Source organism: Diceros bicornis, chromosome 20 (assembly GCF_020826845.1).
Source record: "Diceros bicornis minor isolate mBicDic1 chromosome 20, mDicBic1.mat.cur, whole genome shotgun sequence".
NCBI classification, from domain to species: Eukaryota; Metazoa; Chordata; class Mammalia; order Perissodactyla; family Rhinocerotidae; genus Diceros; species Diceros bicornis.
In genome coordinates this window covers 40956020-41100198 of record NC_080759.1, presented here as the reverse complement: position 1 = coordinate 41100198, position 144179 = coordinate 40956020, and the positions used below count along the sequence as shown (strand labels likewise).

The 144179-nt window shown below is 34.7% G+C and overlaps 2 long non-coding RNA genes across 5 annotated transcripts; both read right to left on the bottom strand.

Moving 5' to 3' along the window:
• Positions 1-61855: 61855 nt before the first annotated feature.
• Positions 61856-92994, bottom strand: LOC131419277 (uncharacterized). Its single transcript, XR_009223186.1, has 5 exons — positions 92884-92994; positions 92684-92791; positions 85011-85084; positions 82270-82385; positions 61856-62888 (listed from the first exon to the last, which is right to left on the bottom strand). It is a non-coding gene; the product is annotated as an uncharacterized LOC131419277 (long non-coding RNA).
• Positions 92995-99890: 6896 nt separating this feature from the next.
• On the bottom strand, positions 99891-129127 carry LOC131419276 (uncharacterized). 4 transcript variants are annotated; one of them, XR_009223185.1, is made up of 6 exons: positions 128275-129127; positions 124691-124820; positions 121972-122046; positions 115881-115928; positions 114992-115061; positions 99891-100154 (listed from the first exon to the last, which is right to left on the bottom strand). It is a non-coding gene; the product is annotated as an uncharacterized LOC131419276 (long non-coding RNA). The 4 variants fall into 4 exon arrangements; XR_009223184.1 differs by lacking the exon at positions 99891-100154 and adding an exon at positions 112328-112610; XR_009223182.1 differs by lacking the exon at positions 99891-100154 and having other exon boundaries at positions 113801-115061.
• Positions 129128-144179: the final 15052 nt, after the last annotated feature.

The following is a 144179-nucleotide window of genomic DNA, read 5'->3' as shown; positions in this document are numbered from 1 at the left end:
TTATATGTGTTCATTTCTGTTATTTTATAAAAACATGTTCCTAATTTTATTTTGTAATCATAACTAAACACAATCTTGAGAAGAGTTTTTTATTATTTTCAATTTTTGTATTTTGTTTATTTATTGTTTTCTGTTTTAATGATTAAAAACAGGTACGTAACGCCAAAGAAAGCTTAGACTCAAATGTATTGAAAAAGGAAATGAAAAACAACTAATACAAAACATTTTTTAGAAATATAAATATGTGAAACATTCAAGAATAATCTGTTCTTATAGAGGAAATAGCATTTTAAAATTTTAGTGTACACCCAAATAATTGATTTAGACGTTCTTGCTGTAGTTTTGTATGACCTTGTGAAACAAAAAAGAAATGTCAAGCTCGCATTTAGATACATTTTTATTTTTATTCATTTTGTTCATTAGAAACATCTAAAAGCCATTTGACATTATTTGTATTTTTGCAGCTGTTTTCATTAATTCGTTCCAAACTGTGAAATGTGTTGATTTCGCCATGACCAGCCCACGAAATCAGTTGTCTAACTACTTGATATACTGGCTTCTTACCAAAAAAGGTTCTAAATGAAGGATGTGCTGTGAAATGACAAACATTTCTCTTATATATATATATATATCATTATAAAACTTTTTTTTTCATGAAAATTAGAGAACTAGAAATAGATCTATGGATGTTTTAATTCTATGTGAATAAAAAGGGTTATAATATTTTGGCTTGGATATGGAATTGGAATTGCAGAAAACTTTACACTGTAGTTTTTTTTTCTTGTTTTGGTTTATTTACTAGTCATAGGATTTCACTATCACTTAGTAAATTCATTGGGCTCTTAAAAACTTTTATTCTCTCTATGATTTCTTTATACCTTTTTACAAGTATCTAGAAATATCAGATTATAAAATATATACATTGTTTCTAATATGGCTTATTCCTTTAAAAGTGATGTACAGCTAAGAGCAAATATATATTACTGATTCTTGTCTCCTAATCTGAATTTTTTGCTCAGCATATTAATATTTAGTTTTCTTAGTTATGTTGAATTAGTTATTATTCAGATCTGTCAATGTGTTCTTACCACTTATGTATTTATACAACCTGATTCCAAAAATAGTATTAATCTGACTTATTCAAATTATTTGCTCAAGTATCTGCATATTTTATGTGGAAGCATATCAATAATTGTCTAATATTTCCACATTTGTTTTAAGAGTAGCATGCTTTAAGATAATTGGAATTCATGCCATGAACCTTTCAAGCGATTCTCCTTTTTTTGCATTAGACATGCTTATATTAGGCAAGTGTTTTGAAATTATTGAAGTGTTGTTTATTAGAAATATCTTTTTCTCCCACCCAGTTAAATGTGTTAACAAAAAGACAAAGTGAGACACTGGATTTTGGTTGAGTCATCCTAATTGATGAGGTTTATCAATTTTGTTAGCTAATATACCAGGCTGAATTGTGTTTTGTTACTAAAAACAATAAATATTCTAGGAACACATTCTTAAATTTAATTAGTGGGGCCGGCCCAGTGGTGTAGTGGTTAAGTTCGGCACACTGCATTCGGTGACCAGGGTTTACAGGTCCGGATCCCAGGCACGGACCTACACCACTCATCAAGCCATGCTGTGGCAGTGACCCACATATAAAATAGAGGAAGATTGGCACAGATGTTAGCTCAGGGGCAATCTTCCTCACCAAAAAGAAAAAAATTTAATTAGAGATTCCTTCCTTTTTAGGTGTATCTGACACTAGACATCAAAGCGACCTTTTCACTAAGTGGTGAGTCTTCCTCTCCTGGGAAATGAAATAAATGTTTAAACTAAATGACCATCATGTGTTTAACTATTTAAAGTTTTCCAATAGCCAACTAATTATTAAAATGACTAGTTTTTATAAAACTTTAGAAAAAGGCATTGCAATTAAAAATGAATTAAAATCATAAAGCCACAAATTCCTCTTGGCTGCTAAATACCTAGAGACTTGGTAGTCTTGGAATAATCTCTATTTTCCCCCAACCTTTTTATGTCGTTAACTACACTTGCTTTACCAAAGAAAAATAACACTTATAGAAATGTATTGTACTCGTTTCTCCAATGTACTGTAGTATTGCGTGTAGATAATTGACTGTCAAATTATGCTAACCATGTGATATAAAATTTCTGTGTTTATATTTATACCCACACAATTTATCCTCATTATTTTCAGATTCTGTATTTGTGATTTCTCCTACTCACAAAAATTTATTTATTTGTAACTCCCAAACCAATACTGTGATGCTTTCATGGTCATTCAGTGTGGACATAAGCAGAGAGGTGAAAACTTTGTCACCCAGCTGAGGTTGAACAAGATAGTGCTCTGCCTTCTTATTTCAGATCGCATACAAGTGCCTTCTTCGTGGTCTACGTAGTGCTACGTTTTTCACATTCTTTTGTTTTTATGTTGGTAATTTCACTGTTTAAAATGGCCAACCCTGCATAGTTCTGAAGTGTTGTATAGTGTTCCTAAACACAAGAGGAATGTGATGAGCTTTACTGAGAAAATCTGTGTTAGATCAGTTTCATTCAGGTATGAGTTAAAGTGCTGTTGGTTATTAGTTCAATGTTAATGAATTAACAATATATTTTAAATAAGGTATCTTTAAACAGAAACACACAGTTAAGAAAAATGTTGTGATCAGCAGTTCAAATCCTGTATTTTCCATAGGAGAAATGCATCAGTATTTGCTAAATCAGTGTTTGTGTTTATGTTATAGAACGTGACTACTGCTAATAATGGGATTTGACTGTATATATATGTATATATACACGTGCACACACACAAATGTGCACACATATATGATTATTTATTTATTATTTAAAATTTATTTTGCTAAGTGTAGATTTTTAAAGGTTAAATATTCTTTTAAATCTAGGTAATTTTATAAAATCTAAAAAAAAAAAAAAGAGCTTACTCCAAACAGTAATTTTTCACATAGAAATAGTGCATCATCAATATTGAAAATGTATTTGCAGAAGAGTCCAACGTATTCATTTATTCATTACTTAAATTGATGCTGCAATCACTATTTAAGTCACAATCATTTTATTTTATTCTCTAATCTACCAAATTTGGGAAAAGTTTAATGTTTTGTAATAATTTATACTTTACGTATATATTATTAGTTAATACTTAGCACTATTTTTTGCAGTTTTTCACAATTGTTGCATTGACAAACATTCTATTTCTTTTTTATTCTTAATTATTAACCAATTGATGTGTTTCTTATATCAACAAAATAGAGATTGTAAACAAAATACAATGTGCGCAAAAGACTTTTGAGTATTCACTTTCTTTCAGGATGTTCTTCAGTAGACAGATATTGAAATTGGTAGACATGAGGATTGCAGAGCATATCATTTTGATGACATTCTTCTAGTGAGATTCTAAAATAGTTTCCCATTAAAGATATATGGAACACAATGGTCTTGTAGATGTTTACGGAAAGATCATAGAGCAAAAGTATCTATGGATATATCTCAACATGATTGTGGGACTTAACGTCGTTGTTGTGTGTATGTGGTCTTTTTGGTTAACAATCTAGTATGTAGGGCCATGAAATAATGAGTGTTTCATAATCAGTGTATTTTTGTAGATTTTTGACATGAGCTAGCATTTATTCAGGGACTTCCTCTTATTCTGGACCACTTCTAAGTCTATGACTGTGTAATAGGTCTCTGTGAGAAGTAGGTCATCCTTAGAACATCATTGGAACATTACTGTGGTTCCTGATTGTCACAGAAATGATTGTTTGATTACTGAAAAATAGAAATGGAAATTACAGAGAATATTATAAAATTATAGAGTTTATTAACAAATCCTGGATTATAGGAATTAGAGTTGCAAGTTTAGCATTTTGAATTATCTCAGAGATGGTCTTTACTATGAACTAAGAACTTTTATACATCATCTAATCCTCACAACTGTCCTTTGAGTTAAATATTCACATCAAGTCACTTCAGAGATGAAGAAAATGAGGTCCAACCGACTAAGTAATTTAGCTAAATTTGCTAACCTAGTCTATTGTGAAGCAAAGCTTTGAGCCTGGCTAACCTGACGTCAGAGCTCACATTTTAACCATTAAGCTACTTGGTTCATTTTACAGTAAGTAAAATGTTATGTTTTTATTGTGCTAAAATATACATAATAAAATTTACTACTTTAAGCATTTGCAAGTGTACAATTCGGTGGCATTAAGTACATTCACATTGTTGTGCAACTATTACCACTATCCACCTCTGGAACCTATTCATCACAAAATGAAACTATTTTGCTAGTATTCAAAATCCACTGAATTTTCAACACTCTAGCATGTCTTGAAAAGAACATCGGTAAAACAAACTAGAGAGATGAAAAGTAGAGAGTTTGAAATCACATCTATTGAATATTGCCACATGAATATCTTATTTGATAATACAATATGTAACCATTTCTATTTCTTTCCACTGTTTTAATTGTATAATTACAGGTTAGCCACAACACCTAAAAAGATCTCATTTTCATCACAGAAGAGCCAAAATCTATTCTTTAGCTTCTCCAAGAACTTGTCATTTCTGTTTCCATGCAAATTGAGTTTGTATAGTGAAAATATCATTAGACTGTGAAATAGGTAGCCATCCTGTATTTATTAAGAAAAGAAACACCTACTTTGTTATAGAAAGACATAACAAACCTTAGGAAAAGTAATTGAAACAGGTATATTTGTCAAATAAAGTATTTTAGGGCATTCGTATTTGAAGTGCTTATGTCTGTTGATCAACTTCTCCCCTAGAGACTACAACAAGAGCAATGAGATTTCTTTATCTTATGTGAAATAATAATTATGTCTGAATCAAGTTTTTCCTGCTCCGGTAATTGTCTCTGTCAAAACATTTTAACTGGAAAGAAATCACTCATGTTTTTTGAAACTGTTTCTTAAAATTTTAATCATATGGAAGTCTATTAACTTGAAAACTATACTGTTGAATATAATACTTGAACCGGTTTCAGAGATATACCTTTTAAAGTAGAATTTAATTCACATAAATCCATACACAGTTTTGATTTCCAAGGGTAATACCACAAATAAAAATAAAATATATAACCTAGAAAAATACATTTTCTTATTGCTGGCATAGGTGTACTGAGCCACATCTTCAGAGAGCTCTTTCTTGACAAATTATGTTAAAATTTTCTCCCCTATTTTTCACAAAATACTTGGTTAATTTCTATAAAATTTATTTGCACAAATTTCACAACAAATAGAATTGTAATAATAATATTTAATTGTTTGCTTACTTGCCTATTGTCATTAGACTTTATAGTGTCAGGTATTATATCCATTACAATTGAACTCGGTTGACATCCATAGTTAATTGTCCTTGGCTTTTGTATATATACAAGTAATATTTATATCTGTATCTATATTTATATCTATATTCGTCTTTCTATCTAGAGAGAAAGAGAGGGGATCTCCAAAGCCACAAAGTAGTATCATAGAACCAGTGCCAAAGACTGAAATTTTACTAGTTTGTGGCCCAAAAGAAATTGTCCTAGCATTACTACTGAGCAGCATAAACTTAAATACTAGCTGACCAGGGGAAGCATTAGTAATGGCAGAAAGTACAGAGAATCAGGGTCAAATTTTAGTTGTGTGGAATGGGATAGTATTGATGGAGGAGTTCTATGAGTTATTTTATGCAAGTTCTGAGGTAGAGGTTATGTGATATAACGTATCACCAGTACTCTTGGGATTTGTGGGTAGATGATAAAGAGAACTTGGAGGATTTTGATCAATATGTTCTTTGCTTGTTTTTTTAAATATGAGAGACCAATCAGAGTATTTGGGTGTTTAACTATATAGTTCAACCATAGTTTAAGAAAGGCTAAGGACAAATATGCAATGGAGGATGAAGCAGCATTGGTGGATATGATAGAATTTGTGGGTTTCCTATATCCGTTGACACCGGGGAGCCTCCTAGGACTGTGGAAGGTTGTTCCTTCATTTTGGCTTAAACTAGCCAGCATAAGACAGTATATTTTCTTTGTAATGGCTTAAGAGAAGTCTTGCAGGAGTTATTCAATGATTTAAATGGGATTTCTTGGCAGGCCAGAGTAAAAACATTGTTCAGAGCAGCTTTCTGGGAAATTTGCAACATCTGCGTGTCTCTACCACCTCACTTCCCCATCAGATGTTTCAGGAGCTCTTGGAATCACTGCAGTGGTTAAGTTTCCTTTTTCTGCTACTGCCGAAATCCATTGATCAGCAGATTGGGAGGAAGATACTCCCAATATACAGACATGTTGTGAATCAGGATTTAGGGATCAGACTTTCACATAATCTTTTTGTATGGATGGTCAATAGTAAAATGATAAGCACAGAACTCTTCCAATGGTGACATACTCCGTCTGTTTCAAGTTGGGTGTGCTGCAGATGTTCTAGGTTAGGATACTTGAGGCGGTGTCTCCAAACCTTAAAATATAGACTTGAAGACAACAGAGTCCTGCTTCCATGGAAGGTTTTAACCTAAATTGTAGACTATTTTAAGTCAAAAAGTTGTCGTAGTGAAAGAAGTCTGCAAAATTGAGTCAATCTCTGGAAGACCACCATTTCCTAGCTAAGTGTGTACATGGCTTTATTCAGGATGTCAGGTCAGTAATAAACTTATCAGTCATTTTAATAGCACAGCTCTCCATGGATACCACACTCTTATATCCCTCAGAAGACATTTTTCAGCGGAGGCAAGATAAAATATTGAAGAATAAAACACTAGTGACTTATGGAAAATCACAAGAATGATTGCATTTCTTTCATTGACTTGAGTTGTTAGTGTTCTAAATGGATTAATACCTTGTTTTCATAATTTTAACTCATTTCAGAAAGGAGATAGCTCAATAGCTTCAACTCAGAATGGTCAAATACACTTTTATGATGGTTGCTATAGAAGTAATCAAAAACTAGTAAAACTAGGGACTTGCATAATATCGGATAACAGCAGTATATAAGGATGCCAGCTAAGCAAACCAGAAAATATTAGTTCAAAACTTCATAGAAGTTATTTCCATAGGCAAAATAGTGTTAAAATATATTTAAAGGCTTTGGAATATCATCTTCATTAAATAACTTCTTAGAAAAATACAAAATCACACACAATTTAATGTCATCATTATTCAAAGCTCCTTAAGGATAGAATTATCATGAAGGTTTAAAATGAATGAAAAGAAAGAGATTGTAATAGTTTAAAACAAGAAGATATCCCCTGATATAATATATTCTTAAATAATATATTAACTCTCTTGACAGGAGGTGGAGGAATTTATACAACCCCACAGTACTGCTTTTTTGTGTGTTTAGAAATTGATAATAGAACAAACTGCTTGCCACTAGCACACACTTTGAACATAGATCAAAAACTCAGTCATATGTAAAAGAGCACGTTGGCTCTTTAGCATCCTCATCTGAGAGAATTTCCCCATGGATGGAATAATTGTAAGGAAACTCTGATCCAGGAGTAGCGGGCAGAAGGGATGTAGGCAAAATTAGAAAAGTTGAAATGAAAGAGGGTGGTCTAGGTTTGACCATGCAGTGGAAGGCTAGGTCATAGGCTGTAGGATAGGTGAATATAAAGACCACAGTCCTCCATGAGGGCACATCTTTGACAGCGTCCAAAAGAGTGAGAAATTCAGGTTTACAGGTCTGATAATTATAATACACTTAAATTATCCACTTTAATGTTCTTATTCAACACTCCAGCACAATTGCTTTGTAATTGGACATTTTGGTGTTAGTGGTGGAAGAAATCTGTACTTTGTTTTATAAAACTAATTATTTCTAGAACCAGCCCTGATGGCCTAGTGGTTAAAGTTCGGCACACTCTGCTTTGGTGGCCTGAGTTCAGTTCCGTGTGTGGAACCACACCACTCGCCTGTCAGTAGCCACACTGTGGCAGCAGCTCACAGAAAAGAACCAGAAGAATGTACAACTATACACAACTGTGTACTGGGGCTTCAGGGGGAAAAAGGAAGAAAAAAGGAGGAATATTGGCAACAGATGTTAGCTTAGGGAGAGTCTTCCCCTGCAAAAATAAAACAAAAAACCTATTTCTGTTTGTCTAATTACTACTTGGAAGTAGTGAAATAATATTTGAACGGCCAATGTTTCTACTTTGAAAAGATATATTTTTGATCATTTTTTATGTTACATTAATTTTTCTAGCAATATTGACATTCTTAATCTGCATGTAGTTTTTCTGGTCTCTAACTTGGAAGATATGTAGATATTTCACACTAGTGCCAAATGTCTACACTACCAGTGAGAGAGATAAAAATAATCTTAGCAAGCAATCGTAAATTTATTCAGCAAAGTAGATTCATGTTACCTATTTTTATATTTCAAGAGCAACAATGCTCTGTTCAATTGATACTGTCAGCATTAATTTATAAATTCTTTCCAGAGTTGTCACACCAAGCAAAATGAATGTTACCTAGGAGTTTATTGGGGGAGTGAATGACTTGATTTGAGCAAATGTCTTCTACATGAATTGACATTTTTTGAAATATTTGACTTCATGATTACTTCCACAAATATCACCCAATTAGATCATATTATTTCAATAAATGCCATATTATCCTCTTTTCAAAGTCCAATATGTTTGAGCTCATGTATGTGCACATGTGTGTATGTGTGTGTGTGAGCCTTTGTGTGTGCGTACACATAAATATGGACACTTTAGTTATGTAATTGACATATGAGTAGGCACTCATCCTGGAATAGGAGAGTAACAAGATTTATTTTCTTTGTGTGATCTACCAAATGTTGCTAGGCACTTTATTACTTGGAGCAAATCACTAGGGGACAGATGGAATAATTTACATTTTAGATTCATGAGAGGACAGGAACTGAGATGTCCAATCTCTCAGCCTCAGAATCTTGATTAAGAGGAAGTGTTATTGTAGAGCAATATTGATCTGATCAAGACTCAAGGGCGAGAAAGGATATGTAAGTCCCCCAAATAAAATTACCTTGAGGTAAGAGAGAGTATTATCCAACATCTCAGGCCTCACACAAAGAACAGATAGTGAAGTCTGGTCCTGAAACAGCTTGGATTGTGGTTGAAATCCCATCTTGACCCACACAACTCAAGAGGACGCCATTTTGGATAACAGGTTAAACAAGAGCTATACAATTAGAAACCCAAGTATATAGCCAACTTTGTGGGCTATTGAGCAACCTGGACATGGGAAATTGTTGCCAAAAATTGAATGTGTCCCTGAGATAATTTACATGTAGCAGGTGTAACAACACGTGTAGCAACAAGCAACTTTTGTTGCTTCCCTACTTTTTGATCAAAACAGATCTGACATATTTGTAATGTAGGAATACACCTGAGATGATAGATAGATTGATAGGTAGGTAGATAGGTAGGTAGGTAGGTAGGTAGGTAGGTAGATAGATAGATAGATAGATAGATAGATAGATAGTTAGATAGATAAATTTCCTAGGCCTAATGTAACAAAGTACCACAAACTGGGTGGCTTAACCTAACAGAAAGTTAATATCTGGAGGCTAAAATTCTGAAATTGAAAGTTTGGCAGAGTTGATTCTTCTGACGGCTGTGAGGGAGAATTTATTCTATGTCTCTCTCCTAGTTTCTGGTGGTTACCAACAATCTTTTGTGTTCCTTGGCTTGTAGATATATCACTTCAATCTTCCACTTTTATATGGTGTTTTCCCTGTTGTCTCTTCATGTAGTCTTCCTCTGTGAATGTCTGTCTCTGTGTCCACACTTGCCCATTTTTAATACGTAAACCAATCAAGTTGGATTAGGGCCCATCCTAATGACTTCATTTTAACTTATTAACTGTGTATAGACCTCAGTTCCAAAAAGGTCACATTCTGAGGTACTGGGGGTTAAGACTTCAGCATATCTTTCTTGAGGGCCAAAATTCAACAAATAACAGATAGGTAGAGGGATAGATAGCTAGATAATGTTAAAAGGGAGATGTAAACTTACTTATTTTATATTCTTTTTACGTTATTTAAAAATGGTAGTGGTGTCAACCTCATCAACTAGGTATTTAAACAATATATTAAGCCTCAAAATAAAAGAAGAAACTTAAAATTGCTCTGTAATGTATGCAATGCATCTTTTCACTTTTGATGAATTAAAATAATAATGCATCGTTTCCATGATTTGACAGGTAGAGGAAGAAGATATAGAAGGAAATTTCTGTAATTGTTTCAACACATTAAATCAGATAATAAAAGTTAATTGTAACTTAAGTTTATAGTAACTTAAATCAATCGAGTTATAAAAATCTGTGAGAATATATATCATTCCAGTTATATAAAGAAATGCTGTAATTATAAAGAATAAGAAATAGCCATCATCTTCAAGAAAAGCAAAGATATTCAAGGAAAGTCTTAGAAGGGGGTGCTAAAGATTTTGCAATTTATTGCGTAAATCGTCAAGGCCTATGGGAGATTTATAATAAGAAACAATTTTAGAAAGGCAAATCTATATTTAAGGTTGATGAATGATTATAGAATATAGAATGTTCCCTAGAAATAACCTAGAAAGGGGAAGAACAAGCTACAGGTGTTTTTAGACGATGAATCCTTTTCCAAGAAGTAGTTACAGTCAGGTGGATATTTGCAGGCTTTGGTGATGGATCACATGTGGGAAATGGGAAAGGAACATGAAACAAAAATGCATAGACCTCACCCTAACTCAAAGCTTAATCCTTGAGTGTAGCTAGCCAGGTGACTGGGTTTTGTTCCATTGTGAAAAAAATAAAGTTAAAACCTAAAATTCTGGAATTCAAAAGCATTTAGTTCTTAAGACTGTGTTGAGAGATCTTATTTTTGTTTTTATTCTTTCCTTCTTTCCTTTGTTCGTTCATTCCTTCCTTCCCTTTCTTCTTCTTCTTCTTCTTAACTCTGAAGAAAAGGAGAACAAAATTTTAAAAAGGAATTTAAAAAAAGAAAACTGGAAGCTGGGGGAAAATGAAATGGCATAGGTATTTTAACACATCCCACAAGAAGTATGAAAAATGTTTTATGTGGTTCAGAGTGCCTGGGAGAGAGTATACACAAGACACTAAGAGCCAGCATAACAAACACTAAAGAAGGAAGAAGAAAGATCTACCCACAGAAAGATTATATTTATAAAACACCCAAGGTGAAAGGATGAAGACGACAAAGAAAAAGGCTTTGTGACCAGCCACTGGATAGATATTATTTTACAAAGCAAGTGGAACAGAAAAGGAAGAGAACTTAGTTTAAGTATGGAGGGTAGCTTTGACTTTTACTTATATTACATTTTGATTTTTTCTAAAAGTTTTCTTTTACTGAAAAATCTATTTTCAAAAAAGATTTCCTCCTCAAAAAATTTCGTGTTTAGAAACCTCTCCAGGATGATTAGTTTACTGTTCTTTTCTCAGATTAGCATATCCTCATTCAGTACTTAATCTCCATGACCAAAGAGAAAGCAAAATTAAATTCAAATGCACGATATCAATTTTAAACCTTGATCAAAGTCATATAAAGAATTCTAACACATAGACTTAGTTAGTGAATAAACACTTTCTATTTTTTTAAGTAGTGTTTTAACATTTTAATCATTGTTATAAACAATAAAAGGATATAGATTTTTCTAGGCCTAGCCAGTGTTGAATTTTTGAATTCAATAGTGTATATTACCAACACAAAGTTTTTTTTTTTTAATTTTATTTTTTATTTCTTTCCCCCAAAGCCCCAGTAGATAGTTTTATGTCATAGCTGCACATCCTTGCAGTTGCTGTACGTGGGACGCGGCCTCAGCATGGCCGGAGAAGCGGTGCGTCGGTGCACGCCCAGGATCCGAACCCGGGCCGCCAGCAGCGGAGCCTGCGCTCTTAACCGCTAAGCCACGGGGCCGGCCCCAACATAAAGCTTTTAAACCATTGTTATAAGGTCACCACTCTTAACTTCTGCTTCATTGTCTTTTATATTGATGTCTTTTTTTCTTGTTAATAATATTTTGTGTCAGAGTCCTCTGTCAAGTATTTTCTGCAAGTTAGTTGCATCTAGATATAAGCTTTGAATGCTTGCATATTTACAAAAAAAAATTTTCCACCTTGAGAAAGTGAAATATCTGTTAAAAAGTAATACTCTCAACTTGTATGATTCCTGGGTAGAGAAGTCTTTTCATATATTCTTCTAGCTTCCAGTGTTAGAGACGAGAAGTTTAATACATCTGAATATTTGACTTTCTAAGTGATTGATCTGTCAGGAAGCTTAAAAGATTTCCTTTCTTTTCCTTTTAATACTTAAAATTCAGAAATTTTACTAGGATCTGTATAGATGAATAACTTTTTTTTGTTTTTCCTCAATCTTGCCTATAACTCAGTAAACGTTTATGATTTTTAGATGCAAATGTTTCTTCAAACCAAGAGTAGCTTTCCCTATTATTTCTTCAAATCTTGTCCTTCTTATATTTGTTTCTAATTCTCTTTTTTTGAAACTACTGTTATGTGAATCATAGATCATATAGTTTTGTTTCACAGTTACTGCATAACAGAATAATATATGAAAACAAAGTATTTTTTGTGTCAAACATAAATTATTAACAGTAAAATAATGTACATACTTGGCCTCTTTGTGATTTTTAAAATTTTTATCCCCACAGTACAGAAATATCATCTAGAATGTAGAATTAGTTATATTTTCTTTTTTTATATATCAGTTAATTTTTATTTATTTTTTTTCAGGCATACATCATTATATTTCGACTTCTGTGTGGACTACATCATGTTTGCCACCCAAAGACTAATTATCATCCATCACCATACACATGTGCCCTGTTACTTCTACTTTGTCTGATATAAGCATTGCTACTCCAGCTTTCTTTTCATTGCCGTTTGCGTAGAATATCTTTATCCATCCCTTAACTTTCAGTTTGTGAATGTCTTTATGAAGTGTGTCTCTTGTATGCAGCATATATATGGGTCTTGTTTTTTTTATCCAATGAGCCACCCTATGTCTTTGAATTGGAGCCTTTTGTCTATTGACATTTAAAGTAGCTATTTTGCCATTTTGTTACTTACTGCCATTTTGTTACCTTTTTTCTGAGTGTTTTAGTAGTTCTTCTCTGTTCCTTTCTTCTCTTGCTCTCTTACCTTGTGGTTTGATGGTTTTCTTTAGTATTATGTTTGAGTTCCTCTCTCTTAATTTTTTCTGTATTTATTATATGTTTCTGGTTTGTGATTACCACGAAGTTCATATATAATAGGCTATATAAATAATAATCTATGTTAAGTTGATGGTCTCTTAAGTTTGACCTCTTGCTAAAAGCCCTACTCTTTTACATCCCTTCTCCACATTTTATGTTTTTAATACCATATTTAACCTTTTCGTGTGTGTGTATCCATTAACATGTTATCATGGAAATAGATAATTTTAGTACTTTTGTCTTTTGACGTTCATGTTAGCTTCATAGGTGGTTGACCTGCTACCTTTACTGTATATTTCCCTTTACCAGTGATTTTTTTTTTGGATAATTTTATTATTCCTATTTTGGTCTTTTCTTTTCCACTTAAATAAGTCCCTTTAAAATTTCCTGTAAGGCCAGTTTCTTCGTGATAAACTACTTCAGTTTTTTCTTGTCTGAAAAACTCTTTCTCCCTCCTTCCATTCTGAATGATAACCTTGCTAGGTAGAGTATTCTTGGCTGTAGGTTTTTTCCTTTCAGCACTTCAAATATATCATGCCACTCCCTTCTAGTCTGTAAGGTTTCTGGTGAGAAGTCAGCTGACAGCCTTACGGGGTTTCCTTTGTATGTAACTTGTTGCCTTTCTCTTGCAGCTTTTAGGACTCTCTCTTTATCTTTAATTCCTCACATTTCAATTATATTGTGTCTTGGTGTGGGCCTCTTTGGGTTCATCTTGTTTGGTGCTCTCTGTGCTTCCTGTACCTAGATGTTTGTTGCCTTCCTTAGGTTAGGAAAGTTTTCAGTTATTATTTCTTCAAATAGTTTCTCTGCCCCTTTGTCTCTCTCTTCCCCTTCCAGGACACTTACAATATAGACATTAATATGCTTGATGTTGTCCCAGAGGTGCCTTCGATTGTCCTCATTTGTTTTCTTTTTTGAGGAAGATTGGCCCTGGACTAACATCTGTTGCCAATCTTCTTCTTTTTCTTTTTCTCCCCAAACCCCCAGTACATAGTCGTGTATCATAGTTGTAGGGTTGTAGCTCTTCGACGTGGGCTACCCCCTCAGCTTGGCTTGATGAGCAGTGAGTAGGTCCACGCCCAGGATCCAAATGCACAAAGTTAACTACTGTGACACCAGGCCAGCCCCTCTTTTTAATTCTTTTCTCCTTTTTCTGTTCAGCTTGAGTGAATTCCTCTACTCTGTCATTCAGCTTGCTGATCCGTTCTTCTGTGTCATCTACTCTGCTATTGATGCCCTCTAGTGAATTTTTCATTTCCATTTTTGTATTCTTCAGTTCTGATTAGTTCTTTTTTACATTTTCCAGTTCTTTGTTGATGTTCTAACTGTGTTCATCTATTCTTCTCCCAGGATCATGAGCATCCTTATGACTATTAGTTTATACTGTTTGTCAAGTAGATTGTTTACCTCTGCTTCTTTTAGCTCTTTTTTTCTAGTGATTTGTCCTCTTCCCTTATTAGGAACTTATTCCTTCGTCTCCTCATTTTGCCTATTTCTCTGTGCTTATATCTGTCTGTTAGGTAGATCAGCTACATTGGAGAAGTGGCCTTATGTAAGACATTCCCTTTGGGGCACAGCAATGGGCTTCCCTCTCATCACCAGTTCCAAATGTTCTAGGAGTGACCCCCTTTGTGGGCCACATGTGCCTTTCTGTTGTGGCGGGGTTGCTCTTACCACAGGTGCGTGGGAAGGCTAGGCTGTCCCCCTGACAAGCTGGTGGTGAGACTCTGCTGCGTGTAGCTGCTACAGTCCCCTTAGTCAATTTATTGGGTCGAGGAGCCCCAGCACAGTTGGCTGCAAATTCTAAAAGCACACACCTGCTGCTGTTTTATTGTTAAGTGAGTGAGCCTCCAGCGTGGCCCATTGCTAGGCTTAGGGACTCACAATTGCTGTAGGCCTCTGACCTGCGAGGCTGTTGTCAGCTCTCTCAGGAGTGCAGCTGAGTGGCGCCAACCCCAGGAATGGCAGCACACAGCTGTTTCAGGCTTTGGATGGTGGGGCAGATCCCCTATGCGGCACGAGTCTCCTGCAGCTGACAAGCCCCACAGCCAGCAGGCCCACACAACCCATCAACGTATTCCCACCCTGTGCACACACCCCACCTTGCTAAAGCAGACCTACTCACCCTGCTGCAGAGGCCCCACATACTCCACCAACACAGGCCTTCCACTCACACATGCCCTGCCCCACAGAGGTGGACCCACTCACCCTGTCGCAGAGGTCCCACACACCCCACCTACACAGGCCCACAAGTTGCCTGGAGCCTTGCTGGCGTGTGGGTCCAGTCCTTAGGCTGGCCTGCCTGCCCTGGCTAAAAACTGGATTAAATTGGTGCTCTAGTGGGCAGGGCGAATCCCTTCACTAACAGGCAAGGGGAAGAAATCCAATGGCATTTACCAGTGTCTGTGTCAGCAAACCTGTACTAGGACACAACAATGGCTGCCAGCTGTGTCTCAGTCCCTGGGAAGCTGGTCTCAGCTGCCTTCTGCCTCCCTGAGATGTGCCCAGAGCCTATCGAGTGAGTCTCTTTCACCAAAGGACTGTGCACTTTTCTTTCTGGTGATTTTGTATTGCTTCCCGAAATGGGTGAATGTGCATGTGGGTCTTTTAAGAGCAGGCTTTTCTTTTAAGTGTGATAGCTTTTCTAGAGGTATTCCCCATTGTTTTTAATAGCCAGAAAAGCCAGATATTATGTCACTCATCTCATTCGTGTTGAATTCAAAGGCTGCTTATTATCGCAAAGCTCTCCCACTCAGATCCCCCATTCCTCCGGGAAAAGCTTGTACCTTAAGGTTGCTCCCAGCCGTGAAGCACTGCAGCTAGAATGTGGTTTTTTCTTCTCCAGAAAGGTACTTCTGTCTCTTCTGCTTGTCCCTTATTGTGGGGGTTCTTTTTATCCAGTTTCCAGTTCTCGCTCAGACATAATTGTTCCACAGGTAGTTGTAAATTTGTCGTGTCTATGGGAGGATGTGTGTTCAGAGTCCTCCTATGCTGCCATCTTTCCAGCAATCTCTAAAATAAGTTACATTTTCCTGACAATTTGTATTGTCTAGTATTTACTATAGTGGAGATGTCATTCAATAAACATTACAAATGATAAATAAAATGCATTCATAATTATAATAAAATATTGTGTTAGCATGTACTTCTAATTGACACAGCATTTTCTCTTCACTGTGACCACAAATGACTATTCATAACATAAATATCACATTTTTAAGATTATCAATGTGTGAGCTAATCTTTACTATGAATTAATCAACATATGCTTTTTATCATCAGGATTGGACACTCAAATACTTTAAGTAGTTCAAAAATAATGATAGATACTTATAAGTGAAAACTCATTCTCTAGCACTAAATTACACGTGTGCTCTAATAGACAACATTTAAATGGAAAATACAAATTAATAAATTAGTAAGTAAAAAATATAAAATTAATTTTAATATACTGTTTAATAGTATTTTATTATTTTCTAGTATCAAAATAAAGTATGATGATTTATTATCTGTGTATATTTCTTCTTTCCTTAAACTATAATATTATCTACTTTTACCACCATTAGATAACTATACTTTTCTCTTATTCTTTGAAATTTAATAAACAATTTAAAAATATTCCCTTGATTTCCATATATTCAATGGGATCGATACGATTTTGGTGGGCTTAGAGGTCTCTCATCGTAGTTATTGATCTTCATATATGCTTCCACATCACCAGAGTAGTGAGGAAAATAACATTGCAAATAGCTCACTTGCTCTTAAAGTTTCCCACCAGAAATCACATATACCTTCCAGATACATTTCAAAAGGGCAAATAAGTCAAACAGAAGCACCTAACTCTGAAGGGGACAATGAAGTGCGATTCTACCACTTGTCCAGAAGGAGGAAAGTTGGAAATATCTGGGAAATGGCACTAAGGATTTCCATAACTTGTAGTACTTTCCTCTGTAGAGTTTCTATTTCTTTCCAATTTAATTTTCCTTTCCCCAATTTCCTTTTTGATATATATTCTACTATCTGTTTGATTCTACATTTTTTATAATCTGCACTATGTTAGTCTCTGTTCTAATATCTACATAAGCAACATCTCTGGCCTCATAATACAAACCTCTCCTGATGCAATGTAATACAAAGGGCCTGGCCAGCCACACCGTGATGCAGGGGAATATATAATAGAGTGACTAAAGTCCACACACCTACCCAAACTCTTATTGAGGTTGACACTATTGTCCTCCTTTAATTGTAGCTCAACCAGTGACCATTTTCATCACCTTTTGTCTAATTATTTAACTACTCTGGCCTCAATCTTATCAATAAATGAGGACAATAATTGCAGCTTTCTTAGCCTTGGGCTTGGCTCAACAAATATAAATTGTCATTGTCACTATTAATATACTAGAACACGTATAATGATCTTTTCAATAATGCATTTTCATACGTTTAAATGAATTGAGATAAAATATTAGAATGTATTATTTAAAAAAATCAACTTTGTGGGGCCAGTCCGGTGGTGTAGTGGTTAGGTTCATGCACTCCATTCGGCAGCCCAGGGTTCGCAGGTTTGGATCCTGGCTGCAGACCTGCACACTGCTCGTCAAACCATGCTGTGGAAGGTGTCTCACATATAAAGTAGAGGAAGATGGGTACAGATGTTAGCCCAGGGCCAATCTTCCTCGGCAAAGAGGAGGATTGGCAACAGATGTTAGCTCGGGGCTAATCTTCCTAACCAAAAAAAAATCAACCTTGTATCTTATTAGTTCCTTATTCCTGTAAGGCTGATATCTTATTCCTCTAGTACTTCTCAAGTGTTAATATAGTGAATAATCAGACAGGAAGATTTTTTGAGTAAGTCAAATTCTCTAGTCTTATCTTCAGAAATTATAATTCAATAGGCTGAGTGGACTCCAGATATTGGGATATTTTGCAACTTGTCTGGGGGACTCTGAAGCAGATAGGGACTATGTTTTGACAAAAAAAAGAAACTAAAACTAAAAAATGTAATGGCCCTTTGATTTGGGTAGATCATTTCTACTTCTTCACATTGCACAAACTTATTCTGTTTCCAAAGATTTCCTTGCATTTTCTAAGCATATATATGATTCTCAATACGTGTTATAAACTCTCTTTGCTATTTATGAAGTAGAAAATTTATTAGGAAAGGCTATAGAGTATATAGGATCAATAAAAGATTATGAGAATCTTTTGAGCCAGAAAATAGTCCAGAGAGCACAGAGCGATATTAACACTAAAAGAAAATAAAAGTTTAGATGAATGTTTTAATTTAGTCCAAATGTAAAAATTTGCAAATGTAGAGAAAAGATGGTGACGAAAACTACTAGAAACTACTTAATTTGAACTGGGTTTATTACTTTAGAAGACCTGAGTTGATTGTTTCATTTAATTTTATTAAAGATGCTTCAAATTTCTTTATTCTTTATTAACCATAAGTTACGCTACTATGTCCTATATACATGAAATTTTATCTCATATCAAAAGCATGTTAAAATCTTACTGACTCGCTTAGTGAAACATCATTTCTTCTACAGTGATCCAGTTATTCTGGCCTTTGGGGAAACTCTTTTTTTCTTTAGTTTATAAAACCACCGCTTACAGAGAGTAATTTAAACCAATTACATTTCTACACACATATCTTCAGCACTCCTTATCTTCCAACACCTACTCCCATTAAGATGTGAAATCAAGTTCAGATGAGAAATCATATAGCCCCCAGATTTACACAGATAGTAAGTTTTAGCACAAAGTTTTAACATAGGTATATTTGACTCTAAAGCATATTGTCTAATCTATACTTTAATGTCTAAAATGATACCTATCATGCATTGAGGACTTCTGTGCATTATTTCAAAAGAATCATGAAGGAAGGTTAAAGAGGCAGACACTAAAGCTTAGAAATGTCAAATATCTTGCCCCAAGCAAACCTATTGGTGGTGCAGAGTAGAACTCCACTGCTGTGCCCTATGCAACTGCTATCAACGTTACCATTATCTTGCCAGACCACATCAGGTTATTTCTCACATACATTTTTCAAGTCACATCTCCCAGGAAAATGGCCATTACTGGCCTCAAAAAAAAAACAGCCCATGATTTTGTTGGGCAAACCGGAATATTCATAAACACAGAATCACCATCCTGAATTAGTCTCCCACCTGGCCTAGAGGCTAGTATGTATGCAAATTTTACTCAGGAATATAACATAGATTAAATTAATGTACAATATTTGATACAATACATTATATATGATATACATGAATATGTAGAATATGTAAGATATAACATAACTTACATTTAAGTGTCAGCATGTAAATTGCCTACCTATTCTAAATTGTATCAGAAACCAGAAGAGGAAATAAATAAAATTAAAAGAAAGGTACTGGAGTTGAAACACTTTTTGTGTTATAGAAGTAAACAGAATAAAAGAAAGGAATGGCTGGGGAACCAATGAAGTGATATATTGCATTAGATGCTTACATTCTATAATTCCTCTAATGCTAACATTCATCATATCAAAAAATAATGAAGCAATTGAGAAAGTTTAGCAGATAAGATCATGCTCACAGTGGACTCACTTAAGTTTCTTGTCACTCAAAGGTCACATTTTTCCCTCATGCTACAAATCGCCACAGGAAAACAACACAAAACAAAACATTCTTTATTCCCTGTATCATGTTAAGAGCCGGAGTATCAGTAATATTCCGGTGAGAAGAAACTACAGAAATCTTTAAATTCAACATTCTATTAATATAGAAATCCCCTCTTACAGGTGGTTTTCCAAGCTCAACATGATTATTTCTAGGAAGAGAGATTTCATTATTTACAGAGACAACACATTTGTTGGAAATTTCATTTATTTATGTTACTTTATATATAGATGTCAGTTTAATTTCACAATAAGTTTCATCCCTTTTCCTTTCCAGCCACAGAAATTCTCTCTAACAATAGTCTTTATGATATATAAAAGCTACTTAGAGCATTTCAAATATTAAAAAATTTTATGTCCATTTTCAAACCCCTTATAACGTTTACCTTCTCCAGGATATAAACAAGTCTAGACATACTTCATGAAGCATACCTAATTTTTTATATTGGTTAATAAGTATTCCTTTAAACTAATAATACGAGAAATACAAACTATAAAGTAATACTCTTTTTCATTCATCCAGTTAGCAAAGAACAACAAATTAAAGGCATACTGCTTTGCTCTCTCATACATTACTGATTAAAGTAAAATCTGATATCATTCTTATTAATAATATGATATCTATTAAAGTTAAAAACACACATACATTTATATTGGTTATCTATTGCCATGATAATGCTGTGTAACAAACCATCCCAAACCCAAAGCCTTAGACATAATTCGTCTTGAACTCTCGCAAAACTATGGATCAGTGATTTAAGTTGGCTAATTCTTCTGGTCTTTTCTGGCCTCCATTGCATTTCTGGGATCAGATGTGTGTTGGTTGGCTGTTAGTTGGGGTGATTTGGCTCTCTTTCAGGTGTCTGTTCCATCACTCCAACAGGCCAGTGTGGGCATGTTCTCATGGTGAAGGCAGAGGTTCAAAGGCAAGCAAGTCCCGTCTTGAAAGTATCTTTCAAGCCTCCATTTGCATCCTGCTCTCCAATATTGCACTAGTCCGTGAACCAGTTACATGACTATCTCAGAATAAAGATGTGGGCAAATAGACTCCATAGCATGGAAATAGGAGAGGGTGAAGCATTAGAGACAAAGCAATCAATCCACCACAAACCTTGATGCAGCATTCACATATAGGACTTTTTCCTGCAGATATGCTTGGACATGTGTGGCATGATCTAGGTATAATAATATTTAGTGAAATATTCTTCAGAGCAAGAAACAAAAATATGTCTAGCATCAAAAATGTCAAGCATACATCAGCAGGGACAAGTTAAATAAATACAAAAATTCCCAAGGAATATTCTGTAGCCACTGAAAATTATTTATGTGAAAAACTACTTTTATGTGAAAAAGCAATATGCAAAATAGAGTATTATATGCTACTATGTTTTTAAATAAATAAAATATGAACAGTAATTAATGTTAAAGATAACTGGTTGTCTTTGGAGAGGGGTGGAGGACTGAGCAATTGACATGTTGGTAACCTTAATATACACAATGTATCTTTCAATCTTTTTGAAATTCTGTATCATAGGCATAAATTACCTTTTTACTTATTACCTATTTTTTCACACAACACTTTGTGAATTTTTTTTTTGTTTTCCACATAAGTTAATAGAGGGCAACTATATAATAATTCCAAGTAGGAAGATATTTCCAATTTATTTCCCAGTCTTCAAACTATTTTAGTCTGAATTAAAATAAATTGTACTGTGTAGATTACTCAAAATATGAAAATTGTGTATAATTTATATGAATTGCCAACAGTTTTGTGTGTCTAGCACTTGAATTAATGAATATGGCTTGTGTACCTTCTCAATTACTTATTTAGGTGATTTTTCTTGCATTTAGTTTTGCTAATAAGATGACAACTCTCCTTAATGGAAGAGACAATGTTTTTTCGTCTGTCCTCTGGGTTGTTGCTGGGAGTGAAGACTATAACACAGTAGAAGTGCAATGAGATTCAGAGAAAACTGTCACAAATTTCCAGGAGTTAGCACCCTTTCACCATAAGCAAATTAATTAATTAATTAATTAATTTTCTGACTATCAATCTTCATTCTCGGGGAAAAAATAAACGGGGGAACAAGTGCCTGCAGGCAGTGGTAGTTTAAATATTTATTGTCCTCATTTGTATTCCACACTACAAGTCATTGATTGTGAATTATTCTTACTACTTACTGTTTGACATTAGTAAATACATAAAGTATTCCTTAAACTGTCCTCTATAAACATGGATTTTTTTTCTGGTTAAAGCAAAGAAAATAAAGGGATAGGAGACATATGTTTTATTTCTGAATGGTTGGTCAATTTATATGAATTATTTTATATTTTAATATACAAACAATAAATTCAATAAAACTGAATCACATTGGAGATATTTTAGGCTGATTTCTTGTTGTTTGTAAGACAGATGGCAGCATTCTAAAGTTATAAATTTAAATTACAGTGTATGTGCCATTGGGTATTCATATGCATAATTTCAGTTATATTTGACTACTCATTTTTCATAAATATGTAAATATTTTGTTTCATCTTTGGGGACAAAATCAGTGTATTACATCCAAATAATAATCCAAAGGGAACAAATATCTATTGAACTTGGTTCCAGAATTTATAATGAATATAATCTGCTCAAGTAAATGACTTTCAGGATCTGACTTTTCAAAGTGAACATTATACTGCCAAGAGAAACAGTTATAAGTGGTGTTAGAAGTTAAAGATATTAAGTATTGGCTTTAAAAATGGAAAAATCAAGAATTAAAAGTTTAGGGAAAAGAAGTAAGGGACTGAATTGATAGAAAACTTTAAGTAAATAAAAACAAACAAACATAGGATTATAAAAATTGTACTGATTTCCAAAGAAAGTATTAATTTTTTCCCCTTTCATCATTTTGTCCTTAAGAGTTTAATTTTAAAATGTCATTTTAGTTTAAGCTGAAACTGAAATTGACCTTGTCAATATTACTTAATTTATATGGAAGGGGAGTTTACACGTGGAAGAAAATCAAAGATTCTCTTAGAATCTAATGATGGACTACTTCCTGTGCATCTATATGTGTCCCTATAAATCAATTAGATTATAGAATTTCTGAGTTCAACAAAAGTTGACCTTTATTGAACTTTATCTAGTGTCACGTACACAATGTCCTCACATTCTTAACCAGATGACAATAGATATTATCAGATCTTAATGCAAATCAAATTTCTCTATATTCAGTAATTAGCTAGTAAAACTAATTAGTTGAGGACCTAGAAAACTAGTGTTAAAGGTGATTAAGCCAAGTTAATGATTACAAAAATAATTATACTTCCACAGTGAACTTCAGAATTATAATTGGACTGTCTATCCCAGTTAATTAGATAATTAGCACACTAAGATTGTTGAAAAACTTTGAGCAGTTGGAAAAGTGCATTCTTTAGAAATCTCACATTTAGATGTGCTCTTTAGGATAATTTGATATGACAAATCTTCCAAGGTTAAGAGAAAACAATGTAATTTTCATTTTTCACAATAATTAGTAGTTATCCAATTAATGTTATTGCTATTAGTTTCTTTCCTTTCCAAACCAAATTTGATCAAAAGAGCAATAAACTTCAACCAAAAGTCCAAACTAACATTAGGTGAATTTATTGGTTGATTGCTCTAAAACTGGAGTAAATTGTAGAAGATTGTATTTTATTCAGTTAAGTGTTCCAAATACAAAATAGAACATTTATACTAAACAGCTCAATTATCATATCTAGAAAAATCTATTTTTATTCTGATCAATTTTTGACTGTTTTGACAACTCTTTTTATTTCAAATTGTCCTATATATCGGATCATTTTTATGTTGCTACTTTAAAAGGCTGAAAAATATATACCTTACAACTCATTATTATTTGGGTCAATTTAGGTCCAGAGTGTAAAATAACACACTAAGGTGGCCTGGTATGGCCATATTGATTCATATTGTTTTTTTGGTGAATGACTCACAAACACACAAATATATAAATAATTAAATTATTCTCTTATGAGAATAATTCTATTCTCATAAGAAGTACTTTGTAAATTATAATTATTTGTTCACAAGTTATCTCACACAACAGATGGATTATCCTAAAAGATGGATTGAAAAATCAATAATATATTTGTACATTCACAGTATTTTGCTGCAATCCTAGCACACAAAAAAATCCAAAAAATGGTTGTTAAATAAAATCTCTCCTTTAGAGGAAAATCAGAATTTTGTCTCAGAATCCCATAAAGTAGGCTATTCAAAAGTTATTCACACTTCATAATTTAAGAAAGGACTAATACTTTTGATAAATATCTGTTTACAGATTATCATATCCAGTTGAGTGATGATATACAACAGAGAACATATTTAAAATTTAGCATCATAGCACTTGTTTATTGAAACTTGTTCTTTGATTAGAGTTGTTGGTAACTAGGCATCCAGATCTTCAGGGAGGAAAAACACACAAACCTCTTTTGATTAGATTACTAACAGAAATCCATATTTACCAAACAATAGAACATTTGAACTCAAGAGGATCCAAGTCCACTCGAACCCAGGGGCACCAGGAACATATGGTCATTCTGGATTTGGTCAGGGAAACAGAGCCCCTGCAAGCGCGAGGAGAATATGGGGTATAGTTTAGGAATTAGGGCGTCTATGGATATGGAGGAGGTGGGAGAATGAAGGCTAGAACACTGCAGTGGGCAGATCAGAGCAGTGGAGCAGGAGGAGAAAATGAATCTTGGGCAAAAGTGCACCAGGACTTTTCCAAGGAAGTTTAGAGAGGAACCTGCCAAGTATTTCCAAAGTGGAAAGTGGCCACAAAGTAGAAAATTGAAAATGGTGGGCTTGACGCCATTCCCTCTGAACACAACAGTCTCCAGAGAATCATGCCTTTCTCCTCCCTTCCAACTTCCAAATTTGCTTCTCATGGCAAATTCTAACCCCGGGCCATACCAGAAATGGATTTTTGGAAATACAGTTTGCCAGACTGGAAGGAAATGGAGGTGGTGCTTACTTAATAACAGACAATACTGTACAACGTATAAGCTCTAAAATAAATGGTCATAAAAATACATGTGAGTCAGAAATTAGTCAAGACAAATAGATGCTTATTAACTTCCTACTTTAATCACAGAACTGTTTGAGGAATGCAGTGATTACAAATTAGAACAAAGCAGCTATTATTTTAACTGCCACATGACAGTATCCCCAGGAGACTTTTTTTTCTTTGCACGACTTTCTATTAGTGGAATTTCCATGCAAATATTTGAAATTGGAGATGATACAGGGATATAGAACAGAGCATTACCTCATGGGGGGAAAGTTCATATGCCAATATGGTATTATTTAAGCTGCTGGGTATACAGAAAATAACCTAAGAAGTTAAATGAAAGGACTGAATACAGGATGTCAGAGGCAAGATGGGCTAAGGCCTCCCCGGAGTTCTAGAAACTAAGTCGGCAAGTCTAGGGAGCTGAAGTAAATTCAAATCCATGACGCTGAGCAGCATTTGATATCCAAGGGGTCTGATCCTGGAGATTAGAGCATGCTGAGGTTTGCAGGAGACAATTTGCTGAGGTTTGCAGGAGACCATTTGGGTTGTCCTATTTTTTGACACCAGATGAGTAAAGCTTTTAGTGCGAGGTAGAGATTTTAGCCCTTTGAAGGGAAATGAAACAAGAATGGTAAGAAATAAAACAAGAGTCCAGGTATATGACTAAGATGTATTAAAATCCAGGTGAAAATTTTAAATCCAAAGAGAAAAACTTTTAGGAAGAATGAACAAACACATTGAAAGTTACAAAAATAAAGTAAATATCATTCCAATATTGAAACCTAGACTGCCAAATTGACTCTTGACCCAAAGCAATGGTTTCCCATACCCCTTCACAAGCTTCACTTGGTGTGAATAAAGGAAAGAAGAGCTTAGGATGCTCCCTCTTCCCCAGTGCTTCAGGCTGAAGTCTAGTGACTGTCAAACCCAAACAGTAGGAGAAGAAGTAGTAGAGAGTAGGAGAAGGCATCCAGACTCCCAGAGTTCTAGGTGAGGTTTCTTCCAATGTATCTTGTAGTCTTGGGTTTACAAGAGAATGCTTGCTAGAACTCACATAGTTTGGGGACAGCTAGAGCAAACATTTCAACAAAGCAAAAAATCAGCCTTAACATATCTGAAGAGGCAGAGAGAAACGGGAGACAGAGATAGAGCAAGAGAAAATTGTCCTACCATGTCAATGTGGAAGTGGTTAGGAACATTTTTTCAGTTGAAAAATTATGGTCTGAATAGAAGAATCAGTTGAATGTGTCGATATTTTCAAATGCATTAACCATAAAATTCAACTTTGAAGCAGACCATAAAAATCTTGTGAAAAAAAAAATAAAAGATTGTATTGAGAAAAAAGGCATTATTCAGAAAAGTATCAGTGATATGGTATTAGAGACAACTAAACTGAAGAAATTAATTATAATATGAGAATATGTGTAAAGAATAACAATTCTGTGTATTTCTTGATGATCAGATATCAATATATTTTTATTTTATTTTATATGGATATGTTACCTTTTCAGAAAGATTTTAATTTTTTAAATCATTTTTTGTGAAAGTCTAGATCAACTGATATAAAATTCATTTGTTGGTCAACAAATAAATATCTCAAAAATTATATAATTTTAATTAATTTTTAATATCTCCTTTTAGATGACAGATTACATAATTATCCAATCTACGAATTTGTTGCTGACCATATTTTTAACAGTTTATCGTTGCTGGTGTTTAGATGAGAATCTTAGGAAAATGTCTGGACTCTGAAGGGTTGATTCTTTTTTCGATCTTTTCTTGTCTGTGAACAAGGAGGGTGTTATACGTGTCATTATGGAATTGCTTCTACAGTTTAGAATGTCTAGCTCATAGAAAATACTGAAAGACGTCTTGGCCACATTCATATTACCTTAAAGATAGCAGAAAATTTGTTATAGGATTTGTTTCCAGTATTTCTTACTTTATTTACCTAGGTGAAGTATAGACATAATGGCAGCAGGACGATCCCCTTATAACACCACCTTCTGTTCACTGAGATGCAAACCAGAACAAGTTGCTCATTGTCACATACCCTTGAGGGGCTTTGGCCATCTAAGGATAACTTTATCATCATCCTAACCCATCCACAGTTCATTCATTGTCTTCGTCAGTCATGGCCTAGACTGTCATTGGGGCTATAAATAAAGTCAAATAATAATTGATCATCACGAAACTTGCTAGAGAAAATACTTTTAGTTTGGAATTTATTTTATTTGTGAATTCTTCCTCTACTATTCAAAATAACTTGTGTAAAATCAGATTTAATGATCCCTGACCTCGGAGTTAAAATAAGATGATCTCACCGAAAGACTTTCTTTATTCAAAAATATTTGAGGAGCAACTACGAGCCAGGCGATATTTAAGCACTTACTGATGATACAGAAATAAACGAAACAGACGCAAATCTCTACCCTGAGGGGTTTACATTTTAGTGGGAATCCTCACTTGATTTCATGTTGGCATGGATCACAGAAACGTAAGAAAAACAAGAAATTCTAATATTCTATGGCATCTCAATGTTGCTGGGCTCGCCACCCACAGAATAATTGTGCTCAATGCACAGTCTACCGCTGTGACAATGGGAATGGCATCAATCATTAATTTCCTCCAGGAACTGTTCAAAATTGGTCTTTTAAAGTATAGTTTATTATGCCTATCCCAAATATAGAAAATAATAGTAACAGACTCTAGCTGAAACAACTATGAAGTTTTCAAAATTTGCTGCAAATTTTTTCGACAAGTGAAACATTAAAATATACTTCAATTTCCTATGACTCTTTCTTGATCCCATCGTTAGCCCCTTAATAGATCATACACTCTACAATAGCCAGGTAATACCTCTCTCAAGAATTATTTTATACATTTACTGTATAAAAGCTCCCTAACAAACCCATTTACCAAAGCTACACACACACACACGCACTACAACATATAAAAAATATGTGAAATTTTTCCATGTTGATACATGTAACTATTATTCATTTATTTAATTCAGTTGTATGAATATACCAAAATATATATCTAATACCTTATTTCATAAAAGTTAGGTTATTTCCAGATTTTCTCTATTACAATTAATGCTGGGATACGTATTCTTAAAGTGAATACCTTAGGCAGATGTGTTAAATATTTCCATAGGGCATTTTGCCAGAAGTAGAATTGATCTCTTTTATGGATTCAGATATTTAAATTTAATATAATTTATCAAAATTTTCCATCAAATATTTTTTATTTTTTTAAGACAATTTACATTCAATTAGCAGTATAGGTGTATTTATTTTTACCATACTCTTACCAATGCATAAACTTTCAAAAATTTTCCAGGTCTATGAAAGTGAAATGTTTTAGTGTAAAATGTCATTGCCTTGATTACCAGTGAGATTGAGCATCTTTTCATAGTTTTATTGAACATTTGGCTTTCTTTGATTCTTATATTATCTGTCATATTTATCACCCAATGTTCTATTCAGTTGGGTTTTATTCCTAATTAATTCATTGATATATATTCCAGAAAAAAAATTACCATTTTCACTTAACCAGAGAGTAATCATTAGGGACATCTTGTCAGATGTATAGATGGAGGTGAATTTCTAGCTACAATTCCTGAGCATTTTTGTTTTGGGTTCACTTTCTTGATCAATTGGATCAGTACTCTTTAATCCTGCTGTATATGAGAATTATCTGGGGAGCTTTTAAAAATGACAATGTCCTCTTCTGAGATTTTGATTCAATTGATCTGCAATAGGGCATGGGCATAACACTGCTTAGATGTTTTCCCGGGTGATTTCAATGTGAAGTCTTAGATGATAATCACTGCATTAGATATAGTCAAGTCTTCTGCTTATGATGCTGAAAAGAGTGCATAAAAATCAGTTGCACACAATCATTTCAGCCCCTAGCTAAGATATTACCCAAGAAACCATTTTAACTTACAATTGTCACAAGTTATTCTGCCACCTCCCGGCCCTCAGGTGATATCTCCTTAGCTCTTCTGGACCTTGGCCTCCCAGTCAGCTCTTGCCCCTGGCATGTTTTAGTGCTCCTTTGAGAAACTATTGTTTAATGGCATAACCTTGTTCAATTTCTCCCTGTGATCTTTTCCAACATACATAGAATTATGTTCCATTTACACAGCACAATTTTAAACCCTACACATTCTTTTGAATCAAGTAGGCTCTCACCATTCCACTCTGTACTAAAGAGACCACCCACCCACATCTTTTACCCAGCTGAGGATGATCGAAATCAGACTCACCAAAACCCCATATTTCCATGTTCATCACTGCGACCGATGAAATGGAATCAATCAATGGTATTTCTACATCTCCTAACATGACATAGTAATGCTGCAACTTAAAAAATACTGCTAATAATAAGCCACTCTTGTGGGTGAATGAGTATACTAAGTGAGTAAGGGCTGTTTTATATGACATGCCAGTCTTCAGTTCAAACTCAGTTCTTTCCAATATTTCCAGTTTCTTATGGTTGTGGATATTATAATTACATAGAAAATATCAGGTTCAATTTTTAATAATAATCATTAAAAAATCATAGCCACAGGCCAGCCCTGTGGCCTAGTGGTTAAGTTCGACACACTCCAGTTCAGTGTCAGGGTTTGGTTCCTGGGTGTGGGCCTAGACCACTTGTCAGTGGCCGTGCTGTGGCGGTGACCCACATACAAAATAGAAGAAGATTGGTACAGATGTGAGCTCAGGGCAAACCTTCCTCAGCAAAAAAATAAAAAATCATGGCCAGTGTGAACACATCTGACCCTCTTTCTTTACTACTCAAACAGGATACATTTGTCATCTTTCCAGAAGACAGACAGATACTGTCTCTGAGTGTCATTATGTTTGTGCTACCAAAATTCTGCTCTGGCTACCTCTTCCCCTTCCAGTCTCACCATGCTGCTTGTCTAAAATACTCCCTGCACTACATTTACATGTCTCTGATCTTGTTGTTATGGACTAAATATTTATGTCCTGCAAAATTTCTATGCTGAAATCCTAACCCTGATCTGATGGTATTTGGAGATGGGGACTTTGGGAGGTAATTAGGTCACAAGGGTGGAGCCCTCATGAATGGAATTAGTGCCCTTATAATAGGGACCCCAGAGAGCTCTCTCGCCCTCTTTCTACCATGTAGGATACAAGAAGTCGGCAGTCTGCAACTTGGAAGAGGGTCCTCACCAGAACCTGATCTTTAGAACTATGGGAAAAAAATTTCTGTTGTTTATAAGCCACCCAGTCAATGGTACTTTGTTATAGCTGCCCAAACTGACCAAGACATTTATGTTATTTTCTTCTCAGCATCAAAACTTTTTCCACACACATCTTATTTAATTTTCAAGGTCCAGCTCAAATGCACAAATTTCCATCTGAAGCTTTGACAAACGTAATGAAGGAAAATCATCTTAATTCTCTGTATTCCTGAATCAATTTGTTCTGCTTTACACCGCTTACAAAGAATGCTATGCACTGTAGCTGGCACTTAGAGGCCTGCTGCCTCCTTGTGATTCTAACATGAAGAACATCGTGAACCATAACTCATCATTGCATCCCCAAAGCATCGTATGTTAACTCCTTGGCGATAAAAGTTGTGCAGTAGATATTTGCTGAATCATATGGAACTGAATATAATCCCACCAAACAAATAGGACAAAAGAAAAGATATTGAATCATATACTAATATGGTAATATTATACTAATTTAACAATATACTAATATACTAATTTAACACTTATCTGTGGGTAATTTAGTGCATAAATTATTTGACTTGAGGAGAATAAATTATTCAATATCATCAGTAATTATTTTTACTAGAAATTATATATAGAAAAATTGTTATATGAATTTATACAAGAAAAACAATGTTGTATACACATTCAGTTTCATGATAATAATACACATACGCAGATACTTTGAAGTATGAAATTATATATTATACCTCTTTCATGCATAATTTATCTTGAGGGCTATTTCTCTCTTGCATAAGAATGAAGTATATTTGGAATATTTCATTAAACTAAATTGGATATAATTAAAGTTGTGATAAGTGGCTATAAAAAATGAAACCAAATCACTAAAAGTGGCATAATATTAATCCAAAGTAATGAATAAGTTACAATTGTTTAAAAATGCCGTGATTGCTTTATTATTTAGCTCATTATTTAGTGCAATCCACCCATGAACAAATACATTTTCCCTTTAGATAAAAGGCGCTTGCTAATGAATTAATCAAAGAACAAGTATTTATTTGGAACCTTCATGGAATCAAGTAGACATTCTTGAAAATTAATAAAACGTTTTTAAATCCCACATGATTTCTCCCCTTAAGCAGCTCACAAATTATTTGGAGAGGTGTGAGTAAGGAATATACGTAAAATTGTCCAACCTGGCAGGTTAATATTAGACTTCTGATCACTAAGCCTAGCGCTCAAAGAAAAGATTCACTGTCCTCCTCCTTCCTGCTTTTTGTCCACAGTGTAAGACAATGAGTCATTTGGCGGATAGTCCTGCTACTAAAATCATTATGCACAGACCAGCAGCATTGGCATCAGGCAAATGCCTTATAAGAAATGCAAAATCTTGGGGGCTATTTCAGACCTCCAGAGCCAGAATCTGCACTTTAGCAAGCTTCTCGAGTGATTTGTATGTGGCTTAAAGTTTGAGAATCACATGTTCCACAGAGCATGTGCCCTACATTGTATTTAATTTCTAACCCAGATATTTTACCCAGGTATCCAATTCTCTCACTCGCAAAGCCTTCCACTAACTAAAAGTACTGCTTCTCAACATCAAATGTGTTTCTATTTGTTACACCTTAAAACATTTTCTCCATCTCTTTATCTCTCTGCCTTAATGTTGGTTGTCCTTTGAGAACAATACTTCCCTTGCACTTCTTCAATTAGCTGCTGATTATTCTCTCTCACCAACCCTATGGACGTTGGGCTCAGTAACGGGGAGCATAATTTAGTGTCTTTTTTCTACTTTGTTGTCACCTCCAAACTATTGTTATTCTGCTTTCTCATAAACATATTTTTGCTTCTTGGCAGCTTCTAACATAAAACAAAATTAGACCCCTGGGTATTTTATCCTACATTAGAGGATTAGCTCATGCATTCAATTACCTGCAAAACCAATTGGCTACAATAGTTGAGAGATCAGAATAGCTTAAGGGCATTTTTCAAATTTTATTCTACTTAAAACTTATTTTACAGCTTCAACTTTTGCTGCTTCTAAGGTCCAGTGGTGATGCCATCAATTCCAAACTCTGGTCTGGGGGCTAACGCTAGAGCAATAGCAATAGTCCTACTGACTCTCCTTCCAAGAGGACAACCTAGAAGGGCTTGCCTCATAACTGCTTGCTAATCATTAGCTAGTATGCCAGAATTCTTACCAAATGGATTTTCTTTGTCATATTTTGAGTAACAGTAACGTGTTGAAAAATTCTCAAGTGTCATAAAGGCCAGTAATCTTGAGCACAGGGCAAAATCATCCAAGAGAGGCATATCAACACACTTCTCTCCCATAGATTGAGATGCAGCTTCCTGGAGGTTTGGCCCTTCATTGATAATTATTATATTGTTTTATAATAGTATTTTATTGAAAACAGAATGATGTATGTTTAACAATACTGAAGAGGATTGTGTGGAAGTGAGTTGAAGAGTGTGGGCACAGATTAAAAAAATAGCTTAAATCTTCTAATTTAGGTCATACTAAATCATATAGATAATATTACAGCATTTCTTGTTAACATAAACCCCACTGATCCCTCTGTTACCAGACACGTACACGAGTTCTATACCCGCCACACAAGACGGGCCAAATAAAAACTGGAACGCCAGGCTTATGGCAAGGAAAGAGTTTTTGTTTCGGGTAACATCAGCCAGGAGACGAGAGCTCTCAAATGCATCCCGTCTCCCTGAAAGATGGGAGGCCAAGGGATTTTAAAGGTTGTGAGGAATGTAGCTGCTTGGAGGGAGGGGAAGCCTGTGGCCTTGTTGGTCGACGCTTTCCCACCAGCCTGAGTTTGGCCTTGTGAGGCTGCTGGCAGGGAGGAGGATGGTGAGATAAGGGAATTGCAGGTGGGTGTCCTTGGTTGTCTGTCTCCATGGTGGATGGTGGATTCTGATGCCAGGAAGCCAATGAGTTGAGGTTTGGGAAGCTTTAGCTTCTTGATATTCTCTGGAAATGAGTTTCCCTGTAACAAACCTCAAGAACTGGTAATTAGCCAAAACTTCAGTGTGAGCCCAGCTTGAGGCCACCTGGGCTTTTAACAAGTTGTAACATCTATCTGCTTTGTGAAGTTCAGTGCCACTATGGTTTAAAAAACTGATATTTACATATGAACGTAACAAGAGAAGCAAGGAAAGAGGGGGAGAGTTTTTGGTCTCAGCCTCATATATGTTGGGTTTAATGTAGGGGAACTGATATCAGGGCCAGCATCACCTCCTTGTCTCGAGGATAATAATATTTAGCATACAATGAAAATTGTTTTACTCTTTGCACTCTAGAAAATGTCTGACACCGACAAAGAATAATGCCCACACTTTTCGACAAAGGTTAGGTAATATGAAAGCTTAACAGTCGCTCCCAATCTCCCTTAAAAAAGTGCTGAAAGAGACCAGGCTAGTTTATCTTCTTACTGTATGCACTCAACTGACAAAGGACATTAACCAAAGTGGTGCCAAGTGAAGCCCTGTGTAAGATAGGTATTTCCCATTTTACCATCGTATGCTATTCAGCTTGTCTTATTTGGTTAGTTTTGGTGTTGCATATCATCCATTTCATAATGGGTTGTTCTAGTCAGTGGTAGTTTCTGAGTCTTATATTTATCTTTATGTATCTGTTACATTTAATTAACATGACCATTCTTTCTATCCCTAATTTCAGGAAGTATCATTTTTATCTCCCTTATGAGTCTGCCAAAGGCTGGAGACATCGACATGCCCACTTACTATGAGCACTCTGAAAAATATATGCCCACCTTCTAATTGCACTTATGCTGGAATTCTTCCTGCTCTGTCTTCTACTATATTATTTGGCATTGTTTATGAACCAATATAATCATATAAATAGGATTCTCTGGATATATTAACTGTCTACCATATCCAAAGAGACATTTGGGGCTAGGTGAAACATCAAATCTTTAAATATACTTCTCATATATTGGACCCTAATGAGTTTGTCACTAGTTGGATACTTTGCATTTATTTGTGTTTATAAGTCATATTTGTTCCAATATACAAGCGAAAGGAAATCTAAAGTATCCTTTTCAATATCTCCAGTTAACATTATTAATAGTATGTCATTGATTTAATACATCAGGTTAGCAACTAATAGAATTTAATCAATAGTCCACTTTGGATTCCTTCCAAATAAATTATAGCACAGGAACAGAGTGCTAATATGGTTTTGATCTAAGAGAATGGAGGGAGATTGCTGTCACTACCATACCAATAAAATCGGAACTTGTGCACCAGGTGCGCTGGTGATGAAAATGGATGCATTTGCTAAATTCAAGATTGTGTAGAGCCTGTCTGAGGCTGGGGTTGTCTGAGGCTGGGGTTATGACTTTTCCAAGTTATAATAATGCCTAACACTCCCTTGGTAGTATTGAGGATACCTGACCTGTATGCCAGTTGTTCACTGTAAATTGATATGTTCCATATAGTTGCTTTATTGATCTGCCTAGAATGTTAAAGGTGGTGGTTATGGCACAAACAACCATTCTTTTCCTTGCAATTCTTTAATAATTTAATTGAATTTCATTGATTGTGTGATAATAAGAGATCACAGGATCATATGTCACCTTAGGACTCATTATGGAACTATTTCTATAAGGGAATTTAAATTAAAAATTGCACGTGACAGACCTAAATTCAATTATTATTGTAATATACACACTGAGAGAGGGTTGAAATTAGATTTTTTCTCCGTGTATACCTTGCATGATATTGTCTTAAAGTATTGATGAGACATTAAAAAGTACTTCTGATGCTTTTAAACCTGCTGAGATATTTATCCAGCTGCAACCTATGGTGGTACAGGTGTCAGATCTCAAATCTGTGATGGAACCTGTGGTTCATATTTTCTCAAGGGTCACACTTACCAGCATTAAACTGGAGCATCTAAATCCCTTAGGAAACTGACTCCTTGTATAATGAAGTTTTCAGACAGCTGTAAATTCCAGAGTGCAGAAAACTTAAATACCCCTTTCCTTCTCAGACTTGATTCTACCACTCTGTGCCACATTTACGGCTATTGACTTAGATATTTCAGTCTTAATCACGTTAAAATTCTTTTGTTGTAGTGTCCATAGTTACATCCTTTGGATCTAAGAATTATAGTGGAATGCTTTTTAGCATCTTAGAAAATTTCTATCATTACCACTTTGGATCTGGTCTAAAATATTCAGTATAGTCTGCCTTTTAGACATGAAACAGACTTGGATTCTCACTGAGTAGATTTACCAGGGCTTAAAGATTGCATTCAGGACATTATATCACAGGCACAATTGCTTGCTGAACATTGGTAATTAGATTGAGAAAATGTGTCCCCCACCTCTCGGGTTAATATCAGTAGATAATTTTCTGGATGTAGAAGTTAATTCTCATTTAATCATTTCAAATGTTCTCTGAGTCTTCATACTTAGTCAATGAGGTAAACATTAGTTCACTGGACTTCTAATTCTTAGAAAACTCCTGAAAATATGACTGGGTTGGGGTTAAAATTAAGGTTGCACTATGAGATAATATGCCCTTATTGTCACTTCTTTGATCCATCATGTCTATTGCTCAGACCTATTTCGGTGATGCTGAGATATTATCCAATCCTTTTGGCCTGAGTTTAGCAAGGCAATCAAGAGTTAGGTCATACTCCTCCTTCTAGAGGTATTCTACATCCTACGTCTTGTTTTCTCCGCTATTGAGACACCCTCCCTTCCAGGCACTCCACATGTGTCTTTTAAAAGTAATTTAATTTTGCACTCTTGGCATTTTGTTAGCTAGAAATGTAAGGTTGCTACCTATAATTGATTTTATATTTTTCTGCCTTATCTTTATACCAAGTATTATAATGTTTTATAAAGTCCGTCTATAGCAGAGTCCAGCCCCTGGGAAATAAATGCTGGCTTTTCACTGATATGTAAAAACTAATTATGTTCCTAATATTGACCCCAAGCTCTATGGGACAGTCAGGATGTTTTCTTGCTCTTGTGAAATTATAAGCCTTGCATGGGCACATGATGGACAGCAGCCTCCTGGGGATAAGTTACTTTCTCTCCAGTGACTTGACGATTCCCCCCAATTTCTCTTTTTCCTGATTTTCTCAAACTTCACATCTTTGATAGAAAGCCAAGATTTTTACAGAGTACTGACCTCTAGAGATAACATTAACAAGAAAATAGTCTTCTTCTATAATGGAGTTTCCTTTTTTTTTTTTTTGTGAGCAAGATCAGCCCTGAGATAACATCCATGCTAATCCTTCTCTTTTTGCTGGGAAGACCAGCCCTGAGCTAACATCTATTGCCAATCCTCCGCCTTTTTTTCCCCAAAGCCCCAATAGATAGTTGTATGTCGTAGTTGCACATCCTTCTGGTTGCTGTATGTGGGATGTGGCCTCAGCATGGCCGGAGAAGCGGTGCGTCGGTGCACGCCTGGGATCCAAACCCTGGGCCGCCAGCAGTGGAGCGCGCCCACTTAACCACTAAGCCACCAGGCTGGCCCTGGAGTTTCCCTTTTAAAAATTCTGATTCTGACCCAGTTTTGTTAATTTTCAGGTGACCATGAACCAATTTTTAGACATGAGTTTTGTCACTCGCCACTCTCTTTGAGGATGATTCAACATTTCATTTCTCAGGGCCATAGGTCTCCACTCATAATCCTGATCATTGTGAGACGTATTAAAAGCCTTTGTATCAGCCTTGGTCAGCAGATTGCAAGAGGTTATTTCATAGGGATCTTGGTAAGATCCATGAAATTTAGACTATTGCTGCAGGTTTTGCTGTCATTACTGTACCCCATCCTGATATTTTTTGTTGGAGAAATATGGTGAAAGGTAGGGGCATTTCTGAAGAATGTCCTGAATTTGTAAGGCTCAGAGCTTTTGCTTATCATCATGTGTTCTGCTTCTGATATTACAAGGATGTGGTCAGGTAAGATGGAATAGTACTAATTTGACTTGTTGAACTGAAAAGAAGTATGCCCACCCATTTATTATTCCTGTGAATTCTATCAGTATCCATTATCAGATCATGCAATGAAAAAGGCATATGGTTTTCTTTTACATTTAGTTAATTTTGTTTTTAATGAAATTTTAACGGAAAATAATACAAACACTATTAAGTAATGTTGCTCTTTGAAATTCTTAGTTTTCAGTTCACCATGTTTTGCAGCAGAGACTATTGGCAAAGGACACTAACAGGACTGTAATCAATTAGATGTCATGTGTTTACTTTCTTGAAAACATTTTTCTACCTATGCAGAAGTGACTAGTCAAAGGATTCAGTTAGTAGGAAAATCTATTAGAAAGTGGAAATATAGAAAGCTTTTCTTCTCTTGACATCCAGAGAGTACACTGCTGAAAAAAAATCTACTGAACCCTAAAATAAGACTTATCTGAAATATGCCTGAATTGTATTGCTCTGATGGCCAACTGATGTGTATCTATCTCCTCATCCTCCTCTTATACATTCAGCACTGAAAACCAGTTAGTTTTCTATCTCATGAAAACAAACTTGGCTGGGTCATCAGTATTTAGTTTAACAAGGGACTTAAACATTTTTTTGGGAGGGGATAATTAATACAAACCACTACATATACCAAGTGTGGGGTCATTGATTAATACTTCAAAAATAATCCCTACAATGATTTTCTAGATTTTTAAGAAAATAAGAATAAAGCACTTTATGGTATTTGGCATTTGCATGTGAAGAAGGCGAGTGTAACATTAGTTTTTACTTTTTTATTGTTAATTTGAAGTCTTGTCTCTTCTACTAATTTGCCAAGAAAATGGGCAGACTATATCACTATGGTGGAAGGTTTTACCCAATAACAGATTGTCATTTTATGTTCTGTTAGAAAATTCTGAAGCTGGTAAATGTCTCTGTCCACAAATTATCTGTTTAATGAATGTAATTTTATTTATTTATATCTCTAACTATCTATTTATTTGCTGGCATGATAGAAACTGCATTATTTTTATTTTTTCTCTCCTCATTTTCATATGATTAGATCTCAGTTCTAGGCATCTTATGTAAAACAAAGGTGTTGGGAAGCTCTGTGTGATTTCTGATGTAATTTTCACATATAGGCCCATGTGTTTGCATAAAATCTACACAAGTTTAAACAGAGACATCCCTTGTACCTATTATTATTTCAAAACATGCAAATATCAATGATTTAAGACATTGTATCATTTGGTATGTGAGTTTGTAATTCACATTGCTGTTTCCTGACCTAAGAACAGCCTAAGTAACAGTGACTAGAGGTAAAATAAAATAGTTAATTATTTCCAGATTAATTACATTTCCCTCCACTGCTATTAGAAATAAGTTAGAAGACTAGAATAGCAGCATATCAAACATTTTATCATAAATAGCATTTATAATAATATGAATTTTGGGAAAACAAAGATGCCTAGAAGAAGGAATTTAGGTCACCCAGAAAACATTCACATTATCAGAGTTCATGGCCCAAGCAACTAGGGATTAATAAATGTAAAGTATATGCCCCAGCTTGTGTTCACACTATGTCTAAGAGCAGTTCTAATATATCCTCAGGGGAAAAGATCTCCATATAGTTGTAGTGTTTTTTAGCATAGAAAATCTACTTAGATGAATTCACTTACTGTGCAATTCTTAGTCCTTGGAGTCTCTGAACAGAGTATTTAAACAACTACTAGCAAAATCATTTAAGTCAGATTACTTATATCTCTTGCTGTTTTCTCATGAATTAGTATATTTATCATGTATATAGGAGGAAGGAGGAAAAAGATAAGAAATAAAAATTTTTAAATATATAGCATGGCAGTACAGAAAAGGAGTAACAGAAAATGTCAGTTACTGTTTTTAATAGAATATTTCCCAAGATTTTAGTTACAAACTGCAAATAATTGTTATAGGCTTATGTAGAGCTTGTTTATATATAAGATAAAATGGTTTTATGTCTAACTAATATCTTGCAAATTTGACTTCCGGTTTGATCAAATGACCAACATTGAAAACTATATGATAAATGCGTGTAATAATGGGGTTTAGTAATATGTTATATATATCAGAAATATTTCCAACCTATCACTTCTATAATAAAACAGTATTTATAATACATAGGTGTTTTCAGTGTACAGTAGGCCAATTTGGACAAATAAAAATTGCTCATTAGTTTTTTTTTTCAATATTGAAATACTAGACAGTCTTACAATTTCCTATTATTCTTAGAAGTGCCAATATTCACTAGTGATTCTAAGAGCAGTGTCTCATATCGAGCCCAAATAGATCTTTATAATTTAGAATAAGCAGTAACAAATTTGAAATCTGTTTATATAAAGCCTAGGACTAGAGTTACTACTGCAGTCCTTAGCATGAAGTGAAATAAAATACAGAGATACAATTTTCTGTACAGGACATTAATTGCATTTTAAAGGTTAATATCAATAATTCCAACAACAGCAACAAAAAAATGAATATACCCAGGGAGGTAGCTCCTGACAGTTATTCATAGTAAAGTAAAACAGTTTGGAAAAAAATAGTTTGAATTTCAAAATTAGTAAAAAATTATATACATAAATATAAAATATACATATATACATATGCATATATACATATTATATATATTGTATTACAATACTTATGATTTTTCTGATTAAAATTTATCAAATAAGGTATTTTTTAAAATGTTGTAGCTGTTCTCTTAATTTTATTCTTAACTTTAAAATGCATTTTCACAGATATATCTCAACTGCACCGTAGGTTGACTTTTAAGCAGCACCAGATTTCCAGTTGTCTAGTACGTATTAGTGAGTACAAACTGAATTAACTCTAATGCAGCTTTCATTAAGGATAGAAGACAATTCAGTACAACCATTTCTCTAGGAATTGTTTTCCTTCAGCTCCTACCAACACTATGATGAATCCAAAATTTACATTCCCAGCCAACAAAATTCCATAATCACAGGATCTGCGTGCCTGGATCTGTTGGACATTTTCACTTGGATAGCCTGCAGGCACCCTAAGTTTTACGTCTTCCCACTTCAAACCTGTCTCTCCTCTATAGTTTGTCCTGGTGGATGACTCTTAAGATCCACCCAGTTAGACAAGTCAGGAAACAAGAAGACATCTTACATTCCTTCCTCTATATCTTCTTTTTCTAATCAATTAAGTTGACAATTCTATCTCACAAATATCTACTGTATTTGCCTATTACTATTTATGTCTATGCCCGTGCTGTAATTCAGCGTCACGTCCTTACTTACCTAGGCTTCTCAGCTAGTCTTCTCACAATCCATTTTACTCTTTCTTCGAAATAAGTTTTTATTAAGATACATATTTGATTGTGTCATTCCTTTGTTCAATATACTGAAATGGATCATTTTGACCTTGAAGACACATCCAAGATGACATCACATCCTGTCATAATATATACCCAGCCAGGTTCTTCTTTAATTTTCCATCCACACTCCGTTGCTCCCAAACATTTGAGCTTTCTTTCATTTTCATGCTTCTCTGCCATTATACTTGCTGCTTCCTTTGCCTTAAACACCCACAGTGGACTTATTTGGTAAGTCTCAACACAATCATATTTCTCTTATAAAGAATTTCCTAACAGCCATATGGAGGCTCTGAAAAAAACTTGCACTTTTATATACATCGTTTCTTTTACATACTTCCTTTATAACAATAGCCAAAATATATTAGACTTTTCTGTTTGTGGAGTATACCTCCATACAAAAATGTAGGCAACTCAATGTATTTGGAGTCTGAAGGCTATCTTCCCACTAGGGCACTCCAAATTCAAGGCCAGTGTTCCACAAAACTATATTGGCATAATTCCCTCTCTAATGAAAAAATCGTCTTTGTGAAAAAAAAAGAGATTTCCATTTTTTTAAAACTATCAGTGCCTCAATGCACAAACTATACATGATTGCTTATATTTATACTAATCCAGATTGACTGGACCTACTCTAAAAAATCTATTTATTTACTAAGCTGTTTACATAGGATGCCTGCCACCTCATTAGGATGTGTAGAACTATTTTCCAAATATACATTGCACATGCTAATGTCCCCCACACACACATCTTCTTCAAGTCCAATCCCGTCTTCTTCCTGGTATCTTCTATTTGGAATAGAAACATAAGACCTGGAGCATGTACCTTGACTTCATTCCCACACACTGATTAGGCCTTGCTATGTAGCATCTAGTATATCAGGTAGGCATGAACCAATGGCAGCATCACCATAATTGAGACACACTCAGAAAAATTTTGGTTTTTAAATGTCACAAATGGAATTAGTGAGTTTTCAGTGGTTAAATATTGGCCTCCTTTACATTATCATCAAAGTATCTACTATCTTAAGGTAACAGAATCCTGAACTATCAAAATTGTTTAATGATTAAGAGGCTTTATAAATATCACTAACAATTCAGCCTCCATATATACGTAACCCTATCAACTCCCCAAATAATCTCACTTCAGGGAAGTATGTTACTTGAAACGTCTTTATTTACTATAATTATCTCCAGCAATTAAAACTTGTAATTCATTGCTTTTATTTTGACCTATCACTCCAAGACTCACACTTATGCCAAAAAAATAGTAAGTCCAATATCACAGTATGAAATGTCATATATGTCTGCTTGCACATCTGTTATTCAAGAAAGCTTATTCCAGTCAACATTAATGACTTATTATGAGAGTAAGAAACTGTTAGAGGGAAAGCTGAAAGCTATCTGGACATCATGGAGGAGGTAGCTTGAGGGTATATAATTAGATGAAGCAAAACCCTGAAATATGATTTGGGGTTTTGCTTGAAGAGATTAGACTCAATGAGTATCAGCCAAGACCACAGATCAGATACCTTCACCTAAAACAAAATATGCAGAGGTAACTGCAGTCCTGAGGGACCTAGAGGTCCTTCTAGAGGATTCTAGAAGATCAAATATCCACTGATAAGTGGAAACAAATTTAAACTCAGTTCTCTGTAACACTGAACCCTATCTTCCTCACAATGAATTACCTAATACTTGTGTCCAAAGTACCTAGGGAGCAAGCCCAGGCAGTTACCAAAGCCCAGAATTCTCAATGATTCTCTATTAAAATTACTGATTATAAATTTCAGCTGAGAAAGCCCACATTCAAGCGTCTACTCCTAACTCTAGAAACACCTACACTCGACAACTGACCTGTTACCATCCAATACGTTGAAAGTATACCGACACATGTATTAGGCAAAGAATGCGGTAAGAGGTGTATAGTACTACGAAAATCCACAGATGATCTTTAAAATCATCTCTATGACTTTGGCTCCAAATTTTATTCTGCTATTAACTAATTATATAGCTCTGAATAAATCTCCAACATTCTAGGACTCAGTTACTTCATTTTCAAAGCGAGACTGTAAGACCAAATAACTTTTAGGATACTCTCATTAATATAAATCTATGATAATTTGAAATATAGAAAACATATGTAATTTGAAAATGAAACGATTGATTTAATTAAATCTATGATGAATGAGTTAAAAGCCAGAAAAATTTGGGTTTTGGCCTGGTATAATTTATTTGCTACTTAGTTAAAAAAAAGTGTCATAGACTACGGTTAAAGAAATTTTGGCATATTAAATAATCATAGTTTGGAGAATTACAGAAACAAATATATCTTGGCATAGATTGTAGCTTGAAAGAAATTAACTAAATGAGATATGATGTAACTTAAGTAGAAAGAATAAAACACATATGAGAAAAAAATTAGATGAATGACAAAGCAAAATTGGAAAGGTAAATAAAGTAGATAAAAAGGGAAGACTGCTAAATTCAGTACTGACCTGCTGCAACAATCCTTTCCTGAGCCTGCTGCAGACAATTTGAATAAATCACTGAGTTTTTCCAACTTAACCTCAAAACTCCTTGCAGCAAAGTCTTGCAGAACATTACCAGTAGGTCAGCATTTGCGCATTAAAAATAGACAATTTCTGTCCTTTGTCCAGTGTAATCTTACAGAAAACTCTCAGCGAATTTGTCAAATTGATAAAGGTATTTTTGATGTTCTTTTACCTCCTTCTTTGTGTTCATGTCTCATCATCCATTAATCTTATTTCTTTGACACCCTAGGACATTTCCTATTACAGGACCTATTCAATCTAAGTGGGTTTGCTATGCAAAAAATAAATTTTATTCTAAAATTAACTTTCTATTTCCAACATATATTATCAAGTTCTAATTTGGATTTTTTGTATAACTTAAGTAATGACTTGGAGAAAATGAGACATGTAGTCTATAAGAAGGTCTAAATAAATGTAAGATGTACTATAATACAGCCCTGTTTACTTGCCTTGTTTTAATGAATTTATATCAAACAATGACACAATAAAACAAAGACTATTGAAAAGGTTTGAAGAAATATCTGTGGAGAGAATGCATTTCAGCCTCCCTTGAATAATGAGGATAATTGCTTATTCTGCTTGTGTCTAACACCATCCCTATTTATTCTGATTTAAAAACAAATGTGATTTTAAAATTGAAAATGAGTCCCTGATTCTTATCAGTATTGAAATGAGAAGATTGCATAATGGCCTTAGGACTTTTATGCTTCTGTCATGGAGAAGTCACCTTTGGTATTCCTTAAATGTGGATTTTACTTTTTTATAGCTCTTCAGAAAGTATAACTTTTGTCTATTTTTCTCTCTTTCACAAACTCAAGATCACCTTGACAATGATTGCTCCATTTGAACCATTTGAGAAAGAACAGCAGAGCAATTTTACCAATGACTAAACAGTTTCAAATGGGCTGAGATACCGATTCCAGACAGCCAAATGACCATTAAAACAGAGATGGGCTGTTGTGGAATATGAAACTAATTTGAGAAATGTGTATTTTGACATTTTTTATTACACAAGCAGTCATATACACTCTAACGTCTCCTTCTAGATATGGGGAAAAGTTATTCTTGCCATAGAAATGAAAGGACAGTTAAAGAAGGAAGCTCATTTATACAGATTTTCAAGTGACTAAGATAAAAAACAACAATACCAAAATGATATAAGTGAAAGAAATGATAAGCGCATGAGACCACTCAGCATTTGATCCTTGCCCCTCGGATCCTCTCAGAGACACCAGGAGTTGACACAAAACCAAGTAAACACACAAAGCAGGGCAAAATTAGAAAATGTTTAAAAGCTACACTGTACCTAAAACCCAGTAATAGTATAGTAATATCTTGGTCCCTAAAATTTTACCTTTTGAAAGTATTCTAAATGATTTTGGATAATTTGAACTCGTTGCAATAAATAAATGATGTGATTGTTTATGTAGATTTTGATCTGCAGCCATTTGGCTGATTATAGTTCCCAAATGTAACTCATAGAAACAAAGTAATACACAAATTCCCATAATTTAAAAAATTAAATATTTAATTAAATTTGACATAGCACTCTGAAAAGAGACTATATTATTATCACAATATTATAGCTAAATATTTTATTGCAGGAAGAAGTCAGTCATGTACCTTAACTTATATTTTCTATCATTGATCAAGTCATTATCAGAAAAGGGGGTCTTATGGAGTCCAACAAGCCAATGTTAAATATTGCTTATAAATTCAATCTGCCAAGTGTCAAACATGTTTCTGATTACCTGTCCTTGCACTCTAGGAACACTATAGCTCAGTACAAAAATGGAAAACAAAACACACAAAACCAAACAAATAAAACTAGATGTATTCCCACGCTTGAATTTTTATTAGTTACTTGAGTAAATATTCCACTTTAGTGATATAATTGCAATAGTGTATATATTCTACACACGGATGAGAAAACTCATTTGTAAAGTAAGTTTTATGACATAAAAATAACTCTTGATCTTATTTATTGGTACTTTCTCCTTTTTACAAAATAAAGTGCAATTTTATCTATAAAGTTCTTGCCAATTATACTCCTATGCAGTTTCAAGAATGTCACCTTATTATTTTCTGGTTGTCATTCGCAGAGCCTACAATGCCTTTGCCTTAGAGGCTATGCAAATTTTTTGTTAGATATAAACCATCTCATTTCTGATTTTAGGAAGTCAACATAACCCATCTGCTGCTTTCACTTCCCAGCTGTATGCTGCTATGCCAAATTGCTCTGTTGAGCTTTATACTGTCTTTGTAGGCTATCTTTTACCCACGATGCTTACATTTGCCTTGTGTAATTCACCGTAGACACAGGTGCAGATGGTGTCTAAGAAAAGCAATGCATATGGGAACATGTAATGTTAGGCTTGCAAGGCTTTTGACCAACCTTTGAATTATAGTCCTAAAAAGTGAATTAATCTAGTATAAAGGTGGGCACAAGTGCGTTAAAATGGATATTATCTTTAAAGGGATGTCTAACTTTAGATCCAAAATCCCTGTATCCAGGTTTTCTGGAAGAAGTCAGTTCCTTCCATTGCTTCATTTTCAACATTCCCAGATGAAGATCATGTAACCTTTCACTTCCCAAGGATGCTGCTTTAAAAAAAATAACTAGACAGATTAGATAGAAATATAGGTATGATATTTGTATATTGAGCTATTTTTATCAACAATGTGCTATATAATTATAAAAATAGTCTTCTCAGTGATATTTAGAATACTAAATAGGTTTAGGTTCCAACTATTAACACTTAAAATAAGAATTGAGCAGTCAGGTAAATTCTTATCAACAAGACCGTTACAATGTGCTCTAACTTCTCTGAAATGATCAAAAATCAAAACGTATGTTGGGAAGTTATAACTTCATATTTGCCCATTGAAAAGTTATATCTGGCCACTGTCATTCTGATGACCTAGATTTTTTATGTAGATGTTATTAAAACTGCTTTGATCACTAAAGTACAATTTGTACACCTTAGCAGTTTTGACTCTTTTTATATGATATTTGAAACTGCTAAGTTGATAATTATTCTTCTTTTCATGTTAAAATATTTTTCCATCCTTCTGTCTAAGAAAAACAAGATTAGAGAGACTCGGCGACATACTTTAACGGTGGTATTGAAAAGAGTAATCGTTCAAACTTTTGAGCTCATGCCCATTTTAATATAGTTACTCTCTACAGTGACTTTTGATAATCAAAAATGTGTAATAAATATACCTCAGTACATTTTTATGAATTATCAATATTTGGGTGTTATCAGAACTATAGAACTTAGGCATTTGTGACAGAAATAGGCCCACAATAAAAAAAAAAAGTGTTCTATTAGAATTGTCAGTATGTTATGATCTGATTGAAATATTGAATTTATATTGCAAAACTCTCTTTACTAAGTGTAGCTTTTAATTTTGAACTCACATGATACACTTATCACAATATAGTGTCAGGAGTGATACCATCATATCTGCTTCTTGGTGCCAGAGGCTTTAAGATTTTTGATCTTTTCATTTTTCATCTAAAAATGAGTTTATCTATAAGGATGTCAAACATTTCTTAGAATTTTGACTTGCTTGTCACTTTACAACAACTTTTCCAAATGTGCTAGACACACATTTAAAATAAATTTTAGGGGGAAAGGACAGCTCATACTTGTATAAGTTTAAGAGAGATGAGAAACTGTCCCTTCTCCTTCCTAATCCCCCACCACACAAATCAAGACACAGTGGAATCACCAAAGGTATGGATTCAATTTTTCTGCCATAATAAAATAATTCCTGAGAGGCTATTCATCTATAAATACACTTTTAGGTCAATTCAGTGAATGATGATGGATACAAACTGATACAGGACAATGAAGGCATGATATTCAAAACTGATTTTTCATTTTACTTAAAAAAACTCACAGTTTTAAAGGTCTATTTTCTTTCAAAGAATTTGGAATGAAGTTATAATTTCAACCAAAAAGTTTTTTTAAAAAATTTGTAGAATATATTTTTAAATTCTGGCATTACTTTAATTAAAGATGCATAAATATGTGCACTTATATGAAAAGATCACTCAAAGTCAAAAAATACAAAATATAACAATTTCTGATTGCTGTGAAGACTGGGGGAAATTGTGCCATATTTATTTTTAAAAATATTTTGAGAGAGTATGTATTATGTCAGTCAAGGGAAATATTTTGAGCAGAATAATCTTATTGTATAAAACCACAATACATTCCCAGATTTCTCAGCTAATTTCTTTTAGTCTGAATAGTTCTATAATTATTTACTCTATTATCAAATCTACTAAAAATATAATCTGGCTAAGAATTTCTGAGCCAAGAAATACAGATAACCCTTCTTTTATGCCCTTATGTAGTCTAATGTTCTTACTGGATTTGAAGCTAAAAACTGATGTTTTGAACCTGAGGCTATAGACGGTAAAAAAGGGCTGAAATTCTCTAAAAGACATGCAAAAAATTGTGTGAATCTATGGGGCTTTTTATTCTATGGTAGGAAAATGTAGATGTATATTGCATACATTTGATAGGTAGGTAATTATTTCCATAGAGACTTATTGGGAGCCTAATATGAGGGCTATGCCTGCCTTCAAGGGGCTCTTGGTTTACTGACACATCGACTCAAATTTGAGTTGACCTGTAGTATATGGTTAGTCAATGTAAGTGTTGTTTTTTCAACTGACTTCCAATTGCTTGCAGAAGAATTTGAAATGCAGTGATCTGCTACATGTTGGACCAACATCAGCATTCCATACATTTGAGTAGGTAGTGGGATGCGCATACCCCGTGGAGCAAGACTGAACTGAGGTGAAGCAGCCATTCTTTCACTTTCCGGGTAATGAAAGATTATCTGTATACCTGCTTGGATTAGAATGGGGAAATACAGAAAAGACTATCCCTTCTTTATTGCTAGATAAAATTAATGAAAAATCATATGCCTCTTTAGGGTGAGATAATTTCTTAACTGGTGCATTTGAACATTGCTTCTCCACCACTCTCCTCGCTCCAATCTGGAGAGCAATCTTTAAAAAAAAAAAAAATCTGCCTTGTCTTCAGTCTGTTTAACTATGTGTTAGCTTTGCATTGGCCTCCGTGTCCCTATTTACCCCCTAGTATCCGTGAGGAGTATCCCTTTGCTCTTTGTTTGCCCATGTCAATGCCACGTTCCATTCCCTCGTCATTGCCAGACACCCTCCCGACATGGAGCTTGTTCTTATATGTTTTTTTCCTCACCATGTTCACCTATATAACCCCTACTCATTCTGAAATCTCACCGCAAATGTTCCCTTTAAGGAAAGCACTTGTCGCAATAAATAATTACAATTTTAACTTATTTTATGTGTTGTTTTGATTGATGTCTTATTCAGACACTAGAATGTAAGCTCCAGAGGGCAGAGTTTTGTCTATTTTTACTCACTCTTATTTGCCCAGCATGTTTCCCCTTGGCTAGCCCTCCATAGCTGATAGAAGTCTGAATAATGTTTGGAGAAGGGCTATATATCAGTTCATATAATCTCAGGGGCACATTGGAGAAATGGACGTTGAAGCAGGCTTGTAGCCTTGTTTTGATCAATTTAATACTTATACATTCCTTAATATTTCCTGTGCTATAGTAACTGACTATCTGAGAAATATATATTTGCCGGTTTACAAAATAATTTTCATATGCATTATTTTATCTGGTCCTCACAATGCTCTAACAAGTAAATAGTTGCTGAATATAAATCTAGATGGGAAGATTCCTAGACTCCCCTGCCTCGCCTCAACACAGACATTAGGTTATGGTCCATAACCTTTTCAGAAATCTAGAGTAAAAAGAATGCCACCCTCCCCATCTTTTGGAATTCAGATTATATTGTATAATCCACTGCAGTGTGTGAGTCAGGGCCAGATGGGTTTTTTTTTTCCCCTTAGTTTTGCACTCTAATTACTTCAACCACAGTATGAAAATATTAGTCAATTAATAAAGTTCTTTTTTCTTTTTGATTTCAGGTTTTTCAAATGGAAATTAAAAGAAAATCTTCTTCCGTTAGTGACTTCACTTGTTTGAAAAAGAAAACCTAAGTAGTTAATGATTTAGCAGAATGGAGAGAGTAAAGACAGTAGAGGAAGTTAAGGCTTACACTTTTAATCCAGTGTTTCCTACACAACAGGAACCTGAAATAGAAGCATCATTGAATCTTCCCCAGTATTAAATTCAAAGTTCTGTTTTCATACAGTTTTACCAAGCCTTTGACAGTCCTAGTTATAATTTAATGTTTGCATCTTTTCTCATTTCAGAGGTTCATTATAATGTTCTTTTAATGGAAATTAGAAAAAAATTAACTTTTTTTCACAAATTGGCTGCCAAAAATTTGTTGCTTTGTTAATTTACTTAATGATGTTAATGTCCAAGTAGATGCAAGACAAGAGAAGTAGCTTATGTCTTTATTTTCTGAAAATATTCTCCATTTCTCAGTTTTAGATTAGCTAAGAACGTGTTACCTTAGGTAAGACTTCATGCTTTTCATTTTACCAATCTATAAAATTGATACAATGTTGTCTATCATGCTTTAGGATTAGAAAGAGGTTTCAGTAGTAGTTGATACTTCTAGCATAATTTTGAAATCATAGGATAATATTTATATATATTGTTAGCCTTTTTATTTTGACCTAATTATTCTGTCTTTCAATGTAGAGCTCTTCACTTATGAACTTTGTTATCAAATTTGCTTTCGCTTAATCCCATTTGCTTATGTCTGCCAGTTCTAATACACTGAAACAAAATTGCTCCAGGGAAAAACAGTTTATTATCAAACTTCAACAAGAGCAAAAAGGTAAATTGTGCCTTTATAACATTGGTGAAAATGCCTGGAACAGACGTTATCACCCATAGTTTGGTAAATCTTTGGAAAGCTGAAAAATTAAATAAGTGCATTGTCTTAAACAATGTAGAAGGATTCTAGTCTTTTGGAGCAATAATTAGAACTATTTATTATGCATTGGCTATTTGCTTACAATTCTGTCATCAAAACACGAAAGGGAAGAATATTATACAGAAACACTCAGATAATTGATTTCCTGATTCTATACTGATTGTTACACAAAAGCCATAGGATGAGAAACTTGGCAATTATGTTATAAGAACTTCAGTTTAAGATAGCAGGATTACCAAAATGTTAATTTTTCAATTAACTAAAATGAAAAGAATAGAACAAAAAGCACAGAAACTTAATCAAAAAAATGAATTGGATAAGAAAGTACAACAAATGACTTGTCTCAGCAATTTTCAATTTCAAGAAAATGTATGGAAGCTGGAGTACTTATGTTTATCGCAATTTAGCAGTCTGAGTAATGTGAACAAAACTCACAGTATAGAAAACCAAAAATTCTAGAAAAAATAATATGAAAAATTATTTTCCCACATGTTTCACAGCAAGAAAGTGAGGGAAATGTGAGCCTAAGATAATGATAAAGCATGAATTCAAAGAAGAAAGTAAGCTTTGAAGTTGGTAGCTGCCTTAGGGCATTTGATAATCACTAGATGCCATGTCTGGAGTTTTAATTCTCTGTGTATATAGAGGATACCAAACAAACCCTAGAGTTGACACATGGTAATATGTCAAATTATAGGCTCTCAAGTAAAGGCTGAATCTTTGAAAGGGGTTGCCATACATAAAAATTGAGTAAATCTAAAAATTCACCACACAGACCCAACTGTATCAACACTCACTTATAGACCTTCATTCTCATTGGAAGGATAGGAAAAGTTTCAGCAAATGCACAAACAGAGGTTGAGATCTGAATTCACTGTATTCTTCTGGCTCAAACAACTATAATCCGAGAAGATGGTTTTAACTGGTTCTGGGTTAGTAATGTCCCAAGGCAGATGACAGACTCACAATCCTGAAGGAAAGCATCTCTAAACTCAGGTTTCCAAAAATGTGTCTTAGCACAGACAAAGGAACATCAGCTCACAATGAAAAAGGCAATAAGCACATAAAAAACAAACCACTCTGGACAGGAATCAGATGAAACAACAGAAAAGAAAAATATATTTCATTCGTTTAAAAAAACAGATTTGAAATTATAGCAGAGGAACAAGAGATCTTCAAAAATGACCAGGTGGATTTGGGAAAAATAGAAATTTTAAGAAGTAAAAATATGATGTTTGAGATTACAAAATCAGTGTATGAGTTAAATAACAGATTTGAAATCTCTGAAGAGGATTAAAAGCTACAAAAATAGATCTGAAAAAAAGAACAGCAATAATAACAACATGCAGCATAAGGAGACAAGGAAATGGAGAACACGAAAGAGATTATAAGAGGTATGGAAGACAAAATGAGACAGTTCAAGAGAGGTGAAAGATAAAATAGAGTTCCAGTGTAGTTAAAAGAGAAAATGTTGGACAGGCAGAATACAAAGGGATATTGATTGAGAATTTTCCAGAAACATTTACAGTCACAAATATTTAAATGAAGACTAATGGATTCCAGAAAGAAAAATAAAAATAGATTCCTATTTGGTCACTTCATGGTGAAGCAGCAAAGCACCAAAGGCAATGAAAATATTTTAAAAGTAGCCGGGGGAAAAGGGGGTGGATTATGTACAAAAGAATGATAATTAGATTGTCAGCTGACTTCTAATAATAACAATAGAAACCAGAATGAATGCAAAATACAAAACAAAATGAAAACCATTTAAATACAAACTAAAAATGTGAGGTTGTACAATGTACAACTTATCATTAAAGGAGTTTTTTTAAACATATACTTCAGAGAGAAGGAAAATGAACCTAATGAGAAATTCTGAGGAGCAAAGAAAATTGAAAAGAGCATATAATAACTTCAAAACTAGTAGAGAAAAATTAATGGAATTAGAAAACAAAATAAAACCAAAAAGAAGGAGAAACACACGCACACACAGACTTAGGTATATAGAATGAAGGAAATAGAAAGAATAAAATAAATGGTTTAAAAATATAAATGAATCAGAAATCAAATTAGATATCAATGAAACAAACTCTTCATTTAAAAGATAAATATTTTTAAACTGGTTTAAAACACAATTGCAGCTATGTGCTGTTTATAAGATAATGGCTAAAGCATGTAAATAGATATATTGAGAAAAATATATATATATAAAATGAAATCTGATAATAAAAACAAAACATTGATGTGGCTCTACTGAAATTGAAAAGAAAAGATTTTAAGGCAATGTTGAAAGTGTGATAGAAATTTTAATTTCAAACTCACATGCCCCAACATAATATTCCAAAAGTATAACTAAAATAATTGAGAGAAATAAAAGTAAAAATGGACACCTATAATCAATGTGTTCACTTTTTACATAATTCACTCAGCAATTAATGGAGAACACACCAAAAAAATGATCAAATATTGTAGATTTAAATAAAACATTTTGTTCAGTGGACAAATATATAAAACAGTGCAAATGACTACAAAATACACATTTTCAAGCATACGTGGAGATATAAATACCACTACATAGTCTATATATTATTCCATAAAGCAAGTCTTATCAAATTTCAAAATATTATATAACAGGAGTCAGGAACTTTTTTTCTGTAAAGCTCCAGAGAGTAAATATTTTCATCTTTGCCTGCCATGTAGTCTCAATTGCAACTACTCAACTCTGCTGTTGGAAAGTTAGCAATAGAAAATATGTAGATGAACGGACATAACTGGGTTCTGATACAACTTTTTTTACCAAACAGGGTTGGGGCTGGATTTGGCCTATGGGACGTTATTTGCCAATCTCGGTTATAAAGTGCATGTTACCAGATGTGTGTATATTTAAGTTCAAAATAAGTATGATACTTAATGAAAAATACTATACAATTGTAACAATTTTAAAGGCCATTTTTAAATATCTCAAGTCAAAGAAGACATCATAACAGGAGTTGGAATATATTTAGACGTAAATAATAATGAAAATAGTACTTTATAAAAATGTAACAAATGCTAACTCAAGAAACATTTATGGGGGCCAGCCCAGTGGCGCAAGTGGTTAAGTGCGCGCGCTCCGCTGCGGCGGCCCGGGGTTCGCTGGTTCGGATCCCGGGCGCGCACCGACGCACTGCTTGGTAAGCCATGCTGTGGCGGCGTCCCATATAAAGTGGAGGAAGATAGGCACAGATGTTAGCCCAGGGCCGTCTTTCTCAGCGGAAAAAAAAAAAAAAAAAAGAGGAGGATTGGCGGATGTTAGCTCAGGGCTGATCTCCTCACAAAAAAAAAAAAAAAAAAAAAAAAAAAAAAGAAACATTTATGAACTAAGTTAAAATTCATTAAACGAAAGGCTAAAATTAAAAGACATAAATGAGTGTACCTGAAGAGATGAAAACTAATGTATAATCCAAAAAAGGAGGAAAGAAAATAGTTAAAACATGAGAAGAAATTGATTAAAGAGAATATAAAATTAAAATGAGAAGGTCTACAAAAGCATTTATTTTAGTCAAATGTTTAAAGACTAAAATAAAATTTAAAGAACTAAAGAACTTTTGTAATATTTCACTTTCCTTTCAAAGAGGAAAAATATACACGTGTAACAAGATCAGAGAAGATAGCCCTTAAAGTAGTATGTACTTAAAAAAAGTAAGAAAATATTACGATCAACATTTTGTCAGTATATTCAATATATTTAATACTTTAAAGAAAGAAAGCATGCAAAAATATAACTTAAAAAAGATACTCATGAATACATGTCTAAACTTAATAATAAAATAAATCAATATTGAAAAATTATGCTAACAACAAAATAGAAATCAAGTTTTACAGATGAATTATATCACATATTCCAAGTAAGATAATTCCAATATTATGCTAATTCTTTCAGAGAATACAAAAAATAGAAATACTTATTATCTAATTGTGAGTCTAGTCTCCTCATAATATCAAAATAAAACAAAGATGACAATAGAAATACATATTACAATCAAAAATGTATCACAAAATACATGCAAAAATAATAGAAATAAATACAAAAATGTATTTAAAGGATACCATCTACACAGACACACATGCATGCATATGTGATATTTGATTCACCATATTGACATATTAAATGGAAAAAAACTAATTATGTAAAAAGATACAGAAGAAAGCTTTTGATAATGCCCTCCACATGCAACAAAAATAAAAACAAAAAATTTAGCAAAATAGAAATAGAAAGGATAGGACAAGCAAAGTATTGTATGGTGAAAATATAAAAGCTTTTCTTAAAAATAGTAAAAATGCCAAGGCTACCACTAAGTCAATTCATTGTATTAAAACTTTGGCCAGTGAAATACTAGAAGCAAGATACCCCAAACAGGTCTCCATTTTCCATTCTTTCCTCCTACAATCTCTTTTCTACCAACAGTCACAGAGATTCTTCTGTCACTTCTTTGCTGAAACCCATTCAGTTTTTTCCTCATTTTTCTTAGAGTAAGATCCAAAAACCTTACAATGGCCTACAAGTAGTTATATGATTTGACTCTCATTTTCTCTCGGACATCCTTATTCTCTGTTTCAGCTATACTGGCCTTGCAACTTAAGGCACATGCTCACTTGAAGATATTTGCAGTGGCATTTCCTTTGTCTGGACCTGGTTCCTCTAGATAGCCATTGCACCCATCCCAATCTTTGCTGGATTTCAATCTGCAATGACGCCTACTCCAACAGCCCTAGTCCTATGCGACTCCCTCTCCACCATCTCCCATACTCCAATACCTTCCACCCCCTTTACTATTTCTTTTTCTAGAGCACATATCACCTAACATTCTATATAATTGGCCTAGTTATTATTTCTTTTGATAAGATGACCATTTAATGTATTATCTGAATAGAACAATTTGAAGAATGGAAGAGGTTGCTCTTACAGCATGTTATGACAACAGTCATAACTTGGAACTATCACAAACAAAAAGGGCATGTGCTTACTCACCCTATGGCTTATTATCTTTTTTTTAATTTTTATAATTTTATTTATTTATTTTTTCCCCCAAAGCCCCAGTAGATACTTGTATGTCATAGCTGCACATCCTTCTAGTTGCTGTATGTGGGACGCGGCCCCAGCATGGCTGGAGAAGCGGTGGTGCATAGGTGTGCGCCCAGGAATGAACCCGGGCCACCAGTAGCAGAGCGGGCACACTTAACCGCTAAGCCACAGGGCCGGCCCATTATTATCTTTTTTTAATCCTTTAGTAACGTGAGTTCCGTGAAAGCAAAGATCTTTGCTTTGTTTACTGATGTAATTTAGATGGCTAGAATAATATGTCAAAATAAATATTTGTTCAGTGAAGAAATGGCAGACAGGTTTTCCTTACCGTAAAAATAAATCTTTCCCTCTCAAAATACTCTGTGATCCTAAAAGTAATCAAATATTCTTGGTCAGTTAACTAGACTGCAAATGGAATTCCGAACAATTCATATAACATGATTTCACAGTTTTTCAGTAGGCAGAAATCATTCCTGAGGTGTAGACTTAAGTTATTATGACTTTTTATATAATTCTCTTGAATAAAAAGTTTTGGGTTTTGACAATGATGGAGGGTTCTTTTTCCCATGTAATATATTTTTTTCAAATATTAAAGTTTGCCTTCCTCTCATTTAAAAATTAGGTGGATTTTTGCAAAATGAAATGGAGAAAGAGGTGTAGACAACCACAACACACACAGGCTGGCAGATGCAAAACAAATAGACCAACAAAAGCATTTGGAGCCTTTACATTCTTGCCAGTCTGATGCCTTCGCACAGTCTGCAAAGTGCTGTGAGGATTGTCCTTATGTTTATTCATCGAATAAGAAATATTTGCAAATTTCTCTTTCCCCTTTGGATATAAAGTTCTGTGAAATATGATAAAGTAAAAGGAACATTTGAATGACAGAATCTGCATACATATTTCCACTACAGGCAATAGGAATACTTGTGACTTTCCATCATTCAAGTGCTGTATGAATACATATTTAAAAATCTACTAGTAGATACTCCTTTATATGAGAACAATCAATAGTAATTTTTGGGAAATCAATATTTATTTTTAAAAGTGGTCATTTAAAAAAACTGATATTCAAACAATTTAAATCTAACTCCAGACGCACGATAGGAAAGAAAAAAAAAACAAAAAAATATATCTCGTTTACACAGCTAAGTTGAGCCTCCATTGGATATTGAAATGTTTAAAAATAATAAACATTGGCTCTTTATAGTCTTTCATGGAAAAGGCTGTGCTGTGAACTTACCTTTTAAGAAACCAAGTGATTAACTTGGGCAATATACATTCCTTACCGGTTGCTTTGCAAATGCAGGCTGTTGAGAGCAAATGAGGTTGTCTCAATACCTGCAGGGTGTACTCATTTGTCTTCTATCTCCCAAACTCTGATTCGGTTTGCATTGCTCAAAACCCACCAGACAAAGACTCTTGCTGCTTGCATTCTAGACTGGACAATGAATACACACACCCATATATGATATATATTATATATCTCATATATACTCAGATATCACATACATATATACATATATACACATCGCACATACATGAACACATTCTTGATGTATAAATTCAGATTACCAGTACTCCATCAGTTGGAAAGTTGGGTTAGAAATTCCTTGAAAAATAAACACTCAAACACAGTGAGTCTTTTTCATCACTGTTACAATAAGGGTCATGTGATGCTGTCTCTAGATGTGTAGAGGCAGGTAGTACAACCCTAACTCTATTGTTCTTCAGCTCCTAGCATGAGTCAGAGAATCCACCCTCAGGAGGACCTCTCTAAATTAATTTGCTAGCTGACAGCCTGAGCTAAAATGGTTGCTAACCTAGTTACTGGAAAGTAATTGAAGTCACTTAGGAATCACATGTACAAGGAATTGAAGACATTTTCTTTCTCTGTATAGATAACGCAAACATTTCTGGACATGCTATCCTCATATTACCTCAAATGTTAACAAGGATATTGCACAGTTGTCTAGTGCTATCTATATCTCTATAAACTAGAAACTTGCCCTGCACAGATTTATAATCATCACAACTCTGTCCCAAATAATGAAAAAACAGTCCAAACAACAAAAAATTTCTCAGTATACCTGGAATTGTAACAACCACCCCACCAGAGAAGTCAGTCTGATGTAATAGAGAAAGGATTTGTTTTGTTGCCAGGCAGAGGAGATTAAATCTTGATATTGTTTGGTCGACTTATTTATCATCTCTGAGCCTTGCTTCTGCCACCTTTAAAATTGGAATAAATCATAGTTTACGTGTATGTGCTGAATGTTAAATGAAACAAAGTGTTTAAAGTTGTTCTCAGATCATTCCATACTCAGTATTCGGCGTATGTTTCCATTATTTTCAAAAGGTTAAATATTACGATTTTATCATAAATATTTAAGTGATTTGAATTTTAATTTATTTGAAGTATCCTAGAAGCATTTTACTTTCCTTTAAAATGCTGGAAAATCAAATATGTAAGGCATGGGTCTTTTAAACTTTTCCCCCTTAATATTATTAATAATAGACAAAAGAAAGAACAGAATAGAACGAGGGTTGGAATATTATTAGTACTTTTAGCACAATTAATACTTTTTTGTACGCTGAATTGACAACCATCTATACAAGCTTTGATATTTTCCTGTTAATTCAGTGTTTTCCCAAGCAGTTACATTTTTTTCTTTTCTTAAAAATCTGTTTTTACCAATCAAGCACTTTGTTATTTATCAACTTTGAGTCACTAATATGAACAAAATAAATAGAAATGGAAAAATAGGCTTAGTGGTTGATATCCATTGTTTTATCTGATTGTAAAGATTAGCTTAATCTTAGTCTTATTTTTTTCAAGCATGTTTTGAGCACTTTTAAATATACCCATTTGTACATTTGAAAGTAATGTCCTAAGGTGATAGTTTTTGGAGCCTGACTGCCCTCTTTGACACATGACAAATATCTACTTGCAGGGCTTTGCCAAGTTTTCATCTATTTCATAAAATTCACTTATCAAGGCAATTTTCAAACTTTTCTGAAAGGAAGCTCCAAGCAATTAATTAATTTGTTTTTTGATTATATTTTTCATTGCATTGCTCCCAGCCAAGAATTTTCCCTTTTGAGTTGCAAAAACAGTTTGGTCGTATTCATTCATAATTTGCATTATTGGCTTCAAAATATTGCTCTGAGTGATATTTTCATTTAGTTATTGCTCAGGGTTTTTTCTCACAAGAGACAACAAAATGCAGGCTCTTTTGAAACTTCAAAGTAATAAAATCCATATTTTAAGTAAGTATCTAAAAACATCCCACTTTTTTTTACTTTGGCTAATGAATAAATTGAAGTTATGATAGCCTACTCAGAAGCAGGAGCATACTCTTTCAACTCTTAGTGATTTCCAGTTACTATGAACTTTTCTCGGTATTTTATTGATTACAATATCACACATTAAAAATCCTTTAGTCTCTGTTCCTTATCTCATTTTTTAGAAATATAATTTTAAAGTATTGCTTTTTAAGTGGAAAAGTATCTGAAAATATAATATACATTAAAATATAAATGTATAATGTATTTGACTCATACGGAACTCACTGAAAGACTATTTCAACTGAATATATTTCCTTTACTTGTAATAAGTATGTAGGACAATAATCAACAACCAATGATGAATAGATAGGATTACAAAGTGACCAACTTATTTTTAAAGCCAAATGTGCTAAACTTTGAGGACACACACAACCTCCCCCACCCCACAAAGAGCATATTACTTTTCACTTTCTCTACTTTGAGTGACTAGCATTAGCTATATAGAACAGTGAATTGATCTCATCTTGTTCTAGTTCCGGTATAATGATGTTCTCTTAACAGAGTGCTCAAGCTTCTCTGTTCAAATATAAGGCTTTTTGAAAAGTATTATTCACCAGCCACTTGTTTATTTGGGAATTTACAAAGAAGCTTGAGATGGACTAACATGGAAATCTTGATTGATTAATTTGCTTGTCCTTTTATGTGGCAAAATCTTTATGAAGTAATATATTCAATAAGTTTGAATTTATTTTGTTTAAAGATTTAAGAAATGGCCAGTCACATTCTTGTATGGTGCAGTATAAGCTGACACTCTGCCACACAGCTCGGTTGTGTTAATGTCTCACCTTGACAACACACTTTGAAAAAAGTAGAACTGGGAATCATTAAAGTACAGTTATCTTCTTTGAAGTCTAATTAGATTAAATAGACTTTTATTATTATAACTAGGAAACTGTAATTTTTCTAGCATATTTAAATGGAATCATTACATTGATCATCACCTATCATCTGTATTTAACTGAAATTGTGAATCAGCTATCATAAAGATATTCCAATATATAAAATCCTCAAATTTGAATTAGTTATGTAAAATACTCAATTCCTAAATATTTCTTGGTTCTATGGGTGTACATTTTATTTCAGGAATTACACTATTACTTTATATTTCAATAGCAGATATGACTTCTTTATGACATTCGCTTAATAGCAGAAAGAGTAGTCTATAGGGACTCATTCTCCTTCATTCTCATGTCTATAACAGATGCTTTGTATAGTTCCAAAAGTTAATTTCCCCAATATATACTTGACAAAGTTGAGAATAATAAGCTAGGGAAAAAAGGAATAAATTTAGGTGCTTTGTCTTACAGAAGCTTATCATAACCTAGTCTAATAAAATAATTAATGATGTAAAGAATGGTATACCAATTTGTAGTCTTCACTCATTTATTACAAAATATTTAGAGGAAACCTACTACGTTACTGACTCTCTCATAAGGATATGAGAAAAAAAATATTTGATAAATTCCTTCTTTCAAGAAGCATACCATATTAATGTTTTAAACTGAAATTGCAAATAGAAACAGCAACTGTGTGTAGATGCTAGATGCTGAGAGTTTTACACAGAATCATTGATGCTTTGAACTCAGAATCATCTAATTTACAAGACGGTGAGAATTTTATAGCAGCATTTAATTCAAAGACCTCTCCAATTCCAGCGTTACTGTTATTAGAGGTTGCAGGTTGGCGACTCACGTGCTTTATATGGCCCAAATTGAGGTTTCATCTGGCTAAGAAAATATGGGTCCACGAGCGAGTGCGTGTGCGTTTTAATTAAATTTGTGTTCAAATAGGTAATATCACACAATATTTGAGATGTATACTCTTCTCAAAAAAAAAAAAAAAAAAAGCCTGACAAGGTTACACGTTTACCCCTTTGCAAGACTCTGACAGAGCTGATCAGTGGTCACCTATTAGCTAGGCCACAGCGCTTGATAGTTTACTACCGTCTGCTCCTCCCCAAGGATTTTTTTGCAGGCCTAGTGTCAGCAACCATTAGTCACTAAGGCTTCCTTTGTGGCTTTTGCGTGAAAAGAGAGTCAATGAAGGAAGAAGCACACTTTCTGTATCCGAGACTCAATGAAAACCAGACATTGCCAAATGATCTATCAGCTTCATAATTCTTGAAAAAGTTCATTTACATCTGGTTTGATTCATTCATTTATATCACTATGCTAACCTCTGGATTTGAGTTTTTGGCCTCAGTTCTGAAACATTTCCAAGGGTGATTATATAGAATTTTTTTACTACCTCATGTGTTGGAAAGCTCCCTCAACAGGCAGTCCACGTCACTGAGGGATAGATGCAGCTATGTAGTAAAACTGTCTCTTTTTGCGTTTTTTTCCTTTAACATTTTCTTTTTTCATTAAAAACATGATTTCTATAACTTTCTCACTAATTTACATTTAAGAGTGATTTGCCTGTTGCACCATAAAAGTCTGCAGATTTTGCCCATGATAATGAATATATGATCAAAATGATACCTCTCTCACTCCAATCACTTATCTACATTAACGAATCATCACAAACGGTGAACTAAGCCTTCAGAAAATTATCTTGTAAACATCTCTGTCATCTGCATTAACATTCATGATGTGTACTTCCAAATATGTTAGAACAGCATAGCCTTATTCACTTATAAAACACAATTATTTAGATGTATATAAACCATAAAAGACAACAGTGAAATAATATGTTAAGAACCACAAAGGAAAAAATGAGCAAAATTTTAAAATTCAGACAAGCTTTCCTTCAACTATAAATAATATGAGAATAATTGAAATTTTTTTTTTTTTTTGAGGAAGATCAGCCCTGAGCTAACATATGCTAATCCTCCTCTTTTTGCTGAGGAAGACTGGCCCTTGGGTAACATCCATGCCCATCTTCCTCCACTTTATATGGGACGCCACCACAGCATGGCTTGACAAGCTGTGCGTCGGTGCGCATCCGGGATCCAAACCGGCAAACCCTGATCCGCCCCAGCAGAGTGCGCGCACTTAACCGCTTGCGCCACCAGGCTGGCCTCCAGAATAATTGAATTTTTAAGAGTGCAGTCATGAGTCTTATCTGAAGAATCAACTAGATTGGTGAAACTTCAGTGAAGAACAATGGTCAGCAATAAATATGTTTAATTGTAGTTATTAAAATCAAAGGTGGGAACAAAATGAACTAATAATATTTAAATATTATAAGTTCTCTAAAAGAAGAAATAAAATGTGAGAAAGTAAAATAACCTCATCGATGATTGCATAGGTAATGAGAAAGAGTCGAGGATATCACATAAAGGTGATAAAATAAAATGTAGAAATCTAAATAATTAAAAAGGATATTAAGGATATTATGAAATATATTACTATAAGGTAATAATTTAAACAAAATCAAAATCTTCATAAATACCAGAATTAGTTCAAAAAAGCAGAGAAAACATACTCTTTATGAAAAGATATATTTAATACACACATGAAAATAACTTCAGAGCTCATGAAAATATGAAACTAAGCACATTGGTCAAGTAAATATTTATAACTGTGTTTAAATCTTCTGCTTTTGGATTTGCTCATTAATCAAAATCTAAGTTTATTCTGTACAAGAGATTTATCTAAAATAGAAAGACTCATAAAGGTTAAAGGGGTGGGCAAAATTATACCAAGAAAACACAAGCAATAAAAAAGCAGGGGTTGTAATATTGATATCAGACAAGATTGTCAAAAATATTATTTGAATACAAAAATGCATGACTTTGGAGAATATGTAGCCTAATGGTATAAGAGCCCATATTCTTCCCAAAACATTCTGTGTTTGTAGGTTGATATGGGTAAAGATAAATGAATAGCCAGATCAGCTTCTGCTAAAATCAATCAGAACACATGTAATATTGTTTCATTATTTCACGCCAATTAGAATTATCATAGAAGTTCATAATAGTTATCTTAGAAGTGTTACGCTTGTAAGGAATAAACAATTTTAAAAGTATATGCATACATTAAGATTCAAAAGAAGTGGGAAATTGAGCATATTGAAAAAAATATTAATTTTTTGGATACACATATGATAACCACAGACTGGATATATTCTTATGATTTTTCAGGGAAGATGTTACAAATCAGAAATGTTGCTATTAAGGGGGAAATGGGAGGAATTTTTATTGCTTCTTAGGATAACAGCAAACTCCTGGTGAAATTAGGCTTTATACATTCTGAAAGAAATGCTCTAAGGCTTTCAGCACTGATTGAACATGGCATGTGCACCTAGAAGATGTATGTCTTCAATAGTTGATGATTACATCATACTCAGAAAAACTCAGCACAATTAATACAACGATGAGAAGAAGAGGAGTACCAGATAATGAAGACGGAGCTGGCAGAGTGGGGATGCACGATTGGCAGTGATGGATGGAGCTTACTCTTCATGAGGCCCATGAACTTATTCAGTGTGGCTACTCATGCTGAGTTCCTTTAGCCAGAAAACTGCCTGTTCAGGGGACAAAAGTGACAGCAGATGTTTCACTAACATTTAAAATATTTATTTAAAAATATTTTGGTTGTGCTGATACCATGATCTCACAATAGGAGTGCATAGCAGAGCTTCAAGGGAAGAGAAAGAAAATGGAGATAAACCTAGTTCCTGCATCTACCCTTCAGAGCAATACGGTGCGTTGTATTCTCTGACTATGTCCACTTTGGCTCTGTTTAAATTTTTTGGTTTTTTTTTTTGTTTGGTAAATAAAATGTATATACAGCCAGCAGATGTTACATTTAAAACAATTCAGTGTACACAATCTAACAAAACCAGTGAGAATTCCTATGCCTATGAAATCAGCAACACTATACAGATGATGATTTTTCTCCCGATTTCTGCTGGCTGACATGTAAAAGCTATCAACAAATGTCTAGTGTATTACATGAAAAATTCAAACGAGTAACTAGCAAAAGTAAAGTGCATTATTGTCAACTGTATTTATGATTAAATCATTTTTATTTACTCATCGCTACAGAAATAACTTATCATTCTCTGTCTTGTATGGTCTGAAATTCATTGTGTAAAACAAAGTAAATTTGACCATGGTAAATCTTGATGCTTCCATTGCTCTATGATAGATTGAAAACAGGGTTAGAGATGAGGGAACATAAAATGTTTACCTGCATTCACATAAAATCATAGTCAGTTTGTCTTAATAAGCAGTTATAGTATTTATCAAGTTTTATTTTATTTATTTATTTTTTTGAGGAAGATCAGCCCTGAGCTAACATCTGTGCTAATCCTCCTCTTTTTGCTGAGGAAGACGGGCTCTGAGCTAATGTCTATTGCCAATCCTCCTCCTTTTTTTTTTTTCCCCAAAGCTCCAGTAGATAGTTGTATGTCATAGTTGCACGTCCTTCTAGTTGCTGTATGTGGGATGCGGCCTCAGCATGGCCAGAGAAGTGGTGCGTTGCTGTGCACCCGGGGTCTGAACCCGGGCCGCCAGCAATGGAGCGCGTGCACTTAACCGCTAAGCCACGGGGCCGGCCCTCACATGTTTTAAAATTATATGTTATTAATATTAATTTTGGTGGTCTAGTGGTTAAGAATCAGCACTCTTACTGCTGTGGCCTGGGTTCATTTCCAGGTCAGGGAAACACACCACCCATCTGTCAGTTATCATATTATGTTGACTGTGTATTGCTGTGATGCTGAAGCTATGTCACCAGTATTTCAAATACCAGCAGGGTCACTCATGGTGGACAGGTTTTAGTGGAGCTTCCAGACTAAGACAGAGTAGGAACAAGGACCTGGCCACCTACTTCTGAAAAACCGTCCACGAAGCCCCTAAAAAGAGCAGTAGAGCATTGTCTGATATATTGCCAGAACATGAGAGGATGGTACAAAAAGACTGGGCAAGGTTTCACTCTGCTGTACATGGAGTTGCTAGGAGTTGGAATTGGCTGGATGGCACTAACAAGAAAATATTAATTACTTTTTAATTTCTGATGAATCTTTCTTTCCATATTTGAAAGAAATCAAAAGAGATATTTTCAATTTCCTCTTCCATTTGGGTTTCAATTATTTTCTCCAATTTTGAAAAGAAAATAAAGGCTTTGGATCTTAGTGAATTAAGTTGAAAATTTGACTTCTTTGCATGTGAGAACCATGATAATTATAAAAAATATTTGTATAGTCCCCACTATATACAGTATGAGAAATATAAATGTATTGAGATCCAATCATCTTTTCTAAGATTTCCAAATCTAAAATGCTTAATAAGAGATGGACATAAATATAAGATAATATAGAAAAGTATAAGTCATAAGAGAGATAAAAATCAGAGTCGTTTTTTATTTAGAGGAGGGAGAAATTGCTTTAGCACAGGCCTTGAGGCATCAAGAAATATGTTGTGTCAGTTGGGACGGATTCTAAAGTGTAAATGGAGGGCCAGCCCCGTGGCTTAGCAGTTAAGTGAGCGCACTCAGCTACTGGCGGCCCGGGTTCAGACCCCAGGTGCACACTGACGCACCACTTCTCCGGCCATGCTGAGGCCACGTCCCACATACAGCAACTAGAAGGATGTGCAGCTATGACACACAACTATCTACTGGGGCTTTGGGGGGAAAAAAAGGAGGAGGATGGGCAGTAGATGTTAGCTCAGAGCCGGTCTTCCTCAGCAAAAAGAGGAGGATTAGCATGGATGTTAGCTCAGGGCTGATCTTCCACACACAAAAAAAATAAAATAAAATAAAGTGTAAATGGAATGTGGAGCAAGGGAGATGCGTCAAGATGAGGAGCATCTTTGTGGAAATAATGGCGATCTGAAAGCAAAAGCGTGTATAAGAAGCAGCTTAGTTTGGACAGGTCTTGTGCTTCGTTAAAGGAGTTAGAAAAAGATAAGGCTGAGGAGGTTGAGTGAGGTTAGTTCAAGCAGAAAATTAAATATCAGGAAAATAAAATGGGCATGTAAAAAAAAAAGACATTGGCAATTTTGCTTTCATTGTTGCTGTTTGCCTGGGAACTGAAATATTATCAGACTCCATGGGAGAGACAGAGAAAAGAAATAACAGAGGAGAACTTTACGGATATTCCTGGCAAGTCATACTGAGAGCACAAACTGGAGAATTGGCAGTAGAGAGGTGCCCAAGAATAATCTGGGTTGTATTTTAGAATTGTCTTTATATGCCTTAGGGTAATGAAAAATATATGCTAGTCTTTGTATGAAAAGAGAAGCAAGAGTTTCAACTTAGCTAGTTGCTCTAATATAGATTAAAATATACAATAAATCACAGATAATGTTATATTGGTCGTTGAGCCAAGCAAGAAAAGTGATATGATTCCAAAATAATTTTTTGATATTGTATCTTATAAAGAACCTCAGTATTCTGATTGATTTTAGGAAACTCATACAAAAATAAAATGTTCCTCCATCCAGGTGCCACCCTGACCTGATGAAGAGCAATAAATTCTTATAAGGGCTGAGGCTTATCTACAGCACGAGGAGGTTAAAGTATCCTCTTGCTTTACATCACATGTCAAGACACAACTCAAACTCCATATATGGAGTCAATTTCCATATATAATCAGACCAAACACCAGCTACTGCTGCTCTTGTTCCAAAAAACGTTATTCCCATTATATTCCTCACTAGCTTTATATACTTGCAGGAAATGTACACTGAGAATTAAAATATCTTCCCTTGGAATCACAGCAGGGAGAACTAAGGAACACCGATGTAAGTGGTACTGTTTTGTTGTTGTTGTTTTGGACACTCTATATTGTTCCTTAATGAACACATCTGAACTAAAGTAATCATACAGTTGGGTTTGAGAGAGTTTGGATAACTAAATCCAGAAGCAACTCTGCAATTCTTCAATAGAAATTGTCAAAATATGAGTTTGGTAATGGTGAGGGGTAAGATACAGGACATCATCAGAATTGGTTTTAAGTACTGTATAACTAAAAAGATAAAAGTGCTGTTTCAGAAGAGGAGACCAGAGAGAAGCAGTGGATTATTTTAGGATAAGGTATTCTGAGGAATAAGATGGTGTTATTGGTTTGAAGCTTTTAAAATTGAAATGCCATTGGGTTGTCAGAAATATAAAAGGAGGAAAAATTTAGTTTTAAGTAAGAATTTGATTAAGAATCACAGAAGAGTGACAGTTTACTTCTTAGGCATCAATAATAAGATAACTAGGAAATCCACAAAAACATGTCAGACTTTCCACGGGTTCATTGAGGCATAACCTATTATGCTGTATCTCCAACACACAGCACATGTACCATGCTTCCCTCCACAGAGATTATCTGGCACAGTGGCATAGACTAAATATGAGAACATGATCAACAGGAGACCAAAGGTGTCATCAGGATACTAAAGGGTGTTTTTCAGAGGAAAGAATATTATTTAAAGTGTGGAGATAAAAGGAAGAATAAAAAGAAATATTGTAAGTATGAGAATCAATATACTCTATATGTCAGTGATGCTATATTATAGAGTTTTACGTCAATATAGAATTAAAGAACACATCTACACAATAACAAAATGTAGAAGAGGGATAAATGGAGAAAGCGCATTAAGATCCTTGAGAAATGAGTGAGATAGTTACTCTAACTGCATGAACTAATAATAATGCAAGAAAAACAGAACGCATATCTGGAAATGTTCTCCTCACGGTAAAGAATGAAATTTAGGATATTTATGTGACCTTGTTGAATCAATCTCTTAGTTTTGTAGTCGCAGGGCTGTGACTATCAAAATTTCAGTTCATCGAATCTTGCACAGGTTACATACTGGCTTAGGGGCATAGTTGAATCTATATCCCCACTGGTGCTCTTTAGAGAAAGTTAGGAGAACACTTGAAAAAGTCAAATAAAAATATTTGGCATACATTAAAGATCTAGGGACTTCTCTTACACCATAAGTATATTAAAATGGTTTTCTTTGTATAAGGAAGAACTGCTTTAATGAAAGGAAAAAGCTAACCATTCTCCTCATAGCCAAATGCCCATGGACATCTGAAGTCAATCTGGTCTTGGAGAAAAATAAGGATTTAATGTAGATATCAGAGTCATAATCTGGGACATGTTGTTAGTAATTGCTATCAGGGTGCTTGAAAAACGAAGTGGAAGACAAATTTGAAGTGAGCTGAAATTCGCATTGCTAGAGAATTTGTATTAATTTCACGGACTTAGGCAGCTAAATATGATCTCTGTAGATTGTCAGTTGATATATATTAACCCAAATCTAACATTGGCCAACTCCAAATGGCAGCCAGAGGTAGAGGAAGAATATGAAAGGCTAAATATTTATTTATTAACTATGCATGTCCCCCAAGCCACTTCTAAGAATGTCCTTGAAGATTATTTCTTCGCCCACTTAATGTGAAGAATAGATTGCAATATGGAACGCTAAGTTATTTGGGGAAAAATACACTTTTTTTCTGCTCTCTCATGGTCAGAAATGCCCGGGACAGCATTACAATTACAATGGTCTCATTGATATCAGCAGTACTTGAGTACCAAATATAATGATGGCCCAAAATAGTGCTTCCCAATCTTTCTCATTTTATGGCACATACAGAAAACGTTATTTGTACAATTGGTATAGCATGCCAGGGTAAGAAGATAAATCTGCTTACAACCAAAGGGACTGGCCAGATGGTTCCAATTACCTCAGTCCCCGTCTGACGGACAAAGAGCTGAAGGCATCAATACTACAGCACACTTGCCCTCTATTTGAGGCATAACAATGTGTTTTATAACCAAGATTTTGAATCCCAGATTTGTCCCACCGGCAGATGATCAAAGGTAGAGTAAGAATGGTGAGTGTCATGACCACAATGACAAATAGGTTGGAGATGATCATCAGATCTCAAGAAAAGTCAAATATGCACAATTTCTTCTGACTGACGTTATTTAATGATGGAGATCTTGGAAAAAAAGAATCAAGAAAGCTATATTTCTTCTCTGATTCATATAAGAATTATTCATACCAAACAACTCTAGGTTTGGAAAACTGAGGCCAGAATTAAGCCATTAATCTAGAATCTTAGGTTTCATTCAATTCTGAGGACTAAGCCAAGAGACCCTAGAACAAAGGAGAAATAAGGTACATTTAAAGGACTCTGAACATAATATCATAATTTTGTTCTTAAAACCTCGTCCTAGAATATTTTAAGGAACCTGTGGCATTAAGTTGGCAACAATAGCCTAAGTAAAGGGATATACCTAAACTTTCAGAAACTTTGCATCCTAGCTCTATGGAGATATCAATTACCCCCATTTGTGACTGGTCTATTTCCTTTATTTATGGTGTTCTTAGATAAACCTAGAATCTTAATTTTAAGAGTTTCATATTAACAAATCTTATCTTTTATGGTTCTTGCTTTTCATGTCTTCTCCAAAAACACATCTTTACTCAAATTTATAAAAATAGTCTAATGTGTTTAAAATGTTTATAATTTTGCTTTTTATATTTGTTTAATCTATTGTGTACACTCTGAGGTAAACATCCATTTTTTTTAATTTGGAAACAATTAATGTTTCTCTATTTCTTAAGTAACTGATCCTTTCTCCATTGACCGATAGCACTAGCTCTGACCAATATATTACTGCTTCACGTGGTCTAGTCTGTTTCTCAGGACTGTATTTTTTCCATCATTTTATATTTCTTTCTGTATATCAATATGCATTACCCTAATTAATATAGTTTCATTATAACCATTGACATCTGGAAGAGAAAGTCTCCCCATTTGATCTTCTTTACTTGCAGATTGACAATTCTTAATTATTTATTCATTTATATATATACTAGAATTATTTCATCAAATTTCATGCAACAACATGGATTGAGATTTTCATCAGAATTGTGTTGAATCCATAGTTCAATTTGGGAAGGACAGATATGATTTCCTATGCATCAACCGGATTATCTTTCAATAATTTATCTTATTTATATCATTCTATAAAATGTTATAACGTAATCTTAAAAGTTTCTGAACATATTTTGTTAGATATACTCTTAGGTATTTTGAATTTTTGTTGATATTATTATCAATATCTTCATTTAAATTATGTTGCTAATTGTTTTTTGTATGTATACAGAAATGAAATTGATTTTTGTACATTTATTTTACTTCAAGCAAAACTTGTAAAAATCTCTCCTATTACTTCTAAGAATTTATCTTTTTTGGTAAGTAAGTTTATAAAAATTTGCTTATTTTATACTTTGGATGATAAAAATGTATTGGATTTTACCACATACTTTTTTTGAACTATTGATCATAGGTGATCATATGACTTATCTTCTAGTTAACATAATGAATTAAACATGATTTTTAATAGTACACTAAACTAGTGTTCTTTGAGTAAATATTATCTGGCTATTATAACTATACATCTATACCTCTGTTAATATCTATCTACATACTGTTTTATTCCCCCAATTTGTTTGGAAATTATATTCTTTTAGTGGTTACACTGACATTAAACGTAGTTGATATTTTAAAAGTTAAATAATTCAAAATCACTAGTGTCATTCCTCCAAATTAAAAGGGCTTGAAAAGCCTTATGTCTAATCATCTCCAACTAGTTTGCATGTTTTTCTTATACATTTCAGTTCTATTTATTCTTCTTCTTAACTTCACTACTATTTAACTAAGTATCGTTGTCATCCTCCTTCCCTCTTCCTCCTCTTCCTCCTCATCATTATCATTATCATTATTTGCATAATTGTTGTATTATTTAGTAAATGTTTATTTAAACTTATGTACTGTTTTTCCAATTTGTTTCTTTGTAATTTCCCATATTTTCTTTTTGAAATATGCTGATTCTTTCTGAAGTACATTCTTCAGAAAATCTTTGTCTGATGTTATCTTGATTTAAAAAAAAAATGGTTTGGGTTATTTGCAATGTATTTTACCCTTATTGTTGAAAAATAATTTTATGTGTAGAGAACTCTAGTTTGTCAGTATTGTCTCTCAGCTCTTTAAAGTTATTATTCCATTTTTTTAATCTTATCTTATTACTTTTGAAAAAGCTTCCTGTTAGTCATATATTTTTTTCCTATAGTTAATTTTCATTTTTCCCTGGCTGCTTTTAATATGATCTTTTTTGGCTTTGTTTTGCTGCAGTTTCAGCTAGAGTTTGTATATAAAATAAATGATTTTCATTTATTTTCTGGTGTATATTGTTCTTTTAGCTGTGGTTTCATATCTTTTATCAGTTTGCGATATTCTCAGAATACTCCACTGGCTCACTTCTCTTTTCAGGTCTTTCCATCCATAGCCCTTCTCATTTAACTATTCTTTCATATTTCAACTCTTCTTGATTCTCTGAACTATTTTCTGAGTGATCTTTTTTTAATATATTGTCAATTTACAAAATTTATCTTCTGCTGTGACTAATCTGGCACTTAAGTCATCAGTTGATTTTTTGTTTCTGAGTTAATTTTCATATACATAGTTTCATTTTTTTCTTCTTCCTGGTCACTATATTGGTTCTATTTGTTCATTTGGTCAATAAAATTTATTTACATATTTCATACATGGTTATTTACATTCTGTTTTTAAAAACGAATGGCGCTGAGAGCTTTAGGCTTCAACAAACTCCTGTGTGTTGGTTATGTTGATTCCCATACATAGTAGCCTGTGTTTGGTGAATTTTTATTAACAGATCATATTTGACTAAATTTAATATGTGGGAATCCATAAGTATCTGTGTTGAGGATTTCCTTCTTAACCCGCAGAAGACTTATACTTGTTTCTCATAAACACCAGGGATACTAACAGCCAGGAAGAATTTAGTTTTTCAGCTTGGGAATGCTCTGTCTAATGAGTAATGTAAATTTATAAGTGGACTAGCTCACTCTATCTTGGGTAAAGGTCTGCTGAGAGATTTTGGAGGTACATGTGTGACAGACAAGGAAGGTTGTCATAAGTGTATTAAAAGGATAACCTGAATCTGTATGTTTAAGCATTTCTGGGTACTTCTGGCCTGCTGCTTCTCCCACTAACACTGCGAAAGTCAGTGTAGGTAACTAGTCACATAATTTCATACAAACATTTTGTTGCATTGTTTACATATCAGAATTACGGGCTGGAATGAACCAAGAGCTAAAAATAGAGCAAATTAACACTTTTTGGGTCCTGTGCTAGTAGATCTGGGATTAGGGCACTTAGGCTTCCCAGATGCTTGTATTATTGTCTCTACTTTTGTAACTTCCCTAGAGGGTGGGGCCTGACCAGAGACAACCAGCATCGGTAATCATCATTTGGAAGAGAAGGAATGAAATATGTTCCTTATCTCCCTGGAACCATAATAATAGAGATCTACAGACCCATGGTGAGGGGCATGTAGCTTCATCAAGTACAGACACTAAATACTAGGATTTATCACCAAAGATGGAGGCTTCCATGAAGGGAATAATAAACCCAAACCAGTGTATATTTGATTTATAAACTGGTTAGTTTTCAGAAAGGCTTCCAATTTACCTGATAGAACCTAGGAAGAGCTGCTGCAGTCCTCTGAGAAAAAATAATTTTCTCCAGGAGAAAATAGAAAAAATTGGGGGATGAGTAAAAGGCTGGGCGAGGGGGGCTACTAAAACGGACACTTCTGAGGATTAGGACAAGATTTGGCCATATGAAGGCTTATGGAGGCTAAAGAGCCAGGACTAAGGACAAAATAGTCTCTCAGTAAAAAAAAATTATGGTAATGACTTGACTAGAGATTGAAAAAGAACCACTGAGAGTGACTATAATAGTTACAGGAATCCAGCAGAGTCTCACCGTGAGCTCTATCTAGGCAATTTCAGCAGTGAGAGCAGAAAAAAACAAAACCAAACCAAAAAAGCAACCACAACAACAACAAAAACCTAGCAGTTCTCTTGGTTGAAGTAGAAATTATGTAAGCAGGTAAGGAATCTTGGGAGGACATGCAGAAAGGGCATTCTCACTTTACCCTGCAGTGAGAGAGAGTCGCTATTGCTGTAACATCTTTACAGAGTCTTAGAGAATTTCAGTAGATTTGCAAAGTTCACGTATTTAAAGTACGAAAGGCAGACTTGGAAATTGACTGAGAGCTTTATACTCTCATAATCCTAAATTTACTATATCCCAAGAGAATTCACTGACATGACCTAAATTATAGAGCCAATGTGAACAATATAAATGTTCTAGGTTATTAATTGATGAAAAACTAACTTAGGGTGAGAAATAAAATTGGTTTTAAAAGTACACCAAACATTACCTTTCTATCCTCTTTTACAAACACTGTTTTCAATAGCAATTTTCAAGTAAGTATATGAAATAATACTTTTCAGGCTGAATAGGTTTCTCAAAATTCAGAATACATTTTTGCCATGGCAAAGCAAAATTTTGAAGGGGAAAACATTTATAAATGCGATTTGTTATTTTTTCCCCTCTAGGATATCTGATAACTAGGTTGTTGACTGAAGTGACTGGTCGTTTTCCTCATCAGGCAAGCATAACTTTAATTCTATTGGAAGACCTTTAAGAGCTTCCAGAAATGAGATTTTAGAGCTGAATGTGCTGTGAAAATATATTCTTTTCCTTTCATTTTAAGACTGCCATTCTGGAACATTCAAAAGTATGGCATTCATAATCGGAGACAGAGAACAAACATGCAAAGCTGTGGTTTTCAAATTTTGTTATGCATTTCAAACTAAGTTGTGTTATGACTTCAGAAGAAAAATAAAACTGCTTGCTGACTGACACGGCATACAAGGCTGACATGGTCATTTCCTAGCATTCTTATATATTTATGAAGTTTTCTCTGAATTCTTATTTGGAACACAACTGGATTTCATACCAATAAATTATCCTTGTTTTAAGCACAGTTCTGTGCCGCCTATCCATTTTTCATAAAACTTCATGAGATGTATACAATTATTGTTCCCATTTTAGAGATGTAAAATCTAAGGCTGAGTGGTTAAAAACTTTTATAAAGTCACATATTTGTAACCGAAGAGCTAATCTCCAAACACAGTTTCTCTGTCCCAACTCCTGTTCTATAACCCTTTTTAAAAAATAATTTGCTTTAATAGGTAAAATAAATTAATGAACAGAAGAATATTTCTGAATTTTAAAACATTGTGGCAAAACTATGTTTCATTATTGTCAAAATAAGCGCCCTTAAGTATATTATGTGATATCTACATACAAAAGAAATCAAAATGTGAACTTCATCCATACACACATTTGATAATTTTCTTTAGATTTTCTCCTCTGATTTGGAGGGTAAGTGGAAAAAGTGAATAAAGGATGATTTAAAAAGAGTTTGTTCAATATATGCAGGGAATGGTCAATTCTCCACTCATGAAAAGGAGTAATATAAAATGTCTTGGTCAGTTCAGGCTGCTATGACGGAATATGGTAGACTTGGTGGCTTATAAACAACAGAAATTTATTTCTCACAGTTCTGGAGTCTGGAAGTCCAAGATCAGGGTGCCAGAATAATCGAGTTCTGGTGAGAGCCCTCTTCTGGACTGCAGACTGTAGACTACTCATTGTATCCTCACATGGCAGAGACCAGAGAGAGGAAGCAAGCTCTCTCGTGACTCATGAGGACACTAAACCCATTCATGAAAGTTCCATCCTCATGATCTCATCTAATCCTAATTACCTCCAAAAGGCCCACCTCCTAATACCATCTCATGGGGGTAAGGTTTCAGCAAAGGAATTTGGGGTAGGACACAAACATTCAGTCCATAACGTAAGGACTTTTATTATCCTGAAAAACAAAATCAAAATATCAAATATTCCGATCATTAAAATAAAGTATGGCTTGAGCTCATTTTTAGGTTCATGTTTAATTTAAATATTTTCATTAGAGAAGCAGCATCTTACCCGTTTGCACCATTTAAAATATTAACATTTAGAAGCAAATGAGAAAATTTACTTATTGTATATAATAGTTCAGAGATATTTTATCTTGTTCACAGAATGTACTTGGCTTTTTGACGGCCTGGAGAATTCATGGCAACGGTAAAGGATATAGTGTTGATATTTCATGAAATGGTTGTGCAATATTAATGATTTCTTTAAGACTTGATTTTTGATCAGGGGAGTAATGGGCGAATTTGGTAATGTAAGGGATAACTGTTAGCTGTGTGCTGCCTTAATTCTTCAATGTACTATCCACATTGCCTACCAATGGACAGCCAGATCAAGGGATATACAAACTTAGTGTTGACTAAACTTTATGACACCTGGTAAGTGCTTTGGACTAGTGTAATAGCTTTTAAAATGTTCATTTCTGTTATTGATCTCACAAACCCACATTTGTATGGACATTAGTATGTGTGTATAGCCATTTAATGAATATCTTAGGGAACTCATCTACCCTAAAATTGACATTTTACTCGGAAGTCTCCAGGAATTTTTATTTATTTTTTATTTACTTTATTTGTTGAGGAAGATTCACCTTGAGCTAACATCTCTTGCCAATCTTCCTCTATTTTGTATGTGGGTCGCCGCCACAGCATGACCACTGATGAGTGGTGTAGGTTTGTGCCCGGGAACTGAACCCAGACCGCCGAGGGAGAGCACACCGAACTTAACCACTAGGCCACTGGGGCTGGCCCTAAGAATTTTTATTTTAATATAATTGTATTCTGACTTTATTTTCCATGTCTTCATATTCCTGTGTACTATCAATGATTACGGCATAATAGAAGTGACATAAGACTACTGCTTATATTTGGATTGTGCTTTTTCAGAACAGCATAATGGTACTATAATCATGGATACAGGAAACTCGACCAAATGTTACCCTTAAGTATTTTTAGTAGGAAAATTAATGTAAGTTACAAATAAGATAAGTGGCTATCAATCTAGTCATCTCTATTTATGGCAGAAAATGGTCTCAAATCTGTTAACATTTCAATATCTCAGATTCCAAGTGATTCTGGAAGCTCAAAACCAAAACAGTGCATTATTTACATTCGTAATTTGCCTGCTTTTGAGGAAAATGACATCTGTGCAATTTTTTCCTTCCAAAACACATTAATTTCTACATAGGCTGAATATAAAACTGGGAAAGCTAATGCAGAATACCACTCCTATCCTGTCACACATACAATAACAACATTACAAAATATACATTTATTTTCAAGTACACATACTCTTCACAAATAAGCAGAGGTCAATGTTTTATACTATAAATATGTCAATTTCATAATCAAATTCCTTAAAATATTTTTTAAATTTTTAGTTAAAAATCACGTAATTTCCTTTTTTGTGAGTTAGTGTCTGATTCTATGAGTTTTAATACATGCAGAGATTCATGTGTCCATCACCATAAACAGGATACAGGAAAATTCCATCTCCCAAAAAAGTCCCTCGTGCTTCCCTTTTGTAGTCAAACCCCGCCTTCACCCTGAACCCCTTATAACATTGATCTGTTTTCCATCTTTATAGAATTGTGTTTTCCAGGAATTTGTAAAATTTGAATCATATTGTATTTAGCCTTTTAAGATTGACTTCAACTCAGCATAATGTAATTTGTACATCTTCCATGTCATTGGCAGTGTTGATACTTTGTTCTTTTTTATTACTATGTAGTATTCCATTGAATGGATGTACAGTTTGTTTATTCATTCACCTCTTGAAGGACATTTAGCTTATCTCCAGTTTTGGGCAATTAAATAATGGTTCTATAATCATTCATGTGAAGGGTTTTGCACGACATAATTTTAGTTTCTCTAGGTAAAATTTCTGAGTCACATGTAAGTATATGTTTGGTTTTATAAGAAACTAACTAACTGATTTCCAAATTGACTGTATCATTTTTCATCCTGACCAAAATGTATGAGATATAGTGGCTCTGCACCCTTGCTGGCATTTGGTAACATTTTGTCTTGTCAGGCTTCTGTTTTGTTTTGTTTTAGCTATTATAACAGATAAATAGTAGTATCTCATTGTGGTTTTAAGTTGTACTTTCATAATCATTAATGATTTTGTGTACATTTTCATGTATTTATTTCTCATCTATTTATTTTCCTAGGGGAAGAGCCCATTCAAATTTTTTGCTAATATTTTTATTGCTTTTTGTTTTTGCATTGTTCAATTTTGAGAGTTTTTATATGTTCTAAACAAAAGTCCTTTGCTGGATATGAGATATTCAAATATTTTCTCCCAGCCTGTAGCTTGTCCTTTTATTTAGCTTTTTCATCATATAGTGCATGTACATTAAGGTAGATAAGAATGCTTATAGTTGAAGAAGTCATAATCTATTTTTCTCTACTTGGAGCTATTTTATTGGTAAATCTGAGTGGCTATAGGTTCTGTTCTTGAAGAATTACTATGTAGATTTGAATTTGGCATTTAGTTTAGAAGTTGTGTGACTAAAGGTTCATTGACTTAATATCCTTTAGCCTTACTTAACTTATATACAGAATGGGATGATACTAGTTATCAAGTTATAAAGCTATTGTAATAATGTATATAAAGGCACTTAGCACAATGCATAGCCTATCATGAGTGATCTGTGATTTAAATATTAATTAGTAGTGAACTTTTAAAAATAACTTCATAGTAGTAATACAAACTTGACTAATTTTCTTACTTTACCACATATTTTAAAAGATTTTCAGGCTGCCATTCCTTTGTTGTATTATTCCATCTTTATTTAACATTACCGGATATTTTACTCCAAGACAAAATATTTTCCTCTATACATCAGCCATTTATTAAATTCATTCACAATATATGAGCTAACAGTCATAACCTTGCATACAGCATCATTTTATGTCTTGAGAATTTTTAAGTCCACTCAATTATTTCCACTTTTCTTTTGATGTTTTTAATTCTCCCCTAATTTTCCTAATCTCAGTACTCCTATTACTGCTCGTTCCTACAACTCAAATTTGAACTATATTCCTCTGCTTTTGTTTTTATATATCTTAGAATAATCACATAAAGAGAAGTGTTTCTCTTTGCTCCCTGTCTTTATACAATTGCTTCATAATGAGCAACATATCTTTTATGCCACAAAATGATTCCTAGTTTCCTAGAGCAAAGGGTGCTGCATTTCAGAGCTTCTGAGAGCTGCAAGGGAGATGCAGGTGGGTGGGGAAAAGATTCCTCCTGATACTATGATACGTTATCTACTGAGAAAAGGTTTCTAAACCTGGGTAATTTATAAACATCATATTTTAATACTCACTATCTTACATGTCAAAACGAATAAAAATTCTTATTTCCAGATACTTAAAAATGCTAAAGCAGTCTATTAATTTGGGTCTTAAAGGATAAAAAGTAAGAGTCAGCCCTGATGGCCTAGTGGTTAAAGTCTGGTGCTCTCCTCTTTGGTGCCCTGAGTTCATTTCCCGTTCGTGGAACCACACTTCTTGTCTGTCAGTAGCCATGCTGTGGCCGCAGCTCACATAGAAGAACCAGAAGCACTTACAAGTAGAATATACAACTATGTACTGGGGCTTTGTTGGGGGTGGGAAGAGAAAGCTTGGCAACAGATGTTAGCTCAGGGCAAATCTTTCCCAGAAAAAAAAAAATATATAAAAAAAGAGGATTAAAAAGTAAAAGATAAAGGTGGTTTTATCATCCTAGTTCCAAAGATTTCAGATTGTTTATTTTCTAGGAGTTTACCTCAATGTCAAAGTGGCTGTGAATGGATTTAAATTAATGCCATCTCTGAAACTCTTAGTTGTTGAGTCCTCATCTACAATGGTTGGATTGTTCTTGAGAGATAAGGGCCAATTTAGAACTCAAAGGATCATGTGCACAAGGGAGAAGAGCACATTTCCTGTTTGTGGTTTTGCTCTCTGGCAGTGTTTGCTGCTCTCATTCCCTTATCAACTGTCCTCCGGAACGATACTGGGTGGTAAGTGATTCTTGAAAACTCTCTATATTGACTCTGCTTTCCTTCTAATCCAAGTGATGGAGTTTGGGTTCTCCTGGAGGCAGACACTGAAATGGAGTTAGAATTGTAACCGGTATATTGGACAGTTACACTTTAGAAAGAAAAAAGAGAAATAGATAGAACCGGGCAGGGCAAACAGTCAGACCGTGATTCCAACATGACAAAATCTGAGCCAGCCCAGTGGAGAGTTCTCAGAGCAAATAGAGCCTGTTAAAGAAGTCCCTCTGTTGGGTGGAAATGGCCAAGTCCTTTTACCAGCTTCTTGGTCAGCCGCTGGCCAGGCACCCCATCTATAGGAGCATAGCTGCTGCTCAGAAACATAGGTGGACCCTGAAAGTCCTAATCACTGGCGACTTTCAACTAACACACTGCAGTCGGACAGAAAGTCCTTCTAGGATGAGATGATCTAAGTGGTACTTGTGCTTCTCCATGTCTGACACAGCAAGCAAAAACACAAGGTCTAACTTTTAGTTAATCGCTTTACCTCTCATTAAAAACCTTATAAATCAATTTATTTCTATGTTGAAGTATAGTTACTAGCTGATGACTCAGAATACATTATAGAAGTAAAACATAGATATCCCAGGGGCTGGCCTGGTGGCGCCAGCGGTTGAGTGTGCATGCTCTGCTGCAGCAGCCAGGGGTTTGCCTGTTCGGATCCCAGGCGTGCAAGGACGCACCACTTGGCAAGCCATGCTGTGGCGGCATCCCATAAAAAGTGGAGGAAGATGCGCATGGATGTTAGCCCAGGGCCAGTCTTCCTTAGCAAAAAGAGGAGGATTGGCAGATGTTAGCTCAGGGCTGATCTTCCTCATAAAAAAAAATCCACAGATATCCTCTAAAAAATATGTTATTTGGAGTTTTGTTTTTATTTTCTAAGGAAAAACAAAATGAAAACATCAAAATAAAGACAAAATACTCCATAAGAAGATTTCCAATATACGAACTCATATATTTTTACTTTCTTTGTTCTATAAGGTTATGTTGTCAAGAACAAAACTTTAACAAACATAAAATAAATTCGACCTCTTGAGAATCACATACCAGGACAGAGGTAATAAAAAATCCTAATATATTAATTTTTATATTTGTAAGGAATAGTCAATGTAAATTTTTTTCCTTTTTATTTGCTGAGGAAGATTTTCCCTGAGCTAACATCTGCTGCCAATCTTCCTCTTTTGTTGCTGAGGAAGATTCACCATGAGCTGAGGTCTGTTGCCAATCTTCCTCTTTTTGTATGTGAGCTGCCGTCACAGCATGGCCACTGACAAACGAGTGGTATAGGTCTACGCCCATGACCCGAACCCAAGCCACTGAAGTGGAGTGCACCGAACTTAACCACTAGGCCACCGGGGCCCGATGAATATCAACTTTTTGCTAAATGTTTATATATATTTTTATTTATTTAATATATTCTTGACCAGAATGTACAATAAAATAAAAAAAAAATCTACTTTTGAATAAATGTCCCAAAGAGTCTAATTATCTATATGGAATGATATATTACATATTTTAAATTTTAATTTAATAACCTAAGACATACTTCTTCCTTTGTATGAGTAGATATACTGTCTAAATTGTTGTTCTAGAGAAATAATATATTGCCTATGAAGGGGAGAAGAATTTGCCACCCTAAATGATATCTCTTTGGCATAAGGATTATTTTAGGCTGATTATTTTTAGAAACAGCAGACATAGGAAAAGCTCTGAAAACTGAGTAAAAGTTACCCTCTTGTAAGAGACGTTTACATTTATAAGGGAAATCTCCATTTGTAAGAGTGCCTCCCTCTCTGTACTAGGAAGAGGAGGAAGACTAAATCTCTAGGAACTCTTATCAATGGAGAAGGCAGAGACTTAAATCTGCATAACAACCATACTTTCGTTTACTGTGCTTTTCCTGATAGCCTCTGATAACTGGCCTCCTCACCAACCCCACAACATCTTCTTTTGTCTTTAGATGGAGATGGTATTTAAGGTGATGGCTTGGGCCATTTCAGGAAGTTACTCAGTTTTCCTGGGTATTTCCCATGTATACAGGAGGTATTCATGTTATTAAACTTCTGTTTGCTTTTCTTCTGTTAATCTGTCTTTTATTACAGGGGGGGTCTCAGCCAAGAACCTAGAAGGGTAGAGTAAAAATTATTTTTTCTCCCCTACACCTACAGCTCTGAATAACCACTGAATTTTTTTTGATCTTCAAAAATTATTTCTCTGCTAGAGTTTTTTCTCATTCTTGCCTTTATTGAGTGTACATGCAGCTGATATTTTGGTCCATTTCATATAAAATGAAGTGGATTATTTTTTACCTTATAATAAATATTTTAACAGAGAGAATAATGGCTGAGTAATATCAATTTGTTCAGAAAAGTGAATAAAATAATTTACAAGCTTACTCAGCTGAATGCTAGCAATTCTTCCTTCTTTGTCTATGAAAAATAAGTAATATTAGGAGTAGTAATACAGGTCCATAGAGAGATGCACATGAATACATATCAATAAATCTTTTTAGCACATACTTATTTTACCATAATCAAAACAATTTCTATAGGAGTAGTAGTAGTAATAGTACATAGTAAAGTTTTTCTAACAATGACATAAGATATTCTTTGATTTCAAAGAAATATCATAAACAAGACTATAAAAAAATAGTTAATCAAAGTAATTGTTACCGAGCAATGGCTTGCCACCTGTTGCACACAAGAGACAGAAGGACAGGCTCTCAACTCTGTCTCCCCGATCCAGGGCTTCGGGCAAAATTGATGGGATGAAGGGCAGGGTGGTCCAAAGTGTGGAGATAAATGATTGGAGGTAAGGAGCAGTGAGGTAATTGATGAACTGCTCAAGCATAGTCAAGCTTCATGCCTCTTCATAGGATGCATGTTCACAAAATGGTGGTGTTACCATGATCTAAGGATGGAGCTTTCAGCCCTTTGATGTCAAAGAGTTCACTTATAGGGCCTTTGAGAGGCCCAAGTTGATGAGTTGATGGTCTCAACTGGCTTGAACTGGACAAGGGGTCCCAATTCCTGAAAAGCCACTCTTAATTACTCTATCGATAAGCTGAGGTCAGTTGAACTGGTCCTAGAGGGCCCATGGTTATATAATCAATTTTATTATTGATTATACTGATTATTTTGATTATATTGATTATATTGATTATTATTGATATCAATTTTGCATAATAAATTACAAATTTATTATGCAAAACACATTAATTAATATTTAAAGCCACAAAAGGCAAAGCAATTCCTCACATATTTCTGGCACTTAGAAATTTAATACCTCAATTTGTAAATATTCTCATCATTTTTCAGATTCTACACATTAACAAATACCCTGAGATTTATTACATTTCAAATGTAGTCCCTATATTTCCTAAAAATACCAATCTTTGTGTTATTGGATGAGCCAGAATTGGAATTCACGTCAAAGAACTTCTAGCTCAGAATTCTTTCTACCAAACAGTCTGTCACACACGTCAATGATATTTTAGATAGAAAACTTCCCTCCTTATTCATAAAGTGAATGTCCCATATTTAAATATGGAAGAATATTCTGAGAATGCATTATATCCACATGTATATATCTATATATCTACCACATAGAGAAAACTGAAAGTTAGCTAACCCATAATATTTTTGCCATGTTCAGAAGTCTCTGGAAAAGAAGACTGCACTTTATCCACTGTTAATATCTTACTTGAAGGTGTCTGGTATTCAGCATTCAAAAACTAGAAGTTGAATTAGGTGAATAAATTTATAAATTGAGGATTTGGAAATATATGTGTAAATTTATTAACTTTATTAACAGTGTTTAAAGGAAGAATGGTAATGGAAAGAAGAGTTAGCTCTAACCCAGGGGAACCTCCTCAGAGAACTCACTCTGTGGCTGCTCAGTGAGTGAATTCAACTAAGCCACTTATTGTCCTTGAATTTCATTTTCTGAAGCGCAAAATCAGTGTTGCTTTCAAGGCAAATGAAATATTTACCGAGCATCTTCTTTAGGTGATGTGGTTCCAACGTGTTATATAAATCAGTCAAAGATGGCTTCTGTCTATTGGCTCCTAAGTTGTTTGTTTCTTCACAGCAGGCTGAGACCTGTTGGCTTAAAAGGCCACTGGTGTCAAATTTTTACACATCTATTTGTTTTAAACATAGCCCAAATAAGCAAAATTTTAGCCATTAAGAGACTGATTGCTTTGCATACCCCACAAAATTAAGCCCATTATCTGCTAGCCATAGGTAAGATAAGGGCCCCACGCCATAAAGACCCCCGAACTGCTGCTGCCTTCAAGAGCCCTCTGACTTGGAGACTGCTGTCATGCTGACAGGCGACATGGCCTAGACATGTAAGGCTCATGTTTGGTCCCCCTCTCACCCAGAGTTCCCTTGGCCTCCTTGCCTTCCGGATGGTGGCCCCTACTGTAGCCTTGGGACAGTCTGGGGCTATGATGAACTTTTTCCATGCAAACCTGTCCCAACATCACCCAAGAAAGTTTGTGTGCGCTACTGCCACCTGGTGGTCGTATATTTTTTCTTGATCAACCCTGATATCTCACTAAGAGCCCTTACTAATGTGACTAGGGTCAACCAAATTATTTTTGTCTTCTTCTAGCTAGATATATTTTCTTAAAAATAATAGTCACTGAGTTCTTATGTGTCCGATAATCACTGCAATATATATCACCCGTCTATAAAATTTATATCTTAAAAAATATATAAAAATAATCTGCTACACCATTATTAAGATTAAACCATCATGTTGAGTCACTAGACATGTAAAATAATTGATGCATTCAAAATATCACTTTGACACATCTCGAAAATGCTTTCTAAAAACATCACGGCAATTTAATCCGCCACATTCAGGAAAGCAGACATTCATTTTCCAAATCTTTGCCAGTATTGAACATTGTGAACTTAAAAAAAAAGATTTCAAGTTTTATGGTTGAAAATGGAGTATCATTTTAATATACATTTCATTATTAACTAGTGCAACTTAGAAAATTTTCTTTAATCTTATGAAATTGACATCATCATGTATCTATATGTCATTCATTATCTTAGCACTATTCGTATAGAGTAATAGAATCTTATATATTTGGTTTTATAAACCTTTATTTTTTGAATTTTGATTAATATATGCTTAATATTTTTGTTCTACAATTATTATTTCTCATAGTTTTTTTCATTGTTTCAGAAATGATTTCTAAGTAAGAAGTAAGATATTTTTTCTATATTATTTTTTATAAAGACTCAAATACTTTTATTCTACTAGACTTTGTATTCTGGTCTTTTTTTAAAGTTTTGTGGTAAAATACACATAACATAAAATTGACCATTTTCACCATTTTTAGCATGCAGTTCAGTGGCTTTAAGTACATTCACATTGTTGTGCCACCATCCTCACAATCCATCTTTAGAACTTTTTCATTTTCCCAAACTGAAACTCTGTATGCATTAAAAATAACTCGCTATCCCCTTCTCCCCCAGCCTCTGGCAACAACCATTCTACTTTCTATCTCTATGAATTTGACTACTTTAGGGATCTCATAAAGTGTATCTCACATTGACATAGAGATCTCCACAGTCTCATGCCAGGCAACATGACCTACTCCCTGAGAGTGGTCACCAGGCCCATTCCAGCCAGCATTTTTTGTCTCCCGGTATGACATTAGCATCTAGCCTTGCTTGGAAACTTGATTCTTTAAAAGCTCCATGGAAAATAGCTTCAACTAGCTGCTGAATTTACCCAACCTGGTAGAGCTCTAAGATGGTAGCAGATGCCGCAAATACCATTTCATTATACCACTATATGATAAAAGGTTTGAACCTCAGCTCTTTAACATACCAGAGGCTGGGCTGTTGTCCTTCCAATTTTGCAGCTAAAAAGCCCACAGCCCGAGAGACAAGTTCCCTTACAACATGTGAGATGTAGCCTAATAGATAGAGTGTAATGTCTCAGAAAGCAAGGAAAACTGGAAATCCACATGCCTGTGATTGCTCTGGGCCCCATGAGTTTCTCCCAGTAAATACTGATGCAACAGGCTTGGTGTGTGTGCTGTTTGACTGTCCTGGGCTTCTGGCCTCACTCTCTTCAAAAGACCTGGAGTCTATAATACCTCACATGAGCAAACATTATTATAAAAAATGAATTAAAGTATAACATATAGATAAAATACATTTACATACAGACACACATATAAGGAATAACTGTTGTAGAACACTTAGGTTTCTATTAAATTATATACATAGAAATTCAAATAAAGTTGTTTTTTAAGTTCTCTTCTAAAAAATGCTATCTATTGATTTTATAACAATAAAATTTTCTCTTCATTTTTAGAGAATAGTCATAGAATTGTTACTGTGGGAATCAGTTAACTTTCTTTTTTTCTATTTATTTTCTTAAATGTTAAATGGAGTTTCCCAAGCAAAAGCTTTCTTTTCCTGTCAATAACTGACTTCCAGTTAAATTCAGAGCTCAAAGCATTTGGATTGACTGTCAGAGTATAAGATCCCCAGCAGCCTTCTCTTTTATATATTTCCTATCTCTTTGTGGAAAAGCAATACACTACAATAAGATGGAAATCTTCTGGGTCAAATGCTCAAGTTCTTTTGAAGGTTATATACTCGCTACTTATGTAGCATTGTAATATCTTCTGTTTTTTCTATTCCCTGTTACCATTAACAATATCGTACGTTATCATTAACTTAAAAATAGATATCTTACCTTAGAATTATTCGCTTCTTAGGGAATTTTTAGCTTTTTCTCGAGTTCATTATATAGTTGCATATATCATATTTCTGAAAGCAAAATAATATAACACACAAATAGTGGTAGAATGATAAAATTACTTTCCAATAAGTATTTTCTCTCTTCAAACTTCAAGTTTATACATGTTACATAAAGCTAGAAAAAAAGTTAAAGCTTTCTAATATAATAAATCAATTCAAAATTTTCTCTTTTAACTGAAACTATTCATCAAATACCAACTCAAGATAGCTAATATATGTGACACAGAAAAAATAGCTACATATTGGATTTTTAGCTTTGAATAAACAGTTTATTTTTAACAACCAATACCAATGAACATATAAAGCATAAACCAGCTTTTATATGCCTTGCAATTTAACTGAGTATAAATTAATAAACAGTAAAATACTGAGAAGTTCTTTAACTTTTACTCAAAAGTCATGACGTCTGGGCCTTAATAATTTTAAAAAAAAAAGAGAGACCTGTTGCTAATTTTATATTTCTAAACGATTAATTTTAAGATGTAGACCACACTGGAAGAAATGTAGTGAACACAAATTGACATATAAAATTCATAGTTGGATTTTTATCTAGGAGGAATGAATGTCTGTCTAACAGAGTGCCTAAGAAATACAAATTGATATAATATTTAAATTATTCAATAAGACAGATGCATGTATTAGAGATTCCCCATGAGGAGACAGTCTCTAGTTTTAAGAAAAAAAAGGAATGTATTCAATTTGATTAGAAAATTTGTATGGAAAGCTTTTTAGAGTAAGGACAAAAGGAATATTTCAATGGATAGATTAGAGAGTCACAAAGGTTAAAGTTATTTTATGATAGAAATATAAATATTCCTTTTAACTCTACTTTAAGAAGAGGGAATGTTAAACATCATTTAAAAATAAGCAGATTAATAAAATACACTACTTTTTATTGATTTCACTTAGGAGAGAGAGAGGGAGTTTAGGGAGAAAAAATGACTTCTAGAGACATAACTGGTGACTCTGAGGCTAAAAGATAATTGACCATCAACTTAGTAAATAAAATAAGTCAGAAATAGAAACACAATGTCATATTCAATATGACCAAGGAAAAAAGGAAAACTGTTTTTGTTTTTTTAATCAAGGAGCAATTTCTACAAATAAGCATGGCAGGTACCAGCAGCTGGAAACTCCCGCAGAAGCAGAAGGAACTCATGGGTCAGATTAGATCAAACATCAGTGCCCATTAGTTCTGAAAAACAGAAGTGCATGGAAGCAATGAAATTAGAGTGAATGTTAATCTAAGAATGTACGTAATGAGTAGACTAAGTTATTCACAAAAGATCACACAAGCAGTGAAATGCAGAGATAAAGCAGAATGTCTACCAGACACCAAGCTGTTATTAGAAGTGGCAGACATGTAGAGTGAGATTAAAGAAACAGTAATAGTTGAAATAATTTAATGTAGAAATGTCAGTTACCTGCATTTTCTTCCAGTGTGTTGGTAACTATTTCTATCAGAACAAGGTCTTATAAGTGGGGCCTCTAAAATATGCTGGTTCTTTACAGTCAAGCAAACCAAAGATATAAGGGAGAGCCTCAGACATCTGACACAAACAAGTGTAACCCTTCAGAAATTGACACCGCTATGTTGTGCGCTTTTTCCATTTATACCACTAAAAAACTTTCAAGTGTGTGTCAGCTAAAATGAGTATTGACTTTAGTATGATATCCTTTCTCTTGTTTCACAATCCACGTAAGTCTGGCTTTTTGGGGTCTACAGGACAGAAGTTTATGACCAATAATTTCAATGATCTCAGAAAAATAAATGAAAAATGAAATTGGTCAGATGATCAAACCCAAAACCTCAAAGTAAATTACGTATTTCAGAACTTTGAGGTGCTATTTTACACCGTAAATAGGTATAATTTGGGGTGAATAAATCATTGTAACATAAAAACATTATTTACTGAAGTAACTCCAAATCATATTTGAGACTTCAATGATTCGAAATAATAATGAGTGCCGGGGCCATTCGATGGGGAGATGTCAGTCTTTTCAACAAATAGTATTGGGAAAATGAGATATGCACATGCGAAAGAAAGAAGCTAGATCCTTACCTGAAACATCACACAAAAATTAACTCAAAATGGAGCTAAAACCCGTGAAGAAAACACACAGGAAACACTCCATTGGGTTTGGCAATAATTTCTAGGATATTAAATCAATAGCACAGGCAACAAAAGAAAAAATAGATAAAATGGACTTCATCAAAATTAAGACATTTGTGCAGCACTTCATGGTTTATGGTAGTAAGGCTATAATGAAATAATACCAATACTGCCACTGCTTGGAAAATTGGTAATTATCTAGTTTACAGTTTCATCAAAAAAGAGTAAATATAGAAAAAAATAAAGAGAAAGAAGAAAGTGCTAAAGGCAAAGAAAAGGAAAATGAGAGAGAGGCAATAAGGGAAAGAAGGAAGGAAGAAATGAAAAAAGAAGGAAGAAATAAAGGTGAGTTAGGGAGGGAGAAAAAGTGGAAGGAGAATGGGTCAAGGCAAAATATTCAAAGACTTTTGTTTTGGTTTGATTTTTGGTTTTGGTTTTGGGCTCAGGTCAAAGTTCTCCTCTAATTACTAATTAGGCACCAGCAATAGATCAGGTTCATATGTGTTTGAAGAACTCATTAAGGAAAAAATGCACAAGTAAGAAAGTCAAGTTAGCTAAAAGACAAGTTCACTTTCTACAGAGCCACATCCCAAGTTTTGAGTTATCAGTCTATAGGCCACAAACAATCACAACTCATAATTTTTCAGTACGTGACTTTCTAACTTAATGGAGCTGGAAGCTATCAGTCAAAAAAATATATATCTCTTGAGATAATTAGATGAGTGTGAAGTAAACATAGAAAATATACTTCAAAATATTAAATAATCAATCAGTTATCATTTTGCTTACATTCATTTTTGGGTAAATTATTTCTTTGTAAACAAGAAAATGAATTAAACAAAGAAAAAAACAAAGGAGACAAAAGGAAATAATTAAGTGCCTGGAAATTTTGGAGGAATAATCACTTATTCAAAATTTCAATTTCATGGCGAAAAGCTTGTTAGGGGAGCATAGACTTTTTGAACAGGACTTAATACTTTTGCCGTGATTTAATGTTCAATGAAACAAACAGCCTAAAATTTATCCTGCTTCTCTGTGAATACTTTTTTTTTCTTCAATGAACATAATTTATTTATCATCATTGTTTTGCTAATAAGATTTATACAGTCATGCAGGGATGTGTTCTTAGAAATGCATCGTTAGGCAATTTCGTCGTTGTACAAACATCATAGAGCGAACTTACACAAATTTAGATGGGATAGCCTACTACACACCTAGGCTATATGGTTCCAATCTTATGGAACCACCATTGTATATGTGGTCCATCCTTGACCAAAGCATCATTATGCAGTGCATTACTATATAAGTATGAAGAATATTCTAAAATATGTATATATTAGACATACAAAAATCTTTTTTCCTTAGTCTGGTAGAGATAATTTAAAGTAGTTGAGTCGAATCAATTGAATCCCTATGTTATCAGAAGTTAATATCACGAATTTTAATCAGCATATATTTGCATAACTTTCACTATTTAACAACATATGTTATCTGTTAATAATTAAAAAAATATAACCTTATTAATTTAAAATTAGTAAAATGCTAATGCTAGAGTAGTAGAGGATTGTGTATAAAGATGAGGTTCATGATAGAGTGAATTTAATAAGTGATTTGAATAATTAAATCTATGATTTCACTAGTTTTATGAATGAGATTGTGCATTCACAGAGCTAGATGAATCCAAATGTTCAGAATTTATCCGCAGAGTTAAAATTTTTAGATTTACTCTGGGAGTCATCTCCAACTCCAAGAGTTCTATTATCTTCTGGGTAAATACAGTATGCTTTCAGTTCTACCTCATACTCCTTGAGCCATACTGATATTCAGATATATATTGAGGCAGACAGATTAATTTAAAGAATGATTTATATGCATCAAAATATGTTAATTTCTTCCATAGTGATGACTTCCTCTCCAAAAATAGCTAAAAATCTGATTCCACTGAGCTCAGAGTTCAGCATTAGGAAATAAATTCTATCTTCACTTGCAATCTACATAACTCATAGTTTCAGCTTGAGTCTGAAATTTCTAGTTCGTTTGTTCATAGATCTTGTCCTGTGTCTACTAGTTTATTATAAAGGATATAGATGAATAGGCAAATGAAGAGGTACATAGAGCAATTTCCAGAAGGGTCTCATATGCAGGAGCTTCTGTTCTCATGGTGTTGGTGTGCGTCACCGTCCCAACACATGGATGCTTTCACCAACCTGGAAGTTCCTATGAATATTTTTTATGAGAGAAATTTTGCCTTCTTCTTTGCCTATTGTGTGAGTTAAAGATTTTTTTTTATGATTTCTTACTTTGACCTGGATGGGGTAAATGTTTTTCATATATTATAAATTGAATACTCGGGCATTATTATGAGAGGGTTATTTCTACCTTGCTTTATGAATGTGAAAACTGAGGCTCAGAAAGTTTAAGATGTTGACAATGATTCAGGACTATGATGCCTTTAATCAATATCACATTGTTTCTAGAACAGAAATTTGCTCCTGATAATTCCCAGTATGGCCAAAATGAAAATAAAATTAAAAAAAAAAACTATAATTAGTTACACATGTAGCAATCTTTAGCTATATAAAGAAAAAATCTGCATCTCTTTGCTTCCTGAGACATCTCTGCTCTGTGGCATAAACAATCCTACTTGTCTCAACAGTGTCATGCAATTTGAAGTTCTTATATTGTTCTTGTCTCTGAATGTTTCTCTTGTCCTCATTCACACACATTCAAGTCTCTTAATGCAACTCTTTGAGTATGGTCTCAATTTGAACATAGTATATTTGTCATAACTGAAGTATCATAGAACAGATGTAAAGGCTATCCTTGAATATAAATGGATCCTTAGAAATGTCAAGTCCCTTTATTGTCTAATATCTAAAACTGCAACATAGAACCTGAGAAAAATGTGTGCATAGGGAGGAATCTGCAGTTGAATTATATTCTAAGTAAAAATCTTGTGTGTCCTATAACAATAATGTATTGTTTTCACTTAACTAATTTAAATTTTTAATTATGTCAGAATTTGAAAATTATATACCCTGCTTGTTCACAAAAGTGCTGTAAGACTCTTCTGCTCATGTGTCCCTGAAGGCTGTTGCTGTATGTTTGTACTGCTTTGGTGTGGTTTATTCTCTACAATTGGTGAATATGTTGTGTCAGGGGCAGGCTGAAATATCCAACTTTCCTTGTCTCAAAAAGAGTGATCTTCCTCCTGATGATGCTACTACCAAGTCAAGAAAAAGACCTGTGAGAGCCAGCCCTGATGGCCTAGTGGTTAAAATTTGGCGCCCTCCGCTTTGGCATTCTGGGTTCGGATCCCTGTCGCAGAACCACACCACTGTCTGTCAGTAGCCATGCTGGGGCAGCAGCTCACATAGAAGAACTAGAAGGACTTACAACTAGAATATACAATTATGTACTGGGACTTTGGGGAGGAATAACAAAAAAGACCTGTGAGATCAAGCAGGAGTCTTGTTCCCTGCATTATATCTCCTTTGCGTTCCTCAGTTTGTACTTGGGCATTCTGGCTCAGCAATTCTGAATACCGTCAATCTTCAAAGTCCAAAGCGTCTGCAAGTGAATGTAGCTTATTTCACTACTCAAGGACAAGTATTTTACCCCTCCAAATAATAGCAAGCACTTATCAAGTGCTTGGTCCTAAGACCATTTTAAGCGCTTTCATGAAATTGTACCTCATAGACCTCCAATTACAGGGAGCACAGTTGACCAGGACCCAGTTTCTATGCTCTGAAATCCATCTCTGCGTTTGTGAAAAGTCCACCCTATGCCTGGGCTGCTCCCAGGCAGTAACTGCACTCACCAGGATACTTTTGTAGACCATTCTTGGAAGACTTAACATACCTCTGACAGTTGGCTTAAAGACTCCCCAATAGCCTTGCTGAAATTTTCTACGTTGCACAGCAGTTCACAGACCTTCTACCCAATCTATCCTCTTTTTTTCTTCCTTCTGGGTCAGACTTGAATTGTGTATAGATGACTGCCCCAACCTTATGAAGCTCTCTCTCCAGTTTCTCTCTAACATCTCTGCATGCTTAAATCAACTTGATAACTGTTCCTCAGATGGTTCAAACCAGCACAGGTATATACTACTATTAGCCCAATTTTTATGCCATAATAGAAATTAAGGTACATAACTGATCCAAGATTACTGACTTAGAAAGGTATAGATCTGGGACTACACTAAGTTCCCCAAAGGGAAGCCATCTTAGGTCTGATCAACTTGCTGCAAGGAGTGAGTTCTAAGAAAGAGTACTTGTGAGTTGGACCTCAGGATCTCTACGTAGATTGAAAACATTTCAGTCTATATTATACCTAGCAGGAATTTTGTGTTCTGCAAAATGTCTTTCTTCTATAATTTTTAGAACTGATGCAGCAACTCTTATACTCTCATTTCTTTTTTAAAATTTTTGTCATGTTAATTCATTTTTCAATAGGGACAAGGGATGCACTAACCACATGTGCACAGGAAGAAACCTTCTTTGTAAGTGTGGGTCTGTAATTTTAATATATTGAATACAGTGCACATCTGTTCATTTAGGTTTATTTAACATAGGTGTATCTTTAGATATTTATTCATTAAAATATTCCTTTAAACTATATTTACATCTCTACTCCTAATTATTATTTAGTGTCTTTTTAACAAATAAGAAAACTAAAGGCCAATTTATACATATATTCAGTTTCTATCCTGTCGCTAATTTGGATGATATTTAACACGTCTGGCAGTCATTGAAAAATTTCCTTTTTAAATGAAATAATGACATCTGTTTTGTTTTGTCACCTAGTTAAAAGGGAGATGAGCTCATTTGGGTGTTCACCCAACGCACACTGAAAATTTCCAGGTGGTGGTAATATAATATGAACTTGCCTTATTCAAGATAATCAACTTCAAAAGAAAGATGCAACTTTTATTATGAGTTTATGCCTACTCTAGCATGTTACGAGTGCCCTAAGACTATGATTATATCATTGATTCAAGTGGAACCATATATGTGGTATTATGATTTTACTGAAATGTTCCTTATAACAATTGTGCTCATATCCCATTCTAAACCCCTCACCAAACATTATTTATAATAAGAACATTATAAAATAGAAACATTTTATAGTTTACTTCTTCTGATTCGTGTTCCTCTAAACAATTTGAGACATACTGTCTAGATGATAGTGCAAATTTCAAATGCAAATACATGCTCATTAAAAAGAAATGCAGATTTCCCTCACTATTCAAAATTAGAGTATTCCTATGACCTTTTGTAAGCCGAAATGGCATAAAGCAAAGATGCAATTGTCATTAACTTACATGGAAAAAATTTTTGAGCATTGCCAGATCCAAGAAATAATCTACCAAATGATACCAAATAGCACACAAAACCTAAAATAACACTAATATGTAGTAAAAGCAGGAATGATATGATAAACATACAGCCTATATAAAGTAGACATAATGTTTGTACAGTGTAGTTTCTCTTACCAGAATCGGGAAGACAGCGAGCACACTGGAAGGCTGAGAGGCGGTGGTGTTGATGATGGTGTGTTAGCCTGAGTCGTCAGAGGTTGCGGTGGTGGGAGGTACAGGACACTGGGGTGTAGGAGAGAGAGGAAGAGGGTTGTCTATTGACATCTCACCATCATCTGAATCCCTCAAGGCAGGCAGGTCACTAATGTTTATACCTTCTTCTATATCTGCCTGCCTTCATGTTGATGTCGAGTTTGGTCATCAGCTGTGGCTGATATGGCTGATGTGAAAGGCTTGAAATACAACAACAGGCTTGATGGCTTAGCCTCTATAACAGGCTCACTGCAAAACAAACACTGAAGGCTATTTTTGCTTTTTGCAAAAGTGAAAATCCTCTTTAGATTTCTTTCAGTTAGCAAAAACAGGTACAGTAGTCTCCCCTTATCTGCTGAGGATGAGACCCCCAGTGGGTGCCTGAAACCTTAGATAGTACTGAGCCCTATATATACCATGTTTTTTCTATACATACATACCCATGATAAAGTTCAATTTATAAATTAGGCACAGTAAGAGATTAACAACAATAATTAATAATAAAATAGAACATTTATAACAATATAGTGTAATGAAAGTTACCATAGGTCTTAGCAGCCTTATCAAGTGGAGAACCTTCACCTTTTCACTTAAAGGAAGCACTTTATGGCTTCTCTTTGTCATATCCGAATTGCCTGCATTACTACTCTTTGGCTTTGGGGCCATTGTTAAGTAAAAATAAGTAGTACTTGAACACAAGCACTGCAATACCCCGACAGTTGATCTGATAACCTAGATGGCTACTAAGTGACTAATGGGTGAGTAGCATACAGCGTGTATACACTGGACAAAGGGATGATTTATGTCCCAAGCAGGACAGAGTGGGATGGCGCAAGATTTCATCCCACTACTGAGGATGGCGTGCAATTTAAAACTTATGAATTGTTTATTTCTGCAATTTTCCATCTGATGTTTTCAAAACGTGGTCGACTGCGGATAAACAAAACCACGGAGAGTGAAACCGCTGGTAAGAGGGGAGTACTGTACTAATATAGGTCTTTCATAAAAGCAAAGTGGCCTAAAGCAAACTTTCAGATAGCAGGGAAAACCAGTATATAACATCTACTTATCAATATTGTCAATAATCCTAAATATTAAACTATCATACTGACCTGTTAAATCAATACTACTTTTTTGATATAAATTAAAAGGTTCCCAGAATAAGGGCTTGAGGATCTGGAGACTATATTAAATATTTAGCATACAGGTGAGGGTTACAACAAGGATAACAGGAGACATCAGTCATTGAAGCATGAAAATAAATAATAGGTGTTTCTTTCTTTCATCTTTAATCACTTTTGTAAATTTTGTAATTATCTTAAATATTAATCCTGGAAAACAAAAACAAATAAGGAGAAAAAAATTTGTCAGGAGACGACCTGAGAGCTTTTCATTTGACCAAGACTGTCAACATTCACACAAATCTAAAGAGTTATTAGGCTGAGTGAACAACATAGTTGTCATTCATTGACAATGAGTGCAAATTCTGCTAGATGGTAGAGTTCCTTTGAAAAAATGTTCTGATATTTTTTTACATCTGATCATCATTTTATTGCTTTGATTAATTTTTGTCTTCATTCATGGATGGATGGTCTGAGTCACTTTTGGCCCAACAGTATTTGCATTGCTACTCCTCAGTGCTTAAAAAATATAAACATATCTGAATCCATTAGCAAGCTTCAATTTATGGCTTATAAGATTGTATTACTCTGAACAAATGATGTTGGATAAAAATCTAATGAATTTACATAATGGAATCTATAAATGTAATGGATTAACTGCATTAGTGTATTTGTTGAGGTAATTTACTTTTCCTTTTTAGATGGAAAAGAATGTTTTTAATTTCCTTTTAACAGATATTATTAATCTTGTTGACTTTGTGGCTAAACAAGTTGTCAGTTCTGTTTACCACTAAAGATAAAAATGTCTTACATTTTAGCCTCTAGGAAAAAAAGTGCCGCATGAATTTCTAAAAAACTACTTTGAATATAAGCAGATATATAAAAAATATTTAAAACATATCAATGGTAAATAAAAACTATTACTATATTGCATTATTTCTAAGAACTAAAGCAAAAAATAATGGTGTCAAAGCACAAAATGAAAAAAAATTTATACACAGTCATACAAGAGCATTATTGACCTCATATTTTTAAACTATGTAACATAATTGTAAATGTAGCAGACTTTGTTTTTAATAAACAAGGTTGAAAATGATCATTTTTTGCCTTTATTGCTATCCAGTTGTGCAGTAGTATGTGTATGTTATGATCATATTTTGTTAGAAACTATATTCATTTAATTTCAATTTTCTGAATTCTGGGAAACACATCTTCTCTACTAAATCATTGCAGATATCTGAATATAGTTAGGAAACTGAAAAAAATACATATATATATGACTTTGAGTTCTAAATGTTGATTAACACAAATTACCTCTGTGATGGTCAAGATTTTAAACTATGGAGCATATATTATGAAAATATATAATTAAATAAATAAAATTAACATTAGATTAAAAATTTTGCAGCAGTTTTGGAAAGCCTCAGGCAGTATGACACTAGCATATACAAATAGTGAGGAGAATTGGATGGAATAAAAATAATAAACATTTTGACAATAAAATCCAAGACAGCTGAGAGAAATACAACCACATTCAGATGAAAATGAAGATCACCAAAAATGTTAGTTCTTTCCCATTGTGGTCCCAAATACGGAGGCATTGGAAGTTAAAATGGTAAGCTGGACAGATAATTAATAAGGGACAATAGAACAGCAGTAATAAAGCTAAAATATTTTCTGGCTTGAATATCTAAACAACTCTTTCAAGTAGAATTTATGACAAAGTGATCGTGTGACTATAGAATATAATAGTGCCCAAGATAAAATTAAACCATCAATAAAGAGAAGGAGCTTTTATTTCTTTTCTTTTTTTTGTGTGAGGAAGATCAGCCCTATGCTAACGTCTGCCAATCCTCCTCCTTTTTTTGCTGAGGAAGACCAGTGCTGGGCTAACATCTGTGCCCATCTTCCTCCACTTTGTATGGGACGCCGCCTCAGCATGGCTTGCCAAGAAGTGCGAAGGTGCACGCCCGAGATCCGAACTGGCGAACCCTGGGCCACCGCAGCGGATCGTGCACACTTAACAGCTTGCGCCACCAGGCGAGCCCCAGGCACTTTTATTTCTAATCCTATACTCTAAAGAAATAAAACAATCTGCATTTGCTTTATATAGCTGCAAAATAAAGTACCACAAATTTAGTGGCTCAAAATAACATCCATTTATTATGTTACAGTTCTGTAGGTCAGAAGTCTAGTGGCTTTGCTTGACTTAGGGTCTTACAAAGTCAAATCCGGGTATTAGTCAGCCAGGGCTGTTTTCTGGAGGCTCTGGGGCACAATGTGCTTCCATTTTTATTCATTTTATGGCAGAATCTCATTCTTGTAGTTGTAGGATGAAGGTCCCTAATTCCATTCTGGCTGTCACTTGAGTCCCTATTTCCTTTTTCACTGTCAGGTGTCGGCTCCTAGAGGTTGTCCACATTCCAGGTTACGTGGTTCCCTCGTAATTTGTGCCTCTCTGATCTTCTCTTCTGCTTCATCTTTCTTGCTCCCTTTTCCGCCTCTATTATTAAGGACTCATGTGATTATAGTGGTCTTAGCAGGAGAATCTCCATATTTTAAGGTCACTGATTAGTAATCTTTATTACATCAGCAAAGCTCCTTTACCATGTAAGCAAACATATCCACTGTCCCAGAGATTAGGGTATAGGATCTTCTTGGGGGCAATCCCTATCAACTTCCTATCAAAATATCAATAGCATTTTTCCAGAAGTAGAAAAAACAATCCTAAAACAATTTGATATCAAGTACTATCTCAAAATATATGCAGAACAAAATATTGTGTCACTTTGCAATATTCTTTCAAAAGTGCAAAATCTAAATCCAATTATGAGAAAATAATCAGATAATCTGAAATTGATGGGCATTCTACCAAAAAAATTGCTCTGTACTCTTCAGAAATGTCTACATCATGAGAGAAAAAGAAAGGCTTAAGAACTTTTCCAGTTTAAGGAAGACCAAAGAGACCTAACAACTAAATGTAATGAGTAATCCTAGATTGTATGCTAGACTGGGGAGAAATGCTCTACAGTGTATTATCAAGATCAGTAGCAAAATTTGAGAATGGATTGTAAATTAGAAAATAGTATTGGATCCACGTTATATTAGATGGCTGTTAAATTTACTGTGGTTTGTAAAGAGTGACTTTGGCCCTAGGAAAGGTCTTATATTAAGTTCGTGGAGATACTTGCAAATGGGATAATAATAACAGTAGCATAATAATAGTAGCAAAGATATCATTTTTCTATCTATTTAGAGATAAAATGGACACACTGACAGGTGATAGATAGATGGATGAAGCATATATGACAAAATATCAACCACTGGTGAATCTAGATGAAAGAGAGACAGATTTACTTGGACTATTTTCCCGATTATTTGTTTAAATGTAGATAAAACAAAGAAACAAAAACTACTCATTGTGAAGCACAAGTCCCATCATATTATATGCACTGTGCTTCAAAACGACCTTCTTCATGATGGAGGTGCTGCTGATGTGGAAGGTAAATTGGCAGTTAACTGAAGCTTTGCCACACTACCATTTTAACAGTGCTAAGAGAGAGAAACAGAACAATATGTCAACCTCGTGGTGGAGACAATTAGTGGTGTTCTAGCATGGACTAAAACTTACTAGCACTGCGTGCAAACATAATTATAACGGATAGCAATAAGATTTTGTATAGATTCTCGAAAGGAAACAGAAAATTCGCAGATATTACCAAATCGTCCTTCTGATCTCCATTTTGACAAACTCTCATTATGAGCATGTTATGACAGCTTGTGGGAGCATAGGCTATTTTATACAAACACAATAAGTACTGCAAAATGTCTTGAGGCAAAGTATGCCTTTTTTTTTCAATTTTAACATTTTATTGAAATACAATTATACATATAGAAAAGTATACCTATGGGTATAGCTAATGAATTTTTATAAGCTGAATACACGTGTATAAGCACCAGGATCAAGATATACAACTTTACCAGCACTCCAGAAGCCCTCTTATTTACCACCACCACTCCTCCAACAAGGATAACCACATTCCTGACCTACAACAGCATAGATAAATTTTGCTTGTTTTTGTACTTTGCATAAATGAGAAAGGAAAAAACAACACCTGATTGTTGTGGGCTGGGAGCTAGCCTGGCTCTAATAGCTTGGTCACGGCATTCTCCTTTGAATATATTAAAACATCAACTAAAAATCACAAAACTGAGCCACGAGTCCCCTAAAGATGTATGCTTTTTACTGGCTATCCCATGCTAATATGTGAATTAAGAAGCCAAAAACAAGTGCGGCCTTGATTATTTTTTCCTTGCCACCATGATGGAATGTATTTTCCACAACAAAATTACTAGTTGTTTTCATAATGAAAATATAAATGAGACCACATCTCCATAATTATATACTATAATAGGGAATATAATAAATACCATTATCAAAACTGATGGAATAGCAACATTCAGATATATAAGCAAGGTCTGATAAACCATAAGATAGAAAGCTGTTTAATCTGTGTGCTTCCTGATTAATTTTACATGTTTTCATACTTAAAGGTAATTACATTTATAACTCATCTTTGAAAGAAAAAGACTCTGAGATTATTTAATATGTGGACTTGATCAATAAATCAGAGCATTCTGCTGTGCCAACTTTCCATATTTACTTACTATTTGATGTCTCATTTTCCCCAGCATTGATACCTTTTATAGGATTATTGTGAGAATTTGTGAGCTTTGTCTCAAGTCTTTACAAAGCTATGGAGTTGTGTCAAAGTCAAATATTATTTCTAAAATTTATTTTATATGTTAAAAACTTTCTCTTATAGATTTTGTCTTTATTTTATGTATAATTTGTAGAAACACATAAGACTGAGAGTATTGGTAACTATCAAATATAAGGTAATCTTTTAAATCAGAAACAGTAGGCTATAGTACATGAATAAATAACCATGATGAAAATATGTAATGAATCTAAGTATATACTCATTTCTTATACGTATATAAGATAGAAGGTTCACCTATAAATTGGAAATACTTTAAAATATACTTTACTACATGTATTAAGAATTTGAAGAACAAAAATGACATTTAATTTTTGACCAAGTGAGCCAATTTCAGAGAACTGACCTAATGAGGCGTGTGACAAAAATGTTATACATTTTTGTCCAGCACTGCTTTTTGCAAAAGAAAAAAAACCTCTGACATTCAACATTGTGCATAATTAAGAACATTTTTCACTTTATGAAGTAAATAAAATTTTAAATCATGTATTAAAAGCATGTTTAATAGTATCTAATAATAATTACCATATATTGTTAAATAGAAAAATAAGCCACATAGTTGTTGAATAATCCAAGTTTCTGTGCCAGTCTTCCTCTATTATGTATGTGGGATGCCACCACAGCATGGCTTGATGAGTGGTGTGTATGTCTGTGCCCAGGATCCAAATCCGCAAACCCTTAGCCACTGCAACGGAGCATGTGAACTTAACCACTACGCCACCAGGCCGACCCCTGAATAATCCAAGTTTTATCAGGAAATACATTTCCATTCAACACACAGACATACATACAGAAACATGACTGGAAAGAAATATACTAAAAATTTAATAGTATTTGACCCTGTTTTATTTTCTCCTTTTCTTTTTTCTTATTTTTAAAAATTTTGAAATGAGTATATATTATCCATATACTTTGAAAAATATTGCATTTTAATATAACATTTTAATACTTGCAAAATGTAAAGAAGTAAAAAGTGTGAAATAGGATATATATCTAAAATAATCAGAGATGGGAGACACACACACACAATAAAAACTATAAAATAAACTCCAAACTACATTGTGTTTGGCCTAAAGCAAAGCCCAAGTGGCAATGCTTTATTGGGACTTGCAAACTTAAGTTGTGAAAATGTAGAAAAAAGGAAGTTGAGTCTTGAGTGGATTGGAAACAATAACAGATGATGTATTCCAGGTGACCATTGCTTCACAAAGAGACATAAAGAGCAGGATGTCTTTGGACAGGGGTAGAGGAAGAACACACCCTGTACTCTCTTTGGACAGCAGGAAGGAGAAGACGTTTTTTTGAAGTTCCCTTCTGTCTCCTGCCCCCATTGGCTGGGGGTTGCTTATCAGAAAATAGTTGCTCCTAGACTTTTGGGTCATATCCCTTTTCCCTTTACAGCTGCTGAGAAGCCAGATCCCAGTCCTTGCCTTGTAGAGCTTCATCAGATTCTGCAAGCCACTGGAGTAGCTGGAGACTTGGAACGTTGACCTTAGACAGAGGAAGCAGGGAGAACTGAAATGAATAGGTCATCCCATGGGAACATGATTCAGAATAAAAGATAATTTAAGACAGTGCATCAGAGGGATCTAATACATACAGAAAAATCAAGTAGTCCAGCCAAAACATGAAACTGCAAATAAAAGGGAAGGATGCAGTTTCCTTGACATAAAGTTAAGATCTTTAACCACGATATGACACAGTAGACAATGATAACAATTGAAAAATCTCTCAAACTAGATTAAGAAAAAAATCTTTTATATAAACTTCCTGTCAAAGCAGATACTCAGTAGAGAACTACAAGTGTTGTGATTGGGAAAGATTGATTAACGAGGCCTAATAGGGTTTATTAATAAAAATTATATATAAAATATCCACAGATTGGTTTAACAGTTCAATGACGTTTCTTGGTGTGGTTTCCCTCATGCTTCCTGTGCTTGGGGTTTTTTGAAATTCTTGGATCTGTGAGTTTAGAGTTTCCATCAAATTTAGACAATTTTTGCTATTATTTCTTCAAATATGTTTTCTGTCTCCCCCCCTCTATCTTCCCTTTTTGGGATTCTAATTATACATACATATTAGGCCATTTGAAGATATTCCACCTCTAACTGATTCTCTGCTCCTTATTTTCTCTCCTCCTTTCTGTGACTAATTTTGAATTAGTTTCTATTGCCACATCTTCATGATTATCGTTGTTTTCTTCTGCAGTGTCTAATCTCCTGTTAATCTCAACCAGTGTATTTTTCATCTCAATTATTGTAGTTTTCATCTCTAGCAATTTGATTTGTATTATCTTTCATATCTATACTAAACACGCTCAATCTTTTGTCTAGCTTTTTCAACATATGGAATAAGGTTATAAGAATTTTAACATCTGTTTCAGTCTCGGTCTGTTTCAGTTTATTTGCTTTTTTCCTCATATGGCTTACATTTTCCTGCTGTTTTTGCATGTCTGCTAAGTTTTGATTAGATGGCAGATATTATGAATTTTGCACCTTGTTAGTTGCAGGATATTTTTGTACTCTTCTAAGTGATGTTGAGCTTTGTTCTGAAATGTAGTCAAGTGACTTGGAAACTAACTCTTTTGAGATTTGTTTTCAAAGTTTATTAGATGGGCCCAGAACAGGCTGTAGTCTAGAGCTAATTATTTACCTCTACTGAGGCAGGATCTTTCTGTGTGCTCTACCTAATGGCCAGGACTCATCAGCTTTTCTAAATCCTTTCTAATTCTTATGGGTAGTTCTTTCCCCAATCCAGGGGAGTTTCCTCACGTGCCTGCATTGATCCATACATGCTAAATACTCAAGGGGGACCCACTATAGATCTTTGGATTTCTCTCTCAATGTGTTTCTCTCTTCTCTGGCACCCTGCTTTGAAAACTCAAGTACGTTTGTCTCCCTGTACTCTCTGTTACATCACCTCACTTAAGGAATCTGTTGGGCTTTGACCAAGCTCCTCTCCCAGCTTTGTGATCTGGAAGTACTCACTGGGCAATAGGCTGCAGCAATTGAAGGACTCACCTTGTTCATTTTCCATCTCTCAGAGATCACTGTCCTCCGTTGCCTGATTGCCAATGTCTTGAAAATGTTGTTTTAATATATTTTCACCCTGTGTTTTTGAATTAAACTAGACTATCACGAAAACCTGTTAATGTGGGCTGTACTTTTTAACCCCTTTACTGAAATGCATTTGGTTATTTCATTGCCCTACATTAATACAGAAAACTCTAAAAGACGGATTATTTTCAATAGAAAAATGTTGTCAATGTCATTCTTACTACAATCTTTACTATTCTTTTTATGAAGGCCCATATAAAAATCTCACAAAATCTCATAAAAAATCTTGGTATAATTAATAGTTAGACTCTTTTCTGTACTAGACCGGCATCATTATAAACAGTTATTTATGAGACTTTCTTCCTGCTACCTAAAAGTATAGGTCCAAATGTGTAATTTGATAGATCCAAATGTCTAATTTGGGAAATGATCTCCCCACTTTATTTTTCTTTTTTTTTTTTTTTAATTTTTTGTTTATTGCAGTAACATTGGTTTTTAACATTGTAAAAATTTCAGGTGTACATCATTGTACTTCTATTTCTGCATGGACTACATCATGTTCACCACCAAAATACTAATTACAACCCATCACCACACACATGTACCGAATTATCCCTTTCACCCTCCTCCCTCCCCCCTTCCCCTCTGGTAACCACCAATCCAATCTCTGTCCCTATGTGTTTGTTTATTGTTGTTATTATCTACTACTTAATGAAGGAAATCATACGGTATTTGACCTTCTCCTTCTGACTTATTTCACTTTGCATTATACCCTCAATGTCCATCCATGTTGTCACAAATGGCTGGATTTCATCGTTTCTTATGGCTGAGTAGTATTCCATTGTGTATATATACCACAGTTTCTTTATCCATTCGTCCCTTGATGGGCACTTAGGTTGCTTCCAAGTCTTGGCTATCGTGAATAACGCTGCAATGAACACAGGGGTGCATGTACCTTTGCAAATTGGTGTTTTCAAGTTCTTTGGATAAATACCCAACAGTGGAATAGCTGGATCATATGGTAGTTCTATCGTTGATTTTTTGAGGCATCTCCATACTGTTTTCCATAGTGGTTGCACCAGTTTGCACTCCCACCAGCAGTGTATGAGAGTTCCCTTCTCTCCACAACCTCTCCAACACATGTTGTTTCCTGTCTTGTTAATTATAGCCATTCTGACGGGCGTGAGGTGATATCTCATTGTAGTTTTGATTTGCATTTCCCTGATAGTTAGTGATTTTGAACATCTTTTCATGTGTCTGTTGGCCATCTGTATATCTTCTTTGGAGAAATGTCTGTTCAGGTCTTTTGCCCATTTTTTAATTGGGTTGGTAGTTTTTTTGTTGTTGAGATGTATGAGTTCTTTATATATTTTGGAGATTAAGCCCTTATCAGATGTATGGTTTGCAAATATCTTCTCCCAATTGTTAGATTGTCTTTTCGTTTTGTTGATGGTTTCCTTTGCTGTGCAGAAGCTTTTTAGTTTGATGTAGTCCCATTTGTTTATTTTTTCTATTGTTTCTCTTGTCCTGTCAGATGTGGTGTTTGAAAAGATGTTGCTAAGACCAATGTCGAAGAGCGTACTGCCTATGTTTTCTTCTAGAACTTTCACAGTTTCAGGTCTTACATTCAAGTCTTTAATCCATTTGGAGTTAATTTTTGTGTATGGTGTAAGGCCCACTTTATTTTTCTGATGACTACTTTTCCCTTGTCCAAATCCTCTCAGTGATTTTTGGTGAAACTAAATACACAGGGATACTAAAAGAGAGGGGTAGACAGATAGATTGGTAGTTGTGTGACCTCCCGTGACTTTTCTAAACTGAATTTCTTGCCTGCTGAGTTCAACAATCCCCACTTGATACTTTAGACATATTTAATTCTATATAATTAATTTCTTGTATGCCCACCAATGGAATCTGCCAGAACTCTCATAGTCTAACAGATTTTTGGATTTGGCTTCTTTTCTCCAGCCATATCCTGCTGCTCCTCATCCTCCAATATGACAGTGGCAGTGCCCCGAAGGGTTGCGCCAAATGATGTACTGATGGGAGAATAATTAAAGTCACTCAATTATCAAATGTTTATGGAGGATCATATACGTGCCAGCAACTATGCTGTGTTATGGAGATATAACACTGAACCTGAAAGATATCAATCTACTTTCACAAAAATCTACTTTCCAAATGTATGGCTTTGGGGCCCGGCCCGGTGGCGCAAGCGGTTAAGTGCATGTGCTCTGCTGCGGCGGTCCGGGGTTTGCCGGTTCGGATCCCGGGCACGCACTGACGCACTGCTTGTCAGGCCATGCTGTGATGGTGTCCCATATAAAGTAGAGGAAGATGGGCGTGGATGTTAGCCCAGGGCCAGTCTTCCTCAGCAAAAAAAGAGGAGGATTGGCAGAGGTTAGCACAGGGCTGATTTCCTCACAAAAAAAAAAAAAAAATCTATTGCTTTGAATTTCCTCCTGAAATGTTTAGCCATGGTAAATGCAATAGATTTTTCTGACACAGGAAAAAGTAGGACACATTCTTTAATTTATTAGTATACATTCCAAATATTTAAAAATATGCAATCAAAAAATTTACCTATAAGAAAGTACATTGGTACTTCACATATGGTGATTATAAAATATTATTTTATTGGTGTAAACTTAAGCAGCAAGCTCCTATTTAGAGGGATGCTATTGGAAAGGAGACCAGGCACAATTACCAGAAACAAATGGTGATTATTCAAGTTAAACCTAAATAATAATGTCACAACTACAATACTTTCCATATTAAAATATATAGACATAAAGTGTAAATCAAAAGAAAATTGGAACATATAAGCGTTAGGGTAGAGGAAGGAAGGGAGAGGCAGAAACTTAGACATAATATTATCAAAAACTGGGTTGCCTGGGGCCGGCCCGGTGGCGCAAGCGGTTAGGTGCGTGCGCTCCGCTGCGGCGGCCCAGGGTTCGCTGGTTCGGATCCCGGGCGCGCACCGACGCACTGCTTGGTAAGCCATGCTGTGGCGGCATCCCATATAAAGTGGAGGAAGATGGGCACCGATGTTAGCCCAGGGCCGTCTTCCTCAGCAAAAAAAAAAAAAAAAAGAGGAGGATTGGCGGATGTTAGCTCAGGGCTGATCTCCTCACAAAAAAAAAAAAAAAAAAAAAAAAAACTGGGTTGCCTAAGGGTTTTCTAGGTCACAGACTAGTTTTAAAACTTTAGAATACTGGTAGTTCATTACAGTTCTATAAGTAAGAAGGAAGAAAATATTACCTATTTTTTAAAGACATTCTAGTTACTCTTTTTGGTTGTGAGGTTGAGTAGTGAACAAGAATGAATCATGTCTACCCTCACAGATCATGCATTTTAGTAGCAAAGGGAGTTATCACACACACACACACACACACACACACACACACACATAGACAAAACATACCAATTGATTAGACTTTATTTATTTTTTTACCTTTTACATTCAAGTCTTTAATTCATTTTTTTTCAGATGCATGCAGATTATTATTATTTTTTTTGCAAATATTTTTTTTAAATTTTTTGTTTATTGCAGTAACATTGGTTTATAACAATGTATAAATTTCGGGTGTACATCATTATACTTCTATTTCTGGATAGATTACATCATGTTCACCACCCAAATACTAATTACAATCCATCACCACACACATGTGCCGAATTATCCTTTTCACCCTCCTCCCTCCCCCCTGCCCCTCTGGTAACCACCAATCCAATCTCTGTCTCTATGTGTTTGTTTGTTGTTGTTATTATCTACTGCTTAATGAGGGAAATCATATGGTATTTGACCTTCTCCCTCTGACTTATTTCACTTTGCATAATACCCTCAGTGTCCATCCATGTTGTCACAAATGGCTGGATTTCATCGTTTCTTATGGCTGAGTAGTATTCCATTGTGTATATATACCACATCTTCTTTATCCATTCGTTCCTTGATGGGCACCTGAGGTTGCTTCCAAGTCTTGGCTATTGTGAATAACGCTGCAATGAACACAGGGGTGCATGTATCTTTACGCATTGGTGTTTTCAAGTTCTTTGGATAAATACGCAGCAGAGGAATAGCTGGATCATATGGTAGTTATATCCTTTATTTTTTGAGGCATCTCCATACTGTTTTCCATAGTGGCTGCACCAGTTTGTACTCCCACCAGCAGTGTATGACAGTTCCCTTCTCTCCACATCCTCTCCAACACATGTTGTTCCCTGTCTTGTTAATTATAGCCATTCTGATGGGCGTGAAGTGATATCTCATTGTAGTTTTGATTTGCATTTCCCTGATAGTTAATGATGTTGAACATCTTTTCATGTGCCTGTTGGCCATCAGTATATCTTCTTTGGAGAAATGTCTGTTTAGGTCTTTTGCCCATTTTTTAATTGGGTTGTTAGTTTTTTTGTTGTTGAGATGCATGGGTTCTTTATATATTTTGGAGATTAATCCCTTATCAGATGTATGGTTTGCACATATCTTCTCCCAATTGTTAGGTTGTCTTTTCATTTTGTTTATGGTTTCCTTTGCTGTGTAGCAGCTTTTTAGTTTGATGTAGTCCCATCTGTTTATTTTTTCTATTGTTTCTCTTGCCCGGTCAGACATGGTGCTTGAAAATATGTTGCTAAGATCGATGTCGAAGAGTGTACTGCCTATGTTTTCTTCCAGAAGTTTCATAGTTTCAGTCCTTATATTCAAGTCTTTAATCCATTTTGAGTCAATTTTTGTATATGGTGTAAGGTACAGGTCTACTTACATTTTTTGGCATGTGGCTGTCCAGTTTTCCCAACACCATTTTTTGAGGATACTTTCTTTTCTCCATTGTATGTTCTTGGTTCCTTTGTTGAAGATTAGCTGTCCATAGATGTGTGGGTTTATTTCTGGGCTTTCGATTCTATTCCAGTGATCTGTGTGTCTGTTTTTGTGCCAGTACCATGCTGTTTTGGTTACTATGGCTTTGTAGTATATTTTGAAATCAGGGAATGTGCTACCTCCAGGTTTGTTCTTTTTTCTCAGGATTCCTTTAGCTATTCGGGGTCTTTTGTTGTTCCATATAAATTTTAGGATTCTTTGTTCTATTTCTGTGAGAAGTGTTGTTGGAACTTTGATAGGGATTGCATTGAATCTATAGATTGCTTTAGGAAGTATGCACATCTTAACCATGTTAATTCTTCCAATCCAAGAGCACGGAATATCTTTCCATTTCTTTGTGTCTTCTTCAATTTCTTTCAGCAATGTTTTATAGTTTACAGTGTACAGATCTTTCACCTCTTTGGTTAAGTTTATTCCTAGGTCTTTTATTCTTTTGGTTACAATTGTAAATGGTATTGTATTCTTAATTTCTCTTTCTGCTACTTCGTTGTTAGTGTTTAGAAATACAACTGATTTTTGTATGTTGATTTTGTATTCTGCAACTTTACCATATTTATGTATTACTTCTAAAAGTTTTCTGGTGGATTCTTTAGGGTTTTCTATATATAAAATCATGTCATCTGCAAATAGTGAGAGTTTCACTTCTTCCTTTCCAATCTGGATCCCTTTTATTTCTTTTCATTGCCTAATTGCTCTGGCTAGGACTTCCAGTACTATGTTAAATAGGAGTAGTGAGAGTGGGCATTCTTGTCTGGTTCCTGTTCTTAGAGGGGTAGCTTTCAGTTTTTCATCATTGAGGATGATATTAGCTGTGGGTTTGTCATATATGGCCTTTATTATGTTGAGGTACTTTCCTTCTATACCCATTTTATTCAGAGTTTTTGTCATAAATGAATGCTGTATCTTGTCAAATGCTTTCTCTGCATCTATTGAGATGATCACGTGATTTTTAGTCTTCATTTTATTAATGTGGTGTATTACTTTGATTGATTTGCAAATGTTGAACCATCCCTGCATACCTGGAATAAATCCCACTTCACCATGGTGTATAATCTTTTTAAAATATTGTTGTATGCGATTTGCTAGTATTTTGTTGAGGATTTTTTGCATCGATGTTCATCAGTGATATTGGCCTGTAATTTTCTTTTTTTGTGTTGTCCTTGTCTGGTTTTGGTATCAGGGTAACATCAGCTTTGTTAATGAGTTAGGGAGCTTCCCCCCTCCTCAGTTTTTTGGAAGAGTTTAAGAAGGATAGGTATTAAGTGTTCTTTCAATGTTTGGTAGAATTCACCAGGGAAGCCAACTGGTTCTGGACTTTTATTTTTGGGGAGGTTTGTGATTACTGTTTCGATCTCCTTACTGGTGATTGGTCTATTCAAATTCTCTATTTCTTCTTGATCCAGTTTTGGCAGGTTGTATGAGTCTGAGAATTTATCCATTTCATTTAGATTGTCGAATTGGTTGGCATATAGCTTTTCATAGTATTCTCTTATAATCTTTTGTATATCTGAGGTGTCTGTTGTAATTTCTCCTCTTTCATTTCTGATTTTACTTATTTGTGCCTTCTTTCTTTTGTTTGTGGTGAGTCTAGCTAAGGGTTTGTCAATTTTGTTGATCTTTTCCAAGAAGCAGTTCTTGGTATTATTAATTTTTTCTATCGTTTTTTTAGTCTCTATTTCATTTATTTCTGCTCTGATTTTTATTATTTCTCTTCTTCTACTGATTTTGGGCTTTGTTTGTTCTTCTCTTTCCAGTTCCTTTAGGTGCATTGTTAGATTGTTTATTTGATATTTTTCTTGTTTGTTGAGATAGGCCTGTATTGCTATAAACTTCCCTCTTAGAACCGCTTTGGCTGTCTCCCATAAATTCTGGCATGTCGTACTGTCATTTTCATTTGTCTCTAGGTATTTTTTGATTTCTCCTTTGATTTCTTCATTGACCCAATCGTTGTTCAGTAGCATTTTGTTTAATCTCTATGTATTTGTGGCTTTTCTGATTTTCTTCTTATAGTTGATTTCTAGTTTCATACTGCTGTGGTCAGAAAAGTTGCTTGGTATTATTTCAATCTTCTTAAGTTTGTGGAGACAGATTTTGTGGCCTAATATGTGATCAGTCCTGGAGAATGTTCCATGTGCATTTGAAAAGAATGTGTAATCTTCGGTTTTTGGGTGGGATGCTCTGCATATATCTACTAGGTCCACCTGTTCTAGTGTGTCATTTAAGGCCAATGTTTCATTATTGATCTTCTGTTTGGATGATCTATCCATTGGTGTAAGTGTTAAAGTCCCCTACTATTATTGTGTGACTGTCTATTTCTCTTTTTATGTCTGTTAATAATTGCTTTATATATTTAGGTGCACCTACATTGGGTGCATAGATATTTACCAGTGTTATACATTCTTGTTGGATTTTTCCCTTGATCATTATGTAATGCCCTTCTTTGTCTCTTTTTACAGTTTTTGTTTTAAAGTCTATTTTGTCTGATATGAGTATTGCTACCCCAGCTTTCTTTTCATTGCCATTTGCATGGAGTATCTTTTTCCATCCCTTCACTTTCAGTTTGTGAGCATCTTTAGGTCTGAAGTGTGTCTCTTGTATGCAGCATATATATGGGTCCTGGTGTTTTATCCAGTCAACCACCCTATGTCTTTTAATTGGAGCATTTAGTCCATTGACATTTAAAGTAGCTATTGATAAGTATGTACTTACTGCCATTTTTTAACTTTTTTTCCTCAGTGTTTTAGTAGTCCTTCTCTGTTCCTTTCTCCTTCTATACAGAATTGATGGTCTCTTTAGTTTGACCTCTGTCTGAAAGCTCTACTCTTTAACTCCTCTCCTCCCTCCTTTTATGTTTTTGATATCATATCTGACCTCTTTTTTGTGCATTTGTATCCATTAACTTCTTATCATGGAAATAGATAATTTTTCCTATTTGCGGTTTTCTTTTTCCCCTTAAATCAGTCCCTTTAACATTTCTTGTAGCGCTGGTTTCTTGGTGACAAACTCCTTTAATTTTTGCTTGTCTGGGAAATTTTTGATCTCTCATTCCATTTTGAATGATAACCTTGCTGGGTAGAGTATTCTTGGCTGTAGGTTTTTTCCTTTTAGCACTTTAAATATATTGTGCCACTCTCTTCTAGCCTGTAAGGTTTCCGCTGAGAAGTCAGCTGATAGCCTTATGCGGTTTCCTCTGTATGTAACTTGTCTTTCTCTTGCAGCTTTTAGGATTCTCTCTTTATCTTTAATTCTGGACATTTTGATTATGATGTGTCTTGGTGTGGGCCTCTTTGGGTTTACCTTGTTTGGGGCTCTCTGTGCTTCCTGTACCTGGATGTCTGTTTCCTTCCTTAGGTTAGGGAAGTTTTCATCTATTATTTCTTGAAATACGTTCTCTGCCCTTTTGTCTCGCTCTTCTCCTTCCGGGACACCTATAACATGGATGTTAGTGTGCTTGATGTTGTCCCAGATGTACCTTAGACTGTCCTCACTCTTTTTAATTCTTTTCTCTTTTACCTGTTCAGCTTGGGTAATTTCTTCTAGTCTTTCATCCGGCTCACAGATCTGTTCTTCTGTATCCTCTACTCTGTTTTTAAGTCCATCTAATGAATTTTTCATTTCCAGTATTGTATTCTTCATTTTTTATTGGTTCTTTTTATATCTTCCATTTCTTTGTTGACATTCTCACTGAGTTCATCTATTCTTCTCCCCACATCAGTAAGCATCCTTAACACTCTTTGTTTGAACTCTCTGTCAGGTAGGTTGCTCATTTATGTTTTACTTAGTTCCTTTTCTGGGATTTTGTCCTGTTCCCTTGCTTGGAATGTATTCCTTTGCCTCCTCATTTTGCCTCTTTCCCTGTGCTTGTGTCTGTGTATTAGGTAGGTCTGCTACATCTCCTGCTCTTGGATAGGTGATCTTATACAAGTGATGCCTTAGGAGACCTGCAGTGTGCTTCCCTCAGTTCTCAATGTTCCAGGGGTGACCCCTATTTGGGCTACGTGTGTCCTGTTGCGGCCTGTTTGCTCTCCCTGTAGGCACCCAGGGCCACTGAGTTATGCTCCTGGCCAGCTGTTGTAATGCTCAGCTGCTTGTAGTTGTTGTGGGTCCTTCAGTCACTTTATCAGGTGTGGGTAGCCCCAGCACAGTTGGCTGCAAGTTCTAATACCACATTTGTGTTGCAGTATTTCTTTTAAGTGGGTAGGCCCCCAGCGTGGCAGGTTGTTTTTGTTCAGGGGCTTACAATTGCTATAAGCCTCCAGCCTTTAGGTGTCTTGTCAGCTCTCTGAGGATTGCAGCTGGGTTGGGCTGGCTTCAGGCATGGGAGCACCCAATTTTTTCAGGCTTTGGAAGGTGGGGCAAACCCTCTATGTGTGTCTTTGAGAAGCACAAGTCTTCTGCAGCTGACAAGCCCTGCCACCCACAGGTCCACACACACAGTCAACACAGTCCTGCCCCGTGTTAGTGCCCCGACCTCCTGAAGTGGACCCAGTCTCTCCACAGCGGGAGCCCGACACACTCCACCACCGCCCCACACTTTCCACCTGCTCCTTGTGCACATCCTGCCCCACTGAAGTCCGCTCAGTTGCCAGGCTGCGGAGAATCCAGTCACCAATCTATGCAGGCCCACAAGTTGCCTGAGGGCTTGTTGTTGGGTGGAGACAGTCTCTAGGGTGGACTGCCTGCCCTGGCTGAGCTGGATTAAATCTGTGCTCTAGAGGATGAGGCCCACCTGGATAACCTTTTATTTTGAATGACTGTGTAGAATGGGCCCAAACCATTTTCTCATTTTCTTTTGAAATGTGAACTTTTCATTCAAATTTTTAATAATTTGAAAGGAAAAAACTTCCAGGAAAATTGACTATTTGGCAGTAATGTTTGTATTCTTTGTGGAAAAAAAAATTTTCTTTATGTATTAACAGTAATATATTGATTTGCATCAAGGCATGCTTTCTTTGTCTAGTTTATGTTTTATTTCTAAATATTTATCACGAGAAATTAAATAATAAATAAACTTTTATTTCTCTAAGTTCTTTCTATTTTTATCCTCCCATGGTAATTCAGGATTGAACATTACAATCTGTTTTCCATAGAATTTCCATTACTCTCACAGAATACCCTAAACAAGATAAAGAAGTACAAACCTGGAGTATGGTTTCTGTTAGACGTGATGAAATAGACTCATCCAACTGAGATGACTCTCTTTTATGAGGTTTTCTTAGTGCGTTTACCTTTTAAGGAAATGTACACTTATCATTGAGAAAGAATCACACTTTAAACAATATATTTCACTGAATTCCTTGTAATTAAGATTTTGAATCACTAAAGATCACTGCATGAGAAAATAATTATTATTCATATTTAAACAATTGCATGCTGTGTTTTGTGGCATTCAAAATACATTTCAGAAGCTTTATTTCTGGGAAAAAAAATAGAACCAGTGAGAGGGAAAATGGTGTCAACTAATAGGAGTAAATTGATGAAAATGTGTCTGGCCCCGGTGCCCTGGTGCTGGAGGTTGTGATCTATTTGGAATGGAAAGGGAAAGATAGTGATATAAAAGGTACTTAATGAAGAGTCTCCAAATTGTGCTACAAAAAGGAAAAGTTTGATCAGTTTGTTTTTTGCTTGTTTCCTTTTGTTTTTCTATTTTTAGTTTAAAAAACAAGAAATATGGCAATATTAGGAATTATTATCTTTGTAGAAGTCAATGATTTAATTCCTAAATTTCCCTATTTTATTCCTTTATTTAATTATTTAAGATCTCCACAGAGGAAAGATTCATTGACAGAAATGAAATTAGATGTAGGCTCCCATGTAAAAAGTATAAAAACAGATAGTTCTTCGAGGTACTGATTTCATTTCCTTTGGGCATATATGCAGAAGAAGAATTGCAGGATCATATAGTGGTTCAATTTTAAGTTTTTTGAGGAATCTCCATTCTGTTTTCCATAATGGCTGTACCAATTTACATTTCCACCAACAGTGTACAAGGGTTCTATTTTCTCCACATCCTTGCTGTAAGATAATAGAAAATATACGTTGATCTCTGTCCCTAGTTCCTGGCACAGATCTCCTAAAACCCTTTTAATTTCCTACTAAGAGCATCTTTGAGGCGACTTTGAGTGGGCTCCTGGGTGATTCCTGGATGGGTGCTGGTCACCAGAAAGCCTAAGTCATGATTAGAAGCTTGTAATTTTCTGGTCCACCCCCCACCCTCCAGAGAGGGAAGAGGGGCTGGAAATGGAGTTAATAATTGATCACGCCTGTGTGAGGAAGCATCCATGAAATCCCAATAGTAGAGGGTTCAGGGAGCTTCCAGGTTGGTGAACACATCCACACTGGGAAGATAATATACCTCAACTCCACAAAGACAGAAGCTCCTGAGCTCAGGACCCTCTCAGACCTCATCTTATTTATCTCTTCATCTGTATCCCTTATTATGCTCTAATAAATTTGTGAATGTAAGTATTTACTTGAGTTCTGTGAGCCACTCTAGCACAGTAATGGAACCTGAAGAGGGGGTCATTGGAAGCTCTGATCTATAGCTGATTGGTCAGAAGCACAGGTGATCACCTGGGCTTGTGGCTGGCATCTGAAGCAGGGGGGAGGGGGACAGTTTTGTGAGACTGAACCCTCAACCATGGATTGTGCTATCTCTGGGTAAAAAATGTCAGAATTGAGTTAAATTGTAGGACACGCAGCTAGTGTTGGAGACTTGCTTGTTGTTGTGGGGAAAAACCTCCACATGCTTGGTGACCAGAAGTGTCAAAAGTGAAGACTTTCTGTGTGAGAGTAAAGAAAGACTCACAGGATAAAAAAAACAGTGGGGAAGAAATGGATTCTTCTCTACATAGGAAAAGAGTGAGTTTTGCTTACACTGACCAACACTTGTTATCTTTTATGTTTTTTGATAATAGCCATCCTACCAAGTATGAGGTATTATCCCAGTGTGGTTTTGATTTGCATTTCCCAGATGATTAGTAATACAAAGCACATTGCCATGTACCTGTTGGCCATTTGTAGGTACCTATGTGAGAAAATATGTTAATCAGCTTGACTGTAGTAATAACTTCACTATGTAGATGTATAACAAATCATCATGTTTTACACCTTAAATATATAGAAATTTTATTTTTAAAATTAAATTAAATTATATTTAAAAGTTAGAAATAAATAAAACAAAAACAGCAATAATGATATGATGTATCATTGTGGTTACTATTTATTGAGGAGTTACCGTATGCCAAGTAATCTACTAAGGGTTTTATCTACATTATTATTTCATTTACTTTTCAAAATAACTGCATGAGGTTGGCATTAGTCTATTTCATATACAGAAGCATAGAAGCTAAGGGCATTTGAGAAACTTGACGTAGACTCAAGAAAATTCAAGACATCAGCACAACTTTTTTGCCAGTGGAGATTAGATGGCATAACATGACTGAACCCTTTTTCTGTTGGTCTTAAGTAAGGTATTCCATGATTTGTGTTCCTGGGTTAAAGATCCTCTGGTCAGACATCATGCTTATTTTGCTTTTCCTAGAAAAAAACTAGGAATAGTCCCTGAGCTATGTTATTGTTCTTTTTATTAGATATTACATCAGACCCCAGATTTCTTGAAGGGTCCATTAACATAGTAGATGGATTGAGTCATAAATGTGTTTGTCTCATAACACAAGTAGGGAATCCAGTCAGCACTGTCTGTGACAGACACCCCAGCACTCAGAGTGCTAAGCCAGATGTGATGCTCTGAACTTTTAGGAAAATGTGGGTGTCTCCCTTTCAGATGGCAAGAGCAGCAGTGTGAAATATTACTTGGCCCCACGTTTAGTAAGTAATTCACAGACAGGCAGGGATTTATACAAACATAGGCTGGTCTCTGCTTCCTAGGTTCCTGCAGACCCTAAACCTTTTGCTTAATGTCATGCAGATAACAATTTATTTGGAGAAATAATTCAAATCAATATATATCTGAGAAAGGATTCAAATCAATGTCTCTACTTGAGTGACAAAGAAAAATAATACTACCTAATATGGAATTAATTAGATAGTAAATATCTGATAACATGAGAGAAAGTGGCAAAGCAGGAAGGCAATTTTATTTCTTCAGTTTTATTTAAAACTGTAATCTTTGATGTAATGATCTTATAAATCACTGTTTATATAATAAATGGTAGAATTCTTATAACAGATTTTTTAAAACAAACATTTACAGAATTTGAATTATGATCTCATCTGACTTCTTGGATATTTCCATCAGGGAAAAAAATTGATATGCTCAGCTACAATTCATAAAAATGCACTATAGCCCTCTGGCAGTAGCAATTGAAATGACAAAACCAATATCCAGACAGGTAATAGTAATAACCAGACTCTGGATTAGAAATCTCTGATACCGTTTATTTTCCAGAAGCATTGGCATGTTGTAATCTTGGTTGGAGAGTAGTAAGAGCACCAATGATGTCCCTGAAATGGGTAAGAAGAGAGGAAGGAAAGAAATTAAATGTTTACAAACCATGGAATGGAAGGTGGGCAGAGAAAGGGCTATAGCAACAGCAACTTATTCAGAAATTTGGACATAGACTCTGTTCAGTAATGCAAAGGCAAGGAAGGAAGAGCTGGAAAATGATCTAAAACATATAAGTTAATATCTTTCAGTATTTTTAGTTTAGGATGTTAATTCTTATTGGACAAAGAAAGTTACTACTCCCTGATAAATGTGTTTCCTAAACCATCATTTTCCAAACTTTAGTCTGACTCAAAATGACTTGGAGATCTTAGTAAAACATACAATCCTGGACCTCACCTGCAGAGATTCTGAATGAGTAGGACTTGCACAGAGTGCAATAATCTGTATTTCTAGCTAACTCACAGTTGATGATTGTGCTGTCTATTTATAGATGCAGTTATGCAGAATGACCCACCCCAAGATGTCTACATTCTAATCCCTGGAATCTGTTGAATATATTATGTTACATGGCAAGGGAGAATTAAGGCTACAAGTGGAATTAAAATTGCTAATCATCTGACTTTAAATTAAGGAGATTATCTGGATTTATCCACATGGACACAATGTAATAACAAAAGTCCTTGAATGGAGAAGAGAGAGGTAGAAGGGTCAGAACAATAAAGATGGCATCTTGAGAAAGACTGAGCTGGTCATTGCTGACTGAAGATGGAAGAGGTCGTGAGCCAAGGAATGTGGGCAGTGTCTAGAAGCTGGAAAAGGCAAGGATATGCGTTCTTCTCTAGAGCCTCCAGAAAATAACACATCTCTGCTAATACCTTGATTTTAGCCCAGTGAGACCCATTTCTGACTTCTGACCTCCATAACTGCAAGATAAAAAATTTGTGTTGTTTTAAGCCTATGAGTTTATTGTAATTTGTTGCAGCAGCAAGAGGAAACTAGTACAATAGATATTAACACAATACATACTTCTAAAGAAACTAATGCAGTACATACTTTGAATACCAGGGTTCTAAATCATCACAAATTTTTCCCTCCATGAACTTAAGAATTAGGTCATTGGAGAATTCAAGAATGTTCTTGACACTCAGTTATCAGTAGTCTTTCCTGGCAACTATTTAAGGTATGCACTATTATAAGTTGCTAGTTAAAACAGTGATAATGATGATAGAAACCACAGTGGCCAATTATGCTTTTCTAAGTATATTTATTCAACCATAGAAAGACTCTGTTGAGGATGAACTGTGCTAAAAACAAAAACACAAGAAAGAGAAAAGAACATTTAGCTGTTTCTTCTAGGGAAATATTAAAAGACTTTTTTTTTTTTTTTTTGCGAGGAGATCAGCCCTGAGCTAACATCTTTTTTTTTTTTTTTTTTTTTTTTTTTGCGAGGAGATCAGCCCTGAGCTAACATCCGCCAATCCTCCTCCTTTTTTGCTGAGGAAGACGGCCCTGGGCTAACATCGGTGCCCATCTTCCTCCACTTTATATGGGACGCCACCACAGCATGGCTTACCAAGCAGTGCGTCGGTGCGCGCCCGGGATCCGAACCAGCGAACCCCGGGCCGCCGCAGCGGAGCGCGCGCACTTAACCGCTTGCGCCACCGGGCCGGCCCCTAAAAGACATTTTAATGTGGGAAGCCTTCCAATCTATATCATTTTGACGAACTCTCTATATTTATCACATAATAACCCTTTTTAAAATTTAAGATGATTAAATGAAAAAAAAATTTTCACCTGGGGTTGGTGACATAGATTCACATAGTGCCTTTCATAACTAGGGAATTTACAATGTGCTAGTTAATGGCAAACAATGAAAAGTCTATATATTTGGATATTCTGACTCAATATTCAATTAATTTTCATCATTTTAGGGAAAATAAAATAAAATAATTGTAGTGTGTTCAGAATTTCCCATAGTTCACATCTCATCATCTAGTTGATTCTTTCTCACTTTGTCAGTAGAATGTACTTATTGTGCAAAGAGTTTGAAGGAGATAAATCTCAGATACATGCCTATAACTATGTAGAATTTAACCAGTCAGACTTATAAACCTTTAACTTGGATATGTATAGTGTTATAGTTTTCATTGGACATGCTATATTTAAAATGAGGGAATTGACAAGATCTCTTTCTTCCATTCTGTATATGCCTTCTTTCAAATGGGAGGCAGCTAGTGACTATAGTCAGAGTCCTGAAGTTTCGATCACTTTATGACTATATAAATCCTGAGAATAAACTTCATTATATAACTATAGAACTGAAGAATAAATTTCTTCTAAGAAAGAGGCATCATCATCATCACGTCATCTGACAGTATATTTTCATAATTTGTTTGCTTATATTCCATAGTTATCTTCATTAATGTGTGAATGTGTATAACAGAAATGAACAAGAGATAAAATAGGTTCCAGGAAAAATGGGAAAGATGGGTTTTGTTTATGTTATCTTATCACCTTTTATTTCATTATCTCATTTGCTATTCTTATTTCTCCCCTAAGGAAATCCATGCTGTATTTCTCTTCTCCAGTTATCAGACTTCTCACTTTCAACATCCCTTTGCTCTTTACTCACACTCCTGGAAAAGTCTAATACTTATATCCATTAGATTAATCTGTACTGACATTCAATAGAATAATGTGCTTTTATTTTTTGTTTGTCTGTTTTTAATAAATGGGGTGTAAAAGTGCCCAAGTAACTCTGGATCCAGAGATAATTTTTATATCACCTAATCTGTAGATATTTCAGATCATATTAAAAAACCCATATGATCCGTCTTCCTAAGCATGTTTCTTAAAAGAAAAAAAAAGACATCCACAGCAGGTTCTCCTACTTTTTCAGCAGTGTTGGTCTCCTAGGCCACATGTTATAGTATTTTAAATTACATTATTTGAGAATAATTCCTTTAGATTCATGTCACTGAAGAATTGTTATGCATATAAATGTCATTGAGAAAAAATGAAAGTAATTTTCAGTAGGAGGTTAGATGTATATCTTTTTTTAGATCTACTGTCATCTTGATCTTGGAAAGTTAGAACAGCATCTAGAATCAATGAATCATAGAAAGGTTGTGTAGGTAAGCAGAATTTGCTACCCCCAAAATATGTCACTTTGGCTTAACTATTTTTAAGAACAAAAGACTCAGGAAGAACTTTGAACTTCCCCCTAACTGCCTGAAAGAATTTAAGATAAAAGGTCTGTTTCAGGAGGAAGCTATCACCATAGATAACTATAGTATAATATGAACTAGATGTGGTAGACAGGGAGGAACCTAGCAAGACCTGTTTGATCAACGTCCCCTGACTGTCCCATGGTCTCTGCATGATACGGCAAACATTTGTTTACCAAACATTTGCTTTTCCATCTCCATGTCAACTGCCTTCCTCCTCTTTGAGGTCCCAAACCATTAGCCTCAACATCCTCCTTTGCCTTTAGCTAAAGATAGTATTAAGGTGGTGGCTTTGGCCATTTTGGTGAGTTACTCAGTTTTCCTGCATTTCTTCCATGTATACATGTTATTAAACTTGTATGATTTTCTCCTATTATTCTGTCTCATGTCAATTTAGTTTTTAGACCAGCCAGAAAAACCTAGAAGGGTGGAGGAATACTTCTTCCTCCCCTACAGTTGATTTGGTTTGAAAAAGAGGGACAAGAAAATGGAGAAAATTATTTAATAAGCATCTATTAATTATTGATTCAGATGCTATTCATCTATTCATTGTTCACTAACTTAATGAACAAATAGGCATTGAATGCCTATGATATGCTAAGCACTCAGGCCCTTCTCTATGAGACTGAGATGAGAGAGTCAAAAATAAAGGACAAAATTTCTATACTTAGACGTTTTATATGCATATAAGGGAGATAGATAGATTAAAATGTATAAGATGTGAATGGTGATTAAAAGAGATGAAACAATAAACCAGGAAGGTGAGTATAGGAAGTGGGAATGTTTCTTTTTTAAATAATATTGTCTGGAGAGACCTCTCCAAAGAGCTAATATTTGAATAAGTTTACAAATTAAGTGAGAGAGTGAGCCATGTAGATAAATGGGGAAATAGAATTTTATTAAAGAGAGGATCAAGTACTAACATCTTGAGTTGGGTTAATTCCTGCGATTTCCTAGTAAAAACCAGAAGACTCATATGGGAGAAAAACAGAGCAAGCCAGAGAGGTAGGAAAGAGGCCTGAGATTATGAAAGGTTAGTCCCAGTAAGATCTTGTCAACTATTGTAAAGACTAAGAGTGACCTAGATATTCAATCAAGGACTTTGAACAAAGAAATGACAGTTTATATGTGGAAAAGCTTCTCTGGTTGCCTCTCTAGAGAATAAATTAAAGAAGAAGGGAAACTGAAGCAAGGAGACACTTTAAGATGCTATCAGATAATCTGCTGGGAATGTGATGGTAGCTTGGGCAAGATTCTAGTATTGAGGATGACAATATGTGGTTGGATTCTGGATACATTTTGAAGATAGAACCAAAAAGTTTTGCCGATACATTAAGTACAGGTTATGAGAGAGAAAGAGAAAAGTCAAGGATGACAAATTATTTTAGCTGAGCCACTAAAAGAGTAGGATTGCTACCAACTGAGGTGGGCATAATGGCGAAAGGGACAGTAAGGTGAAGATTTTGAGCTCCATTTTGGATTTGCTATGATTTGGATGCTAGTTTGACATGGGATTGGAGACCTTGAGTAGGCAGGTGGATATATGAAACTGGAGTTGAGAGCCAAGGTTCAGTCTGGAAATATAAATTTGAATCTGTTTATCAATGTTATGGTAAGAATGAGCTCTCCAGCCCTCCTAAATTAACAAGTTAGAGAGATAGGAGGAATCAGCAAAAGAAACTAAGACTGGAGGCAAGGGATATTGAAAGTAAACAAGAATAACGCCATGGCCTGGAAGCCAAGGAGGTAGAAGTGTTTCGGGGAAGGTGAACTGAGAAATGGATTGTGGAATTCACAATTTGAACATTATTTGTAACTTTGGCAAGGGCAATTTCTGTGGAGAGGGGATGAAAGCCTCACTAGATGGGATTCAAGAAAAAACAACATAACAAAGAATTTGGAGCATTCTGCAAAGATATTATTTTCAAAGAATATTTTCTCTCAAGGGAAGAAGAGAAACAGATTCATAGTTGGAGATAAAGTTAGATCAATAATTTTTTTTTAGGAAAGGAAGAGAAGGATATGACATCATGTTTGTATGCAATGGGAATAAAATAGAAAGAGGAATATGCAAGAGAAAGTAGATAGAATTTATGCATCAATATATTTGAGTAAGTAACCAAGGATGGGATCTAGGTCACAGGTGAAAGAGTTGGGCTTCGCTTGAAGCAGGGGACAGTTCTCCCACAGTATCTGGAGTGAAGGAATAGCATATGAATAGATAAATACATGAAGGATGGTAAATTAATGGTTGGGAGCTTGCAGATTTTTTTTATTATTATTATACAATAAGAATAAGGGATGTGAAGTAGGTATTAAATATTTTGTTTGAAGATTTATATATAAAACCTCACTCCACATACTAATTGGTTACAGAACCAACTACCAGTCTAATGTTTACTTTCCTTCTAATATATCTCTGCTTAGTGATTGTCCAAGATTTAGGGATGGTTTAAGCAGTAAGTTGTTGCAATTGAAAAAAGATAAATTTACAAATAGAGTTGACTGACCCTCATTAATATCCAACATTTTCTACTTATTTACTCTATGACTTTTGTTGAATTACTTAGACATATTTGAGCTTTATTTTTTCATATGTAAAATAAAGAGGAATATATTCAAATATATTCATCTTATATGTTTTTTGTAAAGATTGAAAGTGTCAGAAAAAATGAACTAAACATGGAAATTGGCAAAAGAGATTACTGTGAGTTTTTCCAGTGACGTATAGGGCTCACATCTTTCACTGACTTTCTATTGATTGGATCATATTTCACCTTTGTCTTGAGAAAAATAAAACTCTAAAAGTTGTATTTATTGCTCTTTAAGATATTAATCAATTTTGTATCCAACCCACAATCTTAGCTTAACATTCCATTATTAAATTACTTATAAAGACCTAGCTCCTCAGATGCTCATTGAACTAGTTTTAACTTATCTCTGGTTCCTTCATTAATTAATCAGATGAAAATTTTTGGCGCTTGCTCATTTTATATTTGCATGAGTGTCATGTGTTTAAATTGTCAAAATGTAAACTGAGGCAAATGTAATATTATAATCCCTAGTAGAGTGTCTGACATATGTTATTCAACTGCTCCCCAGCCCACTCCCAGATCTACCCCAATCACAGTTTTAGCTCCTTTCATTGAAGAAACTAAACATACAATTGAACATTTCTTTCTATGATTGTATATTCTTATTATCCTAATATTTGGATATATTCAATTTGCACTCAAAAATCATTGATAATTTTTCTTGGCTAAATATTGCAAATATTTAAAGTCCGCCTACAATGGGAACTGTGGTTTGATGGAAAAGTTAGTGGATTTGGTATATGATAGAATTTTGTCAGAGTCCTGGCTTGATTATTTAGATGGCTTGAGTATCAATGTCTTCATCCATAAAATAATGAAAATAACACCCTCCAGGATTGCTTTTTCCAAAAAAGTACACAACACAGTTTCTACTTAGTAATAGGTACACTGACATGTTATTTGAATTTTACTCTCTATGTTCTAAAAATGTGCATATAACCATGACTATCACGAATCCTACCATTTATTTATACTACCAAAATTTAGTACCCGTGATGGAATTAAACAACGTAGTGAAAAACTCGTAAACCTTTATTTCGAGCTTGAACAAAACCAAAACTCACCAGCTTCACAATGTCAACAGTTCAACTGATACATTATTCCACAGCTCCTTCTAGTTAATCACTCCCATTTAATGCTCTTACCATCTTCCCTTTTAGAAACGTGAGTCAGTCTTCACTCCTGCCTCTCTTTTGCATAGATATCTTGTGGTGCAAGTCCTGAAAATAAGGTTAAATATTATGTGCTGCCTTGAACATCTGGTAAAATTTGGAGAGAATAAAGGGCCTAACCGCAAGTTCTTCTTCTTCTATTCTCTTGTGGATAAGATCCCTTAGTCAAACAACCTTCCTTATTACAGGGACCAGACACATTGGCTACTTATTCCTTAGTACCAGATTTCAGTTCCCTGTCAACTCCTAGAATCATTCAAATAACTCAATCACATCCTCCGTCTTATTACTACCAAGTCGGCTTCCTGTAGGCTCTGCTTGTTCACTCTGTTGTAGAGTGAAACCCCCATGTGGCCCTGTGTCCTCCTCCCCCTGGCTGTGAGCATATGTGACTAATAACCAGCTGTCAATCTCATGTGTTCAATATTGGGTGATGTGTGTACGGCCATCTCCATAACGGAGAGCAGGAATTCCTTCCTCACCAATGGGATGAAAAGGAGACAAATAAAACACATCTGTTCAAACAACAAGTTTTTCCTCATTTTCTTCCTCTTCCCCATCATTCATCCATCTATCTATGTATCCATTTATTATTCACTAAATAAATAAATAAAGTTCAATTCATACCGGTATGCTTCTGAAAAATATTTATTAGTAAGTCATCTATGCTAGACATTATGATGTGGCAAACTCCTAAAATTATTTTCTGAACTATTTCCTAAATGTATCTTTTCTAACTTTCTTACAACTCTACATTAATTTGGTCCCTATACATTTTTTAAATGTATTATTTTTTCAAACACACAGACAAGACTAGACGGAAAATGTTGAATAATCATGAACCTAATATCCAGCTTAATCATATGATAATATGCACTAGTTCATTCAATTTGTTTTTATTGAACCTCTACTCTTTGCCAAGAATTGTTAACACTCTTGGAGATAGTGCAGCAGAAGTGAAAGTAAACCAAAACACAATACAAAAAAACAGAATATAACAAATAAAAAAAAATCACTATTGTTGACACATTGTAGTGGAGATAAAGAGATAGAAAGTAAACAGCAAACAAATAAAAAAAGAAATATATAATGCATCACTAGAATATAATTTCTCTGACAAAAAAACTAAGATAAGAAGATATAGCATCAAGTGGGAATAAAATTTGATTTAGGGTGGTCAATAAGTCTTTTGATTAAGTTATATCTGGGCTGAACTTTGTAATTTGTGAGAGAATGATTCTGGCAAATATATGAAGAAAGAGAATCAAGTCAACATTTTCAAAAACTATACACTCTTGGTATGACCAAGGAACAAGAAGGAGGCGATTATGCCCGGGGCAGGGAGAGCCAGTGGCCAGAGTTAACAGAGGATGAGGTCAGAGAAAGAACCAGTGGCCAGATCATATTGGATGTTGGGAGCAGAGTTAAGGTCTCTGGTCCTAAGAAGGGTGGAAATTAATTACAGGGTTTGAGCAGGGAATTAGAATGACTATATTTACATTTAAGAAGGAGCTCTTTGCCTGTTCATAGAGAATAGGCTGTAGAAGCAAAGATAAAAGCAGGGGGACAAATTATGAGGCTACTGTAATAGTCTGGGCAAAACATGATGCAGACAAAATATGATGATAATCATTGAATTATTCTGACACAAATGAGGAATTAATCTAACAAAAATGATTCAATTTCATGAACTTATTTAAGAATTTCCTCTTTGTTGAAAGCACTGGGAAAATTGCTCTATTATTCTGCCAAATTTTATGTATGCATACACACATAGGCACACACATATGTAAAATATTAAGTATTATTTAACAATAAGCAAAGAATGTATGATTGAAAAATTAGATGCTTTTACTCAGAGAAGGTTAAGATTTGATACTAAATATGAGTTAAAAATACTATAATGCAAATATTCATGTTTGTTTCAACTACTTTGAAATTTTAAGAGGCTTGTTAGCATAATTAGTGCTTATGATCCCTGAAGGCCTTCTCTACTAAACGTTATTAAAATATTCATTGTATTTGTTTTCAAATTTATAGAACAAATTACTATTGTGAAATATCTGTTTACATACACACAATAATGATACAAATAATTAATAACTGTGAGATGAGCTCAATAGTCAGAAAATTGTCTAGATCATCTCTCTATTAGCCTTTAATAGGATATGAGTAAAATCATTGACCAACCTCCCTTGACCAATACACATGAAAAATAAATGGCTGTTATGCCATGACTTGAAGTTTAATTAATCTACAATCTATTTCCTGAACAAAGAATCACATTTTAGACTTATATATCTTCTTTTGAGATTATATGTAATAAATGTAACCCATACTTTAGATAATAATATGCTTTTTAAGTAAAGAATAATATTTTAATAATACTTTTAATTTTAACATTATGATGAACAGCTATTTCTTCATGGAACTATTCTGAACACACACACAAGCTCTGCTCTATAGGAATTAGCCTACTCATGTTAACAAGTCTACCACATAAACATACATTCAACATCACAATGCAATATTTCAGCGCACCTTGGATTTGGAACTGAAATATTTGCCCTTATGTGAAAATAAATCTCTACTATTTGTTTCAGAATTCAAAATTTATGTTGCACTGTGTAAGTAATTAAAAGTCATATCTAAAGTACACATTAAGTAGGTGTATCACCAGTCATAAACTCACATAAGAATCTTTGGAAGCAGCAGAGCGTCAATAACCAGCACAGAAGGACGCTGCAGAACATCTTAGACACCAATTTTGATCCAAGTTGACAATTTGTTCGTTTAGTCCTTTCCTTCTCTGATTCAAGTACCTCCAAAAAATAAAAAAAAAAAATCTTGAGAGAAAAGTTAAAAAAAACAAGAGTCTAGGAAAACTCTAATGGAAGAAACTGAAATCATACCATTAATCATATTTGTGAGAATTTTTAAAAATCAGGGTCGGCCCCATGGCTTAGTGGTTAGGTGCTAACGCTCTGCACCTGGCAGCCCGGGTTCAGATCCCGGGCACGCACTGACGCACCGCTTCTCCGGCCATGCCGAGGAGGCGTCCCACATACAGCAACTATAAGGATGTGCAACTATGACATACAACTATCTACTGGGGCTTTGGGGAAAAAGAAAAAAAAAAGGAATAGGATTGGCAATAGATGTTAGCTCAGAGCCAGTCTTCCTCAGCAAAAAAAAAAGAGGAGGATTAGCATGGATGTTAGCTCAGGGTTGATCTTCCTCACAAAAAAATAAAAAAAAAAAAAATAAATGAATAACCATTTAAAATTATTATATAAATATACTATATTAATACTACTGTGGCATAAACAAAATTTTGTAGTAGCTTTTCTTAAACTGTGTTGTCCAAAGGCAAAGCATGAAATTTAACTAGAATTTTAATGTTGAAGCATTCAAGTATTTAACATTGGATATCCACCATTTTCTTAGCATATGCTAACTTTATATCCTTTATATCTGAACATCATGATAAAAAATAGAAATAAGACAAAAAGAGAAAGGCTTATTCTTTTAATAAAAATAAAGATAAATGATTTTAGAAGCAAAAAGTAATATTTAGTTGCTATTTATCACTCAAGTGTATAGCTCTGATCCATGTTTCTATGGCTTTCCCAACTCCCCACCCTATTAAAAAGGGAAAAACAAGTTTTGGTTTCCAACAAATGCAGGGAACAAGTATATATTGTTTAGCTTGCTATTCATTGTACTTTAAAATTTTATATGGACTTTCAAGACACTTCTACAACATCAACTCCCATTTATCCCATGTTGAAATGCTAAATCCAACGTTAAATCATAGAGGAGGTGGTTCACCCTTTACCTGTTATAATACTTCTTCCTTGGAAAATTGTCGCACATTTTGTCTGTTGAAATTCTGCTTTATGAATCTACTAAAATGCCGTATTTAAACATCCCCCAAGAAGAGCTAATTTTTTCTGTTTCTGTGCTCTGAAATTATTATTATTCTACCTTTAGTAGAACACTGGTCTTTATACCAGCTTGGAATCTATATTCTGTTTGTGTATACCTTAATCACCTGAGTTAGAATATAAACTATTTAGAAATTTGTTCTGAATTGTATTTAAACTTTGGATTATTTGTGTGACTTCACCATAATTATTATTTTGCTATACAAAACCAAATAGTTAAGGTATAATATGTCTCTTGCATCAAACTGAAAGGTAAATATGTCCCTTGCCCCAACGACATTTATAATTCTCAAGAGAGACACAGTTTTGTGCAAGAGTAGTCACAAAACTGGTGCTGGGTGTAACATGAAACAGTAATTAATTTTATCGAGGCGTATAAATGGAAGCCCTAACATAGCCAAGAGTCTAGGGGCAAGGAATATATATTTAAGTAAAGAGTAAGAGCTCTAAGAATCAGTTTTTAATTAAGTTCAATTGACTTTAAGCCTCAAAAATTTTTCTTTTAAATACGATATAAATATTTTTACATTGTAATCATAAGCAAAAATAGAAACTAATTAAAAATTACTTAGAAGCATATAAAATATTATCAAAAATGACAGTTTATATCCAGCATTGTTCTTTTTGCTTTTGTAATATACTGTATATTTAAGAAATGTCTGAAGTCCAGGTTTGAAGAAATTAAAGAAACTATATGAAGATCATAAACTAAAATATTTGAATCTTAAAATTATTTTCCTGCCTTCCTAAATGTTTATCTGCTACTTTTATTTTGTTCTTTTTCATTCAAATTGACTCTCTTATTTAATAATCTCAATCTCTTCACCGTTTTCTTATCCGTCCCATTGTCCCACTATACTAGATCTTGGATGTGTGCTCCACCATGATTAGTAATGTGGTTGATTTCCTAATTACTGACACTATTTGTAATGTTATTATAGATGCTAATAAATCTCTGAACCAGCGTGACTAGGAGAAATATAGGTCTATATTACATTGTATTTTTATTCTGTATTTTTAATGAAAGTTTTGTATTTGTATTTTTTTTGTATTTTGTATTTTTTGTACTCTGTATTTTTAATAAAAGTTTTGTCATATAGGAAAATAAAGCAAATACAGTGTGTCCTTTGTTGAAAATATTCCTATTGTTAAACCATTGACTACTGTAATTTGTTGCAAAGAGCAGGATTAAGATTCTTTCTCCTCTCTCACATAGTAGAATTCTATGAACCTTAGAAGCACTGAATCTGTGGATCTATACTGACATTCAAACATTTGGCAGTTTTTTTAGTAAACGTCAGTCCAGCCCTATTCTAGACATACATGATGTAAAGATGAAAGACATAGTTTTTATTTCTAGGAGTTTATATACTATTGAGAATATAACAACAAATAGATAAATAACCATAATGCAGTGAGGTAAGTGGACACTAAATGAGGAAACCCAGATGAGGAAGAGAGTTTGGGTCCCAAATCCCCAGAGGACATAATGCTTGAGATTCCTTTTAAGTGGCGTGCACAAGGTGAACATGGGAGAAAAATCTAGGACAAAAAAGGCTGGAGAAGTCAGCAGTCGGTCTGATCTCAACAAGCCCTATTTTCTAAGCCAATGAGCAGAATATCGTGAATCTGGTGAATCTTAATAAATTTAGAGTAAGGAACTGGCCTGATAAGCTTTGAATTTTAGGACAGTTCTTAGAGATGCTACTAAGTAGGTGTGATGGTAAAAACCAAGCAATAAGTATTTAATGCTTCAGTTAAGGAAGTAGCATTGAATGGTTGGAGAAGATATGCTGTTAAGAAATATGTTGGGGGTTGTACTGAAAGACATTGGTCATTACGGGGATAACCAGGAGTTGGGGGGGTACTGAAGCTTGACATTGGGCATGGGGAGACATATAGGCAATGACTGACAAAAAGAAAAGCTTCCAATTTCCCTTTCGATTCATGTGGTAGATGGTTGTTTCTATCACAAATTTATGAGTTTAATGAATTTTACTACCCATAAATATCTTCCTCAAGTACTTCAGCTCTTAAATTAACAAAAGATGTGGAATAAACCCTATTATCATTTTAATAACTTGACATTAAAATTTGAGATTGTGCATCCTCTGTGCGTTTCTTTTTAAAAAATAACTGGGATATGACAGGCTCCTGACAGTTTCCTTGATAAACCAAAGTACTTATTTTTACAATCTCCTATGCCTGGGAAAAGGTGTTCTCAGTTTATGACAATCTTTGGTGCCTATAGGAAACTAGGTTCCTAGGGACCTATTTCTGCACTGCTGCATGATGATTGCAGAATGGAAACTGGATTTTTCATAATTACCTCCTGCTTCTCCAGTCTTCCTCACACCAATAGCATAGCTCCCTGGTGATGACATTCTGCGAATGATGACATATATAAACATTAAAGTCTGGAGGACCAAACAGTACTTTATCTACTTTTATTAATATCATGGACCATTGAAAGAAAAGAAAGCTAACAGATTTAGACTTTGAAATGAAGGTGTGTCAGGTCAACACTGTGTTTCTCCTGCCTTCTCTTTTCTGACCTTTCTCCCTTTATCTCACACTTTCTCTCACACGCAGGCACACAATGGAAGAGCTTCTAAGTTTAAAGTTAGTTATGCAATTTTATGGCGTTAAGAAGAGATATCCATTCTGCTTTTGTTTACACAGACATCTTACGTGAGCCTCAGATTTGTTTACCTTTCTGAGTTGTCATTTAGTGTGTTATTTGAATGTATCCCCACTTCATTGTTTTTAATATACATCTCCTCATGATGCAGTGAGATTAAAAGCATATTTTTTTCCCTCAAGATTTAAGATAATTCATCAGTTCCTAGACACTCGTACATTCTGTTGGAATACAGAGATCTGGGTAAGGTGTCTTACCATACAGCTCCTCTGTTGATGCCTGACCATGTTAGTGAGGTGGGAGAAATATGAGGCCCCTCTAATTTCTTCAGCACACAGTTGTCCTCTTCCCTCAGAACCCTAACTCCTTGGTACTGAAAGTGAAGATTCTTTCTCAGGATATTTTGTTGCCGTTTTACACTTTCCCTTCTTTTCTGCTACGTCAGCACATAGAATTTTATGTACTTTGGGCCATGAAATTGATTCTTCTGAAACCTATAATTTTCCAAAAAATTATTTTTTATAACTCTGTTCCTGCTTTTGAAATCAAAAGTGATACTATTTAAATTAATGAAAAAATCATTATACCTAAATAAGGAAGAAAATTCTGGAGTTGCATAAATTATAAACTCACTGGATAAAACAATATGTTATGTCATTAAACAGAACAAGATAGATCTTTAAATTACTTAATAAATAAATATCTCCAGTATAGAACTTAGAAGCATTAAGCAACCAAATCAATTACATTTTAGTTAAAATTGTTGACTATATGATATCAAGAAATCTTAGTATTTCAAATGAAGAGCTTCATAAGTAAACATAATGATCAATCTTGATGATTTTTGTTTGTTTTCCAGAAACATTTTGTTTTACTGCTTTATCTATAATTCATAAAATTATGTTGTATCCTGGTGACCTCCCCCCTCCATTTTCTTTCCTCTGTAACAATTATCTCATTCACACACATAGTTACATATTGAAAAATTCTAAGCCATAATGAGCATAAGATTATTAGACTATACACATGAGTTTTAAAAAATACTCTAGATTAGCCAGTTTGTCAAACAGTCACCACTACTTGTGTATTTGCAGATCTCAGCAAAGCCATATGCAAATAGGAGATCATCGTGTGTGTTTTCATGAATAAATAACAAATGCCATGTGATCTCTCAGTGTTCACTCCTCCTCCTCCTCATCAACACCTCAATGGTATCCGCAAGTATTTCAAAGTTTGAAAAATAAATTCCCTTTGGATCACAGAGTTCACATCACAGGAAAATAGCTGAAGTCTGGAGTGGAATAGAAATAAGCACAGTCAGTGGCGAAGCTAGTCTGTAAGCATCACTTGCAGCTTTCACTGCCTGCCATCCTCCACTTAAGATTTTTTTTTTTTTTTGATTTGAAGCCCTATCTCCAGAGCTTGCTATTAAAATGCACAGATGATATCTAGATGTTAGATAATATTACCTGCTTTTAAATATATATTAATCGATTTAATATATGCAAAACATTGAAGAGCACATATAAATAAAACCTCTTATACTAGTAGGAAAGTTTTCATAGTTTCAAAATAATCAATTTGTTCATTCTTTCATTCTTTAATGTTTTATATGTTTTATATAAGTATACGCGCTTGTCATTGTTCCATGCTGTGCTGACACCAAAATAGATAAACCATGAATTCTACTTTCAAGGATTTGACAATCTGGGAAGAGAGATAGACACAAAGACAAGTGTTCGAGACACAAATAATAATCACAGCAAAATAAGAACGTAGCGGTTAGTGGATGCTTTCTTTGAAGCAAGCGCGGTTTGTTATATCTTTAAAACTGTCCTTTAATTTAGGTGCAATTCTCATCTTCATTGTCTCAGAGGAGGAAAGCGAGGCAGAGATTTATCTTGCCCAAGGTCATACAACTACACAACGACAAATATGGGATTGCAATGCAAATCATGTAGAATTTTAAAAATGCACACCTAGTCAAAATATTCACAACAAAAAGGTGATATTGGAGGGTGTGAAGAACTACATACCAGGAGAACTTGTGGTAAATGAGGCTAAGTTAGGACATCTTCTCTGAAATGTCATAAAGTAAGAAAATTAAGGAAGGGAGGAGAGTGGGGGAAGGGATCCCAAGGTGAGGAAATAGCATGAGAAAAGCTATTGTAGAGAAGGTCAAGCAGTTTGGAATTATTAGAGTATGCAAGTGGAGAAATGGAATAAAGAGAGAAGTGTGGGGAAAATTCTGCCAGAAGCAAATTTCAGACTCCACCTGCCAGATCAAAAATATTGGATTCAATCTGGAAGCAAATGTGGAGCCCTGAAGTGTTTTGTTTCAAGGGGCGGCATTATCACGTTGATATTTTAGTTGTTTAAGTTGACATCTTTTGTGAGATAGTTTGAGGAGGCCAAGATGAGAGTAAAAAAGGAAAGCTTTTTGGATATGGCTGTGGTGGCCCTGTTGAGCTGTAACACAACGTGAATGTGAGAACTGATAATAGAAGATAGAGAAATGGATGGAATTGGATAAATTTATAGGTGGAAATTAGAAAATTAATTGAACATGTGTGCTGAGAAAATAATCATTAAGGATCATTTCTAGGCTTTTTTTTTTTATGATTCATTGCTAAATCCTCCAACTGAGATTAAGACTAAAAGAGAGGTAAATGATATGGAGTTATGAGATGGACGAATACTTCTTTCTGAAATGGGAGAATAAAGGAAGTAGTGGCATTTAAGGAAAAGAATAAATAACCTATAGAAAGAAATGGTGGCATCATTGTGGGCAAAGGGAATATGATATCTGAGCAACACTGGAAGCTGCTATCTTTATTCGGGAAATAGCAAGTAAACAAAGTTGGAGCTATGGGAAATAGGAATGAGGATGTGGTAGAGATAATACCATAAAGATAATTTGACTGGGATTAATAAAGATTTACGTATCTGGTTAGGGAATGCTTACATTTAGTTGTTTGTTCCAGAGTGCAAATTTTCTAGTAACTAAGGTTTAGTCTTTGGAAATGTTTGACTTTTAAGCCTAATTGTAACATGAATAAAGGAGTAATGTAAAGTTTCTTAGAATGGATAGAGATTAAGGATAACCAGAATAAATTATCACAAAATCTTATTTGCATTCTGTAAGACAGGCTTCATATTTACCATTGATACAATAAAATACTGAACAAAACAGTATATAAATTAAGGCAAATTAGAAGATAGACAATAGAGAAGCAAATTTTCGTTTGTGTACATCTATATCTATCTCTATCCACAGGTGTAAAAACACAATTTGTGATAGAAACACATAATACACACAATGATAGAAATAGCCTGTAATGATAGAGAATAACAAAAGGAACCTTCAGATTTTGGCAGCCAGGGAACCCACTGAGATACATTTTTCACTGATTGTCTTACTGGGAAGGTGACATTTAAGCTGAACAGTGGAGAATAAGAAGGTTTCAGTCATGCAAAAAGTAGAGAGAAATGTACCTTGTCGCAACCATAAGAGCGTATTCAAAAGCCATAAAGTGGGAAAGAGCTTAGTTTGCTTATGGGATTGCAAGCAGCCCAGTAAGCCTAGAACACCCCACTGAAGGGCAGAGTTAATAAGATAAGGTTGGAAAAATGGGCAGCGCAGGGAAATAGGGGAGGAAAACAATTCCTCTACCCTCTAGGTCCTCCTGACTGGTCTAAGAATTAAACTGACATGAGACAGAATAACAGGAGAAAATCAAACAAAGCTTTATCACATGTATATATGGGAGAAACCCAGGAAAACTGAGTAACTCACCAGATTGGCTGAGGTCACCATCTTCTTCAGCTAAAGACAAAGGAAGATGTTGGGGGTGGGAGGAGTCAGTTATGAGAGATTACCAGAAAAAGCGCAGTAAACAAGAGCAAGGTTATTATGCAGATTTAAGTCCTTGCCTTCTGCATTGATAAGAGTTTCTGGAGGTAAGGTCATCCCCCTCTTTCTAGTAGAGAGGGAGTCACCTTTACAAATGGAGATTTCCCTTACAAATGTAAATATCTCTTACAAAGGGTAACTTCTACTTGGTTTTCAGAGCTTCTCCTATATCTGCATTTTTTTTAAAATAACCAGCCCAAAATAATCCTCATGCCAAAGAGACACATCTTGAGGTGGCAAATTCCACTCCCCTACGGGGACAATGTAGAACCTAAGTCCTATGTAATCTTCAAGTTTATGACATAAGATATGAGGGGAGTAAGGTTCCCAGGAATAACATCTTAGATTTGAAAACAGTTATGGGACTGAATAAGGGTCTCTAGAAACATGAAGGGCCTAAGAAATTTATCCATATCATAAAATTACCCAAGACAGACATTTTCAACAAGGACCATATCTTTTTACTTTTAAAGTATAATCTTTTTGACTTTTAAAAATTGTTTTCCTTTGTTTTTAGGGATTGCATGTATATTATCTCCTAAGGTGTGACTTATACCTATCACTGGCCTCAGGCCAGGTGGACAAGTAACATTAAATGCATTGCTACAACAGGGTTTCTTTGCAGGAAAGTTCAAGAGCAATGAGCTTCAGTTGAAAAAAGTGATGGAGATATATCATTTTCACTTCCTCAAATTGAGTGATACTTTTACCAAGACTAAGGATGAAGGAACATTATAGATGTTGCCATTATTCCTCCAAAGTCATATTTTCTCAAAATATTGTTTTAAACTTTGGATGAGATCTGATAAAATTGCCAAAAGCTACATTTCAAAATCAATATACACTCATAATTTAAAATTTAATAATAGCATATTCTATTCATCAATTTTCTCTTTGAAGATGATGAGCTTTTTGCAGTGTAAAACAGCTATAATTAAATCTCCCTTCTTTAATGTGTATTGGCTCTATGAAATTCTGCTGCTGGATATGACAACTAAGGAACAATTTCAGTTTCTTAAAATAGTTTAAATATAACGTTTCCTGTGTTTTATTGGAGGTCTAGGCTTGCTAAAATCCTAGTGAAATTTTTCTTGAAATAAAATGGATCATTACATTAAAATAATACTTTGCATTTTAACGGCACAATCCCGAATATATTTTCTTCTCTTTGATAGTCCTTTTTTCATTAAAGACAACATTTTATATACTTTGGTATAATCAATGTGGAAGGCTTATTATGTATACGACACTTACTTTAATTCTGTGTGATGAGATAAATTCTATCAAGCAAGCACAGTTTTGATACTGAACCTCTTAATCTCAAGTTTGTATGCCAGATGCACAGGAAACCAAATGCTGAGACATTGGTGCTTACAAATAGAGAAAGATTTATTCAAATTGGCCACAATAAGCAAATGGGAGCCTGGGTTCACTCAAAGCCACCTCCCCAAGAACAGAGAACAGGGGGGTTTTATAGAGCTAAGGGGCTTGGCAGGAGGATATTTGGGGAAACAAAGGGTCACTCCTGATAAGCCCCTGGGCAATCTGACTTCTGGGCTTCCAGGGCTGCTGAGGGCCGGCCATCCAGTGATCACAACCTTCCCGAAGGCATTCTCTTTCTTCTGCAAAACAAACACACAAATCCTTGAGACCCCTGAGTCACCCCTCAAGCTAAACAGGAAAAACAGCAAATTGGTTTAATATCCACAGTACCCCTCAGGTACCCGGCTTCAGTTTGAGGGCAGTCAGCTTGTTTTATAAGAGAAAGAGCCATGTTGTAGATTGGGCTATTAAATATCCTCTATTAGCCATATTTTATTCAACAGTCAGCACTTTTCTAATTAGCATATTGGATAAAAAAAGTTTTATATTGGTTAAACAGTGTCATTAATTAGCATAATGAATATTAGAAATGGGTTTAAGGTTCAATTAGAAATATTCAGGACTACGGATTAGCTAAAATAGTTTAGAGATACTCTCCCCTCTAATTTTCAAGAATAGAGTATAAAAATCCACCCAGATCTACCTCCTGAACTCCAGGGGAAAGTGTCTTCATCTGTTCTGTGTCAAGCCTTTTATTTACAAGGATTGCAGATTCTTGCATTAAGAGCGTGGGGGTGTCTGAAGCCATCCTTTCACGCTGGAACCCTAACCTGAACACCCAGTTATCTGATCTTGAGCAAACCACTCACTCAAGAATTTAGAAGAGCTACTGGAAAAGCAATAAATATTAAAATTCTTCTTTGATGTTATAGTAAATTCTTTGTAGTAATGATTAAAAATAAGGTATCACCATGAATTGCCATTATATATTGACAGCCTTACTGAAAACAAATTACAATTTTATTGCCAAAAGCAACAATTGAGTAGTCAAACATTCTGAACGTATAACCTAGTTTGAAATTTCCTGACGTACAATTTTGCGTTTATCACATGCCTTTAATTTTCTTCATATTCTACTCTTGTGCTGCCTTTTTCAGTTGCTATCTTCAAAGAAATAATCAGCCGTATGTCCACAACAGTATGAGCCAAAATGCTGTAGGATGCAATTACTTGACTTGCCTATAATAAATTTAAAAGTTAGAAACAATGTAAAACAAACAACATGAAAAACAAAATTAAACCTCAGCACACTGTTTTTTTGTAACATATATACATTTGAAAAAATTGCAAGACTGATCAAGGTTGTTAAAATAGCAGTGACCCTTGAGGCAGCATGTTGTGAATGAAAGGTGACCCCAGGGGGCTTCTGGGTTTCAGTTAAAGTTCTGTCTCTTGATTTGGGTGCTGGTTACATGGGTGTGTTCTCTTTGTGGACATTCATCAAGCTGTACCCTTAAGAATTTTTGTGCATACTTACAATCAACAAAATGTTTAAAATTTAGAAAAAAGATGAAGGTGGAAAAAAACTAACTTCAGCCACTGGGCTCCATGTTACACTATAAATTCAGAGAAATATAAGAATGATTTATAAAATGTGGGAAAAATAGAGTCGTATTCAGGATAAGAAATGGAAATCTCTAGGAAAAAGAAACAGAGGGGTATGTGTGTGTGTATAAGACGACGATCCATCAAGTTTTCCATCCAGAAATCCAAGTTTATTTTTTATCTCCTTTGCCTTTACCTTCCTTAGCCAATCTACTCCCAAGTCGCGCTGATTTTCATCTTTAATACTCTTGATATCTCTCTCTCCACTTTTCTCCACCCCACATCATTTCTCAAGTATGTTACTGCAATTGTCTAGGAATTGGAATTAGAATTGTGAAATGTGTCTAACCATTTCCTTTTTGCCTCCTGCTGAGTCATTCTGAATACTCACACAATGACAACTACAAAATGGAAGTCTAATCACACTGCTAAAATGTGTTCAATCATACTTACAGCTCTTAGCATAAAGCCACAGTCTTAATGATAACCCACAGGTCCTCCTCCCATTCCACAAAACCATTTCCTTCTCTGTTCCAGTAGTACTGGCCTTGTTTCATCTTCTGGAAGTTTCCTCCTCCTACTTTCCTTGCCCATACTGGTTCCTCTGTTTGGGAGATGCTCCCTGACCTTCTCACTTGAAAAGCCTCTTCTAACTCTTCATATAGAAACTCAATCACTACCTCAATGGATTATCTGCCTAACTTTTCTGACTTTAGGGTCTGGGCTGAAGTAGAGAGACTGAGAACAGATCCTGACAGTTTCTAACTGAAAATAATTTCAAACACAGAAATTTGGGAAATAATCATATAATGAGCTTTGGGTTCTTCTGGGGTAACCACGAATGTGCCTGAGATCAAAGTGTCATTGCTCATCAAAATTCAATGTCTCCATTTTAATAATTGGATTTCAGTGATGTTGTGAAGTTTCAGGAATTAATGATAATTTAGAGTTAGTATATGAGAATTCTGGAAAATTCTGAGTTTTGCTTTTTAAGTATATATACATTTAAATATTTAAGTGGCATAGCTAGAGATACTTTTATTTATTTATCTATTTTGTGAGGAAGATCAGCCCTGAGCTAACATCCATGCCAATCCTCCTCCTTTTTTCCCTTTTTCTCCCCAAAGCCCCAGTAGATAGTTGTATGTCATAGTTGCACATCCTTCTAGTTGCTGTATGTGGGATGCTGCCTCAGCATGGCCAGATAAGCAGTGGGTCGGTAAGCGCCCAGGATCTGAACCCGGGCCACCAGCAGTGGAGTGCGCGCACTTAACCGCTAAGCCACAGGGCTGGCCCCAAGAGATACTTTTAGATAAGGCTGTAAGAAATATATGCATCAGTATTGTCTGAGTTGTTACTGCATGTCTCTTTTTTAAATATACCTGAACTCTTTTCTGAATCCATCAAACTTTACTAGCTTATACATCATTAACATACAAATCCAAAATCTAAGTAGTATACACAACAAAAATTTATTTTATTTTTCCCATATTATATGTTGGTTGTGGCTCTGTTTCACCTGTTTTCTTAATTCTGGGGTGCATCTTAAGGATACAGCACATTTTGAGAACATGCTATTTTAGGGGCCAGGAAAAGAGAGTCATAACCACAAATACCTTTTAAAATTTTTACTTGGAAATGGAAAAAATTAATTCTGTTAATATGTCTCTAGTCCAGCTTGTATAGTCTTCCCACAGGAGAGACAGGTGGGAGAGGACATATATATGTGTGGGGCCAAGTAAAAAGGAACAACAAATATATTGACAGAATAATGCAATCGAACATATTTTATTTCATAAGCTTTGCCTCTCAGATTTCACTCAAATATGGGAGATGATTAGGGGAGGAAATCGCAATTCTCTACTCTTTTCCTCAATCATAACTTTTGCTTACTAGTCCTGAATTGATCGATTGTTAAATTTTTAAAGGAAGGTACAAATCTAGTGGACTGCTAGTCTATTTAATTCTAAGGAAAGCCATGATCACATAACCACCAAAAATGATTATATCACTACCACAGGTCAATTTTAATTATTGCAGTTCGTACTAACTTCTCCAGCAGAGAGATGGACCAGTAAGGAATTTCCATGGATGTTGAAACCTCCTCCCACTGAATATATGTATCAATCCTTCATTAATGACAATCTTTTCTACATCATCTCGAAAATCAAAGTTAGGGGTTATGTGAACCCAACAAACATGATCCAATTTGTTGGATTTTGGAATGGATTTTGATCCACTTCCATCTTCCCAAATATTTGTATTCATTTCCCTCAACATGCAACATTGTACCTGTCATAGGGATATGCTTATATTTTGGTCTTCTTAGTCCTTGTGTAGCTAGGAAGGGCCTGGGTCTGGATTGGTCTTTCAGAGCCATTAATACTCTTTTCTACTTAGTCTGGAATGTAATATAAACATTAATTTTTATCTTTTGACATGAATTGAAAGTTATTAAGAAGAATTGTTCTTGATTATACCAGGACATTTCTATCACCTTTATTTATTTAGACTGTGTACACTAAAACCAGGCTTGGATTAACCAATGGAAGTTCTGATTTGTCAACCTAACATGCCAAATCCAAGTGTGATTTCCAGTTATCTCAGTCCAGAAAAGGTTAGAAGTGTTTAATTTTGTTTCTCTACTGTCATAGAATATTCCTGAATTTAGTTCCTAATTTAAGCTAAGAAATTTGGAATTTATTTGGAGTGAGTCTGTGTGTGTGTGTTTGATGTTAAGTTTTCTCTAGCCTGCAAAACACTGTCAAAAACATTCATTTCCATTCAGAATCCTTGAATTCTTCCTACAATATACTCTGCAAAAGCGTGCCTAGTGGGCTCTTGATTCCAAATGATCACAGCCAATAAGTTAAAATTTCCTCACCATTGTGTGCCATGGTCAGCTAATTTACCATTCTGGTGTATTAATAGGTGTGTAGGGGGCCAGCCTGGTGGCGTAGTGGTTAAGTTTGCTCGCTCTGCTTCGGCAGCCTGGGGTTCACAGTTTCGGATCCCAGGTGCGGACCTATACACTGCTCATCAAGCCATGCTGTGGTGACACCCCACATACAGAATAGAGGAAGATGGGCACGGATGTTAGCCTAGGGTCAGTCTTCCTCAACAAAAAGGGGAAGATGGGCATGGATGTTAGCCCAGAGCCAGTTTTCCTCAAAAAAAAGAAAAAAATAGCTGTTTATAGTCTTCTGTCTTATCTGAGCCGTTTAGTTATTTGTAAATCGCCCACATTCCTCTAAAGTTTTCTTGCCCACAACTTGCTGTTTAATAGCAAGCAATATATCTACCTAGCAGGATTATGGATTGCAAATGATATGATATGATCTCAAATATTTTTTAAAAAGCATGGAGAGTATTAATAGAAAGCAATTGTGGTAGAAAGTAAGTAGAAAGGTCTATTCTGAAAATATGGGGGAGAGTGGTAATGTACCAAGAAAATTCCAGAGATACAGGTAATAGCAACCATAACCAAATAAGTCAGTCAAATAAGATCAATGTATCCATGAGATACAGAATTTTGTGTATTCACTGACCGTGAGCCGAATTTAATTCGCCTCCCCAAATCCCCTACATGATGGTTTCAAAAATTCTCAAAATTAAAAATCCTAAAGACAAAGACTGGATTGGCAGTGCCTGGGTTACTTACCGAGTCACTGTCTATCCTGGGGTGAAAAAAGGAAAGATCTGACCACTTGAGCTTATGTAGAGAGAGACAGCTTAGGTATGCCTTATGACAAGAGACACAGAAGTGAATGTATAAACAAAAATAGGATAAGAAGAGTTGAAATCTCAAAAGCAAAAATATCAAATATATACTGAAAAGATAGATATAGATATAGATATATATTTTGTGTGTGTGTGAGGAGATCAGCCCCGTGCTAACATTTGCCAATCCTCCTCTTTTTTTGCTGAGGAAGACTGGCCCTGGGCTAACATCCGTGCCCATCTTTCTCCACTTTATATGAGACGCCGCCACAGGATGGCTTGCCAAGCAGTGCGTCACTGCACAGCCGGGATCCGAACCAGTGAACCCCGGGCCGCAGCGGTAGGGGAGCGCGCACTCAACCGCTTGCGCGACCGGGCTGGCCCCTGAAAAGATATATTTTTAAACCATAATTTATTTAGTGTTTTGGTGTAGAAAGCATGTAAAATTAATTGGAAATCATGGTTTCTTAGGGAAATGTTGAAATATAATCAAAGATGAAAAATTCATCTAAATCAAGACTGACTTTATTAGTTTATTAGGCCAGGAGAGCTCATGTCATGCTAGAATAAATAGAGCCAATCTTTCTGTGTGTAGTCTGAGGGGTAGTTATAATACAGGAATGAGGAATTTCATTGTAAGTAAGGTTGAATTTAGAAAGACACAATTTGAGTAGTTACAGAAGGTGATTGACAAGTCTCTTTTGTGATTGGTCATTATTGCAGCCTGATGTCATTTGCTTGGGCATAAAACAAGCCTACTTCTCCCAGAGATGAGTCCTTTACGTTCAACTAACTTAAGGTCCTGCAACAGTCTGGCTTTTGTGCATATGCACAAGTTTTAAACAGATATTTCCTTTATCTCATATGACAAATCAATAGAAAACTAGCACACATATATCTAGATTTTTTTGTCCTACAAGATATCAAACAATTTTAATAATATTTTTGCAATCCCGTATTTCTTTATTTGTTTAGTTTTTATGGAAGATATTACGTATATACAGAGTGAGGAGTAGGTGTGCATATTTCAATTATGGAAGTTGGAGTATTATTGAAAAAAATAATTTAAATGGAGTCTATGCACTCCGAAATGCATTTCTTGTACCTAAATGTGTTTCCGTTAACAATCTTAAAATATTCAGACTGTGAAAAACATTCTCTGTATTCAAGAATATGTAGACAAATTGCATTTGTGTTTTCTTTGACAAATGGAAGTCTTATTTTTTAAGTACACTTATTTCTTTGATTAGGCTAAATTCCCTTACATGATTGTTCCTCATTAAGTAGGTTCATTACTTTTAATTTCAGAGATAGTAAACAATTTTATTGTCTTTTGTGGAGTTATAAAATGGTTTCATGTCATCATTATTTTAAACAAACATTATATTTTTAATGGCTCTATTTGTCTTTATTTCACATTTCCCCAACTTTTGTTAGTGCAATATTGCTTAGTAATATCAGTTTAATAGACAAAATTAGAATGTATAAATAAGCAAACATAAAAATGGAATTTTCCACCACCTTTACCCATCATGCACTGTTTGTGTTTAGATGTATAAGTATGTGTGTGTGTATGAACGTGTGTGCATGAATGTGTGTGTATATGAGTGTGTGTATGCTTTCACATATACACACTGCCTTAGACCAGACAGCTACAACTGTAAGGGACAAAATTGTGGTCTGACTGAGGAGTGTGGCTCCTGGTTAAAAACCTATGGGAGATTTTTCAGGCTTAATCACAGGCAATTACAAAGGCTTTACCCGGCAGTCTTCACCAGAAAGCTGTGCTCCCCACACCAAACTTGGTGCACAGCCTGTGAAAGGAGATGCAGTCAAGGACTCGGACCTCTCTGGCTGATTATATTCTTTGCATATTTGCATTCCTAGTGCAGGTGTCTTCATTCCTAGGTCTCTTTTTCTGAGGTCTTGGACAGAAGTCTTCTTCAGGCAGACTTGTGGGGTCTGGAGCCAGGAGGAGAAGGCAACCTTGGAAAGACTTTATCCACTGTGACTCAGTACCCAGAAATTTTCTGCTCTTAGCCCTCTCCCTTAGCCCTTCACCCAGGTCCTGGGTCCATTAAACCGCCAGATTTTTGTTTGGGGCTCCTTCAATAGTGAGACAAAACTCACAACTTCTTTGCTGATTCGCCTGACTCTCCACCAGTGCACTGTTTCATGGGGGAAAATGAAACAGCAGAGAGTTGGAGCCTTCTCTGGTTTTAGCTTCTGGCTGATACTGTCATGATTAAGTGATTACAGATTTCATCCATTGTTACTTTCATTTTGGCTCAAAGTTGCTTCAACTGGCTTCTCCAATACTGGACAGCTCAGCTCTTTCTTAGCTCAGCTGTGTTCTTGACACTGACAAATCCAGGTTTCTGAATTAGCAAACTAATTTTGCAACTAAATGCAAACTCACTGCAACCAGGGAGACTAAGCATCAGAAACCAGGGCTGTCTCACTCAACGAAGGAAAAAAATAGAAATTATAGGATTTGGAGAAAAAGATATTTAGGTAAAATTCCAAAGAATCAATGTTTTGATGGGCCAAAGTAACCCAAGGCTGTATTTAAGAGTCAACATCAGGTCTAGATTATGAAGTGAACTCAGGGTCCTATTTACTTGGAAACTGCAAAGTTAAAATAAATGTGGAATGTTGTATACAGGAACCCTTGATCTACACCTGGGATTAAACGGAAGCTCATTCTCAGTGTTGATGTGACCAAGATCCTCCAGGCAAGAGTAGAATGTTTCATTCTTACTGATAGACTTTCAAGCATCAATGTTTCTGATCACCTTAATTAATAGAGCGAGGTTTCTCAGTGACTAAGAAATAAGTAGTCACTCAAAGTCTGGGCTTATTATGACACTTTAATGTTACAGTGTGTCCTTAGGAGAAATATAGTGTATGTGTATATTTATTTTTGTCTTGTACAATTTGATATTATCAAGAACACCTTTCCATGCCAATACATGTCCACCATTGTATATTTTGGCAGTATATAATAATTTATAGATGTCTTATAATTATTAAAGTAGTTTTCATATTTTGGTCCTTGGTTAGGAATTCATCTATAAAAAATATTTTATTCTTTCCAATTTCTACCTTAGGCGATATTTCTAGAATTAGAATTGATGGATGGGGCCGGCCCGTGGCGTAGTGGTTGGGTCTGGTGCGTACTGCTTCGGCAGCCCAGGTTTGCCTATTCACATCCTGGACGCAAACCTACACCACTCATCAGCCGTGCTGGGGTGGTGACCCACATACAAAATAGAGGAAGACTGGCACAGATGTTAGCTCAGGGCTAATCTTCTTCAAGCAAAAAAAAAAAAAAAAGAGGAAGATTGGCAACAGATGTTAGCTTAGGGTGAATCTTCCTCACCAAAAAATAAAAAAAAAGAAAACAGTTGTTTCACATACCCAATATAAAAAAAAAAAAAAGATTTGATGGAGAAAGCATCAGAGAATATTACTAGTTTATGATATACTTAATGAATTATGTCCCAACTTACATTGCTGTCAGCACTTTATGGGTATTGCTGTTTTCTATTTTTAAGATCTGATGGTATTGGTTTGATTATTAGTAATCCAAATAATTTACTGTATCTCTTGTTTATTTCATTTCTTCTTGGTGAAGTCTTTTTTTCATAGTTTGAGAACATTTTACTATTGGGATATGAATTTCTGATCCTAAGAATCACATTTTTCAGATTTTGTGTTATCAAAAACCTAGATTTTTTGACTATGATTTATGTTGGGGTCTTACAAACAATGTTTGTATCCATCTCAAGAATATAAATACATACCTATACTGTCATCTTGCTGTTGTATCTTCATTTTGCTTTTTTGTTTGTTTGTTTTTATATATGGAGTAGATAGAATAAAGTCCCCTCCAAAGATGTCCACGTTGTATTTCCCAAAATCTAAGAATATGTTTACCTTACATTGCAGAAGAGATATTGCAGATGTGATTAAATTAATGATATTACGATGGAGAGATTATCCTGAATTATCTGGGTGGGCCTGATACAATCAAAAGGACATTCAGAAGAGAGAAGCAGGAATCTCCAAGTCGGAGGAGATATAATGACGGAAGTAGATGTCAGAGTGAGGCAGACCCAGAAGCCAAGGAATGTTGACAGTCTCTAGAACCTGGAAAGGCTAAGAAACAGATTCTCCCCTGGTGCCTCCTGAAGGAAATAGCACTGCCCAGCCATTTTAGATGGCTGAAAGCCAACACCATAAAATAATAAATTTGTGTTATTTTGAAGCCACTGAGTTCGTGGTAATTTTTTACTGCAACAATAGGAAATTGATAGGATGTGTAAATTTTCAATATATCTAGCAATTATTTGGTTTCTAGTGTGACTGCTTTTTTTCTTTTTAAAATTACTTCCCCAACTTACTTTATGTCAGTTATTTGTATAATTCTCAGTGACCTTATATACCACCTTTAACATATATTTAATATAATAAATTTATGTAGAATAGAAAAATAAATATTTAATAAAATAAATTTTTAAACATAATTTAATATATTTAATAAAAGAAAATACACATTTTGACATGAGTTTGTATTTTCTCACCACGTTTTGTCATAAATCCTACAATGTCACCTGCATTTCACACTCTTTTTTTCTATTCTCATAGAAAAATATATACTTCCTGTTGGGTAAGGTTTGTCTTTCTAACTGTTTTCAGAATCCACTTCCTTCTGAACCTACTTAGGACCTTCTACTATCACTCTTTTTGTTCTCCACTGTCTCCTTCTCATCAGAATATAAATTTCTGTAACTTTATTCTCTGTTCCCCAATGGCTATTAAAATAAGATATATTTTAAATTTTATTTTTGCAATTTTTACTGAATTGTGTAATAATTAGAAATAATTACAGGAGTCTTTATAATGTAATATTAAATCTTCCTATCAAATGATTCTCTTGGATTCCAGGGAAACAATCACGTTGTACACGGATATGGCATTTTCACATCCTTTTTGATATATCTACCTTGTGTTCAATTTTGTAATACTG